Below are 112,453 nucleotides of genomic sequence, written 5' to 3'. Positions count from 1 at the left end.
AGCGACACAATTCAGAAAGTCAGGAAAATATCAGCTCGATCGGGTCGGCAACATGGATCCTTGTCTTCCAATAGAATTTATACGAGGTCATATTTGGTACAAGACCAAGACTACTCAAGTTATTCTTCACAACCTCTCCTATGATCGTTTTAGGCCCGCCCCTAGCTCCTAGCTCTTAGCTCCTTCAATCGAGATCAGATCACTCCTTCGTACTGAGGCATCCTCAGGAAACCATTGAACATGGCCATACCACCTCAAACGACATTCTCCGTGCTTGTCATTGATCGGGGCAACTCCCAAATCAGCTCTTATACAATCATTCTCTACTTTATCCTTCCTAGTTTTTCCGTACATCCATCTTAATATTCTCATCTTTACTACACATAGCTTCTCTATATGACACTTCTTAACTGTCCAACACTATACCCCATACGTCATAGCCGATCAAACAACAGTCCTATAGAATTTTCCTTCAAGCTTTAAAGGAATACGTCGATCACACAGTACTCCGATCGCGCTTCTCCACTTCATCCATCCCACTTTAATTCTTTGTGAAACATCATCATCAATGTCACTTTCCTTATTTATGATTGACACCAGATATTTAAAATAGTCACTTGGCGGTATCTCTCACTCCTCATCATGTCATTTTTCATTGTAGTGTGACTAAATTTACACCTCATATACTCCGTCTTTGATCTACTAATATTGAAGACTTTTGTTTCAAGAGTTGATTTCCAAAACTCTATCATAGTATTAATCCCTATTTTTGTCTCATCCACCAAATATCATCTACAAGAAGTATACACCACGGGATCTCGTCTTGAATGCTTTTGGATAATTCATCCATGATAAGCGCAAACAAATAAGGGCTTAGAACTGATCTCTGATGTAATCCAATTGTAATTGGGAATTCCTTGCATTGGCCTCTCACAGATAAGGTTCCTAGTCTCGGGATTGGTCAAAATCACCTTAGATCGGCCAAAAACGTCTAAAATCTAGGTTTGATTGGATTGGTTGTTGTATTGGTCATAAAAATATTAAAAAATTAAGAAAATAAAAAAATAAAAAAGGGCTTAATAAACGGTAATCACTTCCTAATCCTATTTTTTAGGTTAAGCTTATCTTTTCCACCTCCTTAACCTCACCCACTACCCGCCATTATCTAAAAAACTCTACGTTTTGTGGGATCATATCAATGTTTTCAAGGAATGAAATCTTCCCATAATAGATTCCTAGTACAAAATGGTGAGATCCCCCCCCCCCCCCTTTTTACTCACGGATTTGAAGCTAAATTTCTAAATAACACCCTAACCACCTTAAGCAGAATGAAATATTCCCTTAATCGATTCTCTGATAAAAAACGATAAGATTCTCCCTTTTTTTTTCTCACGGATTGTAAAACCCCAAATCTATGAATCACAACTTCAAAGGCTAGGGACCGAGAAAACATATGGATTTTAAAAGCCAAAAAATGGCAAATATCAGATCGGATCGACCGATCCAACCGACTTGGCCGATCCAGGGAACGATCCAGTATAATCTTGTTGTATCAGTCTAATCTCGAGATCGGTCTTGACCGGTACCGATCCGATCAGGCCAATATCGGCCGATTTGATCCGAGATTACGAACCATGCACACTAGTCACCACACCCTCATACATATCTTTAATAACATCTATATATTTACTGAACACCCTTCTCTACACAAGAATATGCCAGATTAAGTCTCTAGGGACTCTGTCATAGGCTTTTTTCAGGTCAATAAAGACCAAATGGATATCCTTCTTGCTAGCTATACATCTTTCCATGAGCCTCATCAGTAGGTAATAGTTTCCGTCGTGGATCTATCTAACATAAAACCAAATTGGTTCTTTGAGATATGAGTCTCTTCTCTCAGACGGGCTTCAATAACCTTTTCCCATAGGTTCATAGTATGACTCATTAGTTTTATGTTTCTATAGTTATTGCAGCTCTGAATATCACCTTTATTTTTGTAGATCAGAACTACAATACTTCTCCTCCATTCATCTGACATTTTCATTGTGTTCATAATCTTGTTAAACAACTTGGTTAACCAATAAACCCCACATACTCCTAGGGCCTTCAACACTTCTGTTGGAATCTCATTTGGGCCCGGTGTCTTGCCTATTTTCATCTAAATTAAGGCTTCTATAACTTATAGATAGTTTTCTCCCCTTCCTTTGGGTTTTGGTTCACATAGAGGTCCTTATATTTCTTCACCCTAGCCATCCTCACAATCCTCATAGCCTCATTTCTGGCCTCAGTATACATCTTTTTATTTTATATTTCTTTCATCTGTTTCCATATCTTAAAACACTCTTTCTTGGTCTTGATGGCTACTTGAAACTCATCATCCCACCACCAAGTCTCTTTAGGGGCCTGATGACTATCCTTCACTTCTCCTAGAACTTTTTTGGCAACATTCTTAATACAAGTCATCATCTCGTTCTACATCATATTAGTGTCTCCCTCAAAGTCTCATTATCCTTGTTTGACCACATTACCAATAAATGTTTTCCCTTTTAATCTCCACCATCTTATCTTAGGGTATGTAGGTTCCTTCTTTCTGTTCTTCTGTGCACTAAGACACATATCCAAGACCACCAGTCTATGTTGGGTAGTTGGATAGTTAGACTCTCCCAAAAAATAACTTTACAGTCCTTACACAACATCCTATCTACCCCTCTAGTTAGGAAGAAATCAATTTGACTGGTATGATTCTCACTTTTATAGAAACTAAAGAGTGAAATTAAGAGAAATAAAGGAATCGTGGGGAAGGAAGAGTCGTCTTCTTCCTTGCGCCAATAACCCATAGTGGAAACCAAAATTATTGCAAGAAAGAAATCTCTCAATACTGATCCAATCGACCTGAAATTTGACATTAGATAGCTATCTTAATGCATGCTCTAACATACCCGACCAATAAGCACCTGATTTAACACCAAGATAGTGAAAGACTTCGGTGAGAAACAAAGCCAGCGTAAGTTCTTTAGGCAGCCATGGTTCCATGTCTAGTTCTAGTAACAAAAGAAGATCCTGGGGTTTAGGATGAAGGTTTTGGCTCGCCCAAACAAGGGTAACTTGTGCACAAAATCTCAAGCAAAAACGATGGGTAGAATGCAAGATAGAGGAAGAGAGAAACTGAAGGGTGAGAGCGTCTTGCTAGAAGTGAGAGAGAGAGAGAGGGAGACAGAGAGAGGGGGGGGGGGGGGTGGTAAAATGGTTTTTTCATTTTTTTTTGAATGTCTGAAGTTAACAGCATTACTGTATCAGGGGACGGTAGTAACCTTAACTTTTTTGTTCTTTTTTTATAATACATTTCTTTTTGTTTTTTGGGTAGAATTTTTATCATCTGCGGTTCTCCTGCTTGGCATGGTTCTTTAGTGCCTCTAATAAAAGGGGGTGGATCCCATTTGGATAATGTATTCGATCAGGGGGTGAAATGGTCATTTCAACCCTCCCTGTGAGAGAAACCACACAACCATACCGATCAGTGAACCCCAAGGGATAAAGGTCCGAACAATACACCTCTTTTAATAAAGGTATAATCTTGTCATTTCATTTTCTTTAAATATCTTTATACATGCCTGGGCTTGGCCTGAAAATCTCAGGCCTAACTCACTCCAGGTCAGGCTATAAAGTATCAAGAGGGTAGCCTATGCAATTTACAAACCCTTTTTTGTTCTTAGAGTTGGCGTTCCTCAACCCATCTATTTCCATGAATTTCTTGTGTACACTTGTTTTTTGAATTTATATTTATTGTTTGTTTCAACAATCTTTGATTTTTATTGTTAACTTGAATAATCAAATGTTATATTTTCACAGTAGTTCCTTTGATGGTTCATAATCTCGGTATCAGCCTAGATCAATCTCGAATAATGATCGATTCTGCACGATATTAGTGTATCGTTCATTGAAGCGGTCAACTCTATCGGATCTCCCCAAATCTGATCCACTTGAAATTTCTAGGAATTTCACCAAGTTTTGAAATTTTTTCTATTTTTTTGGACGATTCCAAGACTTATCTAGCAAAACCCAGTTTTTTGCTACATTTGACTGATCTAGATCGGTACTAGCCTTGACGATCCCAAGACTGATAAAAAAATATATTAAAAAATAAATAAAATCAAAAAAATCGGTCAAAATCTACTAATACCAGGCAGATCAGTTGATCATTATTCGAGATCGATCTAGGCCGATACCAATCGAACCACCATGCTTCCTTTTAATTAAAAAAAGTGACCGTGACTGGGGACATCCCTTAAGCTACATTTGACTGATCTGGCTCGGTACTAGCCTTGACGATCTTGAGACCGATAAAAAATTATATTAAAAAAATAATTAAAATCATAAAAATGGGTCAAAATCTACTAATACCAGGTAGAGTAGATCATTATTCGAGATCGGTCTAGGCCGATACCAATTGAACCATTGTGGTTCCTTTTAAATAAAAAGAAGTGATTGTTCGACTGGGGACATCTCTTCTGCTACATTTGATTGATTTGGATCGGTACTAGCCTTGACGATCTTGAGACCGATCAAAAAATATATTAAAAAATAAGTACAATCATAAAAATCGGTCAAAATCTACTAATATAGGGTAGATCAGTAGATAATTATTCGAGATCGATCTAGGCCGATACCAATCGAACCACCATGGTTCCTTTTAAATAAAAAAAAAGTGACCGTCCGATTGGGGACATCTCTTTCGCTACATTTGACTAATCTGGATTGATACTAGCTTTGATGATCCCAAGATCGATCAAAAAATATATTAAAAAAATAAAATAAAATCATAATACTGGGCAGAGTAGATCATTATTCGAGATCGGTCTAGGCCGATACCAATTGAACCACCATGCTTCCTTTCAAATTAAAAAATTAAAAAATAAAATCATAATACCAGGCAGAGTAGATCATTATTCGAGATCGATCTAAGCCCCCGAGTAAGGACATCTCTTGGGGAACAGTGAGCTCGAGGAGCACCAGCACGTTATCCTCCCACTGCTGGGAGCGGGAGGTAGTCGTTGTTCTGTGATGCCAGCCTGACGCAATGCCCTCCATTCCACCGTTGAACCCCAACCAACAAGAACTAGGCCAGCGTCTGATTACCTTTTTGCCCCTTTCTTGGTAAAAGAACAAACTCGCGTGATTGAACTATACAAGAGTTGTTAACAAACTACGCTATTATAAAGAGGAAAACTTTCTCTATTATTTTCGATGTGGGACTAAACTGCAAAGCATGAGAATGTTAACAAACAATAAGTCAAAATAACCATCTTTCTCTATCAAGTCTAAATGAAGATTTCTGGAGATTAATATTCATATTCTTTACAGCATTGGAATTGGGTCATTTAAGTAACATTAGATAGTTTTCTATTCCTAAGATGTTATTTTCCCTACGCCTTCACTTTACCATTTTTCTTTTTCTTCATTAAAAGGTGTAGTTTTTGTGTTCTACCCATTTGCCATCTTTGATTACAAAGCAATTAATTGATCCTTCCTACTGTGATTTACCATAAACCGCTGAAACAGAATCGAAGAGCTTCTGAAGATCGATATCTGACAGGGTCACCATTATAAAGCTAAGGAGCTTAATTTGATGATTTCACATGAGATTTTCTACTTGAAACATTATTTTCCTTATACATTGGATTTGTATACCTGTGTGCACCATTAAAGTTCAAATTAAATTTTGTTTCTAATCTTCCTAAGCATTCAAAAGGGTGTCGATCCGGTGAGGATATTTTCTTCTTCTTTTATTGTCAAAACATTACGCTAATTAAGGATGTGTTTGGTATGCATTCTAGGTCGATTTTCGATTCTCAGATGATAAAAACAACTATTTTCATCATCAAGAATGCAAAATCAACCTAGAATATATTCCAAAAATGCATACCAAATGCAGCCTAAGTTTCAACTGCAACCAGAGAACCCAATGCTATTAGTTATCTGCCCTTCTAAACCACATTCAAACACTTTTCTTTGATAAGTTATGTACCAGAAACACAAGTTCTCTACCTACATAATAGACTTTACCATAACGAAGAGTAGCTCTCTACCTACATAATAGACTTTACCATAACGAAGAGTAGCTAAGTCATTAAAAGGGTCCAATACTATGGATTTTTATCGCCTCCAGTTCTGATCGCCCAGTTTGGTGCCAGTACCGCTCTAACATGACGACACATGGACAGTTTTGATCTAATGTTCAAGTTTGAAAATCCAATCTCTTACCCCCCCAAGCCCTAACCCGAACTTAGCTCTCTCACCAAATTGTCCCTCTCACCCGCCGGCAGCCCCTCACCTCTCCTCTCCTCTCTCACTCTAGGCGACGGTATTCCAGGCAACGGTGATGGTACACTCCCATAGAAATACCTCCCAAGACACCGCTACAATCATATTCCAACTCAATATAATCCACTCCCATAGAAATACCTTCTAAGACACCGTTTCTAATCCCCATATAAGAAATACCCATTACACAAACAGGGTCAAAATTAAACAGAGGTAATGCACTCTACCTCCAGACGGTCCCAAGAAAATGTTTGAATCGTCTGACACCATTGTCTTCGATCAAGTCCGGTCAAATACTTGTTCGTCGAAGTACTCTCTGTGTCTAGCAGAATACCGTCAATGGCAGAGAAGGTTGATATCTATTCTCTTCGCCTTAGCTATGTTTGAGAAGGAAGAGACTTCAAATTTGGCTAACCTAGGCTCCCCTTTATGATTGCGGATGATGATTATGCCAATACCACATTTCAAAGAAAGAGGATTTCTGGACTCGTAGCAGTTAAGCTTTTAGCAGGGATGAGTAGGCAGATTCCATGAATTTGAAGGTTTCAATACCTGGGGGATTACCTTGTTACCTTGGGAGGGTGCTCGATTTGTACAAATTCAGAATGGACCGCCCGACCTCACAAATAACTTCACGGGGAGTCCAGGTTCTCCGCCCAAAAATAAAACCATTGCGAGCCTTCCATAGTCCCCAAGTGATAAAACTACACAACTCGATAACCATCCGACAATTTTTTTCCCTCTAAAGTTGGAATATTACTCCATTTATTAATGGGAAATTTACGCATACCCCCCTGAGGTTTGACGAAAGGATTTTTCACCCCCCGGTTTGAAAAATTCTGCGCACCCCCCTGAGGTTTGCAAACGGTAACAGATAGGTCCATTCTGTCAGTTCATGACTAACACTGTTAAAAATTAGATTTGAACTGACAGAATTGCCCTTACAATAAAAAACAAAAACAAAAAACAAAAAAAAAAGACCCTGCAACTCATCTTCCCCAATCGATTTTGGGGAAGATGAGTTGCAGGTTTTGCTGTGCTGATGAATTGATTCAGGGAAAAACCCATTAAAATTGGGAGCTTCCAGAACTAAATAAATGAATTGAATCCCATTCTAGCAATGTCAAATCCATCTTCCCCAAATCTTTTAGGGTTTGAAAAAGGGGATAGACTTGTCATGAGATGGATCACTTGCACACCATAAAAGGATAGAGGTCTCTGAGTCTACGAAGGAAGACACGAACGAAACTCCGGATCATTTGCAAATCACTAAAATAGGATTAAAATAAAACCATCATAGATTAGAATCTATTAGAGATCGGATCAAATCTATACCTCTAATGGCATTGAACGATCTCTTGCATTGCAAGATGGCCCCCTGGATGTCGTCCTCCTGTTGCAACAATGAATCATCTCGTCTACTGGTGGCCTATAACAGGAATGGCGGCACGACTGCTATAGCCGAAGATGCGGACCTGCTCTTTACTAAATGCTTTCAAACAACTCGAAACTCCGCAGGCGAGTTCCTCTGTTTCTGGCTCCTCCCATTGCTCTGCACTTCAAATTCCTCTACTTCTCCCTGGTTGTTCTTAGTTGTTCGGAAACTGGCATCGTCGTTGACGTAGGTGCCGGAGTTGTTTTCCCTAATCCCAAGCTCAATTGTTCAGAAAACTTCAACAACAGGGTAGGGTTCTTCAAAATTTGATTAGGTTTTAGAAGAAAGAGAAGAGGTAGAAAAGATGAATTAAACACAGAAACAAACAAGGGGTTTTGGCTTCGATTCTCGAAGACGAAACATATAGAGAGACGAAGAACCCTTAAGGAATTTAGGGTACTACTTGCAATACAAAATCTAGGGTTTCGCAAGGAGATCTGGTTAATCTTGTAATTGGGTAGTAGAGTCCAAGTATGTTTGATCGACATGTCTGAAAACTCTGAGAATTATGCTTCAGAACAAGTCTTAGAATCTCTAGGCTCTCCGCCAACTGGGCCAAGGGTTTGATGGGAACGATGGAGGTACTGGATCTGCAAAGCTTTCTGTGGAATCTGCTACCTTTCCAGATCCAGGGTTGTTGTTCGGCGATGGGGTAAGCTATTCTGTTGAGATATCAGAGGGTGCTAGTGGGGATGGTTATTCGGTAAAATCATATGAGAACCAGCAAAACTTCATAGCTCAGATGCCTGCTTCATCTGAGGAAGAATCAAGCACCCAAACTGAACATGCTTTTGATACTCAGCAGGTAACGCTCTATTTTATTCTAGCTTGTTCCTTTTGATAATTTGGTTTTCAAGTTTGAATGACTTAAATCCCCAATAAAAATTCTCTTCCTCCATATGGATAATTGAAAACCGAGATTACTTCCTTACTGAATTCTTTCTTGAAATAATCTGACATTGGCCTACTTCTATCTATTTTGATTTTTGTGTCAAGCATGGCAATCTTGAAGTTGTTAAATTCTCTCTATTTTCATGTCTTCGCTTCATTCCTGATGAGATTCCTCTTAGGAAGATGAGTTGCAGGTGGAGTGGATTTGAAAATTTTCCCTAATTTCAGTAAGGGTTGAAAGGGTTTTGAAACCTGCAACTCATCTTCCCCAAAATCGATTGGGGAAGATGAGTTAAAGGTGGTTTTTTTTTTTTTTTTTTGTTTTTGTTTTTTTGTTTTTTGTTTTTGTGTAAGGGCAATTCCATCAGTTCAAGTCTACTTTTTAACACTATTAGTCATGAACTGACAGAACGGACCTATCTGTTACCGTTTGCAAACCTCAGGGGGGTACGCAAAATTTTCCAAACCTGGGGGGTGAAAATGTCTTTTCGTCAAACCTCAAGGTGGTATGCGTAAATTTTCCTTTATTAATCCAATCCGATAGGTGAAACTTGTTATCTTGAGGAATCTTCATTGACAAGGAACAACCAAAACAAACAACATGGGCAAAGGGGCACTTTAGGAAGATATGCTTGACTGAATTCCATCTCCTCGCAGCATTATAGGCAATGAGGATCGAATGGAACCTTTCGATTATGGAAGACTCCACTAGTTGCAAGCCCATTAGCACACGCTGACCAAAGAAATGAACAAATTTTTGGAAGTGTTTGGCAGTTTCATTTTGTCTTCCAAATTGATGGTGGGGCATTCACCCATTTACTTCGAGAGGAAGAAGAAGGGCCTTAGTTAATCTTTAAATCCCTTTCATTACATAGAAGATGATATGCTGATGAATCTCCCATTTTTTGTAGCCCCTCACGCCAATCAATCTCTTGATGGGAAAAGTGAGATTTGGATACAGAAAATAGCTTCCCTCACTGGTAAATTGAATGGGAAATCTAGAAGATCCATTTTTATATTTCCTACTGTCTTAATCTATTAATTCTGAAACTCACTAATAAGGGTTGTCCAAATTAGCATCCTACTGAATTTTACAGTGGGAGAGATAACACCTGTAGACACCTCATTTTGTTACTCCGGAGGTCGCCCTGACGATGATGAGTATCTTTTGAGATTGAGAGATTTTGTATCTATGGATTTATGAGTTTTTTTTTAATGCTTTTTGACAAGTCTACCAAATCGTCCATGCAAAATGACCAAAATATCCTTGAAAAAGAAAATATGATAATAAGTGGTTATTAATCCCAGAAATGTGTCGAGATGCCCGAATAATGGATTATTTTACCATATCAAGATTTGGTACAAAAATGAACTCATTTGCCCCTTTATTGGGAAAAGACTCTATTTTTGACAAGTGGGACCCACACTGGAGGCAGTCCATGCTAGCCAATACTGTCCCCGATTTACAAGAAAAGAAAGAAGTAAAAATTGCAGGGTTTGTTTGACGATGTGTGTCCTCTTTTGGGCTTGACTTTTGTCTTATATAGAAGACTCCTACCCAATAACTTCCATGTACCTCCTTATATCAGGGTCACGCCCCCTCAAAGTGCTAACTGTCTGGCCACCTGTCCCTACGTGGTTTGCCACCTCATTGTCTGCAAGGGTGGCGGGTTCCACCTTCCGCGATCACAATCCCTTGCGGTCACTTACCTGTATGCTGCTAACTTGTTTTTGACTAAATGTCCCTATGTGGTTTCCTGGTCGGTCACGACCCTAGCTTTACAGCCTTGTTTCCCAACTCGGCATATTCCAGACCGTAGATTTTAGGGAGTAAATAATAGCCTTTGATAGTTCATAATCTCGGTATCGGCCTAGATCAATCTCGAATAATGATCAATTCTGCACAATATTAGTGGATCGCTCATTGGAGCGTTCAACTCCGTCGGATCTCCCCAAATCCGATCCACGTGAAATTTCTAGGAATTTCACCAAGTTTTGGATTTTTTTGGACGATTCCAAGACTTATCTAGCAAAATCCAGTTTTCTGCTACATTTGACTGATCTGGATCGATACTAGCCTTGACGATCCCGAGACCGATCAAAAAATAAATACAATCATAAAAAGTGGTCAAAATCTACTAATACCGGGTAGATCAATAGATCATTATTCGAGATCGGTCTAGCCCGATACCAATCAAACCACCGATCAAAAAATATATTAGTGGATCGCTCATTGGAGCGGTCAACTCCATCGGATCTCCCCAAATCCGCTCTACGTGAAATTTCTAGGAATTTCACCAAGTTTTGGGATTTTTTCTATTTTTTTGGATGATTCCAAGACTTATCTAGCAAAACCTAGTTTTCTAGTACATTTGACTGATCTGCATCGGTACTAGCCTTGACGATCCCGATATCGATCAAAAAATAAATACAATTATAAAAATCGGTCAAAACCTACTAATACAGGGCAGATCAGTATATCATTCAAGATTCTCTAGGTACAATCGAACCACCATGGTTCCTTTTAAATGAAAAAAAGTGACCGTCTGACTGGGGAAATTTCTTGGGGCACAGTGGGCTCAAGGCGCATCGGCATGTAATCCTTCCACCGTTGGGAGCGGGAGGTAGTCGCTGCTCTGTGAAACCAGCCTGGCGCAATGCCCTCCTCTCTAAGAACCACGAAGTTTAGGCCTTCGCCCAAGCCACATGACTCAGCTCCCCACTTGGAATGGGCAAGCCAGCAAGTTGCACCATTAAACCCCACCCAACAAGAGCTGGGCCAGCGTCCGATCACCTTGTTGCCCCACTTGGTTACAAGCTCGCGCAACCGAGCTCGGCATTCTTCTTATACAAACCACGATGTTATAAAGATGAAAACTTTCTATACCATTTTCGATGTGGGACTAAACAGCAAAGCATGAGAATGTTGACAATAAGTCAATAGCCATGTTTCTCTATCAAGTCTAAATCAAGATTTGTGGAGATTAATATTCATATTCTTTACAGCATTGGAATTGGGTCATTTAAGTAACATTAGATAGTTTTCTATTCCTAAGATGGTATTTTCCCTTCGCCTTCACCGTACCATTTTTCTTTTTCTTCATTCAAAGGTTTAGTTTTTGTGTTCTTCCCATTTGCCATCTTTGATTACCAGTGGGTACAGGCAATTGACAGAGAAAGGCCAGAAGAGAAATTAAGTGATCTTTCCTACTGTGATTTAGCTTATGCCGCTCAAACAGAATCGAAGAGCTTCCGAAGATCGATATATGCCAGTATATAGGGTGGCCATTATAAAGCTAAGGAGCTTTGATGATTTCACATGATATTTCAACTTAAACATTATTCTCGTATACGTGGTTTTACCTAGATCCATGTGGTCGATCCCATTTAGTTGGATCATAATAATGTGATAATGTTGTTGGTTTTCACTTCATCTTGATACCTAGAGCAGAATGTTGGGTAATTAATTATAAATGTTTTGTAGTTAAGAAGGGATGATGCCTTAGAATTTGTGTCGATATTGTGTGCACCTCCCCTCTTTTAATTCTTTATTATTACTTTCCTGGCTCTTCGAGGATCCCTGTGGCCGACCCCATTAAATTGGGATAAGATTATATATGATGTTGTTGTTATGGTTTTACTTAATGTCCATACCATTAAACTTTAAATTAAATTTTGTTTCTAACATTCCCATGCGTTCAAAAGTCTATCGATCTTGTGAGGATTTTTTTCCCCTTTTAAGCCAAAACATTACGCATTACTAAATGAAATTAAAGTTTCAGTTGGAACCAGAGAACCCAATGCTATTAGTTATCTATCCTTCTAAACCACATTCAAACACCTTTCTTGCTAAGTTTTTTACCGGAAATATTAGATCTCTACCTATATAATGTTAGGGTTTAGGGTTTAAGCACAAGGTTGCTTAAAGCATTACACCCTGAGTATCGAGTTTGGAATACCCAGACTGCTGTCTCCAGTTAGTATTTATAGGGAAACTAGGGTTTAGGTTAGATGGATTAATTACTAGATTGCCCCTCACAACCTGAGCTTTAATACAAGTAGTATTATATTAAAACATATGAAGGGATATTACATAAATACCCTTACACATAATAGACTTTAACATAAACAAGAGTAGCTTAGTCATTAAAAGTGTCCAATTTTTGTAGCATTTATGAGGATGCTATGAATGGAAGAATTGGGAAAGAAGGAAGAAGCGTATTCGAGTTTCAGGGGACTCCAGAAAAGAATTGGGGAAGAAATGAGTTTTTTATTAATTTTGTACTCTCTCCTCTGTTTCAGATCTCTATTTATTACAATTGAAAATTTGTTACGTATTCCATGTGTATCTTATATTAATTAGTAATAATAAGTTTATTTAATATTAAGTAGTTAATTAGTAGTAAGTATGTAATTAGCTATTAGCAACCGGACGAGTTGAGGAGAAAATTGCATTTGGATCGTCTACGATGCAGCTGCCTGTCCTACCTGTGTTGTGCAGACATAGGGCCACGTGCAAAGACCGCCTTACCCCTGTCGAAGCGCCTTGCCCGAGTGGAGGTAAGGCAGTCTTTGTGCGCGACCCTATGTTTGCGTGGCACAAACAGGAAAGGCAGCTGCGCGGTAGACGATCTGGGTCCAAGAAAATTTAGGAGAAGTTGTAGGAGTGGGAAGTAGGTAGTTGTAATAACCAATTATTTTACGTGTATTTACTTGTGAATGGTGAAATAGAAATCAGACTTTGAAAAATTGAAACTTATCTTGAGTTTATCTTGAGAGAGGGCGTCTACCTCCCAACAAGCTAGACGTTCGGCTTCGTTTGTAAAACCCCAAATTTATCTCTCGCTTCCTCTCTTTCTATCCCTTGTTATTTCTTTTTTTTTTTTGTTTTATTTTATTTTCAGATTATCTTGCATGTAATAGAATTTTAACTAATTGCTAACAGATTCTAACCAATTAACACGTCAACTAACAGTTCTCTGACAAACATAACCAAATGAGAATGAGGTCATCTCGTAGTCTCTGGTCCAGCTTGAATCCCTCCTAGTTCGGTTACTCCTGGGTTTGTCCTGCTATCCCTGATGACCTGGAGCAGCATCACTGGGTTGATCATTGGGTTGCTGTTGCAACTCCAACTCCTACTCCAAATGCTCCTCTCCATTCTACTCCCTACTAATAGTACCATTAATCTGCTCTTGGTCCAAGGCTATAGGTCCATTCATAACAGAGGACTAATAAAATATGGTTCGGGATCCATATTGTATATTCTACAACAAATTTATTTTCGACTAGCCAAATAGCATAGGCCATCAGACTCTATAGAGAAGAATTAATCCACTCTTTTTCAAATTGGAGATTGAAGAACAAAATTAACAAAGAGCTTGCTATGGGTATAACTATTCAATCCTAAAGCTTGACCTATTTGAGCGCAAGGACTCACAAGTATATGAGGGGATAGAAGGCCTTAGAGATAATCGATGTGCGATTATTTTCCCAACATTGTCTCTCACGTGTAGGCAAGACGGAATTGCTTTGACGCCATGTAATTTTCTAACCCAAAAGCTCTAACCATTGGGTGGACTCACAAGCATACGAGGGGATGAAAGGCCTCAGGGATAATTGATGTGAGACTATGCACCCAACAACGAGTGCTTTGCCTGATAAACCCTGACAAGTACAAGTACTTTGTTTTCAAAGGGAAGATCACCCATATTTTTTAACGGACTCATGAAGATAATAGCATGCCAAATTGATTTGTTTTCCTTGTAACATAATGGACATAATTAAAGGAGAGACATGTTGTCCAAACTTATGAATATGTGACCTAGATGGTAATGTGTATAGAATGTATCTCTATAGAAATCATTTAAACTTTGGTATTCAGACCACAAAACGCAGTTGAAAGAGGAGCCCGATTAGCAGCCTTCCTTATTCCAATGTGATATTTCTATAATTCGATCAATAAGGTATACTTTGGCTTAATTTGAGGACCAAGCTTTCTGAAGGGGCACCTAGTTCTACCATTAGGTAGGTTGGATGGTGCTGATTTTGTGGGCAAGTAGATCCCAATGCCGTTGCTTATATATTTAAATGTCAATCAAAATGGAGTTGGTCATGTGGGAAAATAGATCTTTAAAAGGGGTGTAGGGGAGAGAGGACCCCAGTTCATGTTCACGTACGTGAGTGTACGAGAACAGCTCCCAGCTGTTCAGATGGAATCCACTATGTGGGACCCACATGGAGTGGATTCCATCTAAACAGTTGGGAGCTGTTCTAGTACATGACTGTGATCCCAACTCGGGAGAGAGGAGATGGTTTTGGATGCCACCAATATGAAGGGGGGGGGGGGGCTGAGGAATCTCCTAAACCACATTAATAAAGACATGGGAATCGACTTCGCCAATAAAGGGATCCACATAGTCTGTGAGGAGAGAGGGTGTCAGGGATGTGAGAGGCATGGAAACCATCTCCACACTAATGGCCTGGGAATTTTTTCCACTATTTAAATTTCTGTTTCTATTGCTATATATTTTGTGTGATATGTAAATCCAACCAAGGAAGGAGGAGTTAAAGGCCATATTGATGAATAACCCTAGTTAATGGGACTGTCTAAATGACACCCCTATAGGTGTACGTATTTCGGAACTTGACACAGTTTAACTGTCGCTTGTCGTATTCTTAAAAGTTCTTTAAGTTTAAGGGTGTAAAAGATTTTCAAAAATAATTTGAAAGTGATTTATCATCGTGTCGTTATCAAAGTTGTCATTGTTTTGTAGAATTTTCACATATACATGTGAAATTACTGTATTTACCTTCATTGAATAAAAAAATGTGTGATACTAAAAAGTTTTAAAAAAAAAGGTTAAAAATTATTTTCACCTTAAGGCTTAAGGGGGTGTCTATAAGAAAATTCTTTGATTAAATTTCATTTATTTTTAATGGTGAAAAATAACTGATTACGAAGTTTGTTCTATTCAAGTAGTAACTTAATTAAGATCCTTTTCTTCCATACAATTATCTTTTCATTAGTTTCTTTGAAATCCACATTTGAGATTCCGTTTTGTAGTTTTATAATGTAGTCATGTTTATTGTTTTCTAGCTTCTATCTTAAGATGTGAAAAGTCACCTTCATAAATAGGTGGGTAAATGATTAAATTTAAAATTTAAATTTAACACCTTATGAATCATCTCTATTTTAATATTTTCTTTTTTCATAAACGGTAGCATGTCTTTATGGATCTCGACTTTATATACATATAAAATGACATAAGTATCTCTGCGCTGCCGACAGAGGCTAAACCAGCAACTCTTCTCTCTCTCTCTTTCTCTCCTCGTGACATTCTCTTTCCTCTTGCCCCTAGTGACTAACCATAACCCAACCTCCTAATTGGTGGATTCTCTATAATGCAAGCTTAGAGAACCCTTTCCCATGCCTTTCCCATATATAATAGGGAAACTAGTTTTCTGTCTAAAAGTGTGGCCTACGTCAACACTCCTATATGTTTATCTCTCTCTTCCTCAAAACAAGGAGGCATAGGTGTCTTTTCATACGAAGAGAAAAGAGATAGACTCATGGGAGTGCTGACATAGGCCACACTCTAGGACACAGTTTTCTTTCCCATACAAGAAAGATCATGAGGGCTTTTGCTAGCATTGTTTCAGCTCATAAGGATTTGTAACCCCATCAATCCAACAAAGCAACCTTATCCGAGTAATCCCTATTCAAGTAAACCTTCAATTCAATTGGGGAACATGAGCACAAGACATGAGCTTAATACTTAAGTAACAAGGAGAAAGAAAAGGTGTTTTAGGTGGCAAAGCTCGTAATAATTGAAACTAAAAAAACTTGAGCATGGATGGGATAACTACTTGTGAAAAAATAAATCACATTCATGCAAAAGGTGAAACCATGCTTTGTATATTTCATTCACTACTGTAAGGCTATAACACTTGCCGGTTAAGAGTACCTTTTGGCAAATATGTAGCAAAACCACTCCTACACATAGTATGCCTACCTATCTACTGTCATTTCAATTTGTTAAATTGCAGTCATACTGTTTCTGCATGATAAGAAAAGCTGAGCCCTCACATTCAAAACAAATGCTTTATTCCTTCAATTCCCATAATAGTCTATATGTACTTCACCACCTGCATACTTTCCTTGCCTCAACAAAGATGCACTAATGCATTTATGAGAGTACTACTCCATGCATTCTAGTTCACCACAACAAAATTAGCTCGGGGATTGAGAACCTTCTTAACTGGGAACTGTCCATCGTCATCATAGTTTGAATACTCCCCTCGTGACAAGTCAATACAGTAGAATTTAGTTCCATCTGTCTAAAAAACATTGAGATTCATGTGTAAGTGTAATTAGAAACAATACATTTAACATGAATTTAAAAACATAATAAGCTCACTTGCTCAATATGTAGTAGTAGTAAAGTTATTCAGAATCAGTATTGTATCAGTCAATACAGTATTACTATTGTATCAGTTGTATCGGAAGATACATATCGGTATCATTAGTACCCAATATCTTCATGCATGGATCGAGAATATTGGCCAAAAAGTGAATTGTTTTTTTAACTTTTTTTCGATACGGGCTCAATCCACCCCCACCCTTACCCTTACCCTTACCCTTACTAACACGAAAATGTGTGACAGACAAAGAGAACATAAAAAAACAGTTATTATTTAACACCTTGCGGGGCTGTCAATAAGAAAATTCGTTTACATATGAATTTTCTTATGAACACCACTCAAAGTGTCAACTAATTTGTAATTTTACTATATATTGTTTTTTTCAATGAAGATAAAATTTTGTCATTCATATGTGTATTTAAAAAATGTACAAGATAACATTTTTTTTATAATTACATTAATAATAAGTCATTTAAGTAAATATTTTTTATCCTTAACTTAATTAATTTTTAAGAATAAGACAACGCATAATTGAAAGAAGTGATCTTCTTATTGATACCCCTTAATGTGTCAAATGATTTGTAACATTACTTTTTTACCCTAGCTACTATTAAAACACATTTTTTCTTTCACATGTATACTCAAAAATATGTTATGACAATGATATAATGAAAAGTCACTTTAAAATTATTTTTGAAAACCCTTTTATACCCTTAACTTAGAGAACTTTTGTAAATAAGATGAGGTACAAGGGAGAGGGATAACGGTAAATTAGCATGCAACACCAATGGGTGTGCAAGATGGGATATCATATAGGAGAGGCAAGGGTGTCATTTCAAAGGGGAGGGGGGAAGAGAGAGACAGACATTGGGCGTTAGCTTACACTACATCAGTGATGAGCTCAACCTTTTCCTTAGAGACAATTAAATGAAAATGATTAAATGAAAATGTCAAATTCTAAATACACCTATAGAGATATCATTGAGACAATCCCTTAAAAGAATGCTTCAATATTCTAAATATGTGAATAGATGTCTCATTTAGACAGTCATTTTACATAATGAGTCAAATGAACAAATACATTCACCCCAAAAAAAATTTATATGTGAACAAATATTTGAAATTACAAGAAGTGATGGTCTCCAATGCTTTCTATAATTTTGACACAATAGTATTCAAGAAATAACACTAAAAGTGATAATCCTGATACAAACTGTTTGGAAAGATTATAAGGGAGAAAACATTCCCAACAAAAATAGAGGAAATTAACAAGCACAAGAGGGAAACCAACTTCAGAAATTCCATCTATTGAAAAAAAAAAAACGAGAAATTACTAAAAGCAGTTACTACTTACTACACGTTTCTCAATCTTCATAAATCAAGAAAACTCAACTTCTAGTGTTGCCTCATAGAACAAGAAAGTAGCGAAATGGAAGATAAATGGCAATATCCATCATGTGACGATGCAAAGAGAGAAGAATTAAGTACTTGCATGCTTAGAAACAAGAAGAAATTGAACTGCATATAATTGCAAATTTCCTGGTTGAGAACAATTAAAGGACATGAATTAATTGATAAAATAAAAAATAAAAAAAAGGAAAAGGATAGGAACTTACTGATTCCGCTTTCCATCCATTTCCAAAAACAAATCCCACTGGCTCAAGGCCATTGCAATCAAATAGCATCAACGAGGTGTATTCTTCAAATAGACTAGTTACGTTGGTCAGCGGGCGACCACGGCCAGGGATCAGCTGCACAGTTCCTACCCTCCCACATAGCTTGCACTGGGAAAAGGACAAACATGAAAGTGAATGTAAATCCGAGAAGTATAATCAACGGTAACAGAAATAAACTTGGGTTTATTTATTTATTTATTTATTTTTGGTAATAGATTTATTTATTTTTGATCTTATTGAAGATGCTGTTTTACACTTTTACTTCTAAATTTAAACTATTGATTTGGTGTGTAAGATATTAGTCTTTTCTTTTATTTTCAATAAAAATGTTTCTTAATAACATCCTCTCAAGATGTTCATCAATAATTTGTAACTTTATTTTTTAAACCCTTTTAAAATAACACATTTCTTTTCACAAGTGTATTAAAAAACTGTGTGAGAAAATGTTCATCTTTGATAATGATATAATGGTAAATAAAATTTTAATTTATTTTAAAGAAAGGGTAAGACATCATTGCTTGGCCTGCATCAACACGAAGCCCATTGAGAGTGCATGCAGGAACATCAACATGGATGGATTTTTTTATTTATTTCAGGATGGGTTGAGTGGTAATTTCACATGCTCATGTATCTAGGTGTAGGAGGCACGCGATCAAGTAGTGTTTCTCTTTTCCTTAAAAAAACAGCATACTCAATGCATGAGACTTACGCCACTGGGGGATCTGATGAGGGTCATAATATACACAGCCTTATCCCTGCTTTCGCAGAGAGGCTGTTTTCAAACTTGAACCCATGATCACTTGGTCACAATGGAGCAACCTTATCGTTGCACCAAGGCCCGCCTTCTAAAATATTAATTATTTTGATAATAATATTTTATTGATAACCTTAAAGTGTTAAATAATTTGTAACGTTATTTATTTATTTTTTTGGGAAAAAGAACTCTGTCCAGGAGTGTGGCCTAGGCCAGCACTCCCATGAGTTTAGCTCTCTCCTCCCCATATGAAAAGACAACTCTGCCCCCTTGTTTTAAGGAGGAGAGAGATAGACACATGGGAGAGTTGGCGTAGGCCACACTCCCGGACAGAAAACTGTTTCCCTTTTTTTTTTTTGGGGGTCTTCCTTATATAACTAAGGGCATCAATCGATTCGATTTTGGCCATTTGGTTCGATTCTGATTTGATTCAAGATGGCAAACATGGAACCAAAATCGAATTGTATTGCATTTGATTCACATTCTTGAAATCGTAACCGAACCGTTCTAATTCAATTCGGTAACCGAACCATTTTAATTCGATTCAAAAGAGTAATATATATGACTTAAGAAGTTTTTCCAACAAGAAGGGTAACTTAATATCATCCATCACTTAACCTCCTTGTTTTATATCGGGAGGAAAAAAGAAATGATGAAAAGTTTTCTGTGTAGGTGGGGGTGGAGAGTACCGCCCGTGCTGTGGGGACAAAATGACTGACCCGCCCCTATGAAAGCAGAAATTCCACCCTTGTGCCCTCTCATTGGCTCCCACCTTCCTCCCACAGACACACACGCAGGGGCCTGCTCCCCACCAGAACGCTCACCCAAAAGAAAAACACCAACAGCATATAATGTTTAAGGAGAAATAGAGTTCTCCCGTAAGCAGCATATGAATCTCTATTAGCATGTTTCTCTAGCTATATATTTATCTAACTACGACAAATGTATCGATATTCTGAGTTTATATGTGGAAAACAGAGATTAAGATTAAAAATGACTTTCTCAAAGAAATTTTGCGAATGTTCAACTAAAGCTAAACCTATCCCTACAGAGTAATGATTATCAGTTGCAGGAAGAAAGCGGCAGCAATGTCGATGGAGATTGCAAGATTTCTAACAAATAGAAAACAAAGCAAATCAAACACATGCACAAAGACATGCTTAGAGAGAGAGAGAGAGAGAGTGAGACCTTCTGAACCAGATTAGTGGTGCCCCTGAGATTGGGGGTAGGAACAGTTACATCCAAGCTCACACACGTTTCCTTCTCACTAAGCTCTCCACATTCATAGCATTTCATCTATTAAGGGAATATAAGAAACAGAGTTTCAGTAACCACAAGCAGATCGATCAGGAAAAGAAAAGTTTCAGAGTTCGCGAGACGAACAAATCGAAAGAAAACACTGAATTCAACCAAAATCAAGAAACTAAAATCATTTAAAGACCTAGAAATATTTAGAACATACACAGATTGTGATCTGAATAAGGAAGGATTTGGGATTGAAAGAAGACCTTGAAGTAGTAAGGGAAGCTTGGATCATCGCAACCACCTAATGGCTGAAGATTGGTGAGATTTTCGAGCTTAGCAGTTATCATCAACATGAACTTCACCATTTTCGTTTCCTTTCCAGACCTGATTTCAGATGAAACCCTATTCCTCTATTCGCTCACCAATGACTTGGCACCTATTTCATATTTCTCTGCTCTCTCTCTCGCTCTGTCTCTCCTTCCCTCTCGCTTCTCTTCTCTCTTATACTCTGTTAATCTGTTATGGTGTTATCGAGTAGACGATGAGGAGGAGTACCTGTATCTTCTTCTCTCAATAAAGTTCCGTACAAGTGGATTCTAAAATTCCACGTGTCGGTATTGGAGCATCGGGACCACTATTCAATGGGCCCCACTCTAAATGGAATGCAAAAATGCAAAATGCATGCGATGCGAGTCTCAGTGACTCCAGTCCGACCATGTTCCTTCTGTAAGGGTTATTGGGGCCAATTGTTCTGATCAGACGGCTAAGGTTCATCTGATCAATATCAACTTTATGTCTATAGCACCGTCAATGGTCACGCGGATTTGTTCAGCTGTCTCTGTTGCGTTGCCTGTGTTGTACTCATGGATTGAGGTATCGGATCGGATCGGATCGGCTGATTTTGGTCGGATCAGATCGGTTCGGTATCGGCCGAGACCGATCCCGATACCAATCCGACCAGCTCTATGGACAGGGGTAAAAATGTAAAAAAAATTTATTTTATTTTATTTTTAAAAAAAAAAAGGACAAAAGTGTCATATTTGTCCGAGTTTGGGTGATTCCGATCCATATCGATCGATCCGATCCAACCGATACTGAGATCACGAACTTATACTCTTTACAACTACCAGTGTACCTGTACCACTGCAACTGAACCTGTGGGGTGTATAGTGAAGGGAGTACCATCATGGTTAAAGTACACAATATGGGAACGGGTATCGCTCAACTTGGAAACCGATAAGGGTATTGGATTGATATCAGCACGGATTGGCCATATTAGACAAATTTGCCCCTTATTCTCTTTTTAAAATGATTTTTTTTTGACAATTTTACTCCTTGTCTGTACTCTGTCACTGATATGGTTTGAGCACGGTTTTGAGAATGGTCAGTTATAAAATCGATACATATCACCCGATACAAATGGTACGATACCGTTACTTCAAACCATGAGTATCAGGCCACAGTAACATCAGGTCAAACTAGGAGACGTCATTTCATGCGAGGAGGAGAAAGATAAGGTGCTAGCTAGGGCTAGGGGTGTCAAAATACGAATCAAATGGTGAAACCAGACTGAATCAATTCAAATCCAATTGTAACTTATGGGATCAGCTACGGGATTGGGGTATTGTGAAATCAGTAGAAAATCGGATCACACCAAAACCAACTGGAATTGAATTGAACCGAAACCGAATCCACAAACTGATACTAACCTGAAAAATTATAAAAAACATGTTTTATTTTTTCCTCACCTAATAATTATGCATATATATGCATGGTAAACCGAACCAAACCCGATATCAAATCAATAAGAGAAAATCAAAATAAACCGAAACCGAATCTTCCCATATTGGTTTGGTTTTGGATTCATCTATTCTCACATCGAAACCATTGAAACCAGATCGAAACTGAACAAACCGACCAATTGACACCCCTAATGCTAGCATACCTTCTGCGGTTAGTGTAGAGGGAGGAGAATCTCTTACGTTATTCCAATCGGATGTTAAGATCAATTTCATCAATAAAGGAATCCACATAGTTAGTGAACGGCCGGAAAATGGGCTCAAGGCACACCAGCTTGTTATCCTTCCAGCGTCAGGAGCGGGAGGTTGTCGCTGCTCTGTGAAGCCAGTGCCCTTCCCTTTAGGATCCACGAAGTCTGGACCTTCGCCCAAACCACATGGCTTAACTCCCCACTTGGAATGGCCCCTCTTGATTACAAGCTCGCGCAACTGAGCTCGGCCATAGGTATAATTAAACCTGAAATCTATAAAGATGAAAACATTTTCAAGTCTTTCCGATGTAGGACTAAACAACAAAGCATGAGAAAAAGAAGGAAACTCCAAACCAAGCATGGGAAAAATAATAGAACTTGGTAAGTTAAAAGGAGAATATTGCTATTGAAGAGAAGAAGAAGACTTACTTATGGAGACTTACTAGATTGTAAGTGCCCCTCCCTCCAACGCACACACAAAATAAATCCTTAATAAATCTTTTAACCCAGCTATTTGGGATACTCGCAACAAATTCTGTTGTCAATACCAAAATGTTTAATTTCTTCTATTTCACATTTTCTCTTCTTTTTCCCTTTCAGAATAGTCGCAAATGGTAGAGCTCCTACTAGAGGCAGCCGCAGCGGCAACTGTTAGTTTGCATAGGCGGAGGATAACACTGCTTGGTCGTGTAACTCCTATGTCAGTGCAGAGGGTCAATGGGAGCGTGTGCCTAGGCATCCAACAAGGGGGTAGGATGGTCATTTCATCACCCGTGTCTGGGTGTAGGGGCATGTGACCAAACAGCTTTCTTTTTTCCAATGTATATATAAATAAAAGGTGATGAGAGGCGAAAAAGAAAGATTTGTTATAAAACATTTTCTAAAAAAATTAAAAGAAATTGTCTAATTGTATATACAAACAAGATTCACAATTTCCTACATGATAGATTAAATCTCAAAAAACCCTGGAGGTATAATATCAACTACTTGGTTTCCATCCGATAGATCCACTCTGTGGGAATGTTCCATCTGAATGGCTGTGAGTCATTCACGTATGTGAAATCGCATGTAGAGAGATGTCGGGAATGTCTTCCTTTTCTCGTCCACTTTATCACCTTTATCCTCCTTTGTATTAACCTCTTCCCCTTTGTAACAGCCTTCGAACAAAAATATTTTCTTGTATTGGTTGCCTGGCATGAAGCATTCATTGCAATTGTAGTAGAGTCCTTGGGTCTACGCTCCTACGTCTTTGCTGGCGGAACCAAACCATGTAAGAACCAAACCAAGTAGGTTCGATCAGTTTGAATATCGATTTTCAAAACCTATTTGATTCTTGATTCAGTTCTGGATCACGCCAACTCGCCAAGACTCTTTGGAACCATACTGAATACCCGGTTCCAAACCGATTTACACCCCTAAATTGAACCCTATGACATTATCAATCCACAAAAGGATCTAGTGAAGCTGCACTAACTCACTATAAAATATGAACATGATAGCTTAGCTATGAATTTTACAAACCCAGTTTTGTTCTTAGAATTGGCATTCCTTCACCACCTATTTCTATGGGTGTCAATTTAGGACCACAATTAGAAACTGAATTGGAACCAATCAACCAAGAATCAGAATCGACCAACTAAGGATCAGAATCGATCCACCCATTAAGTTATTGGTCCAATTCTGGATCAAAAATTTGGAAATAATTAGTAAACAAGATGGGTTGATTCTAGGATTGACCTGCCAATCAAAAGACTAGTTTTGAACCGCCAGGACCCTTTTCAAAAGGATCTGGTGAAGCTGCTGTGACTCACTATAAAATATGAACATGAGAGCCTAGCTATGAACTTTACAGAACCTATTTTGTTCATAGAAATTGCATTCCTCATCCATGGTTTGAGCTATTGGTATCGTATCGCCTGTATCAGGTGATACATACCGATTTTGCACGCAATCGATTTTGATACTGTATCTATGACACAATACGAACAAGGGGTAAAATGATCAAAAAATTAAATTTTAAAGGAGATTCAGGGGTAAATCTATTTGATACGGCCAATCCATTCCTCAGTATTATATCAGTTCTATATGTGACCGATATCCAATGCTTGGTACCAAGCACTAAAACCATGTCTTCAACCCACCTATTTCTAAGGGTGTCAATTTAGGACCACAATTAGGGGCTGAATTGGAACCTATCCATGAACCGGAGTCGACCAACTAAGGATTGGAACCGATCCACACATAAAGTTATTGGTCCGATTCAAGAACCGATTAATAAACAGGATGTGTTGGCTTTAGGATCGATCTTCTATTCTGGTCCTTATCAAAACAAGAATTAATTAGAAAATAGACCAATTACCCAAAACTGGATCCGATTTAAACACTCACCAGAAAAATAAGAACATCATCAAAGTGGGTAAAAAGTGACCGTTCGATTGGGACCATTTCTTGGGGCACAATGGGCTCAAGGCACACCAACTTATTATCCTTCCACCGTTAAGAGCGGGAAGTAGTCGCTGCTCTGTGAAACCAGCCTGGCGCAGTGCCCTCCGCTTTAGGAGCCCCGAAGTCTGGGCCTTCGCCCAAGCCACATGGCCCAACTCCTAACTTGGAATGGGCAAGCAAGGATTTTGAACCATTGAGCCCGACCCAACAAGAACTGGGCCAGCATCCAATCACCTTAATGCCCCGCTTGGTTACAAGCTCGTGCTACAGAGCTCGGCGACACATTAATGTACACCTGAAGTCTATAAAGAGGAAAATATTTGTAGAATTCCCGATGTGGGACTAAACAATAAAGTATGAAAATAAGAAATTTTTTTAAAGTAAATTACATGTATCATCCCTATAGTTTGGTCCAATTACAAGTAACTCCTACTGTTTAAACAATTACATGTACCTCCTTTGGACTATGGTGGGGCTTACGAATAAACCCAGTTCATTAAGTTGAAACCGTTAGTTAAAACAAAAAACTTCTTAAATGGGCATATGACCTTTCATTAGTGTAGTTGTACCCTTTTACTCTTACATTATATAAGCAAAATCCATCTCCTTAACCTTCCATCGTTCCAACCTCATCTTCCTCCATCTCAACTCTTTCTTCTCCAGTGATCCGGTGATCTACGAGGAACTCCACTCTCCAATCTGGCGATAGCACTATTCACCCACTGAAATGGATTCAATGATGGAGCGCATGGACGGGTTCTCTATAGAAACAGTTACAGTTGCCGAATGTGGGTTTCGACCCTATCCAAGTAGTTCATTGCTATGGTTCCAATACCACTTGTGGATGAATCTTGTGGGAGAGCTGCGTCACAGTTGATTTTGAAGAAGTTGCCACATGGACGAGATCATTTGCATGATTGGGGATGACTCTGTATTGAGGATCGATCATAATCAAGCTTGTTTACATTCCAGAATTCTTCCATGGCTTTTTGAGCTGCGTTGATAACTTCAAGCGGAATCCAAACTTTCCTATTGAATATGAGATCATTTCTAAAGATCCATAAGGATCAGCAAATGAATGAGCATAAACTTAATGTCTCTTCAACACACTTTTTGTTTGGGAAATTGATTTTCTCCCAGTGATTCAGCCATAAATGAAGCTTTGGGGACTGAGACAATGACACCAAGAAGGAGAGATGGCTACCAAATCAAGTTGCGCGAGCAAATGGGTTATCAAGGAATATGTGATCACTGGTTTCTAATATAGCTCCACAACCCATGCAAGTAGGATCAATTGAAACTTGTTGAGAAGAGAGACCTTCTCCCGATGTATCCTTGGATTACGGAGATGTGCAACATCTCCTCTTCGCCCATGTGTAATACATGTTAATCTTAATAAAGTTTGTCTCTTACTACTCCAAAAAAAAAAAAAAGCAATAGAATGTAAGCCTCAAAGTATAATCAAAGGGAAAAAGAAGCAAATGTCGTTCGTGTATACTTCATTCTCATATTATCTCTTTTCTTCATTAAATATGGGTATGTTTCTTGATTTTCTCACTAAATATATTATTCACTTATCACTATTGACTTAGTGTATAAAATGTTAACCATCTTTTTATTTAAGGAGAAAACATTGTTATTTGATCACGTAGCGCTTGCATCAGCATGGGGGCCAATGATATTGTAGATAGGGGCACCAACATAGATGCGGTTTTTTATTTCATGGAGACAGTAGTAATTTCATGTGCTCCTTTTTTTAGACGTAGGAGCCACGCGACCAAGTACCTTTTTTTTTCCCTTTATTCAAATAAAAATATTATTTCACACAACCCTGTGTCTAGGCACAGGAGTCGCACGCGACCAGATAGCATTCTCTTTCCTAATTTCTAATTTTGAAGTTTATTTCATTATAAGTAGTCACTTAATACCCTTTTTTTACCATATAGTATATTTTCAGGGGGGGAAATCCCCACGACACGAGTTTTTAGAAAAATTGCACATTGCACTGTTCACCATCCCCTTAAAATGTCTTAATTGCTCCTTATTCGTTGGAGGGAATCTGACCCCATCTTTTAATTAGTTTCTTTGAAATCCAAAAAAATTTGAAACAAAGAACTAAGTTCTTTTTTTTTGTCTTTTCTACTTCTATGCAAGTAACAGGGCAAAGACCTTTGATGCCCCCGTTGCTTTGTGCTTCTCTCCTTCCTCTCAAATCTTGTCATTTTAATATCAATTGTGATGGAGGTTGAAGCTGGGAGAGATTGTCTTCTACTGGATCGAAGATTCCAGCTCAAGCAAGCCATTGTTATCTTTGACTGCAAGCCGCTCTTTTAAACTCTTCTCCTAGTTTTATTGATTGGGCTGTAAATTCTGTTACTGAGGATAGTTTAGCTCTTATATGTCATTTTTTGCATGTTAGTTTCTTGTTTGTTCCTAGCTCGCTAAATACGGATGCCCATATTATCATTTATTTGGTGTCTGGAGTGTTGTTATTGTTGGAAACGTATTTGTTCATATTGGTGTTGTGGTAGTAGGTATTGGTGGTTTGGTAGAGTTGAAATGGTCAAACAGTGTCAAAGGCAGTTTGATCATTGATAGGATTACAGCGGCATCTGAGCATGGGGGATAACTATTGACAGTATATTGGATTTAGTATTTGCCAAAGGCCTGAAGCAGCAGGTAAAGGCCTCGTACATCAAAAGTTGTGATTTTCATAGGATTGTGCAATGGGATCCACTTAGGTGCTAATTTTAGAAGTCCAGATGGCATATTTGGTCAAAGAGTTCTTCACAAGAAACGCAGTTCGTCGAGTCACGGTTCCAACGCAACTGATTTTGTTAGATTCTGATTTGAAACGAAGGATTTTTTTATGTTTTTGTATAAGACGTCAAAATCCGAGCAAATCTGGAATAGACCAAAAGTTTCAGACTTGGCCAAAATTTTGACTTAAATTTAAGTTGTTCTGTGAACAGTCGGGTACCATTGTTTTGTTAAAATTCTAGAATGTTGTGAGCAGTTAGATGAGCATCTGTAACAAAGATGCTAAATGGAGGTGTTTGATTGAAGCGGAGAGAGACACAACGTCATGATCCATGCAATCCTTTTATAATTGGTTTAGCGCTATACTGGAGCGTAAATGCATTTTGGCAAGAGACTAGGTCTAAGGAAGCTAAAGGTTTTGAGTTCGACTCCGCCTCCCCCCTTGGGGGTACCCGCCTGAGAGGAAACTCCCTAGTGAAAATGGGGGCCCCAATATCTCTTGGTTCATGTGTGTGCGGGGTCGTACACGAGCCCCCTAGAGGATTTAGTCGGCTAAAGGCCGGATACCTCCTGTACCAAAAAAATGTAATATATGTATTCCGATATATATCAGGTCTTATCCAGTACATCACATGAGTATAGTTATCAAGAGAAGATTCCATTTAAATCCATGAGACTAATTATTGAGTTAAAATAAATTAACTATTCCTAAAACTATTCTCTTCTTGGATTAAAGTCAAACGCGTTTAGCTGAAAGTTAAAAGCAATAGATGTATGAGTAGGCTCGTTACGTGCTGCAAGTCATGCCGACCGACGATGAAGTTGAGTGTCACGAACTTTTGTTAAATGACCAAAATATCCCTAGATCGTAGGGTTTTAATAAAACAATGATATCTCCCTCGTTTTAAATTGGAATTGAGTTCCACGAAGTTTTGCGTTTTCACAGAGATGATACCTATCTTTCTGAAGAATAAAAAAACGTGAAAACTTTCTATGGAACACAATTGTGCACAGAAGACTTATTTGATGATTTTCTTGATTCACGTGCACATGGGGATGTATGCAACGTACTGATCACACATCAGAGATACAATGGAATGTGGGACTACCCAAGGTAAGGTATGTTAGAGTTGAAAAACCCTTGTCTCATGGTGTTGAAGGTTTTTGGGTTTTGAGGAGATTGAATACATTGTTTGAGCATGTTCAAGGTTGCAAGTGCACCTCAAACAATTGGCCAACGGCGGGAATACACATGCAGAGATATTATGCAACTGAAAAAATCCCTTCTTATTTTTTATAGGGTTTTGTTGAATGTTATGAAACCTTAGGTTGTTGATGTAATGGGAGGGATTTAATCTTTGAATTTATATTGTATTTTCTAGTAAGTCGGGGCTTATCTAGGGTTTGGGGTTGTTGCCCTTATCTGAGTTGCACCTCAATTTCAAGCAGGGATTGGAGTTCTTGAGTTGTTGTTGTTATCAAAAAATTTGAGTAGCATGTTGAACAATATACGAAACTCTAGGTAAGGTATTGCTCTGTGGTCGTAGGCAGTTTGGCCGAACCATGTAAATTTGGTGTCTTATCTGTTTTACTTTCGATTGCTTACATTGGAGTATGTTTGATCTGCAGAGTGGGGTGTACTTTCTAGTAGACATGGTCACACAGTAGTTGCGAAGTGGACGTGCATGTGTTGTGGGATTGGTAATTACGGGATTACCTCAGCCAATCAAGTTTATTTGAAGTCTTCTTCATCGACATCAACACAGGATTGTGATTTAAGGATTATTTTCGAAGAATTTTGAAGAACACACCCTTCCCCCCCACAGTGTCAACCTCCCCTTGACCCCAAAAAAAAGTATTAGGGAAAATGGATGTGTTCTGCATTGAACCTAAGGTTAGGAATCGAAATTGGATCGAATAAGCCAAATCGAACCGAATAAAATTTAGTTACAATCCGGCTCTAAAATGTAGGAATTGAATTCAATTCGCTTTGGTTCCAACATAGATCTTCGAACCAAAACCGAACCAAATTTGAGTTTATAATACTTTTATATTATTGTATAAAATATTATACTGTGTATATAGTATATTATTATATTAATATTATAAAATAGGGGTGATTTTCTCTGCCCGGGAGCGCTCGAGGGCGCAGGCTGCGCCCACACATGTGGGACTGGCACATCATTTTAGTCATTCAGAGTGCGGGGTGGGGCAGTTATTTTACCCACCCCCCCCCCCCCCAATGTGTGTGGTCGCATCCTACGCCCCCAATACAGAGAAAAATTTTCCTATAAAATAGTATTGTATTATCGTATATGAACAAAGTACAAGAATCGAAATTAAACTGTATAAGAACCGAACCGAGTAGGTTCAGTTTGAATCTCGATTTTCAAAACCTATTTGATTCTTGATTTGTCCTGGATCACGCCAAGACTCTTTGGAACCAAACTGAATACCCAGTTCCAAACCAATTTACACCCTTAAATTGATCCCTATGGCATTATCAAACCACGTATCCACAAAAGGATCTAGTGAAGACTAGTTTAGAATCGCCGTTTTGTTCTTAGAATTGGCAATTCCTTAACTAACCTATTTCTATGGGTGTATCAATTTAGGACCACAATTAGGAACTGAATTGGAACCTATGCATCAAGAATCAAAATCGATCGATTGGAATCGTCCCACCCATTAAGTTATTGGTCCGATTCTGTATCAAAGTTTTGGAACCGATTACTAAACAGGATGGATGGGTTTGGTTCTATGATTAACCTACCAATCAAAAAACTAGTTTAGAACCGCCAAGACCCGTTTCAAAAGGATCCGATGAAGCTGCTCTGACTCACTATAAAGTAAGAACATGATTGCCTTGCTATGAACTTTACAAAACCCTTACGAAAAAATGAAAAAAAATTTACAAAACCCATTTTGTTCATAGAATTTGCATTCCTCAACCATGGTTTGAGGTATCGAAATCGTATCACCCACATTAGGCAATACGTATCGCTTTTGCAAGTAATTAAGTTGATATTGTATCAAAGATGACAAGGGATAAAATGGTCAAAAAATCAATTTTTAAAGGAGATTCGGGAGTAAGTCCATCTGATATGGCCAATCCATTACGATATTATATCGGTATCGTATCGGTTTTGCAAGTGATGGATACCCGATTCGATACCATGCACTAAAACCATGTCCTCAACCCACCTATTTCTAATAGATCCACCCATAAAGTTATTGGTCCGATTCTAAATCAAAATTTTGGAACCGATTAATAAATAGGATGTGTCGACTTCCTCGATTCTGGTCCTTAGTTAGAAAGTAGACCAATTACCCAAAACCGGATCAGATTGACACACTCACCCTAAAATAAGAACATGATCAAAATGGGTAAAAAAAAATAAGAACATATGATCAAAATGGGTAAAAAAATGACCGTCCGATTGGGACCATTTCTTGGGGCACAATGGGCTCAAGGCACACCAACTTGTTATCCTTCCACCGTTAAGAGCGGGAGGTAGTCGCTGCTCTGTGAAGCCAGCCTGGCGCAGTGCCCTCCTCTTTAGGAGACATGAAGCCTGGGCCTTCGCCCAAGCCACATGGCTCAACTCTCAACTTGGAATGGGCAAACTAGTAATTTGCACCATTGAGCCCCACCCAACAAGAACTGGGCCAGCGTTCAATCACCTTTATGCCCCGTTTGGTTACAAGCTCACACAACTGAGCTCGGCACTAGATTATTGTAAACTTGAAGTTTATAAAGAGGAAAATATTTGTGGAGTTCCCGATGTGGGACTAAACAACAAAGTATGAAAATAAGAAATCCTTTTTTAAAAGCAAATTACATGTACCATCTCTATAATTTGATTCAATTACAATTAACCCCCCATTGTTTGAACAATTACTTGTATCTCCTTTAGACTACGACGGGGCTTACAAATAAACTCAGTTCGTTAAATTGAAACCATTAGTCGAAGCAAAAAAACTTCATAAATGGTCATATTACCTTTCATATATTAGTGTAGTTTTATCCTTTTACCCTTACATTACATAACCCAAACCCATCTCCTTAACCTTCCATTGTTCCAACCTCATCTTCGTCCATCTCAACTCTTTCTTATACAGCAATCTGCGAGGAGCTCCACTTTCTAATCTGGGGATAGCATTATTCACCCATTGAAATGGGTTTGATGATAGAACGCATGGATCGGTTCTTTAAAGAAACAATTACAATTGTCGAAGGCAGGTTTCAGCGTTATCCCTCCATCATCGGACCTATTTCAATAACTTTTTTCTGAATCCTTTGCAATTGTTCTGCATTTTTGACCTCTCCTCATTTAATTTATGAGATTTCCTTTCTCCAAAACAATGGGAGGAAATCTATCGCATGGATTTAATGCCAAACTGAATTTGGGTATCAATATATTACAGCACATTAATATAGTATAATATTAATATACTATAGTATATTAATACATTATAATACTAACATATTCTAATATATATTTTACTAGTGTTAGTATAGATTTTATAATACTCTTATATTATAGTTGTTAACAAATCAAATCACATGGACACTGTTAGGGTATTACCTGAAACGATCACTTAACACAGCGGAATGGGATGACAATCATCAAGTAATACCAGAGAAGCACAACCCAAAAAAAAGAAGGGTTACTTGCACGTGTTAAGGATGTGGCTCTCCTCCAGCCGTGGCAGGAGTTGAAGGGTCCAAAGCTCGGAAACCACCCCAAAGACAGGCGTCGGGGTCCTCTACTGCCGTGTGCACCCCAAACACAACAAGATGGTGAAAAGACCACCCTACCCCTATCGAGTGCCTTGTCCGAGCGGGGGTAAGACGATCTTTACCGCCTTACTGTGTCTAAGACGCACGGCAGTAGGGACAGCTTAGAAGTAGAGGATCCGAATCCCAAAAACAGGGAGTTGGTCATTTCGCCGTGTTAAGTGAATCAGAATCTAATGTCGAAAAATCACGCTATAATTAAGCAGAATCCGATTGTGACTATTGAGTGTCGATCTAGGACCTCGACGGGTTTTACAGTTGTACTATTTAAGTAGAGCTAGAGAGGGCCATCGACTTCTTAAGAGAGAAAAAGAAGAAACTCGGCTTGAAATCTGTAATCAGATCGAAGAGTATTTCTAAACACCACCTTGGGGACGGAATCCTCTATTTTAGGGTTTTCCAAAGACAAATTGATCGATCGAGGTATGCTGTGCCACTCTTCCTTGGCTTCTCTTCTTCCCCTTCTCTGTTCTTCTCATTCATGCAATCAGTATTGTTTTATTTTATGGATGATGCCTTGTGGAAAAAACCCAATAGTTCTAGCTAGCTAGCTGTTACTCCAACAATGTTAATTCTGATTTGCGTTCCCAAGATGAAACTTTTAAGAATTTCAAGTCATATTCGATTCATGATCTTTCCTTCTAATCTGTTTAAATGGACGGATTTTAGCGAATTATGACTAAAATCCGAAGTTATTTGCTTGTCTAGTTTAATCTGATCAAAACTGCAAGTTCCAATCCTTGATGTTTTATTTGTAATACTTGTTTGAGTTTTTTTTTCTTAAACCTGTTGGCATCTCTGGATTAAGATGTATTGGACCCTGTTTTTCCTCATTCTCTGCTCTACCTCTGCCTAAGCAATGGTCCCTCTGTCCTGGTTCTAATTATCGGGTATCGTATACGGGCAATACGTATCAGTTTTGCTAGTCACTGATATCAATATCGTGGCAATACCGTATCGGTAGTACGATATGTATAAGGGGTAAAATGATCAGAAAACTCATTTTTTAAGGAATTTCAGGGATAATTTTGTCCTCGTACCGGTTTTGCGTGTTGCTGATACCAGTTCCGATATCATGTCCTCTATTGACATAAGACAGGCAGCTTCTTGAATCCATAGGATCGAATTTCTGCAGGCTGCTTTGCCAAAGGGGGAGTATGTTGTGCTGTTATAACTGCCACTAATTGGCTGTTTGGCTCCCTTAACATTATTCTTAAGGGACTTCTTAGAGTTTAATTATCCCATCAAAAATTTAACTACACCTTGCTATTAGGTATTATTTTTTATTGGAAAGGGTTCTCTTAGCAAGTGGCATAGGATGAGGAGTGATCAAAAGCTTTTAGTACATGGGAGGTAGAGAGGTCATTTAAGCTGTATTTGGTATGTATTCTTGGAATGCATTTTGGGTCGATTTTACATGATAAGGAAAAAAAAAAATGTTTTCTTCTGTCTCACATTTTCTTTTTCTTTTCCCTTTCAGAATGGTCGCAAATGGTGCAGCTCCTCCTAGAGGCAGCGCTGCGGCAGCTGCTAGCTTGTGTAGGCGGAGGACGACTGGTGGTGGAACAGCAACAGGGGCCACAATGCTCCAGTTTTACACAGATGATGCTCCAGGGCTTAAGATTTCTCCCAATGTTGTGCTTATCACGAGTATTGGATTCATAGCTTTTGTAGCCATTTTACATATCATAGGTAAGTTGTATTTGGTGCCTAGGGAAGATGGTAGGTCTTAACTCTTAAACAGGAAAATTTACTAGTATGCCATGACTTTTGGAACTCGAAAACAAAAATTCTCAATGGGGTTATATGGATGAAACTGTTTTAGCATTTCTACCAAGTCCATTTAAGTTTTAGTTGATGTGGTAAATGAATGCAATGGTAAACATCTCTCTTCACCCAAATATGAACCATTTTCGCTTTCTTTTCGACTTTCTTTCCTTGTCTTACATCATCTTGTTCAAAAGATGGAACGATGGTTTGGTTGCTTATAATATTTAGATTTCTGCCTTTCATGAGTGTGAATAGTTATTTTGCATCCCTCTATGTCTGGATGGACGCAGGGGCTACACTGTCTTTTAGGTTTTTTTCCATATCTATAGGGTGATGAGAGACATGTATCCCATTAACTTTCACACATTTGAGAAAGGGTTTGTTTTTCTCAATATAAAAACACAAAACTTTTGGATTTATGAACCCACTAGCCAATGACTAAACCTTTTTCCTTTGTTGAGATTTTGGTTGAATGAATAAAGAGCTTATGAGAGAGAGAGAGAGCTTTGTTAGGATTTGGGTTGCACCCAATTCCACACCCACAAAGAATTGGGATTTGAGTACAACTCAAATCCGAAGCCACATAGGAATCGGATGGGGCCCACCCACTTGCTATTTAAGGAGGTGTTCGACGGTTTTCCCCATCTCTGTCCGGCTCTTCTTCTCTAGTCTTCGTCTCTCTCAAATTGTAAGTCAGTGTCTCCAAGGATCTCCATTACTATCCTTGGATTTAAAGGGTGAATTGTTGTGAAGAATCTTCTTCCCACAACCTAGCAAAATCATCGCGAAGCTTACAGTGTTGGAGTTCGGGTGCATCAACGTATAGAGCAACCAAATCCTTTCCGTTGCATGGAAATCAATATCGAGGTAATCCTAAACTCGAATAATTTCCTTTTAATACTCTTGTCGCTAGAGAGGCAAAAAGTGATTGCTGATTGGGTGTTGTTGATTCAAGGTGGAAGAGGATAGCCAATGACCAGAGGATCATAGTCAAATTTATGTCATTTGGGGAAAATTACCAGCTGCTGCCCGGTTCTGAAAATTTCTCCTATGAATTGAATTGTCTATCAAAGAAATTATTTATGGACTTGTTTTTCTATGTGGACGAAGGAAATAATCTCATTGACAGACCTAGATTTGTCTCATGGCAGGTAAAATTGGGTTGAAATTTTATTGAGAAGTAGAAGTCAAGGTCACTTGTTAACTGTTATGCTAAATTTTAGATCAATCCGAGTTTGCCAAGTGGCTAAACAAGGAATTGAAAATTTGGAAATTACTAAGAAGGTGCACAAGACCATGGTGGGGTGTATAGAAATACAAGTGAAGGGAGGGAACGAGGTAAATGATTAAATTTGAGACATAATTTTTACATTTTGGTCTATTCAGATCATTCCCTAGATTTCTAACCCTCGGATTCACCATATCACTCTTCCATGTGGCAAAACTAGATGTGTTCATTAAAGAACCTAAATGGCTTCGGATTGAATGATTTGCCCTCTTCTATTTCAGTATTTTGGAAGAGATTTGTAGCTGAAAACTTATATCAAATCCATTATAATAGCACCAAATCTTTTGCTTAAGGGTGTTAATTGGTTTGGTTATGATTAACTGATTCGGTTTCAATTTAATTCAAGATATGAAAGATAGAAATCAGTACTGTAACATTTATTTAGCAGTTCCAATAGCCCAAATCGAAACCAATTAATAAACGGTTCTGGCTAATTAAACGATTTTTTGAATGGTTTCGGATAAACATTTAGGTAACCAATTAGATATGAATATATTTTTGTTGGTGCTTGAACCACGATATTTAGGTTCAAATTTTGGCTTAAGAAATAAAAACAAATTAAATTAATTTAGGTGGTATAAATCCACTACAAAACACTAGAAAACATATAAGATGCCAAGACTAACTGATTTATTACTTGGTTTAATATGTATAATCAGTTCAATAACATATTAGTTTATTAATTCAAAATCAAACCGAATTGTTGAGTACATGGTTTACCTTTTAAAACTAGAATCGAACCAATTAGTAAACAATTTATCTATTCCAAAGGTGGGGTGATTGGATTTGAGTGCAGGTTTTGGAATCTGAGGGCATTATCAACTTTATTGAAAAACTGGACAATTTATCTAGTCTAGAAGGTCTTGTCTTAGGGATGCAACAGTTGCCAGGTGTCGACATCTCCACCCAGCACTGTCGCACTGCCACACTATCTTAATTGTCATCAACAGGGCCTTCTAGCTAGGTATATATTTGAAACTACAAGTTTCAAAGAAAACAGAGGTTTGGTTGCTACCCAACATTCAGAGAAAGCTCTATTAGTTGATTGAGCAACATCTTTTGATGGCGGAGTTTCTCCTACCAAATACCATGTCATTCCTTGCGACCCACAGCATCCAACACGAGATCTCTTTTTTAGTTGTCCTTTTTCCAAACATATTTGGACCGCTAGTTCGTTTGGTTTACGTCCTAAATTTTCTGTGGCTTCTTCCTTTAAAAGGATCTCATTTTCCAATTATATTCCAATAAAGATTTTTTCCATATGATTATGGTTTTTTTGGTTTACCAGCTGAAGCTGAAACAATCGAATAAGACGCCAAAGATGCAGCTGCCAAAGGCATCAAGCATTTAAAATTCTGGACAGATTCTACTCAATTAGTATCTTGGTTATCCTCGGATCAATTTTTAGGGCAATCGAAAAGGATATAACCATTGGTTTCTTAAATGGAAATGCTCTCCCCGGTCTCATCCACCCCTCAAGAATACTTCTCCATGCCCATGAGGGTTGGCTGATTGCCTTCCCTCACATTTATAAAATCCAAAGTTGGAAAATAGATTGCCTTCAGAAATTTGGCCCACAGGGAAGTATTCGATCAAATCAATTCTTCTATATCTAAAAAATCTAGAATGATGCAAAAAACCTCGAAAAATTTGATACTTAAATAAAACAGGTCATCGATTTCCAAATTTCTAGAGGTTGCCAGGGTTTTAAAAAATAAGGAATCAGTCGATTCAACTCAGAACTCAGAATTGATTTCGCTCACTGAGTCCAATTGAATAAACTGTCCGACCCGACGATTCCAAGAATATTTAAATTGGAATCGATGGAAACCAATCTCGTACCCGATTCTGAGCTTTTAAACCTTGAACCCTGCTAGCAAAGTAAAAGAGGGTAGTAAACCAACACAAAATGAATATGTTACATGCCTCGTCATTGAACATTTTAGAAGGAACCAGTGCCACATAAAAAGGGAAATCAAACTGCAACTTTGTCTAGAACTTGGGGTAAAGAAACAAAGGAGAAAGTTTTTTGATACCCAGGGTGAAGAAAGAATCTCTTCATTCAAGGTGATCTGATACTTTGGTTTAACTCCTGTGATAGTGAATGCCACCATTAACTCCCACCTATGTGTACATATTGTTACGACAGCCACTATGTTCTGATTATTTCATTACAATTACAAGGACAATCTATAACGCAGGTAAATGTAGACCATTACCACCAGTTGCTTGTGCTAGTGATTCCAAAGAGAGCCTCACAGTAGAATAGATGACAGAAGGTTCAGCCATTGCACCATTGCCATAATCCCCACAAGCCAATCGCTTAGTGATTGGAGGAATCAGAGAAATACCAAGATCGCTGATTGAATCAAGATGCCTTTGTGTGAAAGGATTGTTCCACATAAAGGTATTCATCGCTGGTGCAACAAAAAGCGGCTTACCAAAGTCCCAGGCTCGAACAATGCATGTCAAGAGATTGTCACATAAACCCCCAGCAATCTATCAGAGCACAGAGGAAAACCAACATAAGATTGAGCAGTGTATTTGCGTAACAAACAGAAAAAAAAACTTCCTTGTGAAGAAGTGATGTAAAGAAGAGATTCTGGGTGTATTTAACAACCTGTAAAACAAATTCATCCAAACACCCCCCCCCCAACTATATTAGTGATTTAACAACCTCTAAGTCAAGACATGGAAAGAACTGAGCTAAACATAGATGGGTGCTGGTAAACGTTAAAAGTCTGGTGCAAGTTGTATCTACCCATCCAAGTGCAAATCAGTCATGGTGGGTGTTGAAGTCTTGAATCAGGTCTACGACTCAACTCAAATAAACTTGACATAATTATTTTCAAACTGTTTACCAACTGCATTAACCAACATGACTCACAAATCCACACATTCGACTCATCACTGGATGGTAGAGAAGCTTCATTGTACCATACTCAGTGAATCAACCCAGTTCGACTTCAGAAGACACACTCCAGTATAAGATCATTAGACATTGAATGTTAGTCCAGTACAATGACTTGAATAAAAACAAGATTAATGACATAAAAAGACACCTGTATCTTCAGTCTTTACCAGTAGTGACAAAAGATATACATGCATCAATGATCAAACAATTTTAGTAGTTTCATTTCTCAATTAAGGAAATCTTGACCATGAGTGCCTAGTTTTAAGTATGCAGGGAACTAAACCACAGAGTTTATGTGGAAATTAAGCTATGTTTGGCTTTTGATTCATGGAGAAGCATGAATGAACAGGACCAGAGAACTACCCCAAAATGTGGACCTAGTTGTATTTGCTCAGGCAATAGACCTAGTTTTCCTGAATTATTATGCTAGTTTAACACAAATCATGATCGAGAGAACAGTAGTTTTAGAATTATAGAATATGTACCTTGCCAAGTGTATTTGCGGACACGGGTGCAATAACCATGACATCAGCCCACCTACGGAGCTCAATATGAAGCACATTGTCTCCTATTTTCTTCCAACTGGACCATTCATCCTCATCAGTGTAAAGAACAACATCCTTAGGAAGTGATGCTTTATCAATAAAGTGTAAAGATGCCTTGGTGGCAACAGCTCTAACTTCTGCCCATTCAGAAAAAGAGTGACATAGACTCCCAAACTTTATTGCAGCTACACTTCCACTTGCAGCTAATAAGATTCGGGGCTTCCCAGGAACTGCACTATTCTGTATCAGATCCCTTTCTGAACCAACAATTGGTTCCACATGGGCCATAACCTATCCAGAAACATTCTCAGAGAGTTAAAGATAAAGCAAAGTCAGACACTACAACACAACATGGTAGTTAGGCCTTGAATACAATACACATACTATACTATCCTGTTCTGTTTACAAGCAAATGGGTATCACAATGGACAACCAGGAAAATTCACAAAAAGCAATGGAAAATCCAGAATTTCTAAAATTTCCCATTAACTATCAAGCATGAACCCAATAATCAGAATCTGCAAACAGACTGAATCCATATCAAGAAAGAGAGAGAGTATGCCCGTTTTTCTTTTATTTTTATTAATCAAGAACCAGAATCTTTCTTGAGTCAATGATATTCAATATAGTTTCAACCTTCAATTTCTGGTACTTCATTTTCATGTCTCTACATAATAACTGCAGATTGAACAATGATAGAAACTCACAAGAAGATCAGATAAACATATCGGACAAACTGACCAACAAACATTAGCAGTAGCCAAAAAACAAGAACAACAAAGAAACGGTTGGTTCCCTAATTACTTCACCTTCACGAAAAATCAAATGAGTACATCATAAATCTTTAATTTATTCTAATACTTCTGAGTGCAAATCCATAATGATTCAAGACATTAACCCAAATACCAAGGGCTGAGAAAATATCAAATATTTTAAACCTAGATCTATTTTCTGGTTTAATTCACAGGAAGATCAGATAAACACATCAAAGTAGGACAAATAAACAAATCTAGGGGACAAACAAACATTAGCAATACAAAGACCCAAAAAAAAAACCCAGAAACTTAAGGGCCACTTACTTGGCCTTCACAAAATCTTAACTGCACCAGAAACTGTAGAAACTTGAACTCCAAGCTTCAAAGGGGAGAGAAGGAACCTGAGAATTAGTGAATAAATCAACAAAATGAATGAGAACCAAATAAAATAACAAACCCACGAGAACAAACCGAAATTTAGTTTCTGGTTCAGGGGATTTAAAAAATAAATAACCCCTACAATTCCAACTCGATCATGACCAGACTTGATTGCTATAATCCATTTCTTCCAAAATTACAAACCTTAACACCAAACGAGTTGGACTTGTAGGGTTTTTCTTTTAACAAAGTCCCAAAAACCAAAACCGTAATTAGAAAACAAAAATGCACGAAGGGAAAACCCACATGCCACAACTGCATTTTATGTTTCATCTACAAAGAAAGAAAAGCAAAAAGAAAGCATCGAACAACCGTAAATGCTAAGCAGGTTACAATCGTAACTCGTTCAACGGCACTTTTGGTGTTGCCAGTGACAAAGACGATCAGATATCTGTAAAAATAAAATTTCAATGGCTGCGGCGGCAAATGATTCTTGAAAGTCTTGCTTGCTGCTGCTCCAGTTCAGAGAAGACAGAGAAGAGAGAGAAAGACTTTTCAGTTCCCACAGCATTTATTTCACTTTGTAGTTATGCTTTTATTCGAATTACCAAAATACCCTCATCCATATCTGTTATCCTTTCAATGTCCACTTCTTGAGTTTTTGGGTGTGAATCGACCGTATCCGTATCTGTTCGGTGAAAATAGGGATCGATTAAGACCGATTTCGATCCGAATCGATCGATTCAACGATCCAATTTTCGATTCTTAAAACCCTGTCGGCTCCCCAGTCCCAGGCGGGATGTAAATCGATATTCAGAAATCTGAATTCGTTTCACATCGGTATTTGGTTAGGGGGATCTATATCTGTTTAGGAGTATACTATTCTTTTTTGAATAATTCAAAAAAAAAAATTATCCGATCTGAATAGATATCTAACTAATAATAAAAAAAAATTAAGTAACTAATGATCTTGAGGGATTTTGATTTTTGAAGATTCAATCAATTCTAAAGAATGAGGAAAGGAGAATTATGAGACTAAAACAACTGAAAGATATTGGTTGAGAGTGAATCATATCTGTTGGGAGGAGGAGAAAGGTCCGGTTACACAAGCCAGAGATGTATACAAATATCAGACCATATCCGGTCTTTCTATATTTGTTCTATCTTGAGCACCAAGCACACAATCTCTCTCAATCTCTCTTAGTATAGTATATGATCTCTCTCCCTATAGTAATAGTTATATTCTGGAATTAGGAGATTGAGTTTCTAAATTGTGGAATCCTCTATCCTATGTAATCCTCTCTTCTATATATACTCAAAGGTGTAATCTCTTCTCTAAGGCAATAATGATATTTCATTCCAATATGGTATCATGAGCTTCTAGCTCCAAAGAGCAAGAAACAATCCTCCCTCCCCCCACCCCAACCCCCCCCCCCCCCACCCCACCTCCCATCTCCAACATTTTTTTGTTCTCTCTCCATTTCCCACCATGGATACTCCTCCCTCCATCCTTCCATTGGCTACACCTAGCCTTAGTCATATTCTCTCCATCAAATTTTCATCCAAGAACTACGTTTATTGAAAAACTCAAATCATCCCATATCTCAAAGGCCAAAGATTCTACAACTATGTTAATGGCTCCAATCCCTGCCCCAAGATGCAACGCAGGCCAAAGACTGGCATGAAAAAGATGCCTTAATCATGAGCATACTAATATCTTCTCTCTCCGACGAGGCCATGCTTCTTGCTATCGAACATGACACCAGTAAAGAAATTTGGGACGCCCTTCATGCCGCATTCAGCTCCGCCTCGACAACGCAGATTCTATCCCTCAATGTCGCTTTCCAAAATATTGTTCACAAGCCCAACGAACCTGTCACACAATTTTTACAATGGGCCAAAGCCCTCTCTGATGAACTCGGTGCTGCTGGCAAGCCCCTCCCAACGAATGATCTTAATATACATATTTTTCGCGCTCTCTGGGACGAGTTTCAGCCACTTGTTCCCACCATGATGGATCGACTTGAACCGATCAGTTACACTGATCTCCATGGGCTTCTTGTCAGCCATGAGTATTTACTCTCTTCTCGCAAGGCGGTGATTGATCATGCTACCAATGCCACTGCTAATGTTGTTCAACATAACCGTGGCCCTCCAACCCAACAGTCCTATGGTTGTGGCTCACTTGGCAGCGGTGGTTGTGGTCGTGGTCCTCCAACTGGTCCTAGCGGTTTTGAATGCTCTAATGCCTTTGCCCACAGTCCTTACACCATATGTGGTAGAACTAATCATCAGGCACCATCTTGCTTTTATCGTAATAAACTCATTGGTCACCCTTCTCAATCGGCTTCACCCACACCTACCTACCCCTCCACTCCTGCTCCCTCCGCATACCTTACCACATCCAACCCTCCCTTACTTCCCACACCACAGCCCCAACCGCATCCCACCCAACCCCAACTGCATTACCCTCTACCCCATCCACACTAACCCCCCCCCTCTAGTACCACCCACGGCCTTTTCCATTGGATCCCTGACACTGGGGTCACACATCATGCGACACCTGATCTGTAGTCCCTCTCTTCATATGCGCCGATGGTAAGCACAGTTTGTTAGTTGGTGATGGTAATTCTATCCCAATCCCCCATATTGGTTCATCTTCTGTTCTTTCTCCCTCTCGTTCTTTATCCCTTTCTGATGTGTTACATGCACCTTCTCTTTCTAATTCTTTGCATTATGTCAATAAGTTTGCCCCTGACAACAATGTATTATTTGAATTTCATGCCTCTCATTTCCATGTGAAGTATCTGAAGTCCAATCGCATTCTGCGTACGGGACCTAGCCATGGTGGTCTCTACTATCTGCCATCGCTACCATTACATGCTCCTTCAACCAATCTTGCGCAACCCTCCTTCTATGATCGATGGCACCAAAGGCTTGGTCACCCTCATGACCATTCACTCTGCCTCATGCTCCACTATGTCAAGCTCCCTTCATCTCTTCATTTGTGTTCTGCTTGTCAAATAGGCAAATCATGCTGTTTGACCCTTCGCGAATCAACTAGTCGTAGTAGTTCTCCTTTGCTTTTAATTTTTAGTGACATTTGAGGACCATCTCCCATTGTTTCTTCTCTTGAACATCGTTATTTTATTATTTTTGTGGATTATTTCACTAAAATTTTTTGGTTTTATCCCTTTAAGGTTAAATCTAATGTTTTCTCTATTTTCAAGCAATTTCAAACCCTTGTTGAGCGTCAATTTTCTACCAAAATAAAAAATGTGCAAACCGATTGGGGAGGAGAGTACCGCTCTCTTCACTCTTATTTTGCCTCTCTTGGCATTCACCACCGAATTTCATGCCCTCATGCTCATGAGCAACAGGACACCGTTGAAAGGTGTAATCGCCATATTGCTGAGACAGGGCTCACTCTCTTGGCTCAAAGCTCTGTCCCTCATGTTTACTGGGATTATGCCTTTGAAACGGTAGTTTACTTAATTAATCGAATGCCCACCCCCATTATTGGCAACATGTCTCCCTACCAACTTCTTACCTCCCAAACACCTGATTACAGCTTTCATAAAGTTTTTGGGTGTCTTTGCTTTCCTTTTCTTCGACCATATAACAACCATAAAATGGATCCACGATCCGCTCCTTGTGTCTTCCTAGAGTATAGCCACCATCACCATGGTTACCGTTGCATGCGTCTTGAGTCCCACCGCATTTATATTGCTCGTCATGTCCGGTTTGATGAACTCTGTTTTCCATTTCAAGAATCCTCCTCTCCCACACCTCCCTCACACCTTACCTCCCCTCCTTGGGTTTCCCTACCCTTAACTACTACCTGATCCACCGTTACCCACCGCCCCTTCACCATTCCCCAACTCCCCACAAACACCAGTCACCCAATCCCCAATTTCAAGTGTTGATCCCCTCTCCCCCTCTCCTAGTCCGTCCCCCCCCCCCTCTTTCTTTAACCCGTCAAACCACCCCCTCACTTATCACGTGCCTCCTCAGTGATCTCTATGATGACCCTTCCACAGCTCTACATACCACTATAACCCACTCACCTAACCCATCTACCCCCTCCGAACCTACATGTTATCCTCAAGTCGTGAAGGATCCCCAATGGCAGTTGGCCATGTCTGATGAGTTTGTTGCCCTACTACGCAATGACATCTGGTCTTTAGTGCCTCCTCCTACTAATGCAATTTTGGTTGGTTGTAAATGGGTGTACAGGATAAAGCACAAGGCCGATGGAACTGTCGACCGTTACAAGGCTAGGCTTGTTGCAAAAGGGTTTCACCAGCAGCAGGGCCTTGATTATGATCAAACTTTTAGCCGTGTTGTCTAACTTACTACCATCTGTACAGTGTTGACGGTGGCTATTTCTAATGGATGGGATGTTTGGCAACTCGATGTACAAAACATAAGCCTTCTTACATGGCATACTTAATGAGGAGGTACATATGACTCAACCTCAGGGATTTAAAGATTCTAATCGGCCAAATCATATTTGTTGGTTGCACAAGTCCTTATATGGCCTCAAACAAGCCCCTCGTGCTTGGTTCAACCGCTTGTCACAATTCTTGATTCAATTTGGTTTTCGGTCATCCCAAACCGATCCGTCATTATTTATCTACACTCAAGGCCCCATGGCCTCGTATGTCCTTGTTTATGTGGATTACAAGGAATCAGCCCATGCATATTGTTACTCTTCTTCAACAGCTTGCATCTAAGTTTTCTATAAAGGATCTTGGCCGATTAAGTTTCTTCTTGGGGATCGAGGCAACATACAAGTCTAATGGTCTCACTCTATCTCAGTCACGCTCCATTACTAATCTCCTGCAATGGGCCAGTATGTCTGATTACAAGCCGGTTCTTACCCCATGGCAACCACATTCAAAGCATCTTCTATAGGGGGTGTGCCCTTTTATGATCCCACAAAGTACCGGTCTATAGTGGGTGCATTACAGTATATTACCCTCAACCGTCCAGATGTGGCCTTTTCTTTGAATCATGCTTATCAGTACATGCATTGCCCTACTGAAGACCATTGGTCGATGGTGAAGCGTATTCTACGCTACCTCGAATATACAATGCATATGGGCTACACATCACCAAGTCCCCCTCTTAGGACCTACAAGCTTTCTCGGATGCCAATTGGGCTGGTGATAGTGATGATCAAAAGTCGACCGGTGGATATGCCATCTACATGGGATAGAATTTAATCTCTTGGGCATCCAAGAAGAAAAAGACCATTGCACGGTCCTCCACTGAATCAGAATATAAGGCCTTCGCCGTTGCCTATGCTGAACTGACCTGGCTCCAGTCTCTGTTTGGTGAGCTTGGTCTCTCTCATCTCAATCCCTCGTGTTATAGTGTGACAATATTGGTGCTACGTATCTCTCAGCCAATCCGATCTTTCACCACATACCAAGCATGTAGAAATTGATTTCCAATTTGTGCGAGATAAAGTTGCCAAACGCAATCTTCAAGTCCGCTTTATTTCCACAAAAGATCAAATCGCGGATATTATGACCAAGGGACTTGGTACGATAAGATTTTCTTTCCTTCGACACAAGCTGAAGATTAGATCCCTCGAATCTTCACCTTGAGAGGGTGTATTAGACCATATCCGGTCTTTCTATATTTGCTCTATCTTAAGCACCAAGCATACAATCTCTCTCAATCTCTCTTAGTATAGTATATGATCTCTCTCCATATAGTAATAACTATATTCTGGAATTAGGAGATTGAGTTTCCAAAATGTGGAATCCTCTCTCCTAGGTAATCCTCTCTTCCATATATACTCCAAGGTGTAATCTCTTCCCTAAGGCACTAATAATATTTCATTCAAATAATAGATAATTGGAAATTCGAATTTTATTCGCATCTGTATCTGCTCCGGATCTAGGTAGGAAATATTCGGATCCGGTCACAAGTCAGAGATGTATACAGATAATCGAAAGTCCGAATTCGATTCGCATCCGTATCTGTTCCGTATCTGGGTAGGAAATATCCGAATGCGATCACATCTGATCCATATTCCATTTGTTTACATCCCTCCCGGCACGCCAGTTTGCAAATAGCAAAATGGAATTTCAAAATGTCTCCGGATTGGTTTGAAACAGGTGGAATTCCACTAAATTACCAAGATGCAGAGACCTAGATTGATGTGATCGGATTCATAATCGGAGAAGCTCGGATTGATGTTATTAGTCGCGAAGATCAAAGAAGGAATTGCACATTTTCTTCCGAAACTCGAAGAATGAACTGTTAGAAGGGAAAGGAAGAGAAAGAGAGGAAACAATGGCCGAGAACTCTGTATATCCGTCGAATTCAATAGAAAAAAAAATGCATACAGAGAGAGAAAGGAGAGTTGTTTGAGTGATATGCAATGAGATTTGAATATCAATTTTGAGAAAACAAATTCAAATTTGTATGATATACTCAAAATCCTCCTTCTAGATATTGTTGAATGGCAAGTTTCAATACCCAATATGGTATGATATACTCAAAATCCTCATAGATATTGTTGTTACAGCTTTCTACTCTCTATCTTACAACTGTACATTCCATGTTTTTACTGTTTACATTTTGATCCTTACAATCTTCATCTCTTCAAATATGTGCACATAGTATCCGAGATGTATTCATCTAATGTACTCAGAGGTGGAAAAGTAGGAGAGATTTCAGTCAAGTTTTTGAAGCTGCAATGCCTAGCAATAGTATATATTTTGCTTGCCTTGTTTTTTTGTCAGTTACAATTGTTTGGGAGATTAATCCTAGATGCATTCATGCATTGAAAGACGAAGAAGTGTTGGTTAGACATCTCAGAGACAAAGAATCATATGTCAAGACTATCAAGGTTGCAACTACAAATTGTTTTATTTATTTGTTTTAGAAGTTGAAGGTTCTGATAAATCTTATGAAAGTTTTGGCAGATTGAAGATAACAATGTAATTGACTGCGTTGATATCTACAAACAACCCGCTTTTGATCATCCTTTGCTTAAGAACCACACAATACAGGTTTTCCTCTTTTCTTTGATATACATGATCTCCAAATTACAAGAATGTTTTTTTATGAATTCTCCAATTATTGTTGAGGATTAGACAAAATTTGTCTCGGCTTGTTCAACTGTTGTCTATTATAACTAAAATTCTTTTCTGGTTCAACAGATAAGACCCACATCATATCCGAATGGGAAAAAAATAGATAGCTCTGCAATCAAGATCACAAAAGTAAGATGCCCAAAAGGAACAATCCCCATTCAAAGGACTAAACCATATAGAAAAAAATTTGGTCACAAGTCTTTCACCTTTTCAGATGCTTCAAATTCTGGCCATGAGGTAACTATTGAAATCATTTCTGCTTTCCCCTTTTTTTTGGAATATTTTCTCAGTTAATATTTGTGATTCAATCAGGAAACACAATTTATTCTCTTCTTTTGATGTGTATATATGGACTAGTATGCCATAGCTTATGTGAAAGGAGGCAAGTACCATGGAGGACATACTAGCATAAATGTATGGAACCCAGAAGTGGAAAGTGGTGAATTCAGTGTGTCTCAAATCTGGGTTGTTTCTGATGAATCAAACAGTATAACCACTGCTGAAGCAGGATGGATGGTAAACTTCCTTGTCTTCTGAGCAATTTTCTTTTTTCTTGTTGTGTAGGCTCTCTTTTGAAATTTCTCTGAAAACTTAACAGAAACACAGTTGGAAGAAAATTTAACAGAATTAGCGCGAGTTATTAAGTAATTGAAATTATCCAAAAAAAGACATGAGATCCAACAGTGTGAAATAAAAATCACAATATCAGGGGGGAAAAAAGGTTTGCATATCATGGCTCAGAAACCAACAAAATGTACACTTGCATCAGTCAGTAATGCATTTCAATGCAGTGAAATATTTGCATTTGATTTAGTAATCTTTAATTTAATTTTTCCACTATAGAATCAAATCAATGATTGACTAGCTAATTGCCTTTGTTGTCACAGGTTTATCCAGGTTTATTAGGAGATAACCAGACGCGGTTCTTCTTATATTGGACTGTATGTAACTTTTTCAACACCAATTAACCTGTTTCAAACACCACATTCTGTATTTATTATAGCGCTAAGTATCATATTCAAAGGAAAAGATAATGGCTTATAAACATTCTTGTGTGTTAGTGTTTGCCCTTTAATTGTGTATATTTTTCTGCACTAATTTGAGACATATTCATACTTCATGTCTGTATAAGAGACATTCATTTGGTCTTCAGAATGATGGCTACAAGCAAACAGGTTGCTACAATCTGCAGTGCCCTGGTTTTGTTCAAACAAACAAAAACATCTATCTGGGTTCCATCATAAAACCAGTTTCAATCTACAATGCAGAGCAGTTTGATATAACTATTGCCATATTCAAGGTAACAATGATTTTACATTTGTTCACTGAAGTAAAAATAAAAAATTAATTCTCAATTTCAATATCTCCTCAACTGTAAGAAATCAAATCCTATATACTGAATTAAAGAATGATAACAATACTACAATGTTTCAGGACAAAGTAAGCGGAAATTGGTGGATCCAACTGCAAAACGAGCTTTTAGGATACTGGCCTGACTCTATCCTCACAGGTTTAGAAGGTGGTGCATCTATGGTGCATTGGGGTGGCGAGATCGCGAATTCACAATCAAATGGATATCATACAACTACTCAGATGGGCAGTGGGCATTTTCCCTCTGAAGGATATGCAAAATCAAGTTATTTTCGTAATCTTCAAGTGGTTGATAGTAGTACCAACATTATGGCAAACCCAGAGGGTATCACTCCATTTGCAGCTAAACCTCAGTGCTATGATGTGCACATCAATGAAAATACTAGTAATAGCTATGGTTACCATTTCTACTATGGAGGGCCTGGTCTCTCCCAAAACTGCCGATGAGAACATCATGAGATGCAGGTTCTTGTAGTTCAACTTCTTCTAGTTGTACCTTGAACGATTTTTTGTTGGTAGTGGTAGACCCCTTAAAGTCATGAACTTGGTCTTCTACAATAAGTAGTCTAACAGAGGTCGAACTACAAGGCCTTGCAGGGCCAAACATGGCAATGTTTCCATCTTGGTAAAGTTTTGGATGATGGTATTGGAAATTGTTGGAAATATTAATAAATAAATTGAGAATATAGAACTTATCTCAGCTGTTTTATCCTTGAATGAAGCAACTGTGTACAGTAGGAGAGATTGATACATGAATAAAATCAGAGGTAGGAGACCAGCTGGTGGATCAGATGGTCGGAATTCTCAGAAGCACAAACCAACAAGAGGCCGTGGAAAATTCACCTAATCTGTCGTTGTTGCAATCGCTGAAAGCTACAGTGGAAGCATCACCGCAGGTATTAGCTTACCTAATTAAGATGAAAACGAAGGTGAGGACATTGCAAAGTGAACAACCCTAAAAACATAATAGCCAGGATGTATGCTCGGCTGAGCCTAAGCCTAAGCATGTGGCTGTGCTATACGGGAGAGAGCAGAGGAAAGAGAGAAAGAGAGAACGCGAGAAACTGGGTGAGAGAAGAAAACTAGAAAGGATGGGTCGAAGGTTACCGACTTAACAAAGTTGCATCTTAGTTGCTCAGGTCATCGGTGGAGGAGAAGATGGTATTTGTTGCAGGGCTTTGTCGTCTTTAATAATGAGTTTCCAACAAAAGGAAAGGATTGGGTTGAGGTTAAAATGGATCCGGACCCTCTACGGCGCGCTGCCCGTAGCGAACTCTGCGGCATAGATTGAGCCGTGTACGCAAAGATCACCTTACCCCTGCCCAAACGCCTTGCTCAAGCGGGGGTAAGGCAGTCATTGCATGCACAACCCTTGTTTTGCTGCGGCACGGACCGAGCCGTGTGTGCAAAGATCACCTTATCCCTGCCCAAACGCCTTGCTCGAGCTGGGGGTAAGGCAATCATTGCACGCACAGCCCTTGCTGTGCCACACAGGCCACTACGGGCAGCTGGGCCATAGACGATCTCAATTGGGTTAAAATTGTCTTTTCATTTTTTTGGATTGTTTTAAGTTTACCTCATTACTCTAAAGGGTGACGGAAGTGATTTTTAAACTTGGAGGGAGTGTCGTGACTCGTGACTCGTGACTCGTGAATATTGGGTAAAGTACAAGGGAGATACATGAAAATTACCCTTTTCAAAAAAGAGAAGACATTTGGCACTAAAAAAGAAAACATAGATGACATAGAAAACTAGTTGTTATTGGTGGCGTCCAAAGCATTCTAGACGGCACATATTGAAAGATCGTTGACGTTGGTGACGCATCAAACGATGCTCATTCAATGCCAGGAATATCTTCAACGGCAGAGAAAATATAGTGTATGTCAATAAGGTTCATGACAATGACAAGCCCCAACTTTGAACACACTATGGCTGATGTTAGCCTATTTGATGTCAGCAATAGAAAAATAGATTAAAGACCAGTTGAGAGCACAAAAAAAACTTCACACACACCAAAGCCGCCTTGGTGCGCACGCGTTAAAACAAATCCCGAACTCACCAGGAACAAAAGACTATAAGGAGTTTTTCTTCCAAAGAACCAACCCGTGCAGTTCTCTTTTTTTTTGTTTTTTTCTTTTGGAAAAACTCTTGCAGTTCTCATTATACAATATGAATCACGCTCTACTCTTCCATAAGAAATGTGAGACTAAACAACTTTTGTGTTTGTTTTTTGGTAAGATGATACTAAACAACTACCATTATTATGCTTTATAAAAAATATGGGGAGGGCATGGTTCTAAGAATCGGTATCGTATCGCTCATATCGGGGGATACATACCGGTCTTGCTAGTCACCGATGCCGATACCGTATCGATAATATGATACAAACAAGGGGTAAAATGGGTAGAAAACTCATTTTTTAAGGATATTCAGGGGTAAATTTATCCAATACAGTCGATCTAGGTCAATACTGTATTGGTATTGTATCGGCTTTGCAGGTTAACGATACTCGTTCCAATACCGTGCACTAAAACCATGGGGGAGGATCAGTGGTTCAAACCTTGTGGGTGTCAATCGGTTCGATTTCGATTTTCGGTTCAGTTCAAGATCCAACATGTAGAAACCAACCCAAAATCAAATAGGAACATGTGTTTCCAAACCATAACTGAATCGACATAGTTTTGATTTCGGCTTAGTTTGTATTCGGTTCCTTGTTTGATTTTATATTTGATTTTGACTCCGGTTTGTATTTGGTTTGGCCCTATTTTTGGTGTTTGGGCAAACTTCTTACATCTTTACAATAAAGAACCCCTTATTTGTTATAGCAATAATCCTCTAAACTTTTCACAAACATTAAAATGGAATAAAATTTATCATCCCAGTTAATTAAAACGTTAAAAAAATGATTTATTCAGTTTGAAAATGGGTAATACAGTTCGGGTTTGACGGTTTCAATCATGAATCAAACTTGAATCAAACCAATGAAAGATTTAAGATTTTGAAACCAAAATCAAACCGATTTAATTCGGTTACTTTTGATCCTGTTTTAAACAGCCGGTTTCAAATTCGATTTCGGTTTTTTGGTCCGGTTCTTAGAGTGCGTTTGGTAACGTTCAGAACAGCGTTCTGAACAATTCTTTTGTTCAAAAAGAACAAAAAAACATGAAAAAATGTTTGGTTTTAAGGTTCGTTTTTTCGTTCTTTTAGAACGAACCGGAGGTCTTGAGCACCAAAAGAACAAGAACGACAATTACATCGCAATATCGTGAAAACCCATGATTTTGAGAAAGAAGCCAACAGGCTCGTTGCCTCCTTGCAATAGATCTGGGGAAGAGGAGGAAATAGGAGTAGGGGAAGAGAAGGAAATAGAAGGAGCAGAGGAAGAGAAGGTACCTACAACTACGGCCAAACCATGATCTCATGTCTCTCTCTCTCTCTCTCTCTCTCTCTCTCTCTCTCTCTCTCTGGCTCTCTCTGTCTCGCTCGCTCCCGCTCACTCTCTTTGTCTTCGAATTGGGTCACCAACCCTATACTTCGAAGGATTCAGCCGAAAAGGTATGGGATTTCAGAAAAAATTTTGGTATGATTTGGGAATTTTGTATGATCTGTAATTTTAGGGATTTTTTTGGTGTGATTTGGGAATTTTGTATGACCTGTGACAAGGTTCATGTTTCTGTTTTTTCCTCCTCTTTTATCTCAATTTTATTGGTTTTTTTATTTTGAGATCTGGTTTAAGAGTTGCAGATCTGTACGAATTCATTTTCGGTTCTCACTGTTCATTTGTTTCGATTTTTTTATGCAGATGTGTTTCGATTGCAATGCGAAGAATCCGACATGGGCATTCATCACATATGGGATTTTTCTTTGCATCGATTGCTCCGCTGTTCATCGAAGCCTGGGTGTTCACATCAGCTTCGTGAGGTAATTCGATTGAAAATGGGGATTTTTAATTTGAATTTGGTTGGTTCTCAAATTATGCCTGATGATTAAGGTTCTTTTGGCTGATTTGATCTAGAACAAACCTGTATGGTTTGCTCAACGTTGATTTATTTTGTTTTCAGTATTAAATATTGTCGATTGGTTGAGCTCAGGTGTTAATCAACTGGTTTCTTTGTATGGACTGATATTATGTGATTGTTGGACTATGTTCTGTAAGATGCCAACTTAGATTGGAAGGCTTGGCATGGTAGTCAGGTGATTCAGGTCTCTAGCTAAAGGAATAATTCTTACAAAGCATTTGGTTGTACTTCAATCTCCTCCCCCCACCTCCCCCTTTCTAAATGAATAAGCACTTCAATTAAGAAGACAAAGAAACCCCACTAAGTGGGACGACAAACCAGATATTGCTCTATACAATAAAAGGTAAAGCAACATAGAAATATGGTGTCCTTGATGAATAGACTCCCTTAAAGATACATCTATCTCTAGCACATTCACTTATGAATTTGCAGAACTAGTTCTCTATGGGATGATCATGATGAGATGTTCTTACATAAGCATGAGGATCATTATGAATGTGTTTCCTTTTTTTTTTTTCAATTGCACAACACAGAACAGTCTGGTTAGTAATTGGGAATCAAAGTTTGGAGCTTCAGGTTAAAGTAGAGAGAATCGAAGAGATTTTGCATTATGATGTTGTGCCTAATTCCTCTTCTTTTGCCCCCTCCCTCCTTTTATATCCTCTTGGCTTTCATTGTTTGTGTTTTTTTCCTCTGATTTTGGTTTAGCGTTCCAGCTAGTGTTATTGAGTTGGGTTTGGATTAGAAAGGGGAAGGAAACCCTTCTCCTTAGCTGTTTTTATGGCTCCCTTGTACATCTCTTCTAAGCTGTACTTGAACTCAAATCCAAGATCTGTAAGTTTTTTAGAGGAGAAAACGACGACTTTCAGGCTTTCACCTGGGAAGTTAAACCTGCATGACATGTACCATTTTAGTATTAATTATCAAAGGACCTCCTAAGAACCAGACCAGCAAAATATATTCGGTTCCATTTTTAATTGTTAATTTTGTTGTTAGGAGATGCTGGAAGTTTATTATAACAAAGGAAAATTCAGGAAGGCTTTAGCAGAGTGCAAATCTGGGATTTGCTTAGAATTGAAGACAAAGATTTTATAGAATGGAGATTACAGGCCACACATATAGGGTAAAAACGCTTTCCCTTTCCAGAGCTTTGTTGAGTGATTTCTTTTGTGCTTCTTGGGCCATTAAAATTCATTCATTGCAAATTAATTCAAAAAAGAATGGAGAATATAATTTGGTTCAATCTGTTGTGTTAATTCATTGACAGCTTGATGGGTCTTTAGCTCAAATTGGTGGAGCACTTGGAACATGAGCATGTTCCAAGAGGATGGTGGTTCGAGTCCACCAAGGCCCTCTTTATTCAACTGTTCATAGCATAGTCAGTTATGCCACTAATCCACACAAGAACCCAATTTTAATAGCATCTTTGAAATTTGACATATTTTTATACTTACTTTAGTTATGTTAATCAGATATTTTAATTTTATGCTAAGGTTGCTAAGAGAAAAGGATTTTACAAGTCTTTTTTTGGTATAATTGACAAAGAAATGGCATTATTATAATTAACATCAAATAGGGAAGAACAGGTTTTATCAAACACCATTTTCGTTTTGACGGCGTTCTTGAGACCGTTACCAAACGGTCATTTTCAGTCTCGAACGCCGTTCCAGACTAGAAACACAAAAGAACGTTTCTAGTCAAGAACGGGCGTTCTTTGTTCGGACCGTTACCAAACGTGCCCTTAACATTTCATATTTTTTAATGGACCAAAATACCCTCATCTAAATCCGTTATTTCAATGTCCCCTTCTTGGCGGGATAATCTTTCCAGTTTGCAATAGCAAAATGGAATTTCAGAATTTCTCCGGATTTGTTTGAAACGGGTGGAATTCCACTGGATTACCAAGATTCAGAGATCTAGGTTTGTAGGCGCAGGAGAACGCAAACTCATCATCGGAGGAGCTCGATTATCAAAGAAGGAATTGCAGATTTTGTTCCGAAACTCAAAGAGAGAGAGGACATGATGCCCTAGAACTCTGTAAATCCAAATGAGGAAAGACAGTGAAGAAGGGAAGAGAGACAGGAAACGATGCCCCTTACCTTCCTACAGTGACCTGAGAAAAGATGTGGTTGTTGACAGAGAAGAAAAGGGTCCTCGAGGTGGAGCGCGTGGAGCCCTACCGCCTGGAGTCTTTAGGAAGATGGATTCGTTCTAGTTTTCCCCTATTTGTGGTTGAAATTCATGAGATCATTTTACCCAGGGCAGACCGGACAAGATCAAACCAGCTATCCAGGTTGGTTAAAAGCCTAAGAAACAGTGCAAATGGAAGTTTCAATACCCAATATGGTACGGAATAAGTTGAGGTGGGTCTTTTTTTCCCCACTAAGTTTTCATTTCTTAGCATTTTGTGATAATGATTGGCCATAAGATTTGAATAGCAAATTTGAGAAAACAAATTTGTAACATTTAGTGATAATGATATGCAATAAGATTTGAATAGCAAAAATCCTCCTTTATATTGTTGTACAGCTTTCTACTCTCTTATCTTTTCACTGGCAAGCTGTAACTGCAATATCCTTTACGTGTTGGTCCTTCCAATCTTCCATCTCCTTAAATATGTGGACAGAGTATCTGAGATGTATTTATATGGTGTACTTGGAGGTGGAAAATTAAGAAAGATTTCAGTTAAGTTGAGAGCATTGAACCAGAAATGCCTAGCAGTAGTGTATATTTTGCTTGTCTTGTTTTTTTATCTGTTACAATTGGTTGTGAGATTAATCATAGATGTGTTCATGCATTGAAAGATGAAGAAGGGTTTGTTAGACATCTCAGAGACAACAAATCATTCGTCAAGACTACCAAGGTTGCGACTACAAATTGTTTTATTTATTTGTTTTAGAATTTGAAGGTTCTCATAAATCTTATGAAATTTTTGGCAGATTGAAGATAACAATGTAATTGACTGCATTGATATCTACAAACAACCTGCTTTTGATCATCCTTTGCTTAGGAACCACACAATACAGGTTTTCCTCTTTTCTTTGATATGACATATTCTCAACATTACATATTTCTTCAATTTCAATAGGCCACAGGATACAGTTTTGGTTACCTGCAGTGCCATAAGTTTTCAGAGCACTGGTTCATTACAAGAATATTTTGTGAATTCTCCAATTATTGTTGGGGATTAGACAACACTTGTCTTAGCTAGTTCATCTGTTGTCTACTATGACTAAAATTCTTTTCTGGTTTGATAGATAAGACCCACATCATATCCGAATGGGAAAAAAGTGGATACCTCTGCAATCAAGATCACAAAAGTAAGATGCCCAACAGGAACAATCCCCATTCAAAGGACTCAACCATATAAAACAAAACTTGGTCACAAGTCTTTCACCTTTTCAGGTTTTCCAGATTCTGGCCATGAGGTAACTATTGAAACCATTTCTTCTCTCCCCTTTTTAAAAAATTTCTCAGTTTATATTTGTGATTCAATCAGGGAACACAATTTATTCTCTTCTTTTGATGTGTATATATGGACTAGCATGCCATAGTTTATCTGCGAGGAGGCAATTACCATGGAGCATATGCTGGCATAAATGTATGGAACCCAAAAGTGAAAAATGGTGAATTCAGCTTGTCTCAAATCTGGGTTATTTCTGATGATTCAAACAGTAAGACCACTGCTGAAGCAGGATGGATGGTAAACTTCCGTATCTTCATGTTCATTCATGTTTGTAGACCATGGTGTCTTCTGAGCAATTTTCTTTTTTCTTGTTGTGTAGGCTCTCTTTTGAAATTTCTCTGAAAACTTAACAGAAACACAGTTAGAAGAAAATTTAACAGAATTAGTGCCAGTTATTAAGTAATTGAAATTATCCAAAAAAAGACATTTGAGATCCAACAGTGAAATAAAAATTACAATATCAGGGGGAAAAAAGGTTTGCATTTCATGGCTCAGAATCCAACAAAATGTACACTTGCATCAGTCAGTCATGCATTTCAATGCAGTGAAATATTTGCATTTGATTTAGTAATCTTTAATTTAATTTCCACTATAGAATCAAATCAATGATTGACTAATTGCCTTTGTTGTCACAGGTTTATCCAAGTTTATTAGGAGATAACCAGACACGGTTCTTCTTGTATTGGACTGTATGTGACTTTTTCAATATCAATTAACCTGTTTCAAAGACCACATTCTGTATTTATTATAGCGCTAAGTATCATACTCAAAGGAAAAGATAATGGCTTATAAACATTCTTGTGTGTTAGTGTTTGTCTTTTAATTGTGTATATTTTTCTGCACTAATTTGAGACATATTCATACTTCATGTCTGTATAAGAGACATTCATTTGATCTTCAGGATGATGGCTACGAGCAAACAGGTTGCTACAATCTACAGTGCCCTGGTTTTGTTCAAACAAACAAAAATATCTATCTCGGTTCCATCATAAAACCAGTCTCAATCTACAATGCAGAGCAGTTTGATATAACTATTGCCATAGTCAAGGCAAAAATGATTTTACATTTGTTCACTGAAGTAAAAATAAAAAATTCTCAAATTCAATATCCTCACCTGTAAGAAATCAAGTCCTATATACTGAATTAAACAATGATAACAATACTACAATGTTTCAGGACAAAGTAAGCGGAAATTGGTGGATCCAACTGCAAAACGAGCTTTTAGGATACTGGCCTGACTCCATCCTCACAGGTTTAGCAGGTAGTGCATCCATGGTGCATTGGGGTGGCGAGATCACGAATTCACAATCAGATGGCTATCATACAACTACTCAGATGGGCAGTGGACATTTTCCCTCTGAAGGATATGCAAAATCAAGTTATTTTCGCAATCTTCAAGTGGTTGATAGTAGTACCAACATTATGGCAAACCCAGAAGGTATCACTCCATTTGCAGCTAATCCTCAGTGCTATGATGTGCACATCAATGAAAATACTAGTTCTAGCCATGGTTACCATTTCTACTATGGAGGACCTGGTCTCTCCCAAAACTGCCGATGAGAACATCATGAGATGCAGGTTCTTGTAGTTCAACTTCTTCTAGTTGTACCTTGAACGATTTTTTGTTGGTAGTGGTAGACCCCTTAAAGTCATGAACTTGGTCTTCTACAATAAGTAGTCTAACAGAGGTCGAACTACAAGGCCTTGCAGGGCCAAACATGGCAATGTTTCCATCTTGGTAAAGTTTGGGATTTGGTTACATTTTGATGGTATTGGAAATTGTTGGAAATATTAATAAATAAATTGAAAATATAGAACTTATCTCAGCTGTTTTATCCTTGAATGAAGCAACTGTGTACAGTGGGAGAGATTGATACATGAATAAAATCACAAACACTTATTGGTAGGGCTGTAACAGGGTCGGGCCTTACAAAACGCAGCCCAACCCTATGTCCCATTAGCAAGGCCCAGGCCCGGTTCGGCCCTGAACCAGAAAATCCAACCCTAACCCGTCCTCAAGGTCAGGTCGGGCTGAACCTGATTGGCCCTGACCATGGGGGGAAGGGAGATGCATGGGCTGGCCAGGTTGGGAAGAAGAAGAAGAAGAAGCACGAAGAAAGAATGTGGAACAAAAAAAAAGAAGATAGGGTTGGGATGGGCTGGACCAGGGTCAGCCCGAGGCCTCAACCCTAGATTGGCCCTGCCCTAACTCAGGGCTAGAAATTCCCACCCTGACCCGCCCTATAGGGCTAGGATATCTCAACCCATGTTCGGGCTCAAGGTCGGATCAGGTCATCAGGGCCACTGCTCACTCTCCTTAAGATTGTAGTAGCCCCCTATGATATAATATGGGTTCTTGTGCACTGACCTCCATGATGAAACAATCCCTTAGGACTTCCAGTAATTATTGTAGTTCCTTACTGGGCCATGTTGGAAGATTCAGATTATTCTCTCAATCAAATAAAAGATGGAACAAAGAGAACTCTCAATATGATTATAAAAACCAGAGAGAGAGAGAGAGGAAATGAAGCACTAATTAAGAATGATCATTTAAAGTCTGCGACACAACGTTTTATAGAGAAGAGGTGCCGCTTGATAACCTTACGAGAAACAATTTTTGGTGTTTTTCCGTTCTGAGAAACGGAAAAACACCTAAAAATCTCTTGATAACGAAGTGTTTTTTGTGATTGTTTCCAAACGGAAAAACATCTAAAAATCTCTTGATAACGAAGTGTTTTTTGTGATTGTTTTTAAAAACATAAATCAAAATTTATGCTCCCTAGAAGACTTTTGACACATGTCGTTTCTTGGCTGAAAATTGGAAAAGTGTGCCCGATAAAAACTCCTATATTTGTTCACTATGTGATTTGGGGAAGAAGCTCTCCGATTCCTTTTGTTAATTTAACAAAAAAAAAAGAAGGGTTTTGCTTGTTTCCAAGAACAGGTTTACCAAGCGGGTCAAAAACGGTTTCTTAGCATAGAAAATGAAAAAACTGTTTTACTGTTTCTCAGCACATAACCAGAACAGAAACACCTGTAAAGTTATCAAGTGGGCTCGAGATATCCTTGAAAACACTTTTCTAAAGGGGCTTAAAAGTTGTGTTTCTCGAAAGGGTAATTTACACGAATCTCCCCTATATTTTGCTCAATACTCACGACACCTCCTCTAGGTTTAAAAATCACTTGAATCTCCCCTACTTAAAGGGATTTATTACAAGATAGTCCACTACTTTAGTTGTCTGCGGTTAAATTATAATGTCATCCAGTTAATTTTGTTTAAATGCCCAAACTACCCTTGGACAAGGGTAAACTTACTATTCTACCCTTTATAGAAAAAAACCAAAATCTCTGTCTCTCTCTCTCTATCTCTCTCTCTCTCTCTCTCTCTCTATGGTCCTCCCCATTCATCTCTTCTTCCTCCAAAACTCATTTACCTTGAACCAAATGTTGAAGTGAACTCTTGAAGACGGTGAAGACCTACACTAACGATGTTCACAATCTTCCTCAGTTTTGTATGAAGATGATGTAGGTGACAAAGTACTACTTGGGGCTGTTAGTCATGACAAATCAGATGGATTGAAGGATCTATGTTTGCATTTTGATTATTCTGAATCAACCGAGCCGACATCATCTTCAATAGATACAAGATCTTCAATGGATAGAATCATAGTTCAAAAATCTGGTGGGCTTTCTGATCTTGTTCTCCTTCGTGGAATAGAGCAAATACAGGGCTGCCATTGCGTCCTTCTTCCCCTGGACGGTACCTGACTGTCTAATTGCAGTCTTGTTCTCCTTTACCTGCAAGAGCTGAAGCAGAACACAATGTTCTTGGTGAGAAGTCTGATCTCCATAGCGGCTCGCCTCTGCAAGTTGATTGAGCATGACTGGAGGTAGGAGACGAGCTGGTGGATCAGATGGTCAGAATTCTCAGAGGCACAAACCACCAAGAGGCCGTGGAAAGTTCACCCAATCTGTTGTTGTTGCAATCACTGAAAGCTACAGAGGAAGCATCACCGCAGGTATTAGCTTACCTAATTAAGATGAAAACGAAGGTGAGGACATTGCAAATTGAACAACCCTAAAAACATAATATCCAAAGAGCCTAAGCATGTGGTTGTGCTATCCGGGAGGGAGCAGAGGATAGAGAGAAAGAGAGGACGAGAGAAACTGGTGATAAGGCATAGAATCACCTCACCAATTAGATGCTGCCATCTGGCGGAGCCGAGGTCAATCCAAGGACCGACCTGAACCAGGGAAGTCGGGCTGACCCGATCCCCGAGAGATCACATGGCCGAGCTGAGCATCACGGCTCAGCCCGCAAAGCACCCCCAAATCAACCATCAACCCCGAGTCAACCTCACGCCAGTCAACCGAGACCGAGACCGAACTCTGAGGCCGACCACTGAGGCCGAGCCTTCCACAAAAGCCTTTGTAACGGCTCACCGAGAATCACAGAGCCACGTTAGCACAATCCAAGAATCGCGGGTTAAGGATCGAGCCACAATCCTATCACGATACCGAATCACACTCCCATTAGGACTCTTACCTTAATAAGAGTCCGACCCCGAAAATAACTCTCCACTTCGCTCTACGCGAGAGAGCCTTCCAAGAGAAGAACTCCTACCATACTAGGACTCTCCCAACTACCTCACCTTACTCTATAAATACTCAGGTATGGAGCTCAAACGCTCATCTCACTTCTACTAAACTGTTACGCTGTTGCACTGGAGACCTGACTTGAGCGTCGGAGATTCCTAGGTCGGAACCACACCGGCTCTCCTGCGCTCACTCAATTTTTTGCAGGCTCATTAGTGGGCGAATCGGGCGACGAAGGTTTTCACACGCAACAGATTTGGCACCGTCTGTGGGAATGACTTTAACTAGTCATCGTCGTTTCTGCCAATCCAAGGAGCGAAGATAATGGTGGTGCAAACAAGATCAGGACAGCACGGCTTCGCCTCCTGCGGGTATGAGCCTCAACCTGATAGGCAAACGAGACGTTTGCCGCCCCCTGAAGCATCACTGCAAGGCAAGACCGGAAGACCCCCTCGGGCAGGGGGTGTGTAGCCCAGCACGGGCGCCATAGCCAATCCAACTCGCCTGTCGAAGGGTGGGAATGGTGGAAGTGTGTTGGACACAGCAGCGGCTGACCGGACACAGGTCAAGCCAAACTTGAAAGGGTTGAGCCTACCACCTCCGCCACCCTTACTAAAGAATTTGGATCCGAAAGCCCCGGCGAATAACTAGCAAGTTATGGATTTGCAGCTGCAGATGCTCTACACTAACGAGATGCTGCATACTTTCATGACCCAGATGACCCGGGGTGCACTGATGGGTCAACCACTGGTCGTGCCCCCTCCACCCCCGATCCGCGTAGAGGGAAACTTACAGCAGAATGGTGGCCGGCATCGGGCCGAGCTGCATTATCACATCCGCCTCATCAGAAAACTCCTCCCTCGTGTCCCAAGAGGAGCGCTCGACGAAATGAGCAGGAGCATCGTCGGAGCCAGAGGACCGAGCAAGAGATCGAACCAGCGGCATCGGTAGCGAGGAGATCGGTATTTTTGGGCCGGCTCAGAGAGGACGGACGATCGAGGGCACACCGAGAACAACAGAGGTAGCTCCCGACGCCGAAGCCCTCCGCCTCTCTGAGAAGAGCAGCCGAGAAGCCCCGGTGGCTCCAATTTCCAGATAGAAAGAAAAATAAGGAGTGATGCTGACCGAGCCGACCATAATGGCCGACCTCAACGGGACGACCAAGTGAACCGATCCCGAGCTAAAGGATAAAATGGTCGACATCGACCAAATGAACGGGACAATTTACGTCAGGTGGATGAGCCGAATAATCGAGCACCTGAAACCGAGCTGGAAAAGCAGCTACGAGACTTGATCGAGCAGGTGGAGGGATTAAAGAAACAGGCGACCACGGACACTTATTCCCTGGTCGGACGACACCCTTATCCTCCCGAGATCATGACCGTGCCTCTACCGGCTGGGTTCAAGCCACCTCCCTTCGACCGGTATGACGGGACGACCGACCCGACGGATCATATCAACTACTTCAACGTGATGATGACCATGTACGGGGGAACCGAGATTGTCTCTTGTCAGGCTTTCCCCTCATATCTCAAAGGCATGACAACCTCATGGTTCCCCTGGTTGCCATCGAACTCCATAACGAGCTTTGCTCAGCTCTGCCGAGCCTTTGTCACGCGCTTCCAGAGTAGCATGAAACACAAGAAGACGACGGTCAATCTCCTCAGCGTGAAGCAACGATCTGATGAGTCGATCCGAGCGCTCGTTTCACGTTTCAACAAAGAATCCTTAGACATCAAGGACACAGCGATAAGCACGCGACATGGACCTCATCAGACTTAGGCCTACGGCACCTTGGAGGTGCAATGAGTTGTAATATGCCGCGACTGCCGAAGCGAAGCCGATCAGAAGAAAAGGCCGGTCGCAGAGGGCGACCAGGATGAGACCTCATAACAAGGACCTCATCAAGGACTTAGCACGGAAGCCTACCAAAAACCTGGCCGAGCTCTTGGAGAGGTGCAATGAGTTTGTAAATATGGCCGAGGTACTCCAAGCCCGAAAGGGAAACGAAGGCCGATCCAAGAAGAAAAGGCCGACGACTGATGACCGCAAGGAGGAAAAGCGACCCAGGATGGATCGTCGAGCTGAGAGATCAGATCGAGCTCGGTGATGCAAATACAGGACGGCGGGTACATCTGCCGACCCTGACTGATGCAAGCCGGGGACATCGATCACAACACCGAGGATTGTTATCAGCTGAAAAGAGAAATTGAAGAGCTGATAAAGGCGGGGCACCTGAAGCGATATGTTAAAGGAGGCCGAGAAGAATGTGGGGGTCGACGACCTGAAGATCGGGTTCAAAGGAGAGCTGAGCCGAGGCCCAAAAATAGGCTGGCATAGTGTGACGAAGATAAAGCCCGAGCTGAGAAGAAAGATGACGGGTCTGGGCCGAGCAGTGATAAAGGAGCTCCCATATACACCATCCTTGGAGGGCCCGGATAAGAATCCATACTGAAGGGTAAGGCAAGTGCTCGGTTCGTAGGGGTCGCCGAGTTTTCAGGCAAAAGGCCAAAGTCTGAGGCGACGATCTCCTTCACTGAGGCCGACCTAGAAGGTATAAGTTTGCCTTACGATGATGCTTTGGTAGTGCAGGTGAAAATTGCAAAGAGGCCCATTCATTGCGTATTGGTCGACATGGGCACATCCGTGGACCTTATGTCGCTAGACGCGTACCGACAATTCGGCTTCGATGATGAAGCACTCAAGCCGGAGGGCACCTCACTTCACGGGTTCTTGGGACCCTTTGCCACCATCAAGGGCTCAATCGACCTACTGGTCACGTTCGGACAAGCTCCATGTCAAGCGACGATCCAAGTCAAATTCATGGTAGTACGGTCGGTGGTGGCCTTCAACGCCATACTTGGCCGTCCATCATTGACCCCTCTCTAAGCCATCATCTCGCTGACACACTTGAAGATGAAGTTCCCTACAGAGAACGGCATTGGAGAAATCCGAGGTGATCAAAAGAAAGCTTGGGAATGTTACAGCACATTCATCAAGCAAAATAATGGCAACGTCCGAGGGATGACGATGTGCGTCGAACACCTCCTTGAAGACCAGTAGGATGAGCTCACAGAAAGGCACGGAAGACCTGTGGAAGACCTCATCCCGTTCTCCCTCAACGATGAAGATCTGACGAAGACAGTACAACTCGGGTCATTGTTGAGTGAAGAACAAAGGAGTCGGCTGGGAAAATTCTTAAGGGCAAATGCCGACGTCTTTGCCTGGTCGACCGCCGACATGCCGGGCATACCGAGGCACATAGCCGAGCACCGACTCCACGTGGATCCGAGCCAAAAGCCTATCCAACAGAAGAGAAGGAACTACGCCCTTGATCGGCAAGCCGCGATCAAAGAGGAGGTAGAGAAGCTCCGACGATCAGGGTTCATCCGAGAAGAAAAATTCCCGACTTGGTTGGCAAACGTCGTTATGGTTCCCAAGTCGAACGGGAAATGGAGGATGTGCATCAACTACACTAACCTTAACAAAGCTTGCCCAAAGGATGAGTACCCGCTACCTCGGATTGATCTCTTGATTGACGCCACGGTGGGGCACGAAATGTTGAGCTTCATGGACGCGTACTCCAGCTACAACCAAATAATGATGCATGAGGAGGATGAGTCATACACAGCATTCCGAACCTGACCAAGAAAATTTCTGTTACAAGGTCATGCCGTTCGGGTTGAAGAACGTCAGAGCAACATATCAACGACTGGTGAACTATATATTTCGCGAGTAGATTGGAAGGAACATGGAAGTCTACGTGGACGACATGGTAGTGAAGAGCTTGAAGGCTGAGAACCACTTGGGCGACTTGGAAGAAGCCTTCGGCGTGCTAAGGAAGAACTAAATGAAACTGAACCCCGCCAAGTATGCATTCGGCGTGACCTTGGGAAAGTTTCTCGGCTTCATGGTCTCCGTTAGAGGCATCGAAGCCAATCCGACGAAAATCAAGGCCATCCAAGAGATGAGCCCTCCAAGGATGATCCGAGAAGTACAAAGGCTAAACGGGCAAGTGGCGGCATTGACACGATTCATGTCGAGGTCGGGCGACAAGTGTCTGCCGTTCTTCAAGGCCCTTAAGAACATCCGGAACCCGAAGGACCTCATTTGGTCAGATGAATGTCAATAAGCTTTTGAAGTGCTGAAGAAATACTTAGACAACGCACCTCTTCTCAGCTGACCTGAGCCAAAAGAAGAGCTTCAAGTTTACTTAGCCGCTACCCCGGTGGCAGTCAGCGCAGTGTTGGTAAGGGAAGAAGGCCGAGCTCAGAAGCCCATATACTACATCAGCCATGTTCTTGTCGACTCCGAGACGAGATACTCCAAGTTCGAGAAGTTAGCATTCGCTCTTGTCACGGCCGCGAGAAAGATAAGGCCATACTTTCAAGCTCATCTGATCGCTGTGCTGACAGACCAGCCTCTCAAGAAAATATTGCACAAGCCCGACATGTCAGGTCGGCTGATCACCTGGGCGGTTGAGCTGAGTGAGTACGATATAAGCTATCGCTTGAGGGCCGCGATAAAAGGGCAAGCACTTGCCGACTTTGTCGCCGAGTGTACAATGCCCGACCTCGAGGTCGGGGAAGAGAAGACAGCGAAAGAAGCCAATGTGGGAGCTAAGACCGACCCGACCTGGACCATGAACGTTGACGGCTCAAGCAACCCCGAGGGGAGCGGGGCCGGGCTGATCTTAGTCAGCTCCAAGGGCTTTCGCATGCAATACGCCCTAAGATTCAAGTTCCCAGCCTCGAACAATAAGGTCGAGTATTAAGCCCTCCTAGCTGGGCTCCGAGTGAGTAAGGCTGTAGGTGTCAAGCAATTAAGGGTATGAGGAGACTCGCAACTTGTGGTCAACCAGATCAACGGAGACTATGAGGCGAAAGATGAAAGAATGATAGCCTACTTGAGCCGAGCACGAGAGATGATTTCCGAGCTCGAGCACTTTGAAATGACCCGAGTACCGAGGAAAGAGAACGTCATGGCCGACACCCTGTCTAGGTTAGCCGAGGCCGACCTCCCAAATCTGAGCCGATCAGTATACATTGAGATTCTGGAGAAGCCTTCCTTGCAAGAAGAAAGCGTCAAACACATCAAGGAGGATGGGCCGACCTGGATGGACCCCATTGTAAACTACTTAGAGAATGACCAGCTCCCAGAGAGTCGGGAAAAAGCAAGAAAAGTCAAAATCCGAGCTGCCGAGTACACCATGATCGAAGGAGTGCTCTATAAGAAAGCCATCTCAGCACCCCTTCTCCGATGCCTCGGACCGAAGGGAGCCGAATACGCCTTGGCCGAGGTGCATGAAGGAATATGCGGGAGCCACATGGGCGGCTAAGCCCCTAGTATATAAGATACTTCGATAAGGGTTCTACTGGCCGAGAATGCAAGAAGAGGCCATAAAGTATGTGAAGACGTGCAAGAAGTGTCAGCTCTTCGCACCAGTGCCGAGCCAACCTGCAACAAAGCTGACCCCCATGCTGAGCCCGATCCCTTTTGCTATGTGGGGGATGGACATTCTCGAAGATTTCACCCCGACATCGAAGAACCAAAAGTATGTGGTCGTGGCGATCGACTACTTCACCAAGTGGGTCGAGGCTGAGCCCTTGGCAACCATCACCGAGAAGAGCATGGAGAAGTTCTTCCGAGATAAGGTTATCTACCGGTTCGGACTACCAAAAGTGCTCATCACGGATAATTACACGTAATTCAATAACCCGACCTTCCGAGAGTTTTGCAAGCACTTCTACATCGATTTTTTTTTCGATCTCGGCAGCTCATCCATAAGCCAATGGGCAAGTGGAGGTGTCGAACCGAACACTACTTGCGGTGATCAAAAGAAGATTGGATGAAGCCAAAGGAAGATGGGTGGAAGAGCTGCCGAACGTCCTATGGGCATATCAGACGACCATGAGAACACCGACCAGGGAGAGTCCTTTTCGGCTAGCATATGGAACCGAAGCCCTCACTCCCGTCGAGGTCAAAGCGTCATCATACAGAGTGCTCAACTTTGATGAGAAGACCTACGAGAATGGGCTTAGAGCCAACCTCGACTTTCTTGACGAAGTTTGAGAGAACGCCTTGCTTCAGAACACAGCTTACAAATAGAAGACGGCAAAGTACCACGACTCGAGGGTGAAGGAGCAACATTTTCACCAAGGAGACCTCGTCCTCAGAAAGCTCAGCGCGTCGTAACCAAAGCAGCAGGGGAAGTTAACACCAAATTGGGAAGGCCCGTACATAGTCTCCAAGCAAATTCGCCCAGGAACGTATCGCTTGCAGACTCCGGGGGGCAAGAAGGTACCGAGGCCGTGGAACTCAGAAAATTTGAAGAAATTTTTTCAGTAGTCTTCTTAGATATCATACTCGGCACGGTCTATGACGAGCATATTTTGTACTCGGCTTCGGCCTCAACGTTCACGATTCAATAAAACAAAGTCTTTCTCCACTATTTAGCTACTTTCAAACTCCAAGCATGTCGAGTCATAAGACCAGTCCTCATAGCCCTAGCCGACATCAAGGACCGACCCTCATAGGTCGGTAACCAAGTCATAAGATTGGTCCTCATAAGCTTGGCCGGCCTGACAAACCAACCCTCATAGGTCGGTAACCAAGTCGTAAGACCGGTCCTCATAGACCTGGCCGACCTCAAGGACCGACCCTCATAGGTCGGCAACCAAGTCGTAAGATCGGTCCTCATAGACCGGTCGACCTCAAAGACCGACCCTCAAAGGTCGGCAACCAAGTCGTAAGATCGGTCCTCATAGACCTGGCCGACCTCAGAGACCGACCCACATAGGTTGGCTAAGTTAGAAGACCGACCCTTATAGTTCAACGACTAGACCAGCAAGCACAAATTCTAGCCACAGCCGAGCCGAACGAAAGCCAAAAAGCAAGCAAAAATATCCAAGCCATTGTGCTCGGCCATAGAGTCAGCTCGGCCGCACAACCAATCAGGTAGTAGCTGGCCTGAGCTGACCGGTGAAGACGACAAGTTAATAAAGAGGACGACAACATGACCTCGGCCCATCGCAGACGTTTCATGACCAAGCGGTCAGGCCGACCTGAACGACCCAGCACAGTGTAGCTAAAAAAAAACCAAGTCCTGAAACTCGGCTAAAAGGCTGGGTCGGCAAATCGGCCATGGCACACAGACAATCAAGAACAACACATGCAAGGAAAGAAAGGCAAATGAGTGCCGAGCTCAAACACTTAGACAATTTGTAAAAAGAAAGTTTTCTATTCATTAAAGGCCGATAGCCCGGCATGGTTACAAAAAGTGGGCAGCTCGGCCCAGTACATACAAAAAAAAAAAAAAAAAAGTATCCAAAACCCCGCGCAGGGGGATGTGTAAATCAAAAGAAGAAAAGGGAGCCTAGAGCTCGGCGGTGTGGAGGTGGTCCTCGACGATGACCTCCTTGACGGTGGCGTCCTCGACGAACTCATCTTGGGGAACGATTACGGCTAGGCCGGCCTGGTCAACCTCCACCGCAGCATCGTCTCCCAACTCCTCGACCACTGTGGTCGTGTCATCCTTAAAATGGGAAAGATTGGGGGTGGGGTAGGCGGCCTTTATCTCCTTCAAGAGGTCGGCCCGACCAGCCTCATAACCCTCGCCATACGGCGGCTTCCTCATTTCATGGCACACCTCGGCGTATTCCTCCGACATGAGGTACTCGGTAATATCCACGGCTCGAGCCCATGCCAGGTCGTCCTTAGCCTTCTTTTTGGCTTGGTCGAGTTGAACCTTCAAGGCCTCGACCTCTTCCCCCCGCTTTGCCGCCGCCTCCTCCAAGCTCTTGACCTCGGCCTCGGCTTCATCGAGCTTTGCTGCAGTCTCCCGACGCCTCAGGACGGCCTCGCAAGCATCCTTGTTGGCCAACTCGACCTGAGCCTCAAGCGAGGAGTTCGCGGTCAGAAGCCGTTCAAATCGGAGGAGGGTCTCCACGGCCTTGGAAAACCCTTGAAAAAGACAACCGAACATTAGAAAGGCCGAGCACAACAGATCGAACCACTCAATAAAAGCCGAACAAAAAGCTTACCATATTAAAGTCTTGGAACAGGGAGGAGAGGAGCTCGGGGTTGGTCAACTTCTCAAGCATTTTCCTCTCCCGAGGAAGCCGACTTGCATCGAGCCATTCCTTTGCATGCGCGGCTGACGTCAGGACCGAGTCCCCTGGGAAGAGGCGCCAGTTCGGCCTCAGCGGGACATTATTGGCCAAGGCCCTCCCCAGGACGTACCGGGAGACATCGGTCGGCTAGGCCATGGGTAGAGGACCACCACCCGTCAGATTGACCGAGAGCTTCTGGCGTTTGATGTCCCTCGGCGGGCTCAGCTCGTCCTTTCGACCCTTCCCTCTTCGAGAGGGACTCAGCGGGGCTCTGCTTTTCTCAGCCTCGAGGTTGACCACCGTGTCAGTTGGGCTTGGCAGCACAGCCTTGCCCTTCAACGTCTTGGAAGACTCGCCTCGAGAGTTCTTCTCGGTGTTTTTTCTCCTCCTCTCCATGATGGTCTTGGCCCTGAGCCGAGTCGTGTCCATTGGGGGAATGTGACCAACCACTGCAAGAGAAACAACATGTTAGAAATATGACAAAAGAAAGAAAAGACTAAGTAAACAGGTCGGCTCGGATGCCCCAGCCGACCACAGCAGACTGAAGACAGCTTAGCTCGGACTCCTACTAGGGGTCATATGCCACGTTTGAAGGAACCCCTCGTCCAAGAGCTGGAGGACATCAAAAGGCTGATGCTGGTGGATCAGGTCTAGAGAGGTCAGCTCATTCTCGGTCAAGGGCAAGGTCCTGTTGACGTAACCCAAGTGGATCACCTTCCACTCGGCCCGGAAGGGGCAGTTCGGGATGGAAGCAAAGAAGAATCGAGGCTTCAAGTTTTTATTTGAGGACGGTGTTTCAACCAGAAACTTGTTGTGGCTCAGCCCCATGTTCTTCCCAGTATGGCGGGTGAAGTAATACCACCCCTTCTCCAGTGACTTCTTCAGGAAAAAGAGCCGAGAAAAAAGAGCCACGGGAAAGCTAAGAACGCCGAGCGTTGAATGGGCTGAAGAATCCGAGCTAGCCTAGCAGTCAAAAACTTGAAACAGTGAAGAATGAATGAAGAAGGGTCGCCTACTTATAGCCACTGAGCAGAGAAGATCCAACGGCCGAGAAGAACTCAATAAGATCTAACGGCCCAGATCAAAAGACGATTCGAGTTCCCGAGCCTGCCATAATGGCTCCGACTGACGTGGCACCGACACCCCAACTGTCAGACTGTACAACGTCAAATCGCTGACAAAACGAGCTCAGCTCAGTCAAATACGTGGGACAACCAAGTGGAAAAAGTTCTTACTCATCAGGGCCGAGCTGACCCCTGATGAGTGGGGGGCCTGTGATAAGGCATAGAATTACCCCACCAATTAGATGCTGCCATCTGGCTGAGCCGAGGTCAATCCAAGGACCGACCTGAACCAGGGAAGTCGGGCCAACCCGGTCCCTGAGAGATCACATGGCCGAGATGAGCATCACGGCTCAGCCCGCAAAGCACCCCCAAATCAACCATCAACCCCGAGCCGACCTCACGCCAGTCAACCGAGACCGAGACCGAACTCTGAAGCCGAGCTCTGAGGCCGACCACTGAGGCCGAGCCCTCCACAAAAGCCTTTGTAACGGCTCGCCGGGAATTGCGGAGCCACGTCAGCACAATCCGAGAATCGCTGATTAAGGATCGAGCCACAATCCTATCACGATACCGAATCACAATCCCATTAGGACTCTTACCTTAATAAGAGTCCGACCCCGAAAATAACTCTTCACTTCGCTCTACGCGAGAGAGCCTTCCAAGATAAGAACTCCTACCATACTAGGACTCTCCCAATCGCCTCACCTTACTCTATAAATACTTAGATATGGAGCTCAAACGCTCATCTCACTTTTACTAAGCTGTTACGCTATTGCACTAGAGACCTAACTTGAGCGTCGGAGATTCCTAGGCCGGAACCACACCAGCTCTCCTGCGCTCACTCTATTTTTTGCAGGCTCATCCGTGGGTGAACCGGGCGACGGAGGTTTTCACACACAACAACTGGGTAAGAGAAGAAAACTAGAAAGGAAGGATCGAGGGTTACTGACTTAACAAAGTTGCATCTTAGCTGCTCAGGTCATCGGTGGAGGAGAAGATGGTGTTTGTTGCAGGGTCTTTGTCGTCTTCAATAATGAGTTTCAATCAAAAAGAAAGAAATGAATTGAGGTTAAAATGGATCCAGATCCTCTACGGCGGGCTGCCTATAGTAGCGGCCTATGCAGCGCAGACTGATAGGCAATAAGATTTGATAGCAATAAGATTTGAATACCAAGAATCCTCCTTTATATTATTGTACAGCTTTCTACTCTCTTATCTTACAACTGTACATTCCATCTTTTCACTGGCAAGCTGTAACTGCAACTTATCTTACAACTGTACATTCCATGTTTTCACTGGCAAGCACTGTAACTGCAACTTATCTTGCAACTGTACATTCCATGTTTTCACTGGCAAGCTATAACTGCAATATCTTTTACGTTTTGGTCCTTCCAATCTTCCATCTCCTCAAATATGTGGACAGAGTATCTGAGATGTTTTTATATGGTGTACTTGGAGGTGGAAAAGTAAGAAAGATTTTAGTTAAGTTGAGAGCATTGAAGCTACAATGCCCAGCAATAGTATATATTTTGCTTGTCTTGTTTTTTTATCAGTCACAATTGGTTGCGAGATTAATCACAGATGTGTTCATGCATTGAAAGATAAAGAAGGGTTTGTTAGACATCTCAGAGACAACAACTCATATGTCAAGACCACCAAGGTTGTGACTACAAATTGTTTTATTTATTTGTTTTAGAATTTGAAGGTTTGTTGACCACTGATAAATCTTACGAAATTTTTGGCAGATTCAAGATAACGATGTAATTGACTGCGTTGACATCTACAAACAACTTGCTTTTGATCATCCTTTGCTTAGGAACCACACAATACAGGTTTTCCTCTTTTCTTTGATATGACATGTTCTCAAAATTACATATTTCTTCAATTTCAATAGGCCACAGGATACAGTTTTGGTTACCTACAGTGTCATAAGTTTTCAGAGCAATGGTTCATAAGAATATTTTGTGAATTCTCCAATTATTGTTGGGGGATAGCCAACACTTGTCTTAGCTAGTTCATCTGTTGTCTACTATGACTAAAATTCTTTTCTGGTTCGATAGATAAGACCCACATCATATCCAAATGGGGAAAAAGTGGATACCTCTGCAATCAAGATCACGAAAGTAAGATGCCCAACAGGAACAATCCCCATTCAAAGGACTCAACCATATAAAACAAAACTTGGTCACAAGTCTTTCACCTTTTCAGGTTTTCCAGATTCTGGCCATGAGGTAACTATTGAAACCATTTCTTCTCTCCCCTTTTTAAAAAATTTCTCAGTTTATATTTGTGATTCAATCAGGGAACTCAATTTATTCTCTTCTTTTGATGTGTATATATGGACTAGCATGCCATAGTTTATCTGCGAGGAGGCAATTACCATGGAGCATATGCTGGCATAAATGTATGGAACCCAAAAGTGAAAAGTGGTGAATTCAGCTTGTCTCAAATCTGGGTTATTTCTGATGATTCAAACAGTAAGACCACTGCTGAAGCAGGATGGATGGTAAACTTCCTTATCTTCATGTTCATGCATGTTTGTAGACCATGGTGTCTTCTGAGCAATTTTCCTTTTTCTTGTTGTGTAGGCTCTCTTTTGAAATTTCTCTGAAAACTTAACAGAAACACAGTTAGAAGAAAATTTAACAGAATTAGCGCCAGTTATTAAGTAATTGAAATTATCCAAAAAAAGACATTTGAGATCCAACAGTTTGAAATAAAAATTACAATATTAGGGGAAAAAAAGGTTTGCATTTCATGGCTCAGAATCCAACAAAACGTACACTTGCATCAGTCAGTCATGCATTTCAATGCAGTGAAATATTTGCATTTGATTTAGTAATCTTTAATTTAATTTCCACTATAGAATCAAATCAATGAATCAAATCAATGATTGACTAATTGCCTTTGTTGTCACAGGTTAATCCAGGTTTATTAGCAGATAACCAGGCGCGGTTCTTCTTGTATTGGACTGTACGTGACTTTTTCAACACCAATTAACCTGTTTCAAACACCACATTCTGTATTTATTATAGCGCTAAGTATCATATTCAAAGGAAAAGCTAATGACTTATAAACATTCTTGTGTGTTAGTGTTTGCCCTTTAATTGTGTATATTTTTCTGCACTAATTTGAGACATATTCATACTTCATGTCTGTATAAGAGACATTCATTTGGTCTTCAGAATGATGGCTACAAGCAAACAGGTTGCTACAATCTGCAGTGCCCTGGTTTTGTTCAAACAAACAAAAACATCTATCTGGGTTCCATCATAAAACCAGTTTCAATCTACAATGCAGAGCAGTTTGATATAACTATTGCCATATTCAAGGTAACAATGATTTTACATTTGTTCACTGAAGTAAAAATAAAAAAATTAATTCTCAATTTCAATATCTCCTCAACTGTAAGAAATCAAATCCTATATACTGAATTAAAGAATGATAACAATACTACAATGTTTCAGGACAAAGTAAGCGGAAATTGGTGGATCCAACTGCAAAACGAGCTTTTAGGATACTGGCCTGACTCTATCCTCACAGGTTTAGCAGGTGGTGCATCTATGGTCCATTGGGGTGGCGAGATCACGAATTCACACTCAGATGGATTTCATACAACTACTCAGATGGGCAGTGGGCATTTTCCCTCTGAAGGATATGCAAAATCAAGTTATTTTCGTAATCTTCGAGTGGTTGATAGTAGTACTAACATTATGGCAAACCCAAAGGGTATCACTCCATTTGCAGCTAAACCTCAGTGCTATGATGTGCACATCAATGAAAACACTGGTTCTAGCTATGGTTACCATTTCTACTATGGAGGGCCTGGTCTCTCCCAAAACTGCCGATGAGAACATCATGAGATGCAGGTTCTTGTAGTTCAACTTCTTGTAGTTGTACCTTGAACGATTCTTTGTTGGTAGTGGTAGACCCCTTAAAGTCATGAACTTGGTCTTCTACAATAAGTAGTCTAACAGAGGTCGAACTACAAGGCCTTGCAGGGCCAAACATGGCAATGTTTCCATCTTGGTAAAGTTTTGGATGGTATTGGAAATTGTTGGAAATATTAATAAATAAATTGAGAATATAGAACTTATCTCAGCTGTTTTATCCTTGAATGAAGCAACTGTGTACAGTAGGAGAGATTGATACATGAATAAAATCAGAGGTAGGAGACCAGCTGGTGGATCAGATGGTCGGAATTCTCAGAAGCACAAACCAACAAGAGGCCGTGGAAAATTCACCTAATCTGTCGTTGTTGCAATCGCTGAAAGCTACAGTGGAAGCATCACCGCAGGTATTAGCTTACCTAATTAAGATGAAAACGAAGGTGAGGACATTGCAAAGTGAACAACCCTAAAAACATAATAGCCAGGATGTATGCTCGGCTGAGCCTAAGCCTAAGCATGTGGCTGTGCTATACGGGAGAGAGCAGAGGAAAGAGAGAAAGAGAGAACGCGAGAAACTGGGTGAGAGAAGAAAACTAGAAAGGATGGGTCGAAGGTTACCGACTTAACAAAGTTGCATCTTAGTTGCTCAGGTCATCGGTGGAGGAGAAGATGGTATTTGTTGCAGGGCTTTGTCGTCTTTAATAATGAGTTTCAAACAAAAGGAAAGAATTGGGTTGAGGATAAAATGGATCCGGACCCTCTACGGCGCGCTGCCCGTAGCGACCTCTGCGGCATAGATTGAGTCGTGTGCGTAAAGATCACCTTACCCCTGCCCAAACGCCTTGCTCAAGCGGGGGTAAGGCAGTCATTGCATGCACAACCCTTGCTGTGCTGCGGCACAGACCGAGCCGTGTGTGCAAAGATCACCTTATCCCTGCCCAAACGCCTTGCTCGAGCTGGGGGTAAGGCAATCATTGCACGCACAGCCCTTGCTGTGCCACACAAGCCACTACGGATAGCTAGGCCATAGACGATCTCAATTGGGTTAAAATTGTCTTTTCATTTTTTTGGATTGTTTTAAGTTTACCTCATTACTCTAAAGGGTGACGGAAGTGATTTTTAAACTTGGAGGGAGTGTCGTGACTCGTGACTCGTGACTCGTGAATATTGGGTAAAGTACAAGGGAGATACATGAAAATTACCCTTTTCAAAAAAGAGAAGACATTTGGCACTAAAAAAGAAAACATAGATGACATAGAAAACTAGTTGTTATTGGTGGCGTCCAAAGCATTCTAGACGGCACAGATTGAAAGATCGTTGACGTTGGTGACGCATCAAACGATGCTCATTCAATGCCAGGAATATCTTCAACGGCAGAGAAAATATAGTGTATGTCAATAAGGTTCATGACAATGACAAGCCCCAACTTTGAACACACTATGGCTGATGTTAGCCTATTTGATGTCAGCAATAGAAAAATAGATTAAAGACCAGTTGAGAGCACAAAAAAAACTTCACACACACCAAAGCCGCCTTGGTGCGCACGCGTTAAAACAAATCCCGAACTCACCAGGAACAAAAGACTATAAGGAGTTTTTCTTCCAAAGAACCAACCCGTGCAGTTCTCTTTTTTTTTGTTTTTTTCTTTTGGTAAAACTCTTGCAGTTCTCATTATACAATATGAATCATTTTCGGTTCTCACTGTTCATTTGTTTGATTTTTTATGCAGATGTGTTTCGATTGCAATGCGAAGAATCCGACATGGGCATTCATCACATATGGGATTTTCTTTGCATCGATTGCTCATTGGGGCTCATCGAAGCCTGGGTGTTCACATCAGCTTCGTGAGGTAATTCGATTGAAAATGGGGATTTTTAATTTGAATTTGGTTGGTTCTCAAATTATGCCTGATGATTAAGGTTCTTTTGGCTGATTTGATCTAGAACAAACCTGTATGGTTTGCTCAACGTTGATTTATTTTGTTTTCAGTATTAAATATTGTCGATTGGTTGAGCTCAGGTGTTAATCAACTGGTTTCTTTGTATGGACTGATATTATGTGATTGTTGGACTATGTTCTGTAAGATGCCAACTTAGATTGGAAGGCTTGGCATGGTAGTCAGGTGATTCAGGTCTCTAGCTAAAGGAATAATTCTTACAAAGCATTTGGTTGTACTTCAATCTCCTCCCCCCACCTCCCCCTTTCTAAATGAATAAGCACTTCAATTAAGAAGACAAAGAAACCCCACTAAGTGGGACGACAAACCAGATATTGCTCTATACAATAAAAGGTAAAGCAACATAGAAATATGGTGTCCTTGATGAATAGACTCCCTTAAAGATACATCTATCTCTAGCACATTCACTTATGAATTTGCAGAACTAGTTCTCTATGGGATGATCATGATGAGATGTTCTTACATAAGCATGAGGATCATTATGAATGTGTTTCCTTTTTTTTTTTTTCAATTGCACAACACAGAACAGTCTGGTTAGTAATTGGGAATCAAAGTTTGGAGCTTCAGGTTAAAGTAGAGAGAATCGAAGAGATTTTGCATTATGATGTTGTGCCTAATTCCTCTTCTTTTGCCCCCTCCCTCCTTTTATATCCTCTTGGCTTTCATTGTTTGTGTTTTTTTCCTCTGATTTTGGTTTAGCGTTCCAGCTAGTGTTATTGAGTTGGGTTTGGATTAGAAAGGGGAAGGAAACCCTTCTCCTTAGCTGTTTTTATGGCTCCCTTGTACATCTCTTCTAAGCTGTACTTGAACTCAAATCCAAGATCTGTAAGTTTTTTAGAGGAGAAAACGACGACTTTCAGGCTTTCACCTGGGAAGTTAAACCTGCATGACATGTACCATTTTAGTATTAATTATCAAAGGACCTCCTAAGAACCAGACCAGCAAAATATATTCGGTTCCATTTTTAATTGTTAATTTTGTTGTTAGGAGATGCTGGAAGTTTATTATAACAAAGGAAAATTCAGGAAGGCTTTAGCAGAGTGCAAATCTGGGATTTGCTTAGAATTGAAGACAAAGATTTTATAGAATGGAGATTACAGGCCACACATATAGGGTAAAAACGCTTTCCCTTTCCAGAGCTTTGTTGAGTGATTTCTTTTGTGCTTCTTGGGCAATTAAAATTCATTCATTGCAAATTAATTCAAAAAAGAATGGAGAATATAATTTGGTTCAATCTGTTGTGTTAATTCATTGACAGCTTGATGGGTCTTTAGCTCAAATTGGTGGAGCACTTGGAACATGAGCATGTTCCAAGAGGATGGTGGTTTGAGTCCACCAAGGCCCTCTTTATTCAACTGTTCATAGCATAGTCAGTTATGCCACTAATCCACACAAGAACCCAATTTTAATAGCATCTTTGAAATTTGACATATTTTTATACTTACTTTAGTTATGTTAATCAGATATTTTAATTTTATGCTAAGGTTGCTAAGGTTGCTAAGAGAGAAGGATTTTACAAGTCTTTTTTTGGTATAATTGACAAAGAAATGGCATTATTATAATTAACATCAAATAGGGAAGAACAGGTTTTATCAAACACCATTTTCGTTTTGTACGGCGTTCTTGAGACCGTTACCAAACGGTCATTTTCAGTCTCAGAACGCCGTTCCAGACTAGAAACACAAAAGAACGTTTCTAGTCAAGAACGGGCGTTCTTTGTTCGGACCGTTACCAAACGTGCCCTTAACATTTCATATTTTTTAATGGACCAAAATACCCTCATCTAAATCCGTTATTTCAATGTCCCCTTCTTGGCGGGATAATCTTTCCAGTTTGCAATAGCAAAATGGAATTTCAGAATTTCTCCGGATTTGTTTGAAACGGGTGGAATTCCACTGGATTACCAAGATTCAGAGATCTAGGTTTGTAGGCGCAGGAGAACGCAAACTCATCATCGGAGGAGCTCGATTATCAAAGAAGGAATTGCAGATTTTGTTCCGAAACTCAAAGAGAGAGAGGACATGATGCCCTAGAACTCTGTAAATCCAAATGAGGAAAGACAGTGAAGAAGGGAAGAGAGACAGGAAACGATGCCCCTTACCTTCCTACAGTGACCTGAGAAAAGATGTGGTTGTTGACAGAGAAGAAAAGGGTCCTCGAGGTGGAGCGCGTGGAGCCCTACCGCCTGGAGTCTTTAGGAAGATGGATTCGTTCTAGTTTTCCCCTATTTGTGGTTGAAATTCATGAGATCATTTTACCCAGGGCAGACCGGACAAGATCAAACCAGCTATCCAGGTTGGTTAAAAGCCTAAGAAACAGTGCAAATGGAAGTTTCAATACCCAATATGGTACGGAATAAGTTGAGGTGGGTCTTTTTTTCCCCACTAAGTTTTCATTTCTTAGCATTTTGTGATAATGATTGGCCATAAGATTTGAATAGCAAATTTGAGAAAACAAATTTGTAACATTTAGTGATAATGATATGCAATAAGATTTGAATAGCAAAAATCCTCCTTTATATTGTTGTACAGCTTTCTACTCTCTTATCTTTTCACTGGCAAGCTGTAACTGCAATATCCTTTACGTGTTGGTCCTTCCAATCTTCCATCTCCTTAAATATGTGGACAGAGTATCTGAGATGTATTTATATGGTGTACTTGGAGGTGGAAAATTAAGAAAGATTTCAGTTAAGTTGAGAGCATTGAACCAGAAATGCCTAGCAGTAGTGTATATTTTGCTTGTCTTGTTTTTTTATCTGTTACAATTGGTTGTGAGATTAATCATAGATGTGTTCATGCATTGAAAGATGAAGAAGGGTTTGTTAGACATCTCAGAGACAACAAATCATTCGTCAAGACTACCAATGTTGCGACTACAAATTGTTTTATTTATTTGTTTTAGAATTTGAAGGTTCTCATAAATCTTATGAAATTTTTGGCAGATTGAAGATAACAATGTAATTGACTGCATTGATATCTACAAACAACCTGCTTTTGATCATCCTTTGCTTAGGAACCACACAATACAGGTTTTCCTCTTTTCTTTGATATGACATATTCTCAACATTACATATTTCTTCAATTTCAATAGGCCACAGGATACAGTTTTGGTTACCTGCAGTGCCATAAGTTTTCAGAGCACTGGTTCATTACAAGAATATTTTGTGAATTCTCCAATTATTGTTGGGGATTAGACAACACTTGTCTTAGCTAGTTCATCTGTTGTCTACTATGACTAAAATTCTTTTCTGGTTTGATAGATAAGACCCACATCATATCCGAATGGGAAAAAAAGTGGATACCTCTGCAATCAAGATCACAAAAGTAAGATGCCCAACAGGAACAATCCCCATTCAAAGGACTCAACCATATAAAACAAAACTTGGTCACAAGTCTTTCACCTTTTCAGGTTTTCCAGATTCTGGCCATGAGGTAACTATTGAAACCATTTCTTCTCTCCCCTTTTTAAAAAATTTCTCAGTTTATATTTGTGATTCAATCAGGGAACACAATTTATTCTCTTCTTTTGATGTGTATATATGGACTAGCATGCCATAGTTTATCTGCGAGGAGGCAATTACCATGGAGCATATGCTGGCATAAATGTATGGAACCCAAAAGTGAAAAATGGTGAATTCAGCTTGTCTCAAATCTGGGTTATTTCTGATGATTCAAACAGTAAGACCACTGCTGAAGCAGGATGGATGGTAAACTTCCGTATCTTCATGTTCATTCATGTTTGTAGACCATGGTGTCTTCTGAGCAATTTTCTTTTTTCTTGTTGTGTAGGCTCTCTTTTGAAATTTCTCTGAAAACTTAACAGAAACACAGTTAGAAGAAAATTTAACAGAATTAGTGCCAGTTATTAAGTAATTGAAATTATCCAAAAAAAGACATTTGAGATCCAACAGTGAAATAAAAATTACAATATCAGGGGGAAAAAAGGTTTGCATTTCATGGCTCAGAATCCAACAAAATGTACACTTGCATCAGTCAGTCATGCATTTCAATGCAGTGAAATATTTGCATTTGATTTAGTAATCTTTAATTTAATTTCCACTATAGAATCAAATCAATGATTGACTAATTGCCTTTGTTGTCACAGGTTTATCCAAGTTTATTAGGAGATAACCAGACACGGTTCTTCTTGTATTGGACTGTATGTGACTTTTTCAATATCAATTAACCTGTTTCAAAGACCACATTCTGTATTTATTATAGCGCTAAGTATCATACTCAAAGGAAAAGATAATGGCTTATAAACATTCTTGTGTGTTAGTGTTTGTCTTTTAATTGTGTATATTTTTCTGCACTAATTTGAGACATATTCATACTTCATGTCTGTATAAGAGACATTCATTTGATCTTCAGGATGATGGCTACGAGCAAACAGGTTGCTACAATCTACAGTGCCCTGGTTTTGTTCAAACAAACAAAAATATCTATCTCGGTTCCATCATAAAACCAGTCTCAATCTACAGTGCAGAGCAGTTTGATATAACTATTGCCATAGTCAAGGCAAAAATGATTTTACATTTGTTCACTGAAGTAAAAATAAAAAATTCTCAAATTCAATATCCTCACCTGTAAGAAATCAAGTCCTATATACTGAATTAAACAATGATAACAATACTACAATGTTTCAGGACAAAGTAAGCGGAAATTGGTGGATCCAACTGCAAAACGAGCTTTTAGGATACTGGCCTGACTCCATCCTCACAGGTTTAGCAGGTAGTGCATCCATGGTGCATTGGGGTGGCGAGATCACGAATTCACAATCAGATGGCTATCATACAACTACTCAGATGGGCAGTGGACATTTTCCCTCTGAAGGATATGCAAAATCAAGTTATTTTCGCAATCTTCAAGTGGTTGATAGTAGTACCAACATTATGGCAAACCCAGAAGGTATCACTCCATTTGCAGCTAATCCTCAGTGCTATGATGTGCACATCAATGAAAATACTAGTTCTAGCCATGGTTACCATTTCTACTATGGAGGGCCTGGTCTCTCTCAAAACTGCCGATGAGAACATTACATGGTTACTCTGTGTTGGTGGTGGTAGACCCCCTAAAGTCATGAACTTGGTCTTCTACGAGAAGCAGTCTAATAGAAGTTGAACTGTAAGGCTTTGAAGGGCTAAACATTGCAATGCTTCCATCTTGGTAAAGTTTGTGATTTGGTTACATTTTGATGGTTTTGGAAGTTGTTGAAAATATTACTGGATAAGTTGAGTATATAGAACTTATCTCAACCGTTTAATCATTGAATGAAGCAACCGCATATAGATTGATATATGAATAAAATCATGAACACTTGGTGGAGCTGAGTCTTGCCACTTGTCACTCTCCTTAAGATTGTAGTAACCTTTTATGGTATAATATGGGTTCTAGCACATTGACCTCTATGATGAAACAACCCTTTAGAACTTTCAGTAATTGTTGCATTCACTTACTAGGCCATGTTGGGACACACTCAGATTATTCTCTCATCAACCAAATGAATATAACAAAAAGAGAGCTCTCAAAATAATTATCAAAAAACATAGAGAGGTAATGGAACACTAAGAAGGATCATTTAAAGTGTCCAAGACGACCTCTATTTATAGAAAGATGCCTCTCGGAAACACCTTTTCAAAGGGGACTAAAAGTCGTGTTTCACAACAAGAGAAGACATTTGACCCCCCCAAAAAAAAAAAAGACGGAAAACTAGTTTTTATCAGTGTCCAAAGCATTTTGGATGGCACGCAATGAAAGATCTCCGACACCGGTGACAAATCATACGATGCACATCCAATGCTAGAATTATCCTGTTCAATGGTGGCCAAATTGCAGTGTATGTCGATAAGGTTGATGACAAACCCCAATTATGAACACACTCTGATTGACGTTAGAAATACCTATCTAGTGTCAGCAGAAGAAAAATCGGTTTCAAATCTAGTCGGGAACAAAAAGAAATTGCACACACGCCAAGACTGCCATAGTTCGACTTGGTGCATGTGTGTTAAAGCAAACTCTTAACTAGGAATGTAAACAGATCGGATTCAGATTGGATACAGATCGGATGTGATCGGATCCAGATATTCCCTGGCCGAATACGGATACCTCTAAACGGATGAGGTATCCGTATTCGGATGGATTCAGATGCGGATCGAATTTGGATTTTCGACCATCCGTTTACATCTCTGCCTTGTATAACCCGGACCTTCCTCTCCCTAGCGGATACATCACATTCGCAATCCATATCTCTTGGATCATGATTCTCTTTTACTCATATTCTAGAACCTGTTGAATCTTAAAAAACCCTCAATTTACTTAATTTTTTATTATTAAGTATTCATATTTTTTTTTCCAGATATATCTAAACGAATACAGATGTCCCTAAACAGATATAGATGCGGATCGGATTCGGATTTTCGATTGCCCATTTACATACCTACTCCTAAGCCCTCGGGAGACAAAAGACTATAGGGAGCTTTTCTTCCAAAGAACCCTATCATTGTAGTTCCCATGGTATAATATGAACCACACTACTTTTCCATGAGAAATGTGTGAGACTAAACAATTCCCACTACTTTCCTTGATAAAAAAATACCGGGGAGATCAATGGTTCAAACCTTGTTAGAGACAAAAAAACCAAGGGACAAATGAAAAAAACAAAAGAGACATTTTGAAACTTACTTTTCCTTAATTAGTAAAAATCATTTAATACAACAGAAATAAAGATAAGGAAAAAATAACTCTCTCCGGAAGTGTACACCCAAACCCTTAGTTAGTAAGTTCGGGAACGGCAATTGAACGGGAACGGATACGTACGGCAATTAAACGGACTAGACGGTAATAATACTTTTTAAAAATTCGGCTTCATAAAACGCATACGGTAATAATACGATACGCGTTTAATACGTGTATAATACGGCATAGACGGCAATAATACTTTTAAAAAAACGGGCATATATTCATTATATAACATGCATTCACCACCTAATAAACAAAATAATATCATGATTTTATAAACTAAAATAAACACAATAATATAATATCTTATATTACATCTCTAAGATTAGCACTTAAAATATCAAAATATCAATAAAGTAGTCTCTAAACGATAAAATATCAATATAATAGTCTATTACATCTCATCAAACATAAAAAAAAGTAAGACATAATGTATTCTGGAACCATGAAAACCCCATAAAATAGTCTCTAATAGGAACAAGTCCCATAAAATAGTCTCTAACAATAACAAATCCTTCATGTCATAAAGAAGGAAACCATCAATCATTGATATCTAATGGTTCTTGTGTCTCAGAAGTTGAACCATGTGTGAAAGGAGTCTGTGAGAGATTGCGCAGCTGACTTAGAGTGCCACCATATGTTGGAGTTTGAATACTATCACTGTCTCGTGCATATTCTCCAATCCCAAGTTCTCTATGAAGCCAATCTGCATCATCTTCCATTCTTTCATACGAAATAGAGAAAGGGATACTAACCACAGTGGAAGAAGTTCTTCCGAAGAACAACAGTGGAAGAAGAAATAAACAAGGAGCTTGTCGCGCTGCCGTCAGCATTCTTGCCGTCGCCGCTGTCGCCTCTGCCGTCTTCTTTGCCGTCTGCTTGCCGTCGCCTATCTTTGTTGCCGTCGAAGCTTTGACAATAGCAGGTGTTGAACGGAGATGGAGGGGCTGCCGCTGCTCTTGAGTCTTGCCTTCTAGGGTTGGACTTTGGAGTGAAAACGCAAATCACAAAAGAAGGGAAAGTGAAATCGTGAAAAAATTCTAATCTTTGGGGGGTTTTTTTTTTTTTTTTTTTTTTTTTTTTAAAACATTAGAGTAAAACTTAAAAAGTATAAAACGTATAATACCCGAATTATACGAGTATAATACGCGATCGGTTAAAAAACGCGTTTTTTTATAAAAATACGGGAAAGTGCGGGGACGGGAGTATTATTCGTTCAAAAATTCAGGTACGCGTATAATACGCGTATTATACGCGTACTTACTAACTAAGCCCAAACCCAAACATGTGGGAGGGCGAAATGACACAAATGAAGTCCTGCTTGATGCCCCCCCCCCCTCCCCCCTCAAGCAGCTATGCTCCTGGACAGAGAACAGTTCCCCTTAAAAAAGATAAACCAAGAAAAAGACAGGCAAATTATCTACAGGAACAACAAATGCAACTTAAGTTTTAGCATAGATGACTTCAAATATCCATACTTGTAACAAAGTTGTGGATCTTATTTTCACAATTACACAAAGTTTATTAATTCGACTTGGGTACTTCCCATTGAAAGAAAAAGGGGCGACCCTTTTCATCACATCCCTTCCATTATCAAACTACATGGGGCCAGTGTCATAGCTGAGTGCTCAAGATATGTAGTTTCAATTTGGACCTTCAATTACTAGTCAGTACAATTTAAGGGGAGTGAGGAAGAGAATTAAGAGGAGCTCAAAAGACAGCTTTTCCCTTCAAATATATCAACTGATACAACAACCCATAACAATTCCTATTCATGTGATAGCATCTAAAACTTTTGACTTCACATACAAATGGTTTCCCTGTGGCAATACTTTTGTCAACCATCTAAACATTTAAAATAAAAAACCATACACCTTTCTTAATAGTCTTTCAGAAGTAATATTTACAGTTAAATAATATATCATCAAAGAAACTATTAAAACCATAAACCACCTGAAAAAAGAACCGACAAAATGGATCAAAACACCAATCAAGTTGGATCAGCTAAATATATTTTTATCGCCGTGTGATTTGTCATGGCGTGAAGAGAATTAAGATGAAGATACAACAACAGAGTAACATCAACTAAACTGAATTATTTACTGAATCATATTTCTGTTTCTCTTTCTGTATGGACCGGAAAATTCGTTCTGCCGACTCAGTTGCAGATCTAGGGTTGTGCGGCACAACCTTGATCACCCGGGTCTGCTGGTCGCTGCAATGGGCCTGAGGATCTTGATCCGGAACCTGAACAGCTGAAGCCATAGGAAAAAGTGGGAGAGGATCCCTTTCTTCAGCTACATGACCTGGCCCTGCTCCTTGTGCCCTCTCACATGGACTGCTTGTTGTACTCCCTTGTAATTCACTATCTTTAGATGTCTTAAACTTCCAAGCACCACTAGCAACAGCTTCACTATTCTGGTTTGAATAGTTGCATGAGCTTTCTTGGCGCATATTGAATTTTACCTCCCATGCTGATAATTTTTCTGCTTGCCCATGTGGCCGGGTACCAGCTAACAGGCTTGACTGGTCAACAGCTGAGGCAGATGTAACCGGGCTCATGACTGGAATGCCATATGGAGTGAAGTATGTCGGACCAACTGGAGGAGTGCCAGGAAGAACACCTATGCCTTGTTGGTGAGTAGCCATAACTCCATATGCAGGATTCATAAAGTCCCCTGCCATTGGAGGTAGGCTAACAGGCCCACAACCTCCATAAACAGGAGCCATGAAACCACCAGTAGGTGGACAAGGCCCTGTATATGGCTTGTAGAAAAGTCCTTCAGAAGGAGAGATAATGGGAACCAACCATTGATTCCCTGGAGGTGGATGGAAACACCACGGAATCATTTTATTATCAGTAGCAACAGGTGCTGCTGGTGGATTTCCAGAATTAAGCCCACAGCTTGAATGTTGACTAACATGTCCCCCTTTGATACCATTGTTTAGAGAAGGAAGAGTGGGCTTTGCAACTGCATTCTCAGCTGCACATTCAATACTCTGATTTTGAGAATCATCTTTCTGCTTAACATTCCGTTGCACTGATGTCAGAAGGTACTCAGCAGGCAGCTTCTTCGTAGGAGATACCTTCAAAGAAGGTTTAGCCAGATAATGATTATTCTCAACCAAGAGGTGTGGTGAACCAGCAATCGATCTCTGAACCTGCTTGAATAAAAAGTATTCAAACTTATGATTCTTCTAGGCTAATCTAAATCAGATTATGAATTTAAATTATATGCATCACAATACAGAAAAGGCAATAACTTATGTCGGTCAATAACAGTTTACCTTTATCAATCTATGCAACTCAAATACTTGAACAGCAAACACCCTTTGTTGACTGAAAGTGGTAGGAGAGGAGAAGTGTCAGAAAACTTGACTACATGGAACTCTTGAACAAAAGAGGAAAATACAAAGATATGATAAACAGGTAATTGTAAACAAAATCAGCTGCAATTCATGGGCAAGAGGTAGATTCGTCACATATAGGTACGCTCTTTGTCAGGTATTCATACACTTTGAAGCACAACAAATTCATAAATCCCAAAGTCAGACACACCAAACAAAAACAAAAACAAAAACAAGAGAGAGAGAGAGAACAGAATATTCTTCTACAGATGCATGTTCAAGGTCACCATATAAACCCAAATAGACCTCTGAAATACAAACAAAAAAGAGGGGGGATTAGTAGAGCGTTTCTCAAATGTCTAGAGAGAGAATAAGCTAGATGAAGTACAAAAATTAAGATTGTCGAAGGCACACGCCAAAGGGATGCCCAATTTTTCTTTCCATTGGAACCTCAACATGATGGGCAAATAGAGCATGAACAAACTGACAGTAGAATAACAGTTTCTGCAAAACAAAGAAGCACATCTTCTCTGAATGCAGATCTGATTGCAAAAGGAAGTATCTTAACACCACTCAGATGTACCACAAATATGACTTGACACAAACCATAAGCTTTAAGGGCATGTAGCTGGAGAATATGAAAAAACAGTTCATTTTCCTGGAAAATATCATACTTGCAGAAATTATAATCATGAATTCAAGTTAACATCAAATGGTAAAATTCCAGCTAATCCTATAAAGGCATCAATGAAATAAATGTGCCGCTTAATCAATTCAAACCAGTTGATTATCTAACACTAACAAATGTGCTCCCACATCACACCTCCAGCGGATATAATGTTTCCATAGACAAAATACCCAACTGTTCCCTAGAATATGATGATAAATTCATATCTAAGAAAACACAAAACAAACTTGAATTCCTACTTCAAAGGAAATTCATCAAAAAAGAAGTGTCAGTATGAATGGAAAAATTCAAATAAAATCAACATACTGGAATTTGTAGTGATGATATATAGTGAGAATATGGAGCTTATCCAACTGGTTTCATCATTGGCTGATTCCAAAAGCAGACTGTTATGTGCTTGGGTTCTCCGCACTTACCTATTTTGATAAGATAAGATCGATTGGTAGAGAGATTGTAGGGAGTGATTGAAGGAATTATCGGCTAAATTTGGAGAAAGCCAACCTCAATTCTTGAGAGAGAAAGCATGGAGATAGAAAGAAGAGATTTAGGGATTTACTTGGCTGATTATGAGGTAGCCAAGCCTCACTTCTCATAAGAAAATAATTATGGAATTCAATCTTATCTTCTCTTCTCGTTACAATAATTTAAATAGGGAATACAACAACTACTAACTGCTGACCATGACTTACATGATTAGATAACTTCTACCAACCATCTTACTATTGGAACCACCCACTACCATACATAACTTCCTATTCCCATACAATAACTTAGTTTTACATAACTCCACTGGAAGTAGGATAGCCTCTTGCATGGTTCGTATGTAGACTTAGGCTCGCAACATAGACTAACTTCGTCTAAAGCAATAAATGATCAATTGTATGCAAACTGTAAACTCATGCAGTGTCCCACCAACTACCCACCCCCCATCCCCCCCCCCCCCCCCATGAGGGAGGCAATGGGGTTGCTGATTTTTTTCCTGGCTTTTTCACCCAAGGGACCATTGCTTGGAGCAATAGTAAAAGGTTTGGGTTGCCAAAGCAAATGCCTGGGTTCGAGCCTTGAAAGCGGCCACTTTGCGCAAAAAAAATTGCTGAAGGTTGGACTCTCTCCAAATTCACCCCTCCCAAGACCCCGCATAGGGCAGGAACAGCATTGAGTACTGACCCTTTTTAATGAATTTTAAAAACCCCCCGAAAAACAAAAATTCACAAGATTCCCTGATAATTAACATTTTGATCGGATCAACACAACTGTAATTGGAAGCAAAATGCAATTTTTTATGACTACATCAGCCCTTGTAAGTTGTAAGTACTTCAACAGGATCACCAAACCACGAAATATCAAAATTCTAGACTAAATGCTAGCCCCACATGAAAGAGCATCCCAGTGCACGAGTCTCCAGCTACTGCAGGGTCTGAGAGGGGTAAATGTACGCCTTACCCCCGCTTTCGTGGAGAGGCTGTTTCCATGTTTCAAAACCCACAACCTGATGGTTGCAATAGTGCAACTTAACCGTTGCGCCAACGCTCGACTACATGCAGCTGTTTTAAAAAAAATGGATCATTACATTAGTATCAGATGAGCTATGAAAATATCTACAATTTTACTGATGACTCACCATATACGAGACAATTGCCATCTCCTAACCCAAAGTATAAATGATATTTAGAAAGAGGGAAACAATAGACAAAGGTACAAATAACATGGCAACTACTGCTCCCTCAGTTTACTGGATTTCAGAAGGATCCAAGTAATGGAGTCTAAACCCTGACAATCAAATCTCAAAACCCCAAACCAATGGTAGGATCACAGGTTTATCACAAACAACCAGAATTTAAATAGTGATCTCACAATCAAACCAAAGGATATTGATGAAATTCAGGTAGATTAGGACTTTATATGATTATCAAATAACCCCAAAATATGGTGATGATCCAGCAGTCAGATTGTAAACTGTGGAAGAATCTCAGAAATAGCAAAAGTCCTAAAATTCTGAGAACTATAAGAATAGCAAATCAGTAGGTCTGATGAAGACCAAACTTTGGTCGAATCACCCTGTTGGAAGGATGATTAACACCTCCAAATATCAGACCAATCTAAGGGTTAGATTCCATTAGATGATAGGAACAAACTTTCAGCAAGAACATCCCAAAACAGGGGTGCCGCCAGCCACTAAAACAACCCGAAATTTGTTTTAAAAAATTTCCAGAATGAAATACCAGGTTAGGTTTATGTCAAGCAGTTATACAAGGATTGAATCTCACAGGAAAAAATTAAGTGAAGATCAGTGGCTGTACTTAAGTGATATCACAGGAAAGAAGAAGAAGAATAAAAGAAGGAAAAGAGAATCAGATCTCACACCTGACCTTATCACCCTCAGAATTCCACTGAGGTTGCTGTTGTCTCCCACAGAAGCTCTGTTTCTCACAGCACCATTGCAGCAAAGTTCACATTCATTCATAATAAAATCATGGGGGAGCTCTTAGGCTCTTACAACTTATAGATGGGTTGAGTAACCCATAAGGAAATTAAAAGACAGCAATTAAAAAAAGAATACCATAAGCTACTTTTGGCCTGATTCCTTCTTCCTTCGATGATACCTATCTGCATCACCAAGACTAATCCAGTGGTCTAACCCAGAAGGTAGTGACATTACTAAGCAAATATTCTGATAGCTTTTGTGGGTCCACCAGCTGCGATATGTATCATAACCTTATCTCAATCAACATGAAAAAAATCTCCTAAGGTGATCAGTTTCTAGAACAGTGAATGGGCATCAGAAATACATCTAGACAATTACACAGGTGGGGCTTCACACAATGCATCACTTAAATGAATAAAGCTAAGTGATCCATTTATCTACACTTAATTGCTTTAATTTCTCATATACAAACCATATAAGCAGATACAGCATCAAACTCGGGAATTGAATTTGACATATTCAGACAAGGAAGATTATAATCTTTTTCATTCACTGTTTACCTCAATTTCTCATATGCAAACCATATAAGCAGATACAGCATCAAGCTCGGAAAGGGAATTTGACATGTACAGACAAGGAAAAATATATTCTTTCCCATTCACTGTTTTACAGAAATAAATGACAAAATACAACATCTTGGGATAAGGTGAGAATCCCTGCAACAATGAGTCACATACAACTGAAGAATGATCACTATACTAACCTGTTAGCTACACTAATATACACATAGCCACAGATTCCTATTCATCTTCTTCAATCACTATACACAAAATAATGGCAAAATACAACATCTTGATAAAGGGTGAAAATACCCTTGAAAAATATTAAAACAATAGATCATCAATGAATAGTGTACAACTGGAGCTGAATGACTAGGCTACCCATTAGCAACACTAATATAAAGATTGTCAGACCCCTATTTTAGACCAAATCATCCCATTGATCTTGAGAATAAATATCCATCAATTCCATTCAAGAAATGAGAATGCAATAGCTATTCGTGATGCCCGTTCTGAACATGTCAGTATCTCTTCCTTGCTCTCAATTGCGAAGGTCTCCTGCAATGGCCAAGGACTAAAATATTGTCCAATATGACATGTACGTGTGGTCAGATGACACATAAGAAAGCAAATGGCATATGGCCCTAAATCCTTTCCCCCCAGAATGCTGCCCGAGATGAACCTGTATAAGTTTGAATGTGATACGTAAGTCACAACAATAACCATGCACCTCCCTTAAACACAGACTTGATTAATTTTTCAGCCAGTTGTTTAGAGAAAAAAGAAAATGGGAGACAGAATCAAAGATATGAGTGTGAAGGAGACAGCATACGGTTCTTTATAGCTTCTTAGTTAAAAGATCTTAACTAACTAGATCTACTCTAAGAAGACAAAAAGATTGGCTTCTCCCACGCCAGCTAGAAGAAGTACAACAAAAACTGAATCAAATGCAAACAGTTGAAAATTAGAAGAAACATAACCTGGTGACAGCGTTAAATCATTTGCAGAATGCCTGCTGCCTTGTCACAGTATTTAGACTTTATAGCCACGTTTCATAACCCAGATCATCAATGCCAAGCCATTAGGCAGGTTGAGACAATCCAACATACAGCAATAAATAGAAAATATTATTTAAAATCAAATAATATGTTAAAAATAGAACAGAGGAAACATTTATGCCATCTCCTCAATCCAATTTCTCCTCCATCTCTGAAATTCCCTTCCCAAAACAACGGTGATGACTCTCCTTCCCTCAGCAAAGGCTTCCCCCCTATTGCAGTATTTAATGGGTTTCCAGTCAAGTGTCAGAATGGAAAGTAAATGACAATATGCCTCAACATATACGGATTTAGACATCAATCTCTTCAGAATAATAAAGTATAACTACTGAATGAGAAATATAGCCACCAAGACTACTCCTCGAACAGTTGACAATCAAGATAACCCTTTTATCAAACTGGAACAAAGTCAATATCGCTAAACAGTATGAAAACAAGGTCAACTGAATAATATAGATAACCATGAGATGACAACAAGAAGTGGCATGCCAACAAAAGGAAAGGATTAGATAATGAGAAGTACAAAGCCAGGTGCCCCACTAAAGTCATTAGTCATGAAAAGTAATTGACTACTCGAAGGAATAACAGGTCCCTGGGCCACTTGGACATAAAATCATAGCCAAGAAAATGGAGAAATGGTTTAGGATATATTCCTATGAATATGAAGACCAAAGAGAATGAAATGATAATAAGAAATATACAGATACAACTAATTAAGAAATACTTATAGATGACCCATGTACAGATAAGAAATGAACAGCTAAAAACATAGTTGGTCACAATTTTTCCTTTTATCCTATATGTATTAGAATCACAAGATCTTGGTCCATCGAAGAGAAAAACGAGTAAGGTTTCAAAAGGTTTTGACTACCTAGAATAACCCTAAAGAAAAGTGGCAGAAATAACCTACATGATGACACTCAAAAATCTGAGAAGCGCTATAACAATTATCATTCTAAACTGATCAAACGTGCCTAAGATGAAGCTTGAATTTGTTGTACTGGATCAATTCATTATGTTGCAGTAATATCACTAGTTCACTTGAATTATCATACTAGATGAAAATAACGAGGAGCTTCAAAACCTGGATAAGCATACAACCAAGCCTTCAATTGTATGTACCAGGTAGTGATCATGTTCTGCATTGTAGAGATTGACAGCAAGCTTATGATTTGAGATTCATGGCACAAGCACAACAAATCCCTAAAAACTCAAGGACAATTTTTTTCTCCCAAAAAGGGGGAAAGACTATTATCTACTTATCTTAGGTATTTAGCTATTGAATAAGTCTATTTTTTAACTTCCTCTCTGTTGAGTTTCTAGGGTTATTTTGATCTTTTGGGCTATGACACTGTTCACGTGAACAGTGTCGTGAACAAGGTTATTTTAGTTCCCATGTTATTTTTATTGATGATTATATAAATAGAGGAGGGGCCTGCAGTTAGGCATTCTATTATAGCCGCCGGCAGCCTCCCACGACTTTGGTTGTCTCTTCTCTTCTCTTCTCTTTCCTTTCTCCTTGCCTTGGTTTGGTTGCAGGATTTTGGTTTTGTAACATGGTATCAGAGCTACTGTAATCAAATCAGGGTTTTCTCATTCTCACTTCCGCTGATTTTTCCTTCTTTTTTTTTTTTTTTTCAAATCCTGTGGTGTGCAACCACCTATTGCTGCCTCTACTATGACTTAAGCCTCCGACTCTCATCAAAGAAGGGCTCTACTACTGCATACAAGCCTTTTTCAAGTTGCTGAGTTGCCGATTGAGGAAGATTCAGTCGATTTCCCTCTCCTCTGCTAAAATCAACTTTTTCAGGGTTTTGCCTGAAATCGATTTCTGTTCCAGAGAACCTTTCTCTTGCGATGATTATTTGGGTGCATTGGATTTCTTCTGCCTGGTTGCTGCTATTGGTTATAGACCTTGCCGATTTATGCTTCTTCAAGAGGTATTCATACCCTGCTGCTCGATTCTTTTTTTATGGTGAACTGCTGATTTACTTCTTCTGGGAAGTATACCCTATTGCTGGTTCTTCATTCCAGCACTGTATTGGCTCCATATTGGACTCTACCTGCTTCTACTATTGGATCTCCTCCTCACAGATCGATTATTTTTTTGAGGTTTCCAAAACCCTGACAAGGTGATCAACTTTTTCTTGGGTGCTGGTTCTGTCTGTTCCTGCTGCCCATCTTTGCCTTTCTTCATTATGGCTGAGATGAAGACCACTGTTCCTCTTACGGATAATGTGAACGTAACCATCACCTCTATCAAACTCAAAGGAAGTTCTAACTATTTACTGTGGGCTCAAGCTGTGAAGGTTTATATTATGGCCAAAGATAAACTCAAGTATATTACATCTGATCCCCCTGCCTCTGAAGAAAAAGAATATGGTGAGTGGATGAAGGAAAATGCAATCACACTTATTTGGTTGTGGAACAGTATGGAGCCTGACAATGCTGCTAATGTTATGTTCCATACTACTGCTATGGGTGTGTGGGAAGACTTGAAGGACACCTATTCTCAGGAGAAAGATATGACTCTTATCTATGACCTCTATGAGAAGTTGTTTCAACTTCAACAGTCCAACAAGTCTCTCCAGGATTATTATAGTGCCTTTAAGGGCATGGTTGAAGAGCTGAATGTTTTCCAACAACTCACCACTGATATTGAGAAGCTCAAGGTCCAACGCAATGAATTCTTTGTTTCTAAATTTTCGGCTGGTTTGAATTCTGATCTGAAGACTGTGAAAGGTCACCTACTTGCTGGCGAGACAGTCCCTACTCTTGCTTATACATATTGTCGCCTTCAGCGTATTGTCTCCCCTGCGAAATCTGACTCCTCCATTAAGGAAAGCTCTGCTTTTATTGCTGGTCGTAGGTTAGGGGGAGGCTGTGGGTCTGGTGCGCGTGGTTCTGGTGGACAGCATACCGACCATTCTTCAAGGCAGTATTCTTATTCTGGCAAGCCTAATCACACAAATGAGACTTGTTGGGCCAAGCATGACAAGCCAGAATGGGCATACCAATTAGCCAATCATACAGTAGATGATCATGGTAATGATATAGTGTCTTCTAGTGATACCATACCCAGAACCTCCTTAGGTGGTTCATCTACCAATCGTGATGATATTTCTCAGATCGTACACCGTTTACAGAGTCTTGAGATATCTACTCATACATCTACTGGGTCTTCCACTTCTGCTGCTACCTTAGCTCATGCAGGTACACCTGCCCTCCTTACCACTACCTATACTCCACGGATCATTGATTCCGGGGCATCTGCTCATATGACTAGTAAGTCCTGTACTCCTGTCTGTTTACTTCATTTACCAACCATGATACTTCCATGTCTGTCATTCTTGCTAATGGCTCTTCTACCCCTCTTTCTGGTCATGGTACAATGTCCCCTACCTCCTCCATCAATCTTTCTTTTGTTTTGAATGTTCCTCAATTTCCTTCAAGTTTACTTTTTGTTAGTTAGTTAACAATTGCTCTGTAATTTTTTCCCTTCTCATTGTGTTTTCCAGGATCTTCACACGAGGAAGACAATTGGTGGAGGGCGTGAAAAGGATGGATTGTACTACCTCAATGGTGCTTCCTCGACTTCTTCTGTTGCTGCCCATACCGTTGGTGGTGTGACTCCTTTCCAATGGCATTGTCGGTTAGGTCATTTGTCTTTGTCTAGTTTGAAACTCTTGTTTCCTAGGATTAAGTCTTTGTCTAGCTTAGAATGTGAGGCCTGCAAGTTGGGAAAGCACCATCGTGCTTCATTCCCTTCTCATTCTGTGGCTCGTAGTCCGTCTTTATTTTCTTTAGTCCATTCAGACATTTGGAGTCCTTGTCGAGTTAAAAATAAACATGGGTTTATGTATTTTGTGACTTTTGTGGACGATTATTCTTGCCTCACTTGGTTGTACCTCTTGAAGGATCGTTCTGATTTCTTATCTGTGTTTCACAATTTTTATAATGAAATCAAGACTCAATTTGGTATCCCCATTAAAGTTTTTCGATCTGACAATGCTTTGGAATATGTGCAAAGAGATATTTCCAGTTTTTGTGCTGGTCGTGGAATGATTCAGCAAACCAACTACTCATACACCCCACAATAAAATGGGGTGGCGGAGCGCAAAAATAGACATTTGTTCGAGGTAGCCCGTGTTATTATGTTACATATGCATGTTCCTTAGTTTTTTTGGTGTGATGCGGTTTTAACTGCCTGTTATTTGACTAATCGTCTTCCGTCTTCCATTCTTGCCGATAAGTCTCCATTTTCCGTTATTTTTCCTACCTTACCCTATTTTCCTTACCTCCTCGTGTATTTGGTTGTGTTTGTTTTGTGCACAATTTGCACTCTCATCTTGATAAGTTATCTCCTCGGTCCTGTTTTTCTGGGTTATCCTCGGACTCAAAAAGGCTACAAGTATAATGATCCAATTACCTAGAAGTATTTTGTGAGTGTTGATGTCACCTTCTTTGAGGGTACTTTCTTTTTCTCTCCCCAAGTATCTTCCTTTGAGGATGAGTGGACCACTCCTCCCAGTCCGGGGTCTCCTCCTAGTCCCTCCTTAGTTCCGTTCACACCACCTTTACAAGTATATCAATGACGGAAAAAATCAGTGCTACTCGGAGAGGCAGAAAAAATAATTTCCTGCACCATCTTCTTCCTCTGGTGGAGCTCCAAGTCCTACTTTATCTGATGACTTACCAGTTGCTAAGCATAAAGGTACACATTCCTGTACTCTAAAATCTGTGGTTGTGTATCCTATAGATCTGCTTGTTTCCTTGTCTCATCACCCTCCTTCTATTCATCAACTTGCATTGTCTCTCTCTACTAACACTATTCCTAAAAATAATACTGAAGCTCTACAACTCCTTGGCTGGAAAGCCGCCATGGATGTTGAAATGGATGTTCGTTTGACCCGTAATACTTGAAGTTTGGTAGATTTACCTCCTGGTAAGGACTTGGTTAAGTGTCGTTGGGTTTATACTGTTAACTACCATCCGGATGGATCTGTTGAACGGCTGAAAGCCCATCTGATTGCCAAAGGGTATACTCAGACTTAAGGAGTTGATTACTTCGAGACATTCTCTCCTGTTGCCAGGTTGAATTCGGTTCGCCTGCTTATTTCTCTTGCTGTTAACTTTGATTGGCCCTTATTTCAATTGGATATTAAAAATGTGTTCCTCTATGGTGATCTGCAAGAGGAGGTCTATACGGAGCAACCTCCAGGGTATATTGCTCAGAGGGAGAGTAGTGGTCGTGTTTGCAGATTAAATAAAGCTATTTATGGCCTTAAACAATCTCCTATGGCGTGGTTTGAGAAGTTTAGTGTCATCGTTATCTCTTGTGGTTTTTCACAATGTTACTCTGACCATTCTGTTTTTGTTCGTCACCGAGGGGATAGAATAATTGTTTTGATTGTTTATGTGGATGATATCATCATCTCTAGTAATGATGTGGAGTGGTATTATTGAGGTAAAAGAATATCTACAACAGCATTTTCAGACCAAGGATTTAGCTCAACTTCACTATTTCCTTGGTATTGAGGTTGTGAGAAGCAAGAAAGGTATTATCTTGTCCCAAAGAAAATATGTCTTAGATCTCCTATCTGACACTGGTATGCTTGCATCAAAACCAGTGGATGTTACTATGGATCCTCATCAGAAGTTTGGAGTTGATGATGGTGAGCGTCATAAAGATGTGCATCAGTATAGGAGCTTGATTGGGAAGTTGATATTTCTCACAGTCACAAGGCTAGACATATATCTTGCAATCGGTGTCCTTAGCCTGTTTATGGAGTCTCCTCAGAAGGCTCATTGGGATGCAGCTGTTCGTATCCTTCGGTATTTGAAGGATGCTCCTGGTAAAGGGCTTATATATCGACCCAATAAGCATATAGAGTTGATTGCTTTCTTTGACATTGATTGGGCTGGTTCAGCCAGTGTTCGCCTTTCTACTATAGGCTACTGCACTTGTAACCTAGTTACGCGGCATAGTAAGAAACAGATCACCATTGCCAGATCTAATGTTGAGGCGGAATACAGAGCTATGGCTCATACTACAGCCGAATTGATGTGGCTCCGTTTTCTTCTCCCTGAGATGGGTTTTCGGTTTTCCTGTGCCTACTCCTATGATGATGTTTTATGACAACCAAGCTGCCATATATATTGCCAACAATCCGGTCTATCACAAACGAACCAAGCATATTGAAGTGGATTGTCACTTTGTTCGGGATGCAGTTTTAAAGAAGCTCGTTGAGACTCCTTTTGTTTCTTCCAAAGACCAGTTGGCTGACATCTTTACTAAGTCTTTGTTTGCTCCAAACTTTTGCACTTGTTGTAACAAGCTAAGCATGGGAGATGTATATGCTCCAGTTTGAGGGGGAGTGTTGAGTTTCTAGGCCTATTTTGGTCTTTTGGGCTCTGACACAGTTCACATGAATAGTGACGTGAACAGGGGTATTTTAGTCCCCATGTTATTTTTATTGATGATTATTATAAATAGAGGAGGGGCCTGCGGTTAGGCATTCTATTCTAGCCGGAGGCAGCCTCCCACGACTTTGGCTGTCTCTTCTCTGCTCTTCTCTTCTCTTCTCTTCTCTTCTCTTCTCTTCTCTATTCTCTTTCCTTTCTCCTTGCCTTGGTTTGGTTGCAGGATTCTTGTTTTGTAACACTCTTATTTTGTGGTAGCAAAGTTAACCAATTCTATTAAGGTGGCAGCAAAAGAATACAAGGATAGAGTACAAGAACAACCAGCTAAAGCCAGAAACCCACTAAGACGTAAGCACCTAAGTACGAGTGACGTCTAGAAACCTTGCTTTGGCCAACTCATCAGCTTGGATAAGTACCTAACTTTTCTTTTCTTCTTTTATAGGAAAAGTTTAGTTGGTTCTTCAGCTTTAATACGGGGGCTGGATTTAAGTCAACTCAACCAAGTATTATTTTGGGTTAGTTCTGGTTAGTCAAATTTTAGACATATTCTTTGAGTTGTTTTGTGGCATATTTTAGAAGTCTAAGTTGAGTCGGCATAATGTTACCATCACCTTTCTTCAGGCCAGTTACTCAGGTAAAAATGTGCCAATTTTGCATGAAATGCTATTAAAATACTTATACACTGAGACCAACAGTTTGCATATGAATTTGGGGAAGTTTTGCATGAAATGCTATTAAAATACTTATACATTGAGACCAACACTTTGCATATTGGGGAAGTTACTGCTTATTAAAATACTTATAATAAGCAGTTTTGCATGAAATGCTATTAAAATACTTATACATTGAGACCAACAGTTTGCATATTAATTTGGGGAAGTTACTGCTTATAGCACAGTGTCATCTTGTGCAACGATAATTTTTCACATTTTTTTAGTTTACTTACAAGTTATGACACAAAGATAATCTTCTTCAAGCAAGAAATATGAATAGATGTCTCCTCCAGATTACACACACAGAAAAGATGGGGGGGGGGGGGGGGAAGCTACATGTCCTTTCCTCCCCTAATAAATATGAATCCCATTCTTTCCAGGGAAAGGTTTCTCTTGAATCTGGACGGCTCATCCTAAAGGAATATATCGACAGCACATCTCTTTTTGTGCCACGTGGAAGGGAAATGCAGCAATTCTGAGTGTTGGATATCTCAAGGACAATCTGGATTGGCCGCATATCAAATTCAGACTTAAATTCAATCATATACCCTCCAATTAGCATTTTACTTTGTATTTTTCAGCATTCATGTGTTGGCATGCACCTTCCCATAGTCCTAGAATTTGAAAGCTTTATTGTGCCACTTGGCCAACTCCATTTAGGCTGAAACTTGGCACGCGAGCAGGGAACGTTGGGGTATACCAGTCCACAGATTTCAAACCCATCCACCCTGCCATATAGCAGATACTTATCCCGTCCAATAGCAATCAAGAAAAACCGCACCCTTTTTTAATTAAGAAGGGAAAACTATTTGAGTGAGAATTTATCTTTCTGGTCAACATTCAGATTTTCACGGAATTCCTTTTATCATCATTCATCCTGAATTCATCAAAACCTCATGGTCAATGCCAAGAAACCCATAGAAGGATTTCAACAGAAAAAATATCTTTATTCCCTTTTCTTCTGTTTCTTATGATTTTCTACAATTCTCCACCATGATTTAGATACCATCTATAGTTTCTTGATTCTTCTAAGATCCAACTTCACTTTAGGATTATCCCTTGTTGTCCAGTGTCCTCAGTGTTACACCTAGGTTCCCACAGGTGCATTCAGTTCTGCCTCCTTCAAATCTTGGCAGTCATCCATCTCATCATCATCTCAGCTACTCTTTCTTCCTTTTTTTTTTTTACCTTTCATTTTTCTTTTTAAGAGAGAATCAATCATAAACTTACAATTCGCGTGAAAGCATTAGTAGAATCACAAGCCTTTCTATCTATTTGTTATTATGAAACAAAATGCACATGCAACTAGCGCAATTCAAGGAATAGCAAATTCAATCAGATTAAGCCAGTTATACAGAAACAGACAAATCATAATAAACATAAACTAATGGCAGGTAGTATTAGACTTGGTATACATAGTAATTATTTCAAATTAACAATTATGTAGAGAACTCTAATTGAAATATCCCCAATGGGAATAAATGTAGGTATAATTGAGCAAGGGTACTTACTCGACTATTGCTCTTCTTGCCTTCCAGAAACGGTTCTGTCCTATCACTCCTACAACATCATCAGGGGATATATCCAATCTTGATATAGAGTCCAACATGGAGGTCTCAGAGACGTCATCATTTCTATCCATGCCTCTCACTTGTAATGACCCATGTGAATTGTCTTCATGGTACTCACTCCCAAATTCAGCCTGACCAGGACTTCTGCGGCTATTTCCAGGCGATATTCTGGAAAAGGGTTCACTTCTCACACTTGAAACATTTCCCTTTTCCAACCCGACGGATTCAACTGAAATCCCATCACCATAAACAGTGTTGTTTTGGAGCAAGACAGGTCTATATTCCTGTTGTACCCATCCACCAGTATCACACACTCTTCCAAAACCATCCGGTTGACTACTTTGATGTTCCAGATTTGCAGATCCACGAGCATACTTTGAGGGCTCAGCAACCTTTTCTCTACTCAATTTGTGGGATGCAAGCATTTCTGTACACTCTCTACTTGTGAAAGACCCTTTCAGGTTCTCCTCAATGTGGTTACTTACTGATTGTCTTGACGTCATATCTGTGGTGTCGGAACGTTTTGAGTGCTTATTGCAAGCATCCTGAGGTTGATTCAATAGATTGCTACTTGTAGCTGCAGATTTCAGCAGACTATTCACTGGGGTAATTGCAGAATGACCCTGGTTAGTTGGGCAGAAGGGAGCAAGTCTTTCTCTGTCTATGCTGGGAATATCCTTATTAGGACAAGGAGCAACACCTGGGTGGATAAAGGTGGGAACCCTTACATCATCCTCATCTGCAAGCTGCTTTTGACCAGAGTTCCTCGAGTTGGAGTGATCATGTCGATGGAACAAATTGTACTCAGGAGTTGATGGCATGTGCCCTGTAGCATTCGATGTTCGATAATTTGCATTTTTCATGGATTTCCGCTCAAATACTGCCATCAATCCATCTAAATTCACCCCATTGGAAGAACAGCAGTGAGGCTTCTCAGAAAAATGAGCAGGTGTGGGAGAAGGAATGTAACAAGGGGAAAACACACTCCTTTCATGGCCTCCACCCTAAAGCCATCAAGCACACTTTGCAATCAGAGATAACAGAAGGCAATAAAGCATAGAACTGCAAATTTATTCAAATTTGGAAAACATCAAGGTTGTTCACATGAAGAATAAGGGCAACAACTAAGAGAGGGAGACTAAAGGGGCAAAAAACACAAACAAAGACAGCCACAGAACCATTCTAATGAGAGCCAGCCCCCAAGTAATGAATGTTGCATCCTCAGAAAGACTCAAAGTTCCACAAGAACACAGAAAGAATCCCCATTTCTTTTCCCCAGATAGGCATTCAAAGCAATAGCAAATCCAAAATTTACAGTTCATTATCACAAATCACTAAACTTTATGGTACAAAGCAGAGGAACATAAATTACTTATGGGGAAAAAAAATAACATGCAGGCAAAAGAGAAATCAAATGTTGCAAATAATTCACATAACTCATTCAAATAAAAATAAGGGGAAAGGTTTTGTACACGGTCGTGTAAACCGTGTACAGGAGAGAGTCTCTCACAAAAAGTTGGAAAAGGCATAAATACCCACTCATTAATTACTACCTTGAAACTCCCACCCTCTCACATACACGGTTTACACTACCGTGTACGAAAACTTTCTCCTAAAAATAAAATAGCAACCATTCTTTCTGTCCTCGAAAACCATTCAAGAATAAAATGGTACATAAAACCAAAGACAACAAATTATACCCATAATGACTTCTAAACCGAAAAGTAGTAACCCAAAAGTTCCTATTTTCATTCGAAAACCCAATCCGAGATATGGGTAATCCCCAAGGTCTCACCTAAACCCATATTTTTCTCCCAATAATCCACTCATTAATGAGCACAGTAAACCCAACAGTTGCCATAGCAGCCGCAATTCAAACCAATCAAAACAATAAACGAAACCCCTATCGCTCAATTATGACTCATAAACAACTATCCATACACACATTCACATGCAAAGTAAGACTCGCAGAAAGCACATGAGTTCGAATAGAAGAACATGGTATTCTCAAATTAATATATACACACATCAATCGCAAACAATCAAAAGAATTAACAATTTGTTTGAGCTCAGTGAAGTAATCTTATAATAAATTCCTTAAAAATAACAATAAACGACTACTCACTCGCGTGAAGAAGTAACCAAATAACCCAAAAAAAAAACACAAATTCTAAACCCACCTTGCTCGAGGACGTTGAAGGAACCAAGCTACCAGCGTTGTGACGCGGCAGGCTCAAGGTTGACGTCAACCCAGAATTGAACCTCTGAGAAGGTACACTGAGTTGTTCATAAAGGGCCATCTTGTTCCTCGGAGGTGCCCTCGGCCCCCCGTTCTCTCTATCATTAACATAGAGCCTCGGAAACATAGGACCTGTGATCTTTTCCTCATCTTTTCCTCCCTCCATTCTCCTTCCCTTTCAGGACTTGCAACAAAAAACCCAACTACAGTAACCAATTTTTGGATCAAATTCACCAGAACATCCCATGCCCCAGATCTCCCACAACTAAATCCACTAGCTGAGAACACAAAATCTCGCCTACCCAGATGAGAAAATCGACTGTTTATACTGAATAGACTACAATTCCAAGAACACAATAACACCCACCTGCAAATGAAAGATCTTTTCGCCCGAAACCGAGGAGAATCCTAAAAGAGAAAACCAACGATTTTGGGAGAACAAGGAGTAAAAGCTCTGCCGTATATCTTCAGTGATGGATAGCGGCAGTGGAGAAAAGGGATCGATCGGTTCACAAAGAAAGATTGGTAACGAGAAAGAGGGTCGCATTGGAACTCCGTATAACATCAAAATCTGAGAGAAATCAATTTAAAATGAGAAGAGAATAAAATAAGAAAAATGTATAAAAAGGCGTTTAGGACAACAAATAGATGAGGAAAGAACTAAGGAAAAAGTGTTGGGTTATGGACCCCACCGAGCCGAAATTCTTGTTAAATGACCAAATTGGGTTTCCTTACAAATCTAATACCTAACTTGTAAGATTGCCAACCCCAAACACAGCTGGTTAGCCACGTATATATAATTGGCATTTTAATAATAATTTTGTACTTTTGATGACCCATGAAAAATCCATTAAAGATAACGCAAGATCTTCAAACTCTTTAAAGGGTAGAGAAAAATATATATTTAAATATTAATTTCATCTTAGTGTTTATGGGGATTAGGAAGGATTATATATTTTGATCTTAATTAGTGATGGCCACGTGTGTTGTTACCTTATCAACGTTATGCATTCATTTGAACCATTAGATTACTGCCACGTACAATTCCAGATAAGCGAGTGAGTTTTTTAGATAGGGGAGTGAGTCAAAGAGCAAGATAAAGAAATCACATTAAATTTAAGGAGTTTTAAGTAGGGACAATTTAGTAAATTCACTTGTTTTATATTTTTTCTGTATTATTCCGTAGATCTAGGAAATTGCCCCTTTTAAGTAAGGGTATTAATCAGGGATCCAGATCATTTACTGTGCGGCTACCCCAAATGCCCTATTGCGCAAACACAGGAAGGTGCAAAATGATTGTTTTACCCCCAGACCCCAATCCGTTAATCAATCAGTTCGGACTAGTTTCTATCGGGTTAAATCAGTTTCAATCTGTCACTATGCTGACCCGAAATCAAAACATTGAGAAAGTTTTAAGACTATCTCGATCAGTTTCGATTTTGGTATGTAATGGGACTATCAGTTGTTTGTTATCGATTTTGTAATTGGATATCCGTTTTTTTATGGGGTTTGATCTGTTTTATGGTTTCCACTTATCTGATTTTGGTTTATACAACTTACAAAAATCCTAACCCGAAAATGAAATTGATATAAGTTAAAGTTCAATTCAATTCAACTAAAACCAATTGATTTTGGTCGACCCACCAGTTCAGGTTGAACTTTGACACTTTAGCTAGTGTTTGGAATGCATACCAAGTTAATTTTCGCATTCTCATAAAAATAGTTGGTTTTATTGTTCAAAAATACAAAATCAATCTAGAATGCATATCAAACACAGGCTAAGTTTTTTTTAAGATAAAAACGAAAAAAATTATTATTAAAAATTAAAAAGCAAAAAAAAGTCTTCTAGAAAATTTTGTTGTTTTGGCCCAAAGCCACGAAAAAAGGTAACAAAACAAATGGGAATGCTCCAAAAGCAGAGAAAAGCGCATGAAAATGCGGTGCATGTTGAGGGTAGGTTTGGAAGCATATTAATTAGAACAAAAAAAGTAGCCAATGGCAATGCTCAAAAACCAGCAACATAAAATGGTTTATCGTGATTTTTTTTCTATGTGATCATTTTGCCAGCAAAGAAGTGGGTAATGGGTCTTGAAGGGATGGGAACCGATTATATCTTGGTCACATGGGTTGCTCCAGACAAGTGATCCATAACCACATATTTTTTCTTGGAAATGAAAAAAAAAAATAAAATTCATCTAAAAAAATTATAATAAAAAAAAAAAAGAGAACATCGTTGCCAAGCTGCATGGCGCATGTAATAGCATATAGGCTAATGAGAGTGTGCGTGAAGGCATCCAATAACGGTGGAATTTTTTATTTTACAGGAGACGAGATGGTCATTTTGCTCTTCTTGTATATGAATGAAAGCACTATATAGCCGGGCAATCTTATTTTCATGAAAAAAAATATTATGAAAAGTAAGGCTGTGTTTTGACTAACATGTGAAGTAGAGGAGGGTTGTACCTTGTAAGCACAAAGAAAAAAAAAAAAAAGAGATACATATGGGCGCCTAATTTTTAGAGAAATGCAGCTTGGGGATTTTTTATTTTGTTTATTTTTTTGTTGAAACCCACTCATGGGGCTCCGTTTAATTGCAAGAGAAATTAAATAAAAGGGATTGCAAAAAATTTAAAAGGAAACTTTGGTTAAATTACTTAAATTCTAACCATATTTAATAATGATATTTTTTAAATGTAACTTTTATTTTACTTTTCAAATTCAAAAGATTTAGATGCAAAATAAAGTTAATATTAATCAAATATTGAATGATTTGGAATTAACAATATAATCATGTGGGATAATAATTACAAAAGTTTCTTTTTAGGTTTGAAAATTTAACATCCTTTCCCTTTAATTTCCTTTGCAACCAAGTGAACCGGGATGATTTTATTCATCCTCGAAAAGCAAAAAGCTTTTCCTTTGGAGAGGAAGAGACCCAAAAAAACCCAATCTTGAGTAGCCTAACATTTACCTCGCTAAACCACGAGCATTGTTGCATGAGAGTTATCCTCCCTATAATAAATAAATAAATAAAAGAAAGGACTCCTTCACAGACATGATAACTACTGAAATTTCGATCAGCAGTTGAGCTGAAATGAGAAAAACATGTTGTTTCCAGTTGTTGTCTTCTCTGGAGGTTTTTAGCATAATATCAAGCAATCATTCATAAAAGTTCCACCCTTGGTTATAGAAAAACCTCGAAGATACACAAGATGCAAACCAAGCTTGTTGTGCCAATTGGCACTCAAGGTTGCATTTGCTCTACTAATACTCCAGAAGAAAGGCAAATATCAAAAGTCACCAATTTTTCTTTTCTTCAAGTTCTCCATGACTACAATAGCATTTATACATGCTTTCTTAATGAATACTTGTACTTTAAGGGGGATCTTGAAGTTCTATATAATTTTCTAAATAACCTTAGGAATTTTTTTGTAATTTTGCTAGCTAAATGTGAGGAGATTGGCAAGCCAGACACATCAATCTATATGTTGGATTTAGACCCCAACACGTTCTTTATCAACAAACCCTATGGAGGTTGAGTGCTTAGAGTTACATGGAGGAAATCCCCATGTGGATAATAAATACTCTGTATCAACTGTGCCCCCAGTGAGTTTGGTTTTTGCAAAAGCTACCACCCAAGTAAGTATATTCTGAAATCCTTCAAACCAACCTCCACCCTTTCATCTTAGCTTTACATAAGCACTTTCAGCTAACCTTGTAAACCTTCCTCTCCTCACCTTTTTGGAATGGGAGTGGGGGAGACAAAAGGAAAAGGAAAGCAAGCTTCATTTCTTGGAGTATTGTGTGTTCCTGCCAAGCATTGGAGAGGCCTTGGGCTAAGAGATTCTTACACCCACAATAAGGCCCTATTGATTAAACTTGGATGGAGGCTACTAAATGATAACCAGGGCTTATGGTATGAGATATTAAGGGCAAATTACTTTGATAATAAGTTCTTATATGATGTTTACCGAAAAAAAAATTGTTCTTATATGATCGTCTGTGGTGTTAAAGAGGGGCTCTTAGATTTGGAACAGTATAATTGGTGTTATACTTCATCTTAAGAAAATGGTTTGCATTTGTATTGGAATTAATTAGTCCTAATACTAGGATTTGAATTAATGTTGGTGGAAACCTGATTGTGTAGCAGGAAGAATCAGATTGGGTAACTGTTGCATTCGAATTCACGGTATAAAAATTAAATTACTTGGGGAAAAAATGTTACCTTAGAACCACTAATTTAGTTCCTCCTCCTGATAATACTTCTTCCACACTCGATCAATGCAAGGAATCAATCCTCCAACTCTTGGACTAACTGGGATCACTAAAGCTTTCACACACTTTTTCTCTTTATTTAGGGTTATTTTTTCACAAACCCTTTCTCTCAAGAACACTAGAAAGGAGAGGGAGAGAAAGACAAGCTCAATAATGGGGGAGGAGGGGGGGAAACGTGAATGGATCCTTTCCCCTCGCTTGCTTTTATAAAAACCCATAAAAGGTTGTCTTGTTTGAGTGAAATTGGGGTTCCCTAATCCCACTTTCCTTATATGTTTATGCAATGGTAGTTTCTTATTCCTAGCTTCTTCTTTTTTTGGTAGAACTATTCCTAGCTTAATTGCTACTAAAAGAGGAAAGATATAGAATAAAAAAGGGAAATATTATCTAGCACAATTATCTATTCTCTAATTTAATCTAATTAAATATATAGAAGGATAATTCTTTAGCCATAAAATTTAAACCTTTATATTTTTATAAATTAATTAATACAAATAAACTCTATTATTGCAAAATTTCCCTCCACTAAACAATATCACATAGTGAACAATAGGACATGTAAATACAATACTATCAAACCCCAATTCACTATGCATGTCTGTTTTACAGATTTTGTGGTCATGAATGGACCCAAAAAACATTTTGAAACAAAATTTTAAATATTAATATAGATAAATTTATAAAATCAAATAATTTTGCAAACAATTTACAAGATGAAGCACTGGATCCAGATTTCCGTTCGATCATACACAGACACTCTCTCTTATTGATATTCCCCAAAAGGGCAGTGGATTCCATTTTGAGTATCTCTTTCATTCACGACACGTTAGCACGAATCTAATACATTGATATGCAGTTTGAAAGACATCAACCATTGGTGCGTCAAAACCTATGATGTAATGCCACAACAAGAAGGATCTCTCAGGTCGAATTCTCCTTTATTTACAAATAGCCCCTTGGAAAATTCTGGTTATCTACTAAACCGCCATTAACCCTTGTTGTTGCCTATTGTATTCTTGGGTGGGACCACACCGAACTCAATTGGGTATATTGGTCCAGTTGCCGCATTACTTCGGGATTGTATGAGTTAATTACAAATTTACCATTATCTTGCTTTGGTGGACCCCAGATCGCATCGATTTGGGATTTTATTTGTTATCATGAGGAGTGCTTATTTTATTGGTGATTATATGTGGCTGATCGTGATTGAAGATTACTTTATTGGGATCTTATTTGCTGGTGCTCTTGCTTATAAGATTTGTTGAGATATCCATTCTTTGAGATGCCGATTATTGGTCGTTATTTGTTCACGTGTAATGCTACATGTGTGGGGGGAGATTGAAGATGTCTACTGTAAGAAATTTTATCTAAGACTCTTTTAAGTGTTTGGGACTCAAGAGTGAGTATGATTATTGTTGGAGTGCCTTCCTTGAGAAGGGCTTTGTGTAGCCATTGGAGTTGCACTTTTATGGGCTTTTATGTAGTCATTGGAGCTGCTCTTTTATGGGATTTTGTGTAGCCATTAGAGTAGCACTTTTTATGGGATTTTGTGTAGCCATTGGAGTTGCACTAGTTTATCTGTTTTTGTTTGAGAAGGCTGCTACTTGCATTTTGTTGTCTTTATTGAGAAGGACATTTAATGTAGCCATTGAGTGCTGCATTTTGTTGACTTCCTTGGGAAGAGCTTTTCGTGTTGACGTGTTGCTGATTGGATTTGTTTGGGCTGCCATTGTTAATGGATTTATTGATTGGAGTATTGCTTTGAGCTCGCTGGCATCTATGATTACATGTGTTCAAGACTGATGCTGCCTTTCATATCTGTTTTTGTTGGTCCAATCTAGAGCTTTCTTTTGATGTATGTATACTCCAGCTTGAGGGGTGTTAAGAAATGTAACACGATAGGGGGAGTCTTCTTATCGTGGTTAATTTTCTTTATTGCTTTATGTCTTTAGTTGTTAGTTTCCTAGTCTAACTAAGTTTCTTGTTTAGACTTTAGGAGTGATTAGGTAAAAGTTATATTCCTTTTGTAATTGTGTTTTGGGTTAATATAAATATATGTTGGTTGGTACAGTAGAAGAGACATTCTATCGCATTGTCCTTTTTCTGTCATTGTTCTATTTCCTTCTCTATTTTATCTTCTCCCTTCTTTTTGCTAGGCACTAGTTACAGGTTCTGGGATTCTTTACATGGTATCAGAGATATGTAACAACAACAATAAGGCTAAAGGTATCTTGGGAGAGGCACCCAAAAAGAATGGCCAATAACAATGTTTCAAATTTCAGGGATTTGGATACTTTGTCAGAGAATGTCCCAACAAAAATCTTTATGTGGGAGGACAAGACCATGAAAATTATAACCAGGATAATACTCAGGATAATGAGTATTAGGACTATAGGCCAAATGAGACCATATATGATGAAGAGGTTGGGGAGATTGATGCCTCTAGGCTTGGAGTTGTGAGATGCATGGTCTCACAACTTAAAGGCAATGATGATTAGGATTCGACCAACTCCTTAATTACTTACACCTGCCATCAAGATAAGAACTATCAAGTCGCCACTGACAACAGTAGTTGCATGAATGTGGTTGCTCATAGTGTTGTCACTCGAATGGGACTCAGTCCAGAAGCACATCTGAAACCTTATAAGGTTGCTTAGGTGAATCAATCTACTATCTCAGTAACATTGAGTTGTTTGGTTCCCTTGCACTTTGTAGGTTATGAAGACCAAATGTGGTATGATGAGTTAGAGATGGATGTCACTCACATCATCCTCGGTAGACCTTAGTTATATGACCGAGATGTGACTATGTATGGAAAATCTAACATCTTTATTTTTTAATATAACGAAAAGAATATTAAACTAACCCCTAGCGCTCCCAAAGAGGTAAAGCTAGAGGATTCAAAGGGAAGCACATCTAAATTGAAACCTCATAAAACACTCAATATAATGAGTCAGAAGCATTTTGAGAAAGAGTGTAAAGAGTTGATGTTATTTATGCTCTAGTTGTCATACAGAGTAAACTATTTTGTCAAACAAATTTACTGAGGCTCTTAGAGAAGTGTAACCTTTGTTGAGGAAGTTTGAGCAGCTATTTCCCGAGGAACTACCTGATGAATTATGACCTATGTGTAACATTCAGCACACCATTGATCCAGTTTTGGGTTCTTCTTTGCCAAATTTACATTATTATCATATGAATCCCATGGAGCACGCTGAGCTTAAACAACAAGTGGATGAGTTGTTCAGAGGGGATTCATCAGGGAGAGTCTTGGTCCTTGTGCAGTACCTGCTTTGCTCACGCAAAAGGACGGTACTTGGAGTACGTGCGTTGATAGTAGAGCCATCAACAAAATCATTGTCAAGTATAAGTTTCCTATTCTTAAACTTGATGACATATTGGGCATGATGGTTGGTTAATCAATCTTTTCAAAGATTGATCTTAAGAGTGGGTATCACCAAATTCGGATTAGATCTGGGGACGAATAGAAGACAACCTTCAAGTTGAAGGCTGGTCTCTTTGAGTGGTTAGTCAAGATCAATGCCCCTAGTACTTTTATGAGAGTGATGAATTAGGTGCTACGATCATTCATATGCAAGTTCTTGGTGGTTTATTTTTTTTTGTTAATTAGAATTGGTGGTTTACTTTGATGACATTCTCATCTATAGTAAATCTGAATCTATTAATTTAGATCACTTACAACAATTCTTTCAAGTACTTTTGCAAGAGAATATTTTCACTAATCTGAAGAAGTGCACATTCATGAGTGATCAAGTCATATTCTTGGGGTTTGTTGTATCAGCACAAGTAGTATCTGCTGATCCTAAGAAAGTGTGAGCGATTGTTGAGTGGCTAGAACTGACAAATATCCATGAGGTGTGAAACTTCCATAGCTTAGATACCTTCTGAAGGTATTTACCAGTTTAGTTCCATCATGGCTCCCATTATCTATTGCATTAGAAAAGGGGAGTTCAAGTGAACCAAGAGCACTGCGAAGGCTTTTGTTGAAATCAAGAAATTAATGACGAAATCTTCGATTTTGCGTCTCCTTGATTTCTCTAAAGTCTTTGAAGTAAGTTGTAACGCATCTGGTGTTGGAATATGTGGCTTCCTCGGACAAGAAGGTCACCCCGTTGTTTATTTTAGTAAGAAACGTAATGAAGATAAGCAACAGTATTCCACGTACGATAAAAAATTTTATGCGATTGTCCAAGCCCTGCACTATTGGCATCATTACCATGCTTTGAAATACTTGGGTGCTTAGAAGAAACTAATCCCAAGACATGTAAAGTGGGTTGAGTTTCTCCAAGAGTACACTTCATACTGAAACAACAACCTGGTGTTGAGAATACAAAAATGGATGCATTAAGTCAAATGAATATATTCTTCCTTCCCATAAGTGCAAAGAGTCGGGTCAATGTGCTACTCCACACAATGAATGTTGAGGTTATAGGATTTGATCGAATAAAGGAACAGTACCCCACCTGTCCAGATTTTGGTGTACTTTTCACTTCCTTGAGTGGAGACTCTCCTTCCAATCACTTAGATTACCTACTTCAAGATGGCTTCCTTTTTAAAGGAAGTAGGTTGTGCATTCCCAGGACATCACTTCTAGATTTCTTGATCTGGGAATTGCATGCTGGTGGAGTTTTTGATCATTTTGTTCAAGATAAGACCATTGCCTTCGTTGAGGATCGATTTTTTTGGCTAGGCTTAAAGAGGGATGTCGCTAGAGTTGTTAGCCAGTGTAGTACTTGTCAGACTACTAAACAATAAAAACAAAACACTGGTCTACCGAAGACTTTGAGAGGCCATGATTATATCTATAAAGTTGTAGATTGCTTCTCGAAGATGGCACACTGCATTTCGTGCTCCAAAAATTTTGATGTGTCTGTCATTGTTAAGCTCTTATTTCAAGAGATTGTCAAGTATCATGGGTTATCAAAGACCATAGTGTCAGATAGGAATGTCATGTTTACTAGTCATTTTTTATGGACTTTGTGGCAAATGTCGGGCACTAAACTCCATTTTTCTTCAACTTTTCAGCCTCAGACTGATGGTCAGACCAAGGTCATTAATAGAAGTTTTGGTAACTTGTTGCATTATCACATACTATTATGTGTTTTCTATTTCAAATAAAGGCCACGTTGCCTCTTTGATTTGGTATTGTAGGAGTCTAGGTGTCATTGCATGAGGAGTTTATTTGTTGGGTTTTACCTATTTTTTAGTAGATGGGTAGGTGGTGTAACTACTCTTCTATAGTTTAGTAATGGAGAGATAAGATAGCATGTTGCATCAGCAGTTAGGTCTCCTATAATTTAGTAATAATGTTGGGCTGTAAATAAGCGTTGTAACCTCACTTCTATTTAAGAAATCAGTTGTGAATAATAAAGGGATCTTATCAAGTAAAACCAAATCAGACTTATGTTTACTTGGAGGCTGGTTATCCACAAAATTAACGGTTTTATTTCTCACTCCTACACCTCTTCTCACGCTCAATCTGCTGCACTCTCTTCCTTGATTTTCCTTATCAACACAGGGAAGTCAAAGAAGCATAACTGGACTAGGAGAATCCTTTCCAAGGATTTCTTAGGTAATGATAACACGTACATGAGCATCTTACTAGTTGGGTTCGTGTTCTTACCCAAGCTGAGTTTGCGTATAACCTCTCCAAGAAAAACCACCGGACTTTCTCCCTTGAGATCTGTTAATGTTACCAGCCCAAGACACCCATAGATCTTGTTCCTACCGTGTCTAGCTCTAGGTCTTCCCAGTCAGTCGAGTCCTTTGCGTAATACATACATGATTTTCATATAGAGATTAGACGCAAGATAGCATTGAGCAATGACCAATATAAATCTAGGGCAGATGTACATCAGCGACTACAAGAATTTTGAGAGGTGATATAGTGATGTTTAGGATTAGATCGCAATGCTTTGTCAAAGGAAAATCAAGCAAGCTATATGCTCGTAGTGCAAGTCCATTCAAGATTCTTAAAAGGGTAGGTGCTATTGCATATGTACTTGAGTTGCTAGCTGATATGGGAATCAACAAAATCTTCAGTGTAGAGGATCTTGATCCCAACCATAACCCACCTATTGCCACCTCTTTCTATCCAAATGATCTTTATGGTTTTCCTTTTTACCATTGATGACCCTACTTCCCAAACTACCCCACTTCGTGATACTTCTTTACCACCTATACCCCAGTTTGATCATCGACTTGAAGAAGTTCAGAATATCCTTAATGAGAGAGTTGTTTCTACACGCATTGGTGGTTCCAAAGAGTTCTTGTTCAAGTGGTGTGGACAACTCGAGATTGACAACATATGGATTACTATCGAGAAGCTACAACAGTTCAACCCGAACATGATTGAGTACTATATGAGTCTTTATTCACTGGAGGTGAATTCCTTTAAACTATGAAGACATCATA

At 39.7% G+C, this 112,453-nt stretch overlaps 6 protein-coding genes and 1 long non-coding RNA gene across 12 annotated transcripts; 4 read left to right on the top strand and 3 right to left on the bottom strand.

Annotated features, from left to right (window-relative positions):
- Window positions 1-16,861: 16,861 nt before the first annotated feature.
- Window positions 16,862-21,157, bottom strand: LOC122668746 (CXXC motif containing zinc binding protein-like). Its single transcript, XM_043865280.1, has 4 exons — window positions 21,010-21,157; window positions 20,690-20,797; window positions 18,688-18,855; window positions 16,862-16,987 (listed from the first exon to the last, which is right to left on the bottom strand). The coding sequence occupies exons 1-4, from the start codon at window positions 21,109-21,111 to the stop codon at window positions 16,862-16,864; spliced, it is 504 nt and encodes a 167-aa protein (XP_043721215.1). The 5' UTR covers window positions 21,112-21,157.
- Window positions 21,158-33,110: 11,953 nt separating this feature from the next.
- LOC122670025 (protein transport protein Sec61 subunit beta-like) lies at window positions 33,111-34,553 on the top strand. Its single transcript, XM_043866964.1, has 2 exons — window positions 33,111-33,159; window positions 34,221-34,553. The coding sequence occupies exon 2, from the start codon at window positions 34,224-34,226 to the stop codon at window positions 34,473-34,475; it is 252 nt and encodes an 83-aa protein (XP_043722899.1). The 5' UTR covers window positions 33,111-33,159; window positions 34,221-34,223; the 3' UTR covers window positions 34,476-34,553.
- Window positions 34,554-37,960: 3,407 nt separating this feature from the next.
- Window positions 37,961-40,807, bottom strand: LOC122670024 (phosphopantothenoylcysteine decarboxylase-like). 4 transcript variants are annotated; one of them, XM_043866963.1, is made up of 4 exons: window positions 40,339-40,446; window positions 39,527-39,550; window positions 39,200-39,496; window positions 37,961-38,299 (listed from the first exon to the last, which is right to left on the bottom strand). In XM_043866963.1, the coding sequence occupies exons 2-4, from the start codon at window positions 39,545-39,547 to the stop codon at window positions 37,991-37,993; spliced, it is 627 nt and encodes a 208-aa protein (XP_043722898.1). In that variant the 5' UTR covers window positions 39,548-39,550; window positions 40,339-40,446; the 3' UTR covers window positions 37,961-37,990. The 4 variants fall into 4 exon arrangements, with proteins under 4 accessions (XP_043722898.1, XP_043722896.1, XP_043722895.1 ...); XM_043866961.1 differs by lacking the exon at window positions 40,339-40,446 and adding an exon at window positions 40,765-40,807 and having other exon boundaries at window positions 39,200-39,550; XM_043866960.1 differs by having other exon boundaries at window positions 39,200-39,550; window positions 40,339-40,449.
- Window positions 40,808-55,720: 14,913 nt separating this feature from the next.
- LOC122667183 lies at window positions 55,721-56,345 on the top strand. Its single transcript, XR_006333770.1, has 3 exons — window positions 55,721-55,760; window positions 55,837-55,923; window positions 56,155-56,345. It is a non-coding gene; the product is annotated as an uncharacterized LOC122667183 (long non-coding RNA).
- A 184-nt stretch (window positions 56,346-56,529) lies between these two features.
- Window positions 56,530-74,016, top strand: LOC122669303. The gene is made up of 4 exons (XM_043866049.1): window positions 56,530-56,600; window positions 56,999-57,052; window positions 57,265-57,411; window positions 73,602-74,016. Exons 1-4 carry the CDS (start codon window positions 56,598-56,600, stop codon window positions 73,983-73,985), a joined length of 588 nt encoding a protein of 195 aa, XP_043721984.1. The 5' UTR covers window positions 56,530-56,597; the 3' UTR covers window positions 73,986-74,016.
- A 310-nt stretch (window positions 74,017-74,326) lies between these two features.
- On the top strand, window positions 74,327-81,010 carry LOC122668745. The gene is made up of 9 exons (XM_043865279.1): window positions 74,327-74,431; window positions 75,754-75,873; window positions 78,917-79,015; window positions 79,241-79,304; window positions 79,390-79,412; window positions 79,529-79,687; window positions 80,086-80,139; window positions 80,352-80,528; window positions 80,627-81,010. Exons 1-9 carry the CDS (start codon window positions 74,327-74,329, stop codon window positions 81,008-81,010), a joined length of 1,185 nt encoding a protein of 394 aa, XP_043721214.1.
- A 3,560-nt stretch (window positions 81,011-84,570) lies between these two features.
- LOC122667771 (protein HEADING DATE 3B-like) lies at window positions 84,571-102,233 on the bottom strand. Of its 3 annotated transcripts, XM_043864196.1 has the most exons (5): window positions 101,685-102,233; window positions 99,445-100,508; window positions 86,007-86,058; window positions 85,658-85,880; window positions 84,571-85,537 (listed from the first exon to the last, which is right to left on the bottom strand). In XM_043864196.1, the coding sequence occupies exons 1-5, from the start codon at window positions 101,907-101,909 to the stop codon at window positions 84,804-84,806; spliced, it is 2,298 nt and encodes a 765-aa protein (XP_043720131.1). In that variant the 5' UTR covers window positions 101,910-102,233; the 3' UTR covers window positions 84,571-84,803. The 3 variants fall into 3 exon arrangements, with proteins under 3 accessions (XP_043720131.1, XP_043720129.1, XP_043720130.1); XM_043864194.1 differs by having other exon boundaries at window positions 84,571-85,880; XM_043864195.1 differs by having other exon boundaries at window positions 84,571-85,805.
- Between the last annotated feature and the right edge of the window lie 10,220 nt (window positions 102,234-112,453).

This window comes from Telopea speciosissima, chromosome 7 (genome assembly GCF_018873765.1).
Source record: "Telopea speciosissima isolate NSW1024214 ecotype Mountain lineage chromosome 7, Tspe_v1, whole genome shotgun sequence".
In the NCBI taxonomy this organism is placed as follows: Eukaryota; Viridiplantae; Streptophyta; class Magnoliopsida; order Proteales; family Proteaceae; genus Telopea; species Telopea speciosissima.
This window is presented reverse-complemented; position numbering and strand designations above follow the sequence as displayed.

Excerpts from the sequence above, each read along its gene's own strand:
- LOC122668746 (XM_043865280.1), bottom strand. The coding sequence starts at position 21,111 with ATGGTGAAGTTCATGTTGATGATAACTGCTAAGCTCGAAAATCTCACC. Across the intron at positions 18,856-20,689 it reads CCACTAATCTGGTTCAGAAG|TGCAAGCTATGTGGGAGGGT; the intron begins GTCTCACTCTCT and ends TCCTTTTCCCAG. Across the intron at positions 16,988-18,687 it reads ATGGATGGAAAGCGGAATCA|ACAGATGGAACTAAATTCTA; the intron begins GTAAGTTCCTAT and ends AATGTTTTTTAG.
- LOC122670025 (XM_043866964.1), top strand. The coding sequence starts at position 34,224 with ATGGTCGCAAATGGTGCAGCTCCTCCTAGAGGCAGCGCTGCGGCAGCT.
- LOC122670024 (XM_043866961.1), bottom strand. The coding sequence starts at position 39,547 with ATGGCCCATGTGGAACCAATTGTTGGTTCAGAAAGGGATCTGATACAG. Across the intron at positions 38,300-39,199 it reads CCGCAAATACACTTGGCAAG|ATTGCTGGGGGTTTATGTGA; the intron begins GTACATATTCTA and ends GTGCTCTGATAG.
- LOC122669303 (XM_043866049.1), top strand. Across the intron at positions 57,053-57,264 it reads GGTTCTTCTTGTATTGGACT|GATGATGGCTACGAGCAAAC; the intron begins GTATGTGACTTT and ends TTTGATCTTCAG. Across the intron at positions 57,412-73,601 it reads TAACTATTGCCATAGTCAAG|GACAAAGTAAGCGGAAATTG; the intron begins GCAAAAATGATT and ends ACAATGTTTCAG.
- LOC122668745 (XM_043865279.1), top strand. The coding sequence starts at position 74,327 with ATGGTCGGAATTCTCAGAAGCACAAACCAACAAGAGGCCGTGGAAAAT. Across the intron at positions 79,413-79,528 it reads TTCCAGATTCTGGCCATGAG|CATGCCATAGTTTATCTGCG; the intron begins GTAACTATTGAA and ends TATATGGACTAG. Across the intron at positions 80,529-80,626 it reads TTTTACATTTGTTCACTGAA|GACAAAGTAAGCGGAAATTG; the intron begins GTAAAAATAAAA and ends ACAATGTTTCAG.
- LOC122667771 (XM_043864194.1), bottom strand. The coding sequence starts at position 101,909 with ATGGAGGGAGGAAAAGATGAGGAAAAGATCACAGGTCCTATGTTTCCG. Across the intron at positions 86,059-99,444 it reads GCAAGAAGAGCAATAGTCGA|TCAACAAAGGGTGTTTGCTG; the intron begins GTAAGTACCCTT and ends TACCACTTTCAG. Across the intron at positions 85,881-86,006 it reads AGTTGCATAGATTGATAAAG|GTTCAGAGATCGATTGCTGG; the intron begins GTAAACTGTTAT and ends TTATTCAAGCAG.